Genomic DNA, 144,179 nt, shown 5'->3' with positions numbered 1-144,179 from the left:
ATGTAAGAAATTTGACCTCAACCTCCTGTAGAGGCTCAAACCAGTCCGACTGGAGAAACTTCAACACCACATTAAGGTCCCAAAGCGCCGTAGGCAGTACAAAGGGAGGTTGGATGTGCAGAACTCCCTTCAAAAAGGTCTGAACCTCAAGGAGGGCAGCCAATTGTTTCTGAAAGAAAATGGATAGGGCTGAAATCTGGACCTTTACGTATCCCAACTTAAGGTCCATATCCACACCTGCTTGCAGGAAGAGGAGAAACCGTCCCAGTTGAAACTCCACCGTAGGAAACTTCTTGGACTCACGCCAAGAGACATATTTCTTCCAAATACAATGGTAATGTTTAGACGTTACCCCTTTCCTAGCTTGTATCAGGGTAGGAATGACCTTCTTCGGAATGCCCTTCTGAGCTAGTATCAGGCGTTCAACCTCCATGCCGTCAAACGTAGCCGCGGTAAGTCTTGATAGGCGAACGGCCCCTGCTGCAGCAGGTCCTCCCGAAGAGGAAGAGGCCTCGGCTCTTCCTGCAAGAGATTCAGAAGGTCCGCGTACCAAGCCCGCCTTGGCCTGTCTGGAGCAATGAGGATCGCTTGAACTCTTGTTCTTCTTATGAGCTTTAGAACTCTTGGAATGAGTGGAAGTGGTGGAAACACGTACACCGACTGGAACACCCATGGAGACACCAAGACGTCCACTGCCACTGCTTGTGGGTCCCTCGACCTGGAACAATAGCGTAGAGGCTTCTTGTTGAGACGAGAAGCCATCATGTCTATTTGGGGTAACCCCCAAAGGTCTGTTGTTATTTCCTTGAACACCTCCGGATGGAGACCACACTCCCCCGGATGGAGATTGTGTCTGCTGAGGAAGTCTGCTTCCCAGTTGTCCACTCTCGGAATGAAGATTGCAGAGAGCGCCAACACGTGTTTTTCTGCCCAGAGAAGGATTCTTGTCACCTCTGACATCGCAGCTCTGCTTTTTGTTCCGCCCTGTCAGTTTATGTAAGCCACCGTCGTTACATTGTCCGACTGCACTTGAATGGCCTGATTTCTTAGAAGATGGGCCGCCTGAAGAAAACTGTTGTAGACGGCTCTTAGTTAGTTACAGGATGTTAATCAGCAGGCTGGCTTCCAGACTTGACCACCTTCCTTGGAAGGTTTCCCCTTGAGTGACTGCGCCCCAGCGGCTCACATCCATGGTTAGAAGGACCCAGTCCTGAATCCCGAACCTGCGGCCCTCCAGAAGGTGAGGCAATTGGAGCCACCAGCGGAAGGAAATTCTGGCCTTTAGCAACAGACGTATTCTCTGATGCATGTGTAGATGAGATCCTGACCACTTGTCCAGGAGATCCAGTTGGAAGGCCCGAGCATGGAACCTCCCGTACTGGAGAGCCTCGTAAGAGGCCACCATCTTCCCCAAAAGGCGAATGCATTGATGAACCGACATCCGGGCTGGCTTCAGGACATCCCGGACCATTGTTTGCATCACCAACGCCTTGTCCTGCAGAAGAAACTCCCTCTGCACTTCCGTGTCGAGGATCATCCCCAGAAAAGACAACCTCCAGGTTGGTTCCAAATGAGATTTTGTAAGGTTCAGAAGCCAACCGTGGACTCCGAGTAGGCGGGTCCTGAGTACAATGGACTGCAACAGCTCCTCCTTGGAAGATGCCTTTATCAGTAGATCGTCTAAATACGGAATGATGTTCACCCCGTTTTCGGAGTAGAACCATCATCTCCGCCATCACCTTGGTGAACACCCTTGGTGCTGTAGAGAGGTCGAATGCATGGCCTGGAACTGGAAATGACAGTCCAGTAATGCAAAATGGAGATAAGCCTGATGCGGTAGCCAAATCGGAATGTGGAGGTACGCATCCTTGATATCCAGGTATACTAGGAACTCCCCCTCTTCCAGACCCGATATCACCGCCCTGAGAGACTCCATATTGAACTTTAACTACTTCAGAAAGGGGTTCAGAAATTTTTGGTTCAGAATGGGCCTGACCGAACCATCCGGTTTCGGTACCATGAAAAGATTGGAATAGTAACACGTGGCTTGTGAAAGAGGAGGCACTGGCACAATGACCTGTGCCTCCACCAACTTCTGAACCGCTGCTTGTAGGACAGTCCTGTCCGCCAGCAGAGCTGTCAAGCCTGATTTGAAAAATCGGTGAGGAGGGAGATTTTGAAATTCCAACCTGTATCCCTGGGACACAATATCTATCACCCACGGATCCAGGCCGGACGATACCCAGACTTGACTGAACTGTCTGAGCCTCGCTCCCACTGGCCCCATCTACAGGCCGCATGGTCCACCATCATGCGGAGGACTTTGGCGTACTGGAAGCAGGCTTAGTTTCCTGGGAACCTGCCGCAACAGGTTTCTTGGATTTAGCTCGACCTCCCCTAAAGAAGGTATTGGACGGCTTGGCCTTTCTAGGCTGAAAGGACTGCGATGCTGATGAAGAGAAGGATTTCTTCGGAGCAGGTGTAGCTGAGGGAAGGAACGGAGACTTACCCGCCATAGCCGTGGATATCCACGCATCCAAAGCTTCCCCAAAGAGCCTGACCTGTGTAGGGTAGGGACTCCACACTTATCCTGGATTCCGCGTCGGCCGACCACAGTCCCCAACGAGCTGAAACAGACATGGAAGAGATCCCCGCAGCCGTGGAACCCCGGACTTTCATGGATTCTACCATAAAACCTGCTGAATCGTGAATGTTATGCAAAAACAATTCAACATCACCCTTATCCATTGTATCCAAATCCTCAAGTAAGGTGCCTGACCATTTCACTATAGCTTTTGCAATCCATGCACTAGCAATAGTGGGACGTAATATGGCCCCCAAAGCTGTGTACATTGATTTAAGTGTATTATCAATCTTTCGATCAGCCGGCTTCTTTAAGGCGGTAGATCCCGAAACAGGCAAAACCACCTTTAAGAGTCTGGACACAGATGCGTCAACAATTGGTGGGCTTTTCCATTTTTTCCTATCCTCCTCAGGGAAAGGAAACGCCACCTGAACCTTTTAGGGATATAGAATTTTTTCTCAGGGTTTTCCCATGCTTTCTCAAATATAGCATTCAATTCCTTTGACGCAAGGAAGGTTTTCTTATTTTCAGTGGAAAAAAGCCTCCTCAACCTGCTCAGGTGTGGTATCATTAATATTCAACACATTCCTGATAGAGGCTATCATCAATTGCACCCCCTTTGCAAGAGAGAGGCAGACCCCCACAATACATCCCCATTACCGTCTGTAGTATCAGAATCGATATCCGTGTTATCTTGCATGACATGAACAAGCACACATTTGTGGGGGTATATAGCGGAGCGTCCTGAGGTACCAGAATCGGGCCATACTGCCATAGAGTTCTGTAATACCTGGGATGCGGATTCATTACTTGCAACCCTATCTGAGATCTGAGAAATCCAAGATTTGATAGAGGAAAACCACTCAGGTTCCCTTGCTGGAATCTGTGCTAAAGCAGTGCTATCCTGATTACATGGAATGGGATCATCCTGGGAGGACGCATATGACACAGTGTCCCTGGACAAAGCTAAAGGAGACCACAAAACACCACACACACACACACACACACACACGAGGGCAGACAGAGTTTCCCCGCTGTTAGGGTCTCCTGCCCTGTGCTGCCACGTCGTCATGGCAACCGGGAGACAAGTGCTAGTGGAGTAACCTGAGCGCAGCTGATACTCCGGTTCGGGTCTTTTGCTGTGCAGTGGTTATAGGCTCTGTGCACGGCAGGGGATCCGGTGCTGGTTTTTGTGCTCACAGTCTGTGAGGTCTGAGTGGGGCGTGGACAGCACCTGCTTTATAAGGCCTCTTTTCAGGGTAAGCAGATGCTGCTGAATCTTTGTTGGTTAGTCAGTTCATGAAAGTTAGCCAGTACTGTGTAGCTTTGTATTTGTTTGTTGCTTACTGCAAATAGGCCTGGGGATTTGGTATTACACTCTGCCAATCCAGACCTAGCAGTAAGACTGGAGTCAGTCGTTTAGCTTGCTGGGGTTCTGTTACTACTCTGTGAACTTAGCAAGTTTGCGGCTGTATTCTAAGACTTGCCTGTCTAATCCTGTCTCACTGTGCTAGGTGTCAGGGGTCAGTTTAGTGGCAGTAAGCTAAAACCTGTGCACTGCAAGTGAGAAATAGGATTGTGGAGACTCTCCTTGTGTCTATCATTCCATCTCTGACCAAGGAGTTTACTGCCACACCCGTTGGTAACCCTTTAGGGTTTTGCTGTTGCCCTTAGCAACAGCATTTCAGGTTCTCTACGTATTAAAACACAACATCTTGCTTTTTCCATCTGTGCAGTTCTAATACAAGGGAGATACCCAGTTCCTTAGCCTCTGGGCTTCTCTCAGTTCTCTGTTCACTTTGTGTGTATTTTGTTACCCTATTACCTTCTGTGTACGTTATGTCATATTCCCCAGTTTGTCTGTGAGTCCATTTGTTTTGCATAACAGTTCAAACACCAGTACATTCCTGCAGACACTGGAGTGCATAACAGTTCTGACACCAGTACTTTCCTGCAGGCACTGGTGTGCATAACATATTCAGCAGCCTAATACTCCTGTTGAAATTTTGTGGGAATATGGAGCATACCCCTCAAAATACGTTGCAACAGGTGGTCGATCAGGTGCAGGTCGTGACTCGACAATTTAATGATTTGTCCATTAAAATGCACACCTCCCAGGCTGCTGGCGGAGCTCCCGCAGCAGCAGCACCTGCAGGGGTTAAGGAGCCGAAAGTAAATCTCCCGGATCGTTTTTCTGGAGATCGCTCGCAGTTCTTTTGTTTCAAGGAGAGCTGCAAGCTATACTTCCGGCTTAGGCCTCAGTCTTCTGGGTCGGAGATTCAGCGGGTGGGCATAGTGATTTCCTTGCTACAAGGAGACCCACAGGTCTGGGCATATGGGTTGCAGCCTGACTGTCCGTCGCTTAAAAGTGTTGATGCTTTTTTTACGGCACTGGGCATGTTGTATGATGACCCTGACAAGACGGCCTCAGCCGAGGCTCAGATTTCGATCCTTAAGCAAGGGCGAAGGCCAGTTGAGGTTTACTGTACGGAGTTTCGGAGGTTGGCCCATGATACCCAGTGGAATGACCCAGCCCTGAGACACCAGTACCGAAGAGGTCTTTCTAACCAGATAAAGGACCAACTGGTACAATATCCCTTGCCTGATAGCTTGGATCAGCTCATGCAGTTATCCATCCGGGTGGATAGACGGCTGAGAGAGCGTAGGCTTGAAAGGGAGACTGAGATTTCCTTCCTTCCCAAGGGAACCTCAGACTCTGAGGAATTTTCTGAGGAGCCTATGCAGATTGGGGCTACCCGCCTCTCCTCGCGTGAGAAGACGCGGAGGAGACAGCAGGGGTTGTGTTTGTACTGTGGGAATAAAAGGTCATGTGGTAGTATCATGCCCAGAAGGGCCGGAAAACTTCAGGGCCTGAGGGTGATGGGAAATATCCTGTCAGGCCAGAAGTCAGAATTTCCCAAGAAGACTTTTATCATTCCGGTGACCTTGGGGATCCTCGGTCAAACTGTCAGGACTGAGGCCTTTGTGGACAGTGGGGCCGACGGGGTTTTTATGGACCGCCAATTCGCCCTGAAACACTCTGTTCCCTTAGTACCCTTGGCATCGGAAATTGAGATTTGTGGGTTAAACGGGGAACCATTGTCCCAGGGTAAGATTGCCTCTTGCACTAGCCAGATTTCTTTGTTTGTTGGAGCCACACACTCTGAAAAATTGTCCTTTTATGTGACTGTCTGTACTTTTGCCCCATTGGTGTTGGGGTTACCCTGGTTAAGGGCCCACAATCCTCAATTTGACTGGGTCTCTGGGGAGATTCTTAGTTGGGGTACTGATTGTTTCAGGAGTTGCTTGAGCCTTCCAGTCAGGCTCTCGCAGCTAAGTTTGCCAGGATTGCCAGGGTGTTATGCAGATTTTGCGGACGTGTTCTCCAAAAAAGTTGCAGAGGTACTACCTCCCCATCGCCCCTATGACTGTGCCATTGATTTGTTGCCAAATGCTAAGCTTCCCAAGAGCAGGTTGTACTCCCTGTCACGTCCTGAGACTCAGGCTATGGCAGAGTACATTCAGGAGAACTTGGCTAAGGGATTTATCAGACCTTCACAGTCTCCAGTTGGGTCGGGGTTCTTCTTCGTGGGTAAAAAGGACGGTTCGTTGCGACCCTGCATCGACTTCAGGGAATTGAACCGTATCACGATTAAAAACTCATACCCACTGCCTCTTATTTCGGTCTTGTTTGACCAGCTTCGTACTGCCACCATTTTTTCTAAGATTGACCTACGCGGTGCGTACAATCTAATCAGAATAAGAGAGGGGGATGAATGGAAGACTGCCTTTAATACCCACTCAGGGCATTATGAATATTTGGTGATGCCTTTTGGGCTCTGTAATGCCCCGGCAGTCTTCCAGGATTTCATGAATGATGTGCTCAGGGAATATTTGGATAGATTCTTAGTTGTATACTTAGATGACATCCTAATCTTCTCCCATTCCCTGGAGGAACATCGGAAGCATGTACGCTTAGTCCTCCAGAAACTCAGAGACCACCGGCTTGGGGCAAAGCTGGAGAAGTGCGAATTTGAAGTTCAGCAAATCGCATTTCTAGGATATATTATCTCCCCAGAAGGTTTCCAAATGGAGGGTTCCAAGGTACAGGCAGTCCTGGATTGGGTGCAGCCCACTAGTTTGAAGGCGCTTCAGCGTTTCCTGGGCTTTGCGAATTTTTATAGACGATTTATCGCTGGATTTTCGTCTATAGTGGCGCCCTTGGTGGCACTCACTAAGAAAGGGGCGGATGTTGCTCACTGGTCTTGTGAGGCTAAAGCGGCTTTTGCCCGTCTCAAAAGGGCATTTGTTTCGGCCAAGGTGCTGCGACACCCAGATCCAGAGCGTCCTTTTGTGGTGGAGGTGGATGCCTCTGAGATGGGTATTGGGGCAGTGCTTTCTCAGATGGGAGTGTCTGATAATCGCCTTCATCCCTGTGCTTACTTTTCCCGTAAATTTTCGCCTGCCGAGATGAATTATGACGTGGGTAACCGGGAATTGTTGGCTATTAAGGATGCACTCGAGGAGTGGAGACACTGGCTTGAGGGGGCTAAGTTTGTGGTCTCAATTCTCACTGACCATAAGAATCTGGCATATTTAGAGTCAGCGAAGCGTCTCAATGCCAGGCAGGCACGATGGGCTTTGTTTTTTGCTCGCTTTAATTTTTTGATAACATATCGCCCTGGGTCAAAAAACATCAAGGCTGATGCGCTCTCGCAGAGTTTTGCTCCAATCCAGGAGACCACCGAGGAGCCGTTGCCCATTGTTTCCCCATCATGTATTAAAGTGGGCATTACCCAGGACCTCTTATCATTAGTCCTTAGAGCACAGGAGCAGGCTCCTCCAGACCTTCCGGTAGGTCTTTTGTTTGTGCCTCCTAGGTTAAGACAGCGAGTGTTCCTGGAATTCCATGCCAAGAAGTCGGCAGGTCACCCGGGTATTGCCAGAACTCGGGAGTTGCTATCTAGGGCGGTGTGGTGGCCCTCGGTGGCTAAGGATGTGGATCAGTGGGTTCGGGCATGTGACATCTGTGCCCGAAATAAGACTCCTAGAGGGGTTCCTGTTGGCCCATTACATCCACTCTCTATCCCATCTAAGCCATGGACCCACATTTCAATGGATTTTGTGGTGGACTTGCCCAAATCCTCGGGGATGACAGCCATCTGGGTTGTCGTTGACAGGTTTTCGAAGATGGCGCACTTCGTTCCACTGGTTGGGCTGCCATCAGCCAGACGCCTGTCTGAATTATTTATGCTGCATGTTGTGCGTCTCCACGGGTTGCCACTTGATGTGGTCTCTGACCGCGGATCCCAGTTTGTGGCCAAATTCTGGAGGGCATTTTGTTCCGATCTCCAGATTTCTGTCAGCTTGTCGTCAGGCTACCATCCGCAATCTAATGGGCAGACTGAAAGGGTGAACCAGTCCTTGGAGCAGTTCCTCAGGTGTTATGTCTCCAAGTGTCAGACTGACTGGGTTGCTCATCTGTCCATGGCGGAGTTTGCCTATAACAACGCGGCTCACTCTGCTACAGGGATCTCTCCCTTCCTTTGTGTGTATGGGCATCATCCTAAGGCCAATTCTTTTGACCCCCTGGACTCCACGCCTGGTGGTTCCTCTGTGGTTTCGGTCCTTAGAGGTATTTGGCGGAAAGTGAAGAAAGCCCTTGTGTCTGTGTCATTAGTGACCAAAAGGGTTTTTGATAAGCGGAAAAGACCCTGCAGCTTCAAATTAGGAGACTTCGTCTGGTTGTCTACCAAGAATTTGAAGTTGAGACAGCCATCTCATAAGTTAGGGCCCCGGTTCATCGGCCCTTATAAGATCACCAGGGTTATCAATCCGGTGGCATTTCAGTTAGATCTGCCCCGTTCTTTGGGTATCAATAAAACATTTCATTGTTCCCTTTTAAAACGGGCGATTAGTAATCCTTCTTCCAGTGGAAGACCTTCCCCTCTTCTGATACGTGGCCAGAGGGAGTTTGTTGTTGAAAGGATTCTTGACTCCAAGGTGGTTCGGGGTCGGCTGTCATTTTTGGTGCACTGGAAGGGGTATGGCCCGGAGGAGCGGTCGTGGGTGCGCAGTTGTGATCTTCATGCCCCCAGACTGATACGATCTTTCTTCTCGCAGTTCCCCGATAAACCCGGTGGTAGGGGTTCTTTGACCCCTCGTCAGAGGGGGGGTACTGTTAGGGTCTCCTGCCCTGTGCTGCCACGTCGTCATGGCAACCGGGAGACAAGTGCTAGTGGAGTAACCTGAGCGCAGCTGATACTCCGGTTCGGGTCTTTTGCTGTGCAGTGGTTATAGGCTCTGTGCACGGCAGGGGATCCGGTGCTGGTTTTTGTGCTCACAGTCTGTGAGGTCTGAGTGGGGCGTGGACAGCACCTGCTTTATAAGGCCTCTTTTCAGGGTAAGCAGATGCTGCTGAATCTTTGTTGGTTAGTCAGTTCATGAAAGTTAGCCAGTACTGTGTAGCTTTGTATTTGTTTGTTGCTTACTGCAAATAGGCCTGGGGATTTGGTATTACACTCTGCCAATCCAGACCTAGCAGTAAGACTGGAGTCAGTCGTTTAGCTTGCTGGGGTTCTGTTACTACTCTGTGAACTTAGCAAGTTTGCGGCTGTATTCTAAGACTTGCCTGTCTAATCCTGTCTCACTGTGCTAGGTGTCAGGGGTCAGTTTAGTGGCAGTAAGCTAAAACCTGTGCACTGCAAGTGAGAAATAGGATTGTGGAGACTCTCCTTGTGTCTATCATTCCATCTCTGACCAAGGAGTTTACTGCCACACCCGTTGGTAACCCTTTAGGGTTTTGCTGTTGCCCTTAGCAACAGCATTTCAGGTTCTCTACGTATTAAAACACAACATCTTGCTTTTTCCATCTGTGCAGTTCTAATACAAGGGAGATACCCAGTTCCTTAGCCTCTGGGCTTCTCTGTTCACTTTGTGTGTATTTTGTTACCCTATTACCTTCTGTGTACGTTATGTCATATTCCCCAGTTTGTCTGTGAGTCCATTTGTTTTGCATAACAGTTCAAACACCAGTACATTCCTGCAGACACTGGAGTGCATAACAGTTCTGACACCAGTACTTTCCTGCAGGCACTGGTGTGCATAACACCCGCCAAGAGAGACACAGAGATTGGAGCCAACCCACACACAGCGCTTTTAACCAAAGGGAGACTGTCAGATCTGTGGTTTTGTCTGTCCCCAGGGGGGGCACTAGTGGAACAGTGGTGGTGCGATGGAGAAACCTGGGAGGCTGTAAATGATTCCTGTGCATGTGCACAATGATGTTTATTAAATGCTCACGGATTATAACAGATGAATTTGAAATGATGGGTACAGGAATGCTGACAACAATAATACAAACAGTCACCGATATTCAGCTGGTCTGGGAACCAGTGCAGAAACACATGCAATGAATCAGTCTGGAAACTGAATTAGCAATCTGATGGTGATCACTCCCACAGTTGGATTAAAACCCAGCAATAATTCTCCACACAGTCAATAGTAATGCAAGTCCATAACCAAGCAAGGTTTAAGCAGGAGACGGCATGAAATGCATATGAAGAGATGGTATTTGAGTGCCAGATATCAAAGAACAATGCAAGTCAATCATACACAGGTGAAAACAATGGATAGCACCTGGAGAGAAGTCTCTACTGCAAATGGTGGAAGCTGACTGTAGCAGAAGCTGGAGCTGATGTAATGCTGGGACCTGTAGTTCTACAGGAATGCTGGAACCGAGAGATCACTTGGAGATGACTGGAAACAGAAGATTGCTGGAAACAGGAGTTTGAAGACTGGGAACTGGAAACAGGAACGGAGACCAGGAGACGCTATGCAGCAATGCAACACATTGTCCAAGGTGATGAGACTGAGCCAGTGCTCTGGACTTATACCCCCTGGTCGGCAGTCATTGGATACTTGGATCATATGAGCAATCACAGCACAGGATTGGGTGCTCTCCGGTCAGCTGACCGCAAGTGTCATGGCGGCGTCCATGCTGAACAGATGGCCGGTACACAGGAGGACACCCGCAGAATGGACTTCAGGGGTGCAACACAATAGTGGGTACTGCGCACCGCAGACAGGATGCTCATACGGCCGCAGACTGGGGCCGTGACCTCCGGAGGCCTGCACACCAGCGCGCCAGTAAGTAAGACATCACTGAATGCTGGTTCCTGACAGAGACCCCTTGTCAGCGCTGACTGTGCACCTTAATAGGATACACAGTCATATTTCAGCCCCCCCCCCTTCTACAACCCCCTGGTACCGTGAGAGATAGCTGGAGTTGCTGTGGAGGGACCTTCTTTCTCCTGATCAGTGCTGTGCAGGCAGGAAAATAGCGCTGAATGCTGCTGGGTCCGCTCTGAGGAGAAGCTCCGCCCCAAAAATGGTGCTGTCTTCCCGCTCTTCATCTGATTATACTGGCCTGAGGATTGATGCTGGCTCAGATCCTGGGACCCCAACAGGCTTTGTGACCAGTGTAGGGTGTAAGCGCTGGCCCAGGGTGCCCCTCTCCGCGCGTCACTATGTACCGCTGAGCCATCCCAGAGCGCAGTTAATACTGCGCTCCTACCCTGCTGCTGCCATCTTCACACCGGCCCCCTGCTTGCTAGGGGGGTCGGTGTCTTACTCGCCACAATCTTCAGCTTTGTAAAGGGTTGGCGGCATGCTGCTGGGGTGAGCGATCCCCTGTGGCAGGGAACGATCTATCCCCTCAGGAGCTCAGTGTCCTGTCAGCTGAGTAAGTGTCTCAGACCCCGCAGGGCGGACACTACTCCCCCCCCCCCCTTAGTCCCACGCTGCAGGGAGGCTGTTGCCAGCAGCCTCCCTGTAAAATAAAAAACTCTAAAATAAAATTTTACTAGAAAAGCTCAGGAGAGCTCCCCTAGCTGTGACCGGCTCCTCCGGGCACATTTTCTAAACTGAGTCTGGTAGGAGGGGCATAGAGCATCGACGTGCAGTCAGGGGAGGCAGTGCCTCCCCTGTCATTCATGAGTAAATTATACAAAGAAGATATTTATAAGTATCTGTTTTAGCGTCTATATTATTTGAATAATTTTTCGATTTGTTAAAAAGTTTAAATAGCGTTTTGGAGGCACCGCTCCCGGTGCCTCCCGCTGTCAATAGTAAAGGAGCGGATGCGGGGGGCGAGGCCAAACATCGGGCAGTAAAAGCCCATTCAAAAAAGTCATTGAAAGCGGCACTAGTATAAGTGCCTCTTTGACAGGGGCGTGCTTTCATCCCATATGAAAGCACGCCCCTGTCACTAGGAAAGATGTGATTGGGCGGGGGCGACTTTGGGGTTGACACGAAGGCAGGTGTCCACCCTGTCATCTTCTTTTTTTCATATGTATACACATATCCGTCCCCGCCCTCCAGTCCACTCTGCAGCCATTACCGTTTACTGTGGTAGAGGCGGGCCGAGGGCGCCGCCGGCCAGACAAATGGATGAAGAGAAATTCCTCTGCGTGCAGCCAGAGAGCACCCAGTCCCAGAGTCAGCCCGCACAACGCGGCGGATATGCGGCCCCACTGAGAGGTGAGCTGGGAAGGGGAGGGGGAGGTGGCCGGCTGTGCCTGTGCCGCTTGGAGGCATCCCCCGTTTCCCCTGTGATGGGAGAGAGAAGGAGAGGGGCTACCTATGCCTCTGAGACCGGGTCATCTTCTGTGACAGCGGAAGGGGGGGGGGCGGAGAGGGGGATCTGCCTGTACAGTGTGAGGCATCCCCAGGCTATAACTTGTGTGGTTAGTAGGCTGTCTGCACTGCAGGGATTCCCGATGGGAAGGGGGGGGGGGGGGGGGGGGGTTGAGGATCCTGGCTATATCCTGTCACCCACTACCTCCATCACCCACTATCTCCCTGTCACCCTCGCCATGTCACCCACTATCTCCCTGTCACCCTGACCATGTCACCCACTACCTCCATCACCCACTATCTCCGTCACCCTCACCATGTCACCCGCTATCTCCCTGTCACCCTGACCATGTCACCCACTACCTCCATCACCCTCACCATGTCACCCACTATCTCCCTGTCACCCTCTATCTCCCTGTCACACTGACCATGTCACCCACTACCTCCATCACCCACTATCTCCGTCACCCTCACCATGTCACCCACTATCTCCCTGTCACCCTGACCATGTCACCCACTACCTCCATCACCCTCACCATGTCACCCACTATCTCTCTGTCACCGTCTAGCTCCCTGTCACCCTGACCATGTCACCCACTACCTCCATCACCCACTATCTCCGTCACCCTCACCATGTCACCCACTATCTCCCTGTCACCCTCTATCTCCCTGTCACCCTGACCATGTCACCCACTACCTCCATCACCCACTATCTCCGTCATCCTCACCCTGTCACCCACTATCTCCGTCACCCTCACCATGTCACCCACTATCTCCCTGTCACCCTCTATCTCCCTGTCACCCTGACCATGTCACCCACTACCTCCATCACCCACTATCTCCGTCACCCTCACCATGTCACCCACTATCTCCCTGTCACCCTCTATCTCCTTGTCACACTGACCATGTCACCCACTACCTCCATCACCCACTATCTCCGTCACCCTCACCATGTCACCCACTATCTCCCTGTCACCCTGACCATGTCACCCACTACCTCCATCACCCACTATCTCCGTCACCCTCACCATGTCACCCACTATCTCCGTCACCCTCACCATGTCACCCACTATCTCCCTGTCACCCTCTATCTCCCTGTCAACCTGACCATGTCACCCACTACCTCCATCACTCACTATCTCCGTCACCCTCACCATGTCACCCACTATCTCCCTGACCATGTCACCCACTACCTCCATCACCCACTATCTCCGTCTCCCTCACCATGTCACCCACTATCTCCGTCACCCTCACCATGTCACCCACTATCTCCCTGTCACCCTCTAGCTCCCTGTCACCCTGACCATGTCACCCACTACCTCCATCACCCACTATCTCCGTCACCCTCACCATGTCACCCACTATCTCCCTGTCACCCTGACCATGTCACCCACTACCTCCATCACCCACTATCTCCGTCACCCTCACTATGTCACCCACTATCTCCGTCACCCTCACCATGTCACCCACTATCTCCCTGTCACCCTCTAGCTGCCTGTCACCCTGACCATGTCACCCACTACCTCCATCACCCACTATCTCCGTCACCCTCACCATGTCACCCACTATCTCCCTGTCACCCTCTATCTCCCTGACCATGTCACCCACTACCTCCATCACCCACTATCTCCGTCACCCTCACCATGTCACCCACTATCTCCGTCACCCTCACCATGTCACCCACTATCTCCCTGTCACCCTGACCATGTCACCCACTACCTCCATCACCCACTATCTCCGTCACCCTCAACAATGTCACCCACTATCTCCCTGTCACCCTCTATCTCCTTGTCACACTGACCATGTCACCCACTACCTCCATCACCCACTATCTCCGTCACCCTAACCATGTTACCCACTATCTCCCTGTCACCCTCTATCTCCCTGTCACCCTCTATCTCCATGTCACCCTCTATCTCCATGTCACCTACTACCTCCATCACCCACTATCTCCCTGTCATTCTCACCATGTCACCCACTATCTCCCTGTCACCCTGACCATGTCACCCACTATCTCCGGGAGGAGGGGGGGGGGGACATTAGCAAGAAAATTGCCTAGGGCATCAGGGCCATAGGGGGTAGCGGGCATCAGAGAAGGTGACAGTAGTAGACATCGGCTTAGAGGCAGTAGCGGGCATTGGCTCGGCGGCGGTAGGGCCTCACCAGCCACTGACCTCACCGCACGCCACTGGCATAGAGGGAGGAGCCAGCCCACACTCTCAAACTCTTAAAGTGCCAATGGCTCCTGGTGGACCCGTCTATACCCCATGGTACTAATGTGGACCCCAGCATCCTCTAGGATGTAAAAGAAATATACAATTTAATTATTTGTCAATATCTTTCATATACTGTGTATTGTTGGTGATTCTTACTGAACATCAATGTTAAAGATGATGCAAAATCTTACATGAAGCTACATCTTCTGCGCAGAGACGACCCTAACCAATATATCTGCTGCGGGGTACACTGGGCTCCACAAGTCTGGACAATGGGGTGTAGAGTAGGATCTTGATCCGAGGCACCAACAGGCTCAAAGCTCTGACTGCTACCAGAATGCACAGCGCTGCCTCCTATATGACCCCGCCTCCCAGCACAGGAGCTCAGTTTGTCAGTTGGTGCTGCAGTATGCAGGCACTTAACAGAGGGGCTGCTCCAAGCAGCCCTGAGAAAAGCTTTTTATGAGGTTCGCTATTGGCAACCTCCATTACCAGTTTCGGGCGTTACCTTTTGGTTTAACAACGGCTCCGCGAGTCTTCACCAAAGTTATGGCGGTGATGACAGTGGTACTCCGCCGTCAAGGGGGTCAGGATACTGCCGTATCTGGACGACTTGTTAATCCTGGCAAATTCCTTCTCCTGCGTCATCTGGATATGACGGTCCGGTTTCTACAAGCCCACGGGTGGCTCATCAACTGGAAGAAATCCTCCCTGGTCCCTGCTCAGAGAATGGTGCACCTGGGAGCGCTGTTGGACACTCACAACCAGAGATTGTTCTTGTCTCAGGAGAAAGTCCTGAAACTTCAGGACAGGATTTGTTGCTTCCTTTCTCGTCCGCAAGTGTCGATACATTCGGCAATGCAGGTGCTGGGCCTCATGGTATCAGCATTCGACATGGTGGAGTATGCTCAATTCCATTCTCGCCCCCTCCAGAAGCTGATTCTAGCCAAGTGGGACGGCCTGCCTCACCGGATCAGGTCTCAAATGATCTCTTTGACTCCGGAGGTCCGTCTGTTGCTGCTCTGGTGGCTCCAGGACCGACAATTGTGCAGAGGCCGTCCCTTCTGGATATCCAACTGGGTCCTGTTGACGACAGATGCCAGTCTAAGAGGTTGGGGCGCGGTGCTGGAGCAGCACTCCTTGCAGGGTCGGTGGACCAAGGAGGAATCTCTCCTCTTGATCAACATTCGGGAATTGCGGGTGGTCTTCAATGCGTTGAACCTAGCCCAGCATTTGATTCAGAACCATCCTGTTCAAGTACAGTCGGACAACGCCACCACAGTGGCTTACATAAATCATCAAGGCGGCACTCGAAGCCGTTTGGCAATGAAGGAAGCCTCACGGATTGTACGTTGGGCAGAATGCCATCTACCGGTAATATCGGCAATATTCATTCCGGGAGTCCTGAATTGGGAAGCAGACTTTCTCAGTCGTCAGGACGTGCATGCCGGCGAGTGGGGCCTCCATCCAGAAGTGTTTCAATGCCTCGTGGAAAGGTGGGGTCTTCCAGATGTGGATCTGATGGCGTCTCGACACAATCACAAGGTTCCGGTCTTCGGAGCAAGGACAAAGGATCCTCAAGCAGCATTTGTGGATGCGCTGGCAGTGCCGTGGAGGTTTCGGCTGCCGTACGTGTTCCCTCCGGTGTCACTCCTGCCCAGGGCAATTCGGAAGTTCAAGCAAGAAAAAGGAAATCTGCTTCTCATAGCTCTGGCGTGGCCCAAACGGCACTGGTTCTCAGACCTGCAAGGTCTATCGCCAGAGCGTCCACTTCTACTTCCACAACAGACCTCCTCGTTCAGGGCCCCTGTGTCTACCAGGACCTAGTCCGGCTGTCTTTGACGGCGTCGCTCTTGAAGCTTCCGTCTTAAGAGCTAAGGGTCATTAAAACTATGTTGCGGGCCCGGAAACCAGCCTCTGCTCGGATTTACCATCGGGTCTGGCATTCCTACTTTGTTTGGTGCGCATCTAACCATTATGACGCTTCCAAGTATTAGTACAGCCAAACTTTTGGCTTTTCTACAGCAGGGCCTAGATTTAGGCCTGCGTCTGGCCTCCCTCAAGGTTCATATTTCTGCCTTGTCGGTGTGGTTTCAGAGAAAAATTGCGACTTTACCTGATGTTCATACTTTCACTCAGGGTGTGTTGCGTATCCAACCTCCCTATGTCCCGCCTGTGGCTCCTTGGGACTTGTCGGTGGTTTTGGAGGCGTTGCAGGAGCCTCCATTTGAACCTCTTTGTTCAGCTGACCTTAAGTGGCTTTCCCTTAAGGTGGTGTTCTTGCTGGCTATATCCTCTGCTAGAAGAATGTCAGATTTGGGTGCCTTGTCTTGTAGTTCCCCATATCTGATTTTTCACCGTGACCGGGCAGTTCTTAGGACTCGTCCCGGATATTTACCTAAGGTGGTTTCTTTGTTCCACCTAAATCAGGAGATTGTGGTTCCAGCTTTTGTCTCTCCTGATTTGTCTCCCAAAGAGCGGTCTTTGGATGTGGTACGGGCTCTCCGTATCTATGTGAAGAGAACTGCTTCTATTCGAAAGTCTGATTCTCTCTTTGTTTTGTTTGGATTTCACAAACGTGGCTGGCCTGCTCACAAGCAGACCCTGGCCAGGTGGATTAGAATGGTGATTGCGCATGCTTACGTGAAGGCTGGTCTGTCAGCTCCTGTTCATATTACGGCCCATTCTACTCGGTCTGTTGGACCTTCTTGGGCGGCCCAACGTGGTGCGACCCTTGATCAATTGTGCAAGGCGGCTACGTGGTCTTCCGGGAACACGTTCATAAGGTTCTATGCCTTTGATACTGCCGCTTCCCAGGATGCTTCCTTTGGACGCCGGGTTCTTGTGCCCGCTACAGTGCGTCCCCTCCCATAAGGAACTGCTTTAGGACATCCCCATTGTCCAGACTTGTGGAGCCCAGTGTACCCCGCAGCAGAAAATGAGTTTTATGGTAAGAACTTACCCTTGTTAAAACTCTTTCTGCGAGGTACACTGGGCTCCACAAGGCGCCCACCCTGACGCACTTAGCTTCTTTGGGTTGATATGGCATTAACCGCTGACACTTCCCTTGTCGTGAGAGTGTGGTGTATGTGGCTACTAACCGTTGTCGTCTCTTTTCCTGCTACTGCATTGGGCTGGTTAACTAAACTGAGCTCCTGTGCTGGGAGGTGGGGTGATATAGGAGGCGGCGCTGTGCAATTCTGGGAGCAGTCAGAGCTTTGAGCCTGTTGGTACCTCGGATCAAGATCCTACTCTACACCCCATTGTCCAGACTTGTGGAGCCCAGTGTCCCTCACAGAAAGAGTTTTAACAAGGGTAAGTTCTTACCATAAAACTCGTTGTTGCCCTGAGCAAGAATTTGGCTGGTGCCTCCTAGCACGGCCGCTAGTTCTGCCTCTGACCCTGCACCCCTTTTCCAGCACCATCAGCCCTAACCCATAGCAGTCCTCATTTTGGTGCTCCTACCCCATATATTTTAAATAGGAACAGTACGCACATTCGGTGCGCAGCCCAAAAAGGGACGTGTTGTTGCTGGGAAGGGGCATGGTCACACAATAGTACCCCCAATTCAAATTACGCCACAGTAGTGCAACTTTATTCACATTATATCATGCGATAGTGTCCCTTATTCACGTTACATCACACAGTAGTACCGCTTTACCTTATATACGTTACTCCTCACCAGGAGTGTATCTAGGGTTCCGAGCACCCCTGGCAAAGTAAAGGACTGGCACCCGCCCCCCACATAATTGAAATAGGTTAGATGCGTGTGTCAAAAAAGGGGTGTGGCCACTCAATAGTACCCCAATTCAAATTACACCACACAGTAGTGTCACTTACTCACATTACACTGCACAGTAATGTCCGTTATTCAGGTTATGCTACACAGTCGTGCCCCTTATACACATTATGCCACACAGTACATATATATATTATACATACCAATCCAATGACTGCTGTCTGCTGGCACCCGTATGCTTTTTTCATCTGCTCTGGTGCTTCGACCAGTGATACATATCCTTTCAAAAAAGAGACTGGCAGTCAGGAGACTGTTGAGAATGTTAAATGTATTGTCCCAATATCAATGTTTCGGGGGTATAAGCCCCGTTATCAGGACCATATACCTGTTTTACTATATGGTCCCGACGACGAAGCTTATACCCCCGAAACGTTGATATTGGAGCAATACATTTAACATTCTCAACAGTCTCCTGAGTGCCAGTCTCTTTTTTTTTTTATATATGTAAAATATATATCCACACTATTCCCCAGCATTCCAGGATCCCCTAAGGGTAACATGCTCAAGTGCTCTCCTACAGGGTATGTGCCCCCAAATATGCAAGCGGGAAAAAACAGGCGGCACAAAATAGTGTGGATAACGCTGGGAGTGGCTAGGAGATCTCATTGGGTTAGCAGCAGGTCTATCACACCCAGACCACAGCTGATTGTGCGAGAAATGCCCTCCCACACAGGTTACATCCAGTGGCAGGATTAACAATGGGGCTGATGGAGCTGCAACTCCAGCTCCACACCCCAAAATAGGCCCACTGCATCTGCAGCAACATACCCTCCAACACACCAGTGACGTGCGGTGAGGTTACTGGTTGGGGAGGCACTGGCAGCTAACAAGCCCTCCAAACACCCCCCCCCCCGAAAAAAAATTAATAAAAAAGTGTGGTCCCCCGACACATCAGCAAAACCAGCACTAGGCAGAACCAGCCAGGGGGAGTAATGCCATAGCGGGGGGGACACTCAGTGTGGGGTCCCCCTGCCATAACATTAATCTGCCCCCCCAGCCAGTCAGCCCAGGGTTGGAATTCCTCGGAAAGTGGGAACCCCAAAAAATAAAAATGGGGTCCCCCCTCCCGAGCAATAACCAGCACTGGGCTGATAGCCCAGTGCTATGCCCCGGACCCCTGGTGGCGGTGGGTGCGGAGTTCATTGTGTTAATATTGTTCTTTACAGGTGGCCCACAGGTCCCAGCAAGCCTGCCCCAGCATGCTGGCACTTGGAGAACCACAAGTGCCAGCATGCCCGGACATAAAGGGCCTGCTGGCACCTGTAGTCCACCTGCAAAGAATAGTAATATTGTTCTTTACAGGTAGCCTACAGGTCCCAGCAAGCCTGCCCCAGCATGCTGGCACTTGGAGAACCACAAGTGCCAGCATGCCCGGACATAAAGGGCCCGCTGGCACCTGTAGTCCACCTGTAAAGAAAATATTAAAATAAAAACACCACACGTCTTTAAAATAAGCTTTATTAAACCGGACCTTCACCTGGGGGCGGCGGCCTTTAAGCTCTTTTGCGTGGCCGCCGCCTTCCCAGGGCTTCCGGCGTCTTCACCTGGGGGGGGCGCCACCTCCCCAGGGCTTCCAGCGTCTTCACCTGGTGGGCGGCGGCTGCTAAGCTCTTTTGCATAGCCGCCGCCCAGCCAGGACTTGCGGCGTCTTCTTTCTTCAGGAGCTCTTCACAGCTCCTCCTCCGCCGTCGGACTGACCTCCTCCGCCTCGCGCTGACTTATATAAGTCAGCCGGAGGGGGCGGGGCGATGACGCGGCGAGCCGTGATTGGCTCGCGGCGGCCATCTTGAATTTCAAAAATGACGCTGAGGCGCCATTTTTGAAACTGGAACCGCTCCGCTGCCAAACTCTGCTGGATTAAGGTACATTTCAGCCGCCGCACCGCCGCCGCAACCCGCACCGCCGCCGCCCGCACCACCGCCGCATCCCGCCGCCCGCACCATCGCCGCATCCAGCCGCCCGCACCTCCTCCGCCAGCGTCGCCCACACAGTGATTGACAGCGGATCCAGTGACGGATCCGCTGGCCAATCACTGTGGCCTCACTGACAGGGACGTGCTTTCATAGGTTGAAAGCACGTCCCTGTATGAAAGCGGCACCACTAATGGTGCCGCTTTCCCATATATTTTCAATGGGCTTTTACAGCCCAAGGCTAGTCCCCGCCCGTGCCCGCCCCCCGCTCCCCATACTTTCCCCAGTGACAACGGGAGGCACCACGATCGGTGCCTCCCAAACACATACAGACTGGGGAGCAATGATCAGAAGAATATTAAGAAGATACATATGACACAGAATATGTGTCATATGCATCTTCTTTGTATTATCTTAATCATTATGACAGGGGAGGCACTGCCTCCCCTGCCTCCCCTGACTGCACGTCCCTGCAACACACATAAAAATCGGGACAAATTCGAAAAGGGGGGCGTGGCCATGGGTACAGTGACGTGGCCACGCACCTTTTACTGTACTTTCAATGGAAGTTTGGAGAGCCAAAAATCAGTACAGACCATAAAAAAAAGGTCCTGTACCTGCCAAAAAGGTGCAGCTGGAGGGTATGTCACTGCATCTGCAGCAAGTCTCTGCGCTGTAGATAGGGGAAAAAAATATTTTTATTGCAGCGTCCTATGGGGGTCATTCTGACCTGATCGCTCGCTGCAGTTCATCGCAGCGCAGCGATCAGGTCAGAACTGCGCATGCACCGGCACTGCAGTGCGCCGGCGCATGGCTGACAGCGGATGGCTGTCGTTGCTTAGCGATTGCCTCTGCCTGATTGACAGGCAGAGGCGGGAGGGGGAAGCACGGCGGCATTTGGCTGCCATTTTGTGGGCATGGTCTGGCCAACGCAGGCGTGGCCGGACCGTGAGGGGGGCAGCCTGCAGCGGCAGCGTGACTTCACATGCAGCCGCTGCGACCAGGGCAGCGACGAGTAACTTTTGTGCGATACTTTTGTACTGGGGGGGGGGGGGGGCCTGACATGCGAGGTGGACTAGCCCTGTGCTGGGTGTCCCCCCCATGTCAGTGTAATTGATCGTAGCTTAAATTTAGCACAGCTACGATCAGGTCGGAATGACCCCCTATGTCCTGCTGCCAGTCCGCCTGCCCCCTCCGGCATCAACAATCCCCACTGCCTAGCCGCAGCACAGATGGAACAAAAGATGCTGCGGCCACCGGCATAGATGTGTATGAAAGCGGCGCAGCGGAAGGCTTTCATAGCCCTCCTTGCGCCGCATACTCTCTGAGGCCCGGAGCCTCCTCTGCGCGTTGTGTCACAGAAGTGCCTCCCCGCCACAGCCGCGCACAGATCCCCAGAGGCCCTGACTCCGCAACACAGCACTTGGGCTGCCGGCCTGGAAACCCCGAGATGGCTAATGTAACGGATAGAGAGGGTGATATCGCGGAGGATAATGTCTGGATGCTGAATCAATGTAAAAGGTGACACCTTTTACATTGATTCAGCGAGTCAGTTAGTTCTGCCAGCCAGTCACTATTGTTAGCGCTGCTGTCCCAACGCGCCACATTACAGGGAAGTAGATGCACTAAATAAACGACAGCTCCCAGCAGCCCTTAGCGCCGAAGCATTCCAGCGCTAAGGCCTGCTGGGAGCTGTAGTTTATTGAGTGCATCTTCTTCCCTGTAATGCGGCACGTTCGGACACCGGTGCTAACAATAGTGATTGGCTTCTGTGCGAGTCTCCGGGAGAGCCACTGCCAAAGGGAGGACAGCAGCCTAGCTGCTTCCAGGAGGAGAAGCAGGAGAAGCATTACCCGCCCCTCCCCCACTTGCAGTAACTATGGGCCCCATCCGCGGCACCCGCACACCCCCCTCCACCACCCACGGTGGCTCCAGACCCCTCCCCCACCCACAGCACTGCCGCACCTGCCCCTCCCTCACCCGCATGCTTGTGCATATGTGACTAGGATGCACAAGCAGCTTCTGCTGATTAAAATTATATGCAGCATGCCTATATTCTGTGTGTGACTGTGGCTGTATCTGCATATGAAGTGCTACATTACAGTGATTTTCAGGAATACACTGTAAAGTAGCATTTCATCTGCAGATACAGTCGCAGTCACACACAGAATATAGGCATGCCGCATATAATTTTAATCAGCAGAAGCTGCTTGTGCCCCTAGGCATTCCAAATGCCTTCGGCATTTGACTAGTTTGCCTATGCCTAGGACCGGCTCTGCTTAAGCATATGTTTCTTGACATAATTATAATTGTCTTTGCAGAATTCTAAGCAGATATGGCAGTCTGGAAACTACCTCTGAGAGTGGATAGTCCATGAGTTTACTTATTAATTAGTTAAAATGGTCATTTGTATATTTACTTTACTATTATATATCCCTTCCTTGCTAAACTTGAGAGAAACACCACAGCTCTTTAACAACCATGCATGCACAGATTCAGTGTACTGCTAAGACATACCGCCCAACATTTTCAAATCCACAAGCGGGACTCCCGCGCGTGCGCCCGAAAAGGGGTTGTGGCCTATATGAAAGGGGACATGGCCTTGCGGCAGTGCCACAAGCACGAGTCGTACCACGTTTACCGTCACTGAAGGGGGCATGACCAGCGCTCTATGAGCTGCTGGCATAGCCCCAGTCCCTCTGTCTCCATTGAATAGAGTCTATTAACCACTGCTCTACTAAGCAGAGCAGCGAGTGACAGGAGTCTCCCAACTGCCACCCCCCCCTTCCTCCCCCTTCACTGCGGCCCCCGGGTGGGACAGTCCCCAAAAAAAACGCGTAAATCAGGACAGTTGGTAAGAATTCTAAGATATTTAATATGAACTATATAAATGTACTACCCAAGATTGAAAGTAATTTCTATGCGCACATTGCTGCTGACCATCTAAGTTTCAGGCATGCTTTACTCCTCCCCCTTCTGTTACCAGTGATTGAAGATTATAGGACAAGAGAGCAACTTAGTGGCAGTGGCATTAAACTTGCACAGCATAAGAAGGGTTATGATCATGTTGAACTGCATACCTCCTAACTGTCCCCATTTTGGCGGGACAGTCTCGGTTTTTCCACGGTCTATCCCACCCACAGGCCTTAGTATCCCACAGTGTGTGTGTGTGTGTGTGGGGGGGCAGTTGGGAGATCCCCCCCGTCACTCGCTGCTCTAAGCAGAGCAGCTGTGCACAGATTTTAACAACCAGCACCCAGAAAGACCTTCAATTCCACATAACACTTTTTGGACGACCACTCCGTGACTTGTCAGCCACAGTCCCAGTTTCTCGGAATTTGGAAATTAGGCACCTGACAGTGTAATGTGAAATTGGAGGCCTTTCTGGGTGCCGGTTGTTAAAATCTGCAGCTATGACACAGAAACTTCATTCTCCAGACATCAAAATGTCCTCAAGTCTCTCTTTTGTCAAAGCCATCTTCAGTTACCTGCAACAACAAAAAAAGTGTTGTAACTTTTGAACCACAACTGCTTTTTCAAATTAGACTCAAGATAGGCGATTTCAAGATGGCGCCCATGTTCGGTACATACCCTAAAATATAGCCCACCTCACCCATACCTTACTGGGGTATTCAGTTTTCCCATTTCCTGCACAGTTTTTGAAACAAAAGGGTGTAGTGCGACTTTTGAATCACCCTGTATAGAGAAAAATAAGAATTTACTTACCGATAATTCTATTTCTCGTAGTCCGTAGTGGATGCTGGGAACTCCGTAAGGACCATGGGGAATAGCGGCTCCGCAGGAGACTGGGCACAAAAGTAAAGCTTTAGGACTACCTGGTGTGCACTGGCTCCTCCCCCTATGACCCTCCTCCAAGCCTCAGTTAAGATACTGTGCCCGGACGAGCGTACACAATAAGGAAGGATTTATGAATCCCGGGTAAGACTCATACCAGCCACACCAATCACACCGTACAACCTGTGATCTGAACCCAGTTAACAGCATGATAACAGAGGAGCCTCTGGATAGATGGCTCACAACAACAATAACCCGATTTAGTTAACAATAACTATGTACAAGTATTGCAGACAATCCGCACTTGGGATGGGCGCCCAGCATCCACTACGGACTACGAGAAATAGAATTATCGGTAAGTAAATTCTTATTTTCTCTGACGTCCTAGTGGATGCTGGGAACTCCGTAAGGACCATGGGGATTATACCAAAGCTCCCAAACGGGCGGGAGAGTGCGGATGACTCTGCAGCACCGAATGAGAGAACTCCAGGTCCTCCTCAGCCAGGGTATCAAATTTGTAGAGTTTAGCAAACGTATTTGCCCCTGACCAAATAGCTGCTCGGCAAAGTTGTAAAGCCGAGACCCCTCGGGCAGCCGCCCAAGATGAGCCCACCTTCCTTGTGGAATGGGCTTTTACAGATTTTGGCTGTGGCAGGCCTGCCACAGAATGTGCAAGCTGAATTGTATTACAAATCCAACGAGCAATAGTCTGCTTAGAAGCAGGAGCACCCAGCTTGTTGGGTGCATACAGGATAAACAGCGAGTCAGATTTTCTGACTCCAGCCGTCCTGGAAACATATATTTTCAGGGCCCTGACTATGTCCAACAACTTGGAGTCCTCCAAGTCACTAGTAGCCGCAGGTACCACAATAGGTTGGTCCAGATGAAACGCTGAAACCACCTTAGGGAGAAAATGAGGACGAGTCCTCAATTCCGCCCTGTCTGAATGGAAGATCAGATAAGGGCTTTTACAGGATAAAGCCGCCAATTCTGACACGCGCCTGGCCTAGGCCAGGGCCAACAGCATGACCACTTTCCATGTGAGATATTTTAACTCCACAGATTCAAGTGGTTCAAACCATTGTGACTTTAGGAACCCCAAAACTACATTGAGATCCCAAGGTGCCACTGGAGGCACAAAAGGAGGCTGTATATGCAGTACCCCTTTTACAAACGTCTGAACTTCAGGAACTGAAGCTAGTTCTTTCTGGAAGAAAATTGACAGGGCCGAAATTTGAACCTTAATGGACCCCAATTTTAGGCCCATAGACACTCCTGTTTGCAGGAAATGCAGGAATCGACCTAGTTGAAATTCCTCCATCGGGGCCTTACTGGCCTCGCACCACGCAACATATTTTCGCCTAATGCGGTGATAATGCTTTGCGGTTACATCCTTCCTGGCTTTGATCAGGGTAGGGATGACTTCATCCGGAATGCCTTTTTCCTTCAGGATCCGGCGTTCAACCGCCCTGCCGTCAAACGCAGCCGCGGTAAGTCTTGGAATAGATAGGGTCCTTGATGGAGCAGGTCCCTTCTTAGAGGTAGAGGCCACGGGTCCTCCGTGAGCATCTCTTGAAGTTCCGGGTACCAAGTCCTTCTTGGCCAATCCGGAGCCACGAGTATAGTTCTTACTCCCCTCCGTCTTATAATTCTCAATACTTTTGGTAAGAGAGGAAGAGGAGGGAACCCATACACTGACTGGTACACCCACGGTGTTACCAGAGCGTCCACAGCTATTGCCTGAGGGTCCCTTGACCTGGCGCAATACCTGTCCAATTTTTTGTTTAGGCGGGACGCCATCATGTCCACCTTTTGGTTTTTCCCAACGGTTTACAATCATGTGGAAGACTTCTGCTGAGGAAGTCTGTTTCCCAGTTGTCCACTCCCGGAATGAACACTGCTGACAATGCTATCACATGATTTTCCGCCCAGCGAAAAATCCTTGCAGCTTCTCTACGTGGGCGACTGCCGTGATGTTGTCCGACTGGATCAGCACCGGCTGACCTTGAAGTAGAGGTCTTGCTTGGCTTAGGGCATTGTAAATGGCCCTTAGCTCCAAGATATTTATGTGAAGTGATGTCTCCAGGCTTGACCACAAGCCCTGGAAATTTCTTCCCTATGTGACTGCTCCCCAGCCTCGCAGGCTGGCATCCGTGGTCACCAGGACCCAGTCCTGAATGCCGAATCTGCGCCCTCTAGAAGATGAGCACTCTGCAACCACCACAGGAGAGACACCCTTGTCTTTGGTGACAGGGTTATCCGCTGATGCATCTGAAGATGCGATCCGGACCACTTTTCCAGCAGGTCCCACTGGAAAGTTCTTGCGTGGAATCTGCCGAATGGAATTGCTTCGTAGGAAGCCACCATTTTTCCCAGGACCCTTGTGCACTGCTGCACTGACACTTGGCCTGGTTTTAGGAGGTTTCTGACTAGTTCGGATAACTCCCTGGCTTTCTCCTCCTGGAGAAACACCTTTTTCTGGACTGTGTCCAGGATCATCCTTAGGAATAGAAGACGTGTCGTCGGGATCAGCTGCGATTTTGGAATATTAAGAATCCAACCGTGCTGCCGCAACACTACTTGAGATAGTGCTACCCCGACTACCAACCGTTCCCTGGATCTTGCCCTTATCCGGAGATCGTCCAAGTAAGGGATAATTAAAACTCCCTTCCTTCGAAGGAGTATCATCATTTCGGCCATTACTTTGGTAAAGACCCGGGGTGCCGTGGACAAACCAAACGGCAGCGTCTGAAACTGATAGTGACAGTTCTGTACCACAAACCTGAGGTACCCTTGGTGAGAAGGGTAAATTGGGACATGGAGATAAGCATCCTTGATGTCCAGAGACACCATATAATCCCCTTCTTCCAGGTTTGCCATCACCGCTCTGAGTGACTCCATCTTGAATTTGAACCTTTGTATGTAAGTGTTCAAGGATTTCAGATTTAAATTAGGTCTCACCGAGCCGTCCGGCTTCGGTACCACAAACAGCGTGGAATAATACCCCTTTCCCTGTTGTAGGAGGGGTACCTTGATTATCACCTGCTGGGAATACAGCTTGTGAATGGCTTCCCATACCGCCTCCCTGTCGGAGGGAGACGTCGGTAAAGCAGACTTTAGGAAAACGGCGAAGGGGAGACGTCTCGAATTCCAATTTGTACCCCTGAGATACCACCTGAAGGATCCAGGGGTCCCCTGTGAGTGAGCCCACTGCACGCTGAAATTTTTGAGACGGGCCCCCATTCCTGGGAACTGGCTGTTTGCTGCAGCCTTTTTCCTCTCCCTCTGCCACGGGGCAGAAATGAGGAGCCTTTTGCCCGCTTGCCCTTATGGGGCCCAAAGGACTGCGCCTGATAATACGGCGTCTTCTTATGTTGAGAGGCTACCTGGGGTAAAAATGTGGATTTTCCAGCCGTTGCCGTGGCCACCAGGTCTGTTAGACCTACCCCAAATAACTCCTCCCTTTTATAAGGCGATACTTCCATATGCCTTTTGGAATCAGCATCACCTGACCACTGTCTTGTCCATAACCCTCTTCTGGCAGAAATGGACAGCGCACTTACTCTTGATGCCAGTCGGCAAATATCCCTCTGTGCATCACGCATATATAGAAATGCATCTTTTAAATGCTCTATAGTCAGTAATATACTGTCCCTATCTAGGGTATCAATATTGTCAGTCAGGGAATCCGACCAAGCCACCCCAGCACTGCACATTCAGGCTGAGGCGATTGCTGGTCGCAGTATCACACCCGTGTGAGTGTATATACATTTTAGGATATTTTACTGCTTTCTGTCAGCAGGTTCCTTAAGGGCGGCCGTATCCGGGGACGGTAGTGCCACCTGTTTAGACAAGCGTGTGAGCGCTTTATTCACCCTAGGGGGTGTTTCCCAACGTGCCCTATCCTCTGGCGGGAAGGGGTATGATGCTAATAACTTTTTAGGAATTAACAGTTTTTATCGGGGGAAACCCACGCATCATCACACACTTCATTTAATTCCTCAGATGCAGGAAAAACTACAGGCAGTTTTTTCTCACCCAACATAATACCCTTTTTAGTGGTACTGGTATTATCAGAAATGTGTAAAAACATTTTCCATAGCCTCAATCATGTAACGTGTGGCCCTACTGGAAGTCACATTCGTCTCTTAATCGTCGACACTGGAGTCAGTATCCGTGTCGGCGTCTGTATCTGCCATCTGCGGTAACGGGCGTTTTAGAGCCCCTGATGGCTTTTGAGACACCTGGACAGGCACAGGCTGAGTCGCCGGCTGTCTCATGTCATCAATCTTTTGTAAAGAGCTGACTCACATAATTCCTTCCATAAGCTCATCCACTCAGATGTCGACTCCCTAGGGGGTGACATCTCTGTTACAGGCAATTGCTCCGCCTCCACCTCATTTTCCTCCTCATACATGTCGACACAACGTACCGACACACAGCACACACACAGGGAATGCTCTGATAGAGGACAGGACCCCACTAGCCCTTTGGGGAGACAGAGGGAGAGTATGCCAGCACACACCAGAGCGCTATATATATATACAGGGATAACCTTATATAAGTGTTTTTCCCCTTATAGCTGCTGTATTGTTATACTGCGCCTAATTAGTGCCCCCCCCTCTTTTTTAACCCCTTTCTGTAGTGTAGTAACTGCAGGGGAGAGCCAGGGAGCTTCCCTTCAACGGAGCTGTGAGAGAAAATGGCGCCAGTGTGCTGAGGAGATAGGCTCCGCCCCCTTCTCGGCGGCCTTTTCTCCCGTTTTTCTGTGGAATCTGGCAGGGGTTAAAATTCATCCATATAGCCCTGGGGGCTATATGTGATGTATTTTCGCCAGCCAAGGTGTTTTTATTGCTGCTCAGGGCGCCCCCCCCTAGCGCCCTGCACCCTCAGTGACCGAAGTGTGAAGTGTGCTGAGGAGCAATGGCGCACAGCTGCAGTGCTGTGCGCTACCTTGGTGAAGACAGGATGTCTTCTGCCGCCGATTTTCCGGACCTCTTCTTGCTTCTGGCTCTGTAAGGGGGCCGGCGGCGCGGCTCTGGGACCGAGCTCCGAGGCTGGGCCTGTGTTCGGTCCCTCTGGAGCTAATGGTGTCCAGTAGCCTAAGAAGCCCAATCCACTCTGCACGCAGGTGAGTTCGCTTCTTCTCCCCTTAGTCCCTCGATGCAGTGAGCCTGTTGCCAGCAGGTCTCACTGAAAATAAAAAAAACTAAAACTAAACTTTCACTAAGAAGCTCAGGAGAGCCCCTAGTGTGCACCCTTCTCGGCCAGGCACAAAAATCTAACTGAGGCTTGGAGGAGGGTCATAGGGGGAGGAGCCAGTGCACACCAGGTAGTCCTAAAGCTTTACTTTTGTGCCCAGTCTCCTGCGGAGCCGCTATTCCCCATGGTCCTTACGGAGTTCCCAGCATCCACTAGGACGTCAGAGAAATATGTTTATATCCAGAAACTGTTGATTCCAGACTATGAGTTCCAGAGGCGGCTATTGCCCTTGGGCTGCAGGTGTGCAGGTGAGAGCTGACCAGGACATATGAACATACATTTGAAGTTGTATGTAACATATGTTCTGGCTTCCTTCCCTGGGGATACGCCGCCGCAGCACTAAACTCACTGCTGAACGTGTCAATCATCATTTAGCCCACCCCATCAGTGGCAAACGCAGGATTTGCATGGGGGGGGGGTTCCAGAACTGGGTGGAGCCAAGCACGGGGGTGGGGACTGAGGTGACCCAGTATGTGCTGGGTCCGTAAAACTAGTGTGTCTGTGTGTATATATACATATATATATATATACATGTCTACACATATATATATACCGTATGTACACCTATGTATATATATATATATATATATATATATATATATACATACATATACATTACACATAGCATATTAATCATGCATATATATATATATATATATATATATACACACATACAGTACACGTATATATATATACGCATGTTATATATATCATATGTGTGTGTGTTTTTATATATATATATATATATATATATATATATGTATATACATGTGTATATATGTATGCACATGGATATATATGTACTATAATTAAAATAAAGTAAACTTTTATTAAGCACATACAAGTGCCCCCAGGAAGACAGCAGGCTGCAGAGGACACTAGTCAGCCATTAATAATACTCATGCAGCAAACAAAAAAAAAAAATATATATATTTTTCTCATATGTTCTAGAGGATGCTGGGGACGCTTCAAGAACCATGGGGTATAGACGGGATCCGCAGGAGACATGGGCACTTTAAGACTTTGAAAGGGGTGTGAACTGGCTCCTCCCTCTATGCCCCTCCTCAGACTCCAGTTTAGAATCTGTGCCCAGGCAGACTGGATGCACAACTGAGGAGCTCTACTGAGTTTCACGGAAAAGACTTTATGTTAGGTTTTTTATTTTCAGGGAGGCTGCTGGCAACAGTCTCCCTGCATCGTGGGACTTAGGGGAGAGAAGTCAGACCTACTTCTAGGGAGTTAAAGGCTCTGCTTCTTGGCTACAGGACAGACACCATTAGCTCCTGAGGGTTTGGAACACTAAGTACGCCTAGGGCATACTTGCCTACCCTCCCGGAATGGCCGGGAGGCTCCTGAAAATCGGGTGACCCTCCCGGCCCCCCGGAAAGGTGGGCAAGCCTCCCGCTTTCCCCCTCGGCCACCCGCAGCAGTGAACAAGTAGGCGGGCCGAGAGGGTCCGATGACGCGATTCGCGCTGAATCGCGTCATCGTAGCTCCGCCCCCGCTATGCAGCGCCTCGTTTCTCGGCACAGCACAGCGGGGGGTGGAGTCACGATGACGCGACCCTGATGCAACGCCCCCGGACCACCCATCCTGCTGCCGGCCACGCCCCCGAACAACCCGTCCTGCTGCCGGCCACGCCCCCATTCACCTACATCGCTGCCTCCTCCCGGAGGAGGAGGCAGCAAAGTAGGTAAGCCTGGCCTAGGGGTTCAATCCCAGAGCCCGCCGTCACCCCCCCCTTGCAGAGCCAGAAGTCAGAAGACAGGTGAGTAGAAGAAGATAGAAGACTTCAGTGACGGCTTTCTGAGGTACCGCACAGCGATCGCGCTACGCGCCATGCTCCCATACACAGCGGCACTGCAGGGTGCAGGGCGCGGGGGGGCACCCTGGGCAGCATTAAAACACATCTTTAAAGGCTGGCAGAGTGATATTGAAGTGCCTTGGCACTAAATTCATACCCCCACCGGCATTATTTGTTTGAAAAAGAGCGCGCTGAACCGCCCCATGTAGGGGGCGGGGCTTAGCCCTCACAGCTCTCATCAGCGCCATTTTCTCTCCAGGAGCTGCAGAGACGGTGGTCCTTCCTCACCACTGCTATTACAAGTAACAGGGTGCAAAACGGGGGGGGGGGGGGGGGGGGGGGTGCACAGCAAATTTGGTGCAAAAATAAGTGATTGTAAAGCGCTGCAGGGTCTGAGGCATTATATATAAAGTTTCAGAACCGGGACAGGCGCTGGGTTGTGAGCTGGCAAACTCCCTCTGTGTTTCTCTGACAGGCTTTACTGTGGGTCTGTCCCCCTTTTGGCCCAGTGTGTCTGTGGGTGTCGGTACAGGTGTGTCGGCATGTCTGAGGCGGAGTGCTCTTCCGAGGAGGAGACTGTGTTGGGGGCAGAAACGGCTGTGGGAGTGACCCTGTCGGCACCGCCGACTCCTGACTGGGTAAATGTGTTGAATGCTTTGAATGCTAATGTGGCTCTTATTAATAAGAGACTAGATAAATCTGAATCTCAGAACCAGGTATGGAAGAAATCGGTGGAGGATGTGTTATCACAGGTCCAGACTCCCTTGGGGTCACATAAACGTTCGTTTGCACAGTTAGCAGACGCAGATACCGACACGAACACTGACTCCAGTGTCGACTATAGTGATACCAGATTAGACCCAAAATTGGCAAAAGGCATTCAGTACATGATTGTGGCAATAAAAGACGTATTGCATATCACCGAGGACCCTGCTGTTCCTGATACTAGGGTCTGTATGTTTAAGGGAAAGAAACCTGAGGTAACGTTTACTCCCTCTCATGAACTGAATGCCCTTTTTGAAAAAATTTGGCAAAAACCTGACAGAAAGTTTCTGATTCCCAAAAGGATTCAAATGGCGTATCCGTTCCGCTCTGGGGATAGAGAGAAGTGGGAGTCACCTCCCATGGTACACAAGGCGCTGTCACGGTTGTCTAAAAAGGTGGTTTTACGGTCTCCTGACACGGCAGCACTTAAGGATCCTGCGGATCGTAGACAGGAAAATATGCTAAAATCCATTTACATCACCACAGGTACACTACTCAGACCAGCTATTGCATCTGCGTGGGTGAGTAGTACTATAGAAAAGTGGGCAGATTACTTGTCATCTGATATAGATACCCTGGATAGGGAGGCCATCCTGTTAACGCTAGGTTATATCAGGGACGCTGTAGCCTACTTAAAGGAAGCGGCGAGAGATATTGGCCTCTTGGGATCAAGGGCAAATGCCATGGCAGTCTCAGCTAGGAGAGCATTGTGGATTCATCAATGGAATGCTGATGCTGACTCTAAGAAAGCTATGGAGTCTCTACCGCATAAAGGTGATGTATTGTTTGGTGAAGGTCTCTCTGAGTTGGTATCTACGGCTACCGCGGGTAAGTCGTAATTTTTGCCTAATGTTCCTCCACAACAAAAGAAAGCTCACCACTTGCAGATGCAGTCCTTTCGGCCAAATAAATACAAAAAAGGCCGAGGTTATTCCTTCCTTGCTAAAAGAGGAAGAGGAAAAGGTAAAAGATCTCCTGCCGTGGCAGGTTCTCAGGAGCAGAAGTCCTCCCCGGCCTCCGCCAAATCCACCGCATGACGCTGGGGCTCCTCTGCGGGAGTCCGAACTGGTGGGGGCACGTCTCAAACTTTTCAGTCATTTCTGGGCTCGTTCAGCCCTAGACCCGTGGATTCTGGAAATAGTGTCCCAGGGGTACAAACTGGAGTTTCAAGACGTGCCCCCTCGACGTTTTTTCAAATCAGCCTTACCAGCTTCTCTTCCGAACAGGGAGGTAGTATGCGATGCAATACAAAAATTGTGTCGGAATCAAGTTATTGTCAGGGTTCCACCGGCACAACCACAAACAGGCTTATTCAAGCCTGTTTGTGGTCCCGAAGCCAGACGGCTCGGTCAAACCAATTCTGAACCTAAAATCCCTCAATCTTTACCTAAGAAAATTCAAATTCAAGATGGAATCTCTCCGAGCAGTGATTTCCAGTCTCGAGGAAGGGGATTTCATGGTGTCGATCGACATAAAGGATGCCTACTTACACATCCCCATATATCCTCCGCATCAGGCTTACCTGCGGTTTGCTACTCAGGATTGTCATTACCAATTTCAGACGCTGCCATTTGTTCTATTCGCGGCTCCGAGGATTTTCACCAAGGTAATGGCGGAAATGATGGTTCTCCTTCGCAAGCACGGAGTCACAATTATTCCTTACCTGGACGATCTCCTGATAAAGGCGAGATCCAAAAACAAGCTGGAGCAGGACATTGTGCTTTCCCTGACAGTTCTGCAACAACACGGAATTACAGAGAATTTTTCTTCCAGAAGAGAAGGCTCTGGAAATTCAGAGTTTGGTCAAACAAATTCTGAAACCAGCGAGAGTATCAATTCATCAATAAACTCGGCTGCTGGGGAAGATGGTGGCGGCCCATGAGGCCATTCAATTTGGCAGATTCCATGCCAGGGTGTTTCAGTGGGACCTGTTGGACAAGTGGTCCGGATCTCATCTGCACATACATCGGAAAATAATCCTATCCTCCAAGACCAGAATCTCACTCCTGTGGTGGCTGCACAGCTCTCACCTCCTAGAGGGACGCAGGTTCGCGATCCAGGACTGGATCCTAATAACCACGGATGCGAGTCTCCGAGGCTGGGGAGCAGTCACACAGGGGGAAAACTTCCAGGGAAAATGGTCAAGCCAGGAAGTTTGTCTACACATAAATGTTCTGGAGTTAAGGGCCATTTACAACGGCCTTCTTCAAGCGGATCGTCTTCTTCGCAACCGGCCCGTCCTAATACAATCGGACAATATAACAGCAGTAGCGCATATAAACCGCCAGGGTGGAACAAAGAGTAGGGTGGCAATGGCAGAGGCCATAAAATTCTCCACTGGGCGGAAAGACATACAAGCGCTCTGTCAGCGATCTTTATTCCAGCAGTGGACAACTGGGAAGCAGACTTCCTCAGCAGACACGATCTCCATCCAGGAGAGTGGGGTCTTCATCAAGAGGTTTTCACAGAAGTGAAAAGTCTTTGGGGAATTCCTCAAATAGACATGATGGCGTCTCGCCTCAACAAGAAACTTCAGAGATATTGTTCCAGGTCGAGGGACCCTCAAGCAATAGCGGTGGACGCGCTGGTAACACCATGGGTGTTTCAGTCTGTGTACGTGTTTCCTCCGCTGCTACACATTCCAAAGGTGTTAAAGATCATAAGAAGAAAAAAGGTTCAGGTGATCCTCATTGCTCCGGACTGGCCAAGGAAGGCTTGGTATCCAGATCTACAGGAATTACTCATAAGAGATCCCTGGCCTCTTCCTCTACGAGAGGATCTGTTACAGCAGGGGCCGTGCGTGTACCACGACTTACCGCGGCTACGTTTGACGGCTTGGCAGTTGAACGCCGGATCCTAGCCCGAAAGGGTATTCCCAATGAAGTTATTCCCACACATCTTCAGGCTAGAAAAGGAGTAATGTCTAAACATTATCACCGTATTTGGAGGAAATATGTGTCTTGGTGTGAATCCAAGAAGGCTCCTACGGAAGAATTTCAGCTGGGGCGTTTTCTCCATTTCCTGCAAACAGGTGTGGATGCGGGTCTAAAGTTAGGCTCGATTAAAGTACAAATTTCGGCCTTATTGGTTTTCTTTCAGAAACAATTGGCCTTCTTTCCGTAAGTTCAGACTTTCGTGAAAGGAGTTTTGCACATCCAACCTCCATTTGTGCCCCCAGTGGCACCATGGGATCTTAACGCGGTGTTGCATTTTCTTCTTCAATCACATTGGTTTGAACCTTTACAGAAGGTTGAGTTGAAATTTCTCACTTGGAAAGTGGTCATGCTATTGGCCTTGGCATCCGCAAGGCGGGTGTCTGAGTTAGCAGCTTTGTCTCACAAGGGTCCTTATTTAATCTTCCATGAAGATAGAGCGGAGTTTAATTTCTGCCGATGGTGGTTTTATCGTTCCACATGAACCAGCCTATTGTGGTACTGGTGGCTACTGACACCTTCGCAGAGTCAAAATCTCTCGATGTTGTCAGGGCCTTGAAGATTTATGTCGCCAGAACGGCTCCATTTAGGAAAACGGAAGCTCTGTTTATCCTGTATGCTGCCAACAAGTTTGGAACGCCTGCTTCAAAGCAGACTATTGCGCGCTGGATCTGCAATACGATTCAGCATGCTCATTCTAAGGCTGGATTGCCGTTACCGAAATCAGTGAAGGCCCACTCTACCAGGAAAGTGGGCTCATCCTGGGCAGCTGCCCGAGGAGTCTCGGCATTACAACTCTGCCGAGCAGCTACTTGGTCCGGTTCAAACACTTTTGCAAAATTTTACAAGTTTGATACCTTGGCTGATGAGGACCTCATGTTTGGTCAATAGGTGCTGCAGAGTCATCCGCACTCTCCCGCCCATTCTAGAGCTTTGGTATAAACCCCATGGTTCTTGAAGCATCCCCAGCATCCTCTAGGACGTATGAGAAAATAGGATTTTAATACCTACCGGTAAATCTTTGTCTCTTAGTCCGTAGAGGATGCTGGGCGCCCATCCCAGTGCGGACTCTAACTGCAGTTATTAGTTATGTTTACACACAGGTTGTGTTATGTTGTAGTCAGCCTGTTGCTGACATTGTTCATGCTGTTGACTGAGTTTCTGTTAAATGCCATGTTGTACGGCGTGCTTGAGGTGTGAGCTGGTATGTATCTCACCTTAGTTAACAATAAATCCTTTCCTCTAAATGTCCGTCTCCCTGGGCACGGTTCCTATAACTGGAGTCTGGAGGAGGGGCATAGAGGGAGGAGCCAGTTCACACCCCTTTCAAAGTCTTAAAGTGCCCATGTCTCCTGTGGATCCCGTCTATACCCCATATGGTTCTTGAAGCATCCCCAGCATCCTCTACGGACTAAGAGAAAAGGATTTACCGGTAGTTATTAAAATCCTATTTTTTTGGGGGGGGAGGGGGGTTTCTGGGTGCTCGGAACCCCCCCCCCCCCCTGGGTACGCCACTGCCCATGGACTCCCATTGGCTGGCTTTACAGCAGTCCAGCCGTGACCTAAATGTCGACTGACAGGCAGATCAGTGAGTTCAGTGCTGCTGCGGCGGCGGATCCCTGGGGAAGCCAGGACATATATTACTTACATACAGCTTCACATGTATGTTCATATGTCCTGGTCAGCTCCCCCCTGCAGACTGTGGACGGCGCTGCAGCCCAGGGGCAGCAGCCGCAGCTGATGGTGTCTATTTAAGCCTTGGAGAGAAAGTACCAAGCAACCAGCTCCTGTCATTTTTCAAACACAGCCTGTAACATGGCAGTTAGGAAGCTGGTTGTCTGGTACTTTATCTCTCTCCAATACTTAGTAAATAGACCCCAATATTAACTACAAGTTTAAATAAAAGTGTTGTACTATCTATATTTGTCATGCCTATTCTCATGTCATCGCAAGACGAGTAAAAGGTGTTGACTAGCCATTACTATTCTGATGGTAATTGTACTATTGGACAAAATTCAAATAGCTCCCCTTAGAATAAGGGACCATCAACTTCCATGCCATCACTGCCAGCGATTTTCACATCATCGCTCAGCATGCACACTGGGCAAAAACGCCCAGTGTACTGTGCATGCACCTTAAGAAGGTGATTGGATGCTATGAGCAGCTTCTCCACTTCATAGCTCTCCAAGATTTGAGAAATCTCCCCTAAGACAGGTAGCAACTATCATATAAATAATAAAGAAACATATTAATGGGGCACAAGTACAATCAGTCTCCATGTCTGATTAAAAACATACTGTAGCTGCTCTGCAATGAGACTGGTTGCCTATCTCCCTGCTCTGTTTCCATGACAACACCTCATCCCCACTCCTACCTCTGTCTATTACTGGCAGCTGCTCAACATCCAGACCATACCTTCGTTCCTAATTGGCGGCTGTCCTTTTCCCTTCCTTCCGATTGGCTGTCGCTCTTCTCTCCCTTTATATCTTTAGCAACACCGTGCCTCTCGCGCTGGTGCTGCAGTTTCCTCCTGCAGTGGATGTATTAACATAGGACTTGCTGCTGTTTACTGACACGCCCCGAGTGGGCGTGGCGTATCGCTCGATGTTCTCAGCCGGTGATTGAGTCCGCCTGATAAGGTAAAATGGCGGCTGGTGCTATTAGGTGCTGAGGAAACCGGACAGAGGAGGCAGGCTGGGGGTAATGTTGGGTATGAACAATGAAATTCCTGTCAGTGTGACTGAGCTGCCTATAGCACGTTGTGTGTGGTTCTGTGTACTGCTTCTGGGCATGTGAGCAATGAATGTTGCACACCTAGAGGAGTGTGTATTGTGCAATGCACAGGCATGTAGCGTGTGTTCTTCCTCCAACACTGCATTCTGCATGGCATGGCCAGCTACAAGGGAATTATAGAATGCATGTGTCTCTACATCTGTTCATTAACTACAAGTCCCAGCATGTGGCTTACTGAGACTTGCAGTACTGCACTGGCTGCCTATGCATGCAGTGTGTACATGTAGTCTGCATTGAAATTGCTGCATCGAGTTACAAACTGATTGTTCCCCAAGCATGCATGTCAGGGTCTCCTGGTACCCCTGATGCCTGCTTGCTTTGAATAGAGGGTTGGTTAGCGTTGTGAGTGTAATGTCTGTCCTCTGTACATGGTTTACACTTATAGTTTTTACTGTGCCCCATGTTGTTGTGATCAATATATCCCCTTTGTCTCCTTTTGTTTAGATAAGGGGGGGTGGCTGCCTATATTCTGCCTGGTCAGGCATCCTAATCCCCCAAGTACTGGTTGCAAATGAGAATGGAAGACATGTCTCTGTCTGGCCTGGATAACAGTAAACTAGAGGTGAGGAGGTGTAATAAAATCTTACCAGGAAGCTTAAGAAATAATCATCTATTGCAGAACTACAGGCCAGTGCCAGCTGATAATGACTTAAATGAATAATCAATGCTATAATATTAAGAAATATATTTAATTTATTGTTAAATCAATCCAATTTTCCCAAAGACTATCATCACCAGAGGTTAAGCTGCGTTAGCAAAAGGATGTCATGTTAATTGGTTGCTATTGGTTACAATCTCCTTTTCAAAATTCCCCAGTTTTTTTAAGTGTTTCCCAATATATTCAAGCATTTAATAAATAAAAAAATAAAAAAAGGTGGTTACTTTTGACTCCATATATTTTTTATGCATAGTGTTGTGTTCGCTCTGTAAATTTAAATAAAATTAACTTTTTTCTTCTATTCATCCTCTGCTTGGGAGATAAATAGATACTGTAAACCATGTCCCCTGTATACAGATGTAGAGACTCCACTTGAGAGTCCTGCTCCATACTGCTGTTTCCTCATTTGGCTTCCTTCCTACATGGACTGAATGAAGTAGGATGTTTGGGAGTGAGGATAGACCAGTATGTAGCACGACATTCACAAAGACACCACTTTTCCATAAGGGATGCGCTGTTCTTCTGTACCCTACAGAAGTATAAAGCTATGTTCTGAGCCAGGCTTTTTGTAAAACCATCTAGCAACAACCGCCGTAATGCCAGAGAAGAGAGAATCGTGTTTGGCGAGTCCAAATATTACACAAAGGATTTATATGCATGGATCAATGGTGAATGATAATACTCACTCTTGATGTTACTAAAGTAGATCTACTATGATACTTACCATTATCTACCTGTCAGAATATGTAGCTTTTATACAATGGAATTTATTTTCTCATCTTCTGTTATGGGGAGTGAAAGAAATACAATGTTGCAGCATTTTGACACAGAGTTCAATATATATGCAGCACAGATTTATAATTTCTCAAATGCTAAGGGTTGGACTATTGAATTGCCTACATAAGTATTGTGCATCAATACATGATTGACACCAGAGATGATGATTTTTTATTATTATTATTATTATTATTATTATTATTAGCGATCATGAGCAGGATGTCAATATTTAGAAGCACTGATGTGCACCACTTGCACACAGTAGACCTGCTTGACAACTTAAAACTTTTGTCCAGTATCACTATTCTCATTTACATTGTCTGAGGGGCTAAAGTAATGCTATTCCTATTGGTGATGGGTACAGGAAGAACTGTTTTAGACCATTTCAAAAACTGGTAGTGGGGCTTTATACAGAGATATTTCCTACTTTTGCAGTGAGAATCTTTAGTCTGTTTTCTATACAGAACTTTGTACATATGGAAAACAGTCAGATGTGTTAATTATTTAAATGCATCTATAATGTACAGCAATATACAGTCAATTATTTTAACCTGTTTATTGTGCCATTAAGGGAACATGCACTTCAAAGGCTTGGACTGTAGCCCCAAACATTGCTGAATTTATTCAAAAAAACAACACGACAATCTAAAACTGTGCATGTGTCCCATTTCTAAAGTCAGTGAATACTTCATAGGTTAAAATTATGAATGACGACCAGTCCTCCAAAAGTATCCATCAGTGCAATATCTACCTAAGGAGGAGATGTCCATAGTATGGTCGAGCACCGACTAAAATACCAGTTTACATGTTCAGACTTTCATAAAAGACCCCAGTACTCAACCGTATAATACAGTGTGTTGAATCATGGGAACTAGAACCAGTCTGAACCACACATAATCTTCTGATTGGAGCAGTGAGGCCATGCAGAGAGATCCAGCATGTAGTGTGCATGAGTACTGTACCCTCACAGCCTGCAGAGGTTGCTATACAACAATGACATGTATTTCCAATTATCCTTGCAGACTGCTCGTTATTAAGCTGTAGCCTTTCAGCAGGAGAAGACGCTCACATAGAGCTGAAAGGAAGCTAAGTCCAAGTAGGAGTAGTGTTTATGGTGTGAATGCCCACATCACAGCCAATTATTGATGCAGCTGATAAAAAGATCTCCCGCATTGATATAAAACAAGAAAATTGATAATAACCTGCAGAATTTTAAACCCTTAAGATCAATGGTTGAGATATATTGCCCAATCCTAAGCTTTACAGTGTTAATTTATCTTAACTCTTATAAATGCTTTTCTTTAGGCCATTTCTCATGACATATACACTGATCTGGTAGAGGACACATGTTTGGGGCTGAGTTTTGAGGTCCACCGAGCTGTTAAGTGTGGATATTTTCTGCTGGATGAAACTGACCCAGAAAGTATGAAGGACTTTGGTATGTAGCTTTTCATTTGTGTACATATTATTACTTTATCACCTGTGTACAATACAGTAAACAGGTGGGGAGGCATTTGTGCAGTATGTGTTACCTGGAATTGTTATCAGTGATTATGGGGTTTTATTTAGTGAAAAAGATTGTTTAGTAATAGGTGCTCTATTACTATCAAGACTCATTAGTAATAGGTGCTCTGTTTCGATCTGTTATTTGGTAATAGGTACTCTCCTCCCCCCACCACCATATCCCATCCAATAAGAAGCACTAGAGATGCTGATATACATGTGGCAGGCTGGTGTTGGAGACAATACTATGCCTGACTGACCATTAGGAAGCAAGTCAGGAAGAGCTTCCAAGTCTTCATTGCAGCACTTTGGGAGAGCGGAGTCTGAAAGGAGGCCAAGGCATTGTCCACATATGTCGGGCACAATTCAGACAACTCCCCTTAGTTGAATTATCTTGTTGGATTTGAGTATAATATAATCAGGTAGTCGTTTCATTTGAACATAGGGTAATTTGCAGATGTGTAGCTATAGACCATGCTTTACTGGCTGTATCATGGAAGAGGGTGCTTGCTGAAAGCCTTTACTCTGCTTACTTATCCCTATGGTTTTGGTAGCAACTGGCAGAAAGGTCATAGAATGTGTCAAATGTATGTATTGGTGAGCCACTTGCAGCTAATCAAAGGCCAGTATCTCATTGCATGCTGCATCACCTTTTGCAGACCGCACCTTTCTCAGCAGCTGCCATACAAATGTGAGGGTCAGGAACTACAGTGCAAAACCTCTGCAATGTAAAGACAAAAGTTTTATAGAACACCGTTAAGAACATTGTTTATGCTTTATACTTGTTACACCCCGAACACCAGCACTTCCTATTTGTCCCTTTTCTCTGACGTCCTAGTGGATGCTGGGAACTCCGTAAGGACCATGGGGAATAGACGGGCTCCGCAGGAGACTGGGCACTCTAAAAGAAAGATTAGGTACTATATCTGGTGTGCACTGGCTCCTCCCTCTATGCCCCTCCTCCAGACCTCGGTTAGAATCTGTGCCCGGCCAGAGCTGGGTGCTCCTAGTGGGCTCTCCTGAGCTTGCTAGAAAGAAAGAATTTGTTAGGTTTTTTATTTTCAGTGAGATCTGCTGGCAACAGACTCACTGCTACGTGGGACTGAGGGGAGAGAAGCAAACCTACCTGCGTGCAGCTAGCTTGTGCTTCTTAGGCTACTGGACACCATTAGCTCCAGAGGGTTCGAACACAGGGCCTGACCTCGATCGTCCGTTCCCGTAGCCGCGCCGCCGTCCCCCTTGCAGAGCCAGAAGAAGGAGATGAAATCTGCGGCAGAAGACTCCGGTCTTCATTAAGGTAGCGCACAGCACTGCAGCTGTGCGCCATTGCTCCCGCTGCACAACACACACTTCGGTCACTGTAGGGTGCAGGGCGCTGGGGGGGGGGGACGCCCTGGGCAGCAATAAGAATACCTTTTGGCAATATATACACATAATACAGTCTGGAAAACTGTATATGTGTAAAAAACCCTGCCATTAAGCTATACAAAACGCGGGAGAAGCCCGCCGCTGAGGGGGCAGGGCCTTCTTCCTCAGCACACCAGCGCCATTTTCTCTTCACAGCTCCGCTGGAAGGACGCTCCCCAGGCTCTCCCCTGCAGTATCCTGTACAAGAAGGGTAAATAAGAGAGGGGGGGGGGGGGGGCACATAAATTTAGGCGCAAATAGGATGATAAGCAGCTATTGGGAAAAATCACTCATTATAGTGTAAATCCCTGTGTTATATAGCGCTGTGGTGTGTGCTGGCATACTCTCTCTCTGTCTTCCCAAAGGACTTTGTGGGGTCCTGTCCTCAGTCAGAGCATTCCCTGTGTGTGTGCGGTGTGTCGTTACGGCTGTGTCGACATGTTTGATGAGGAGGGTAACGTGGAGGCGGAGCAAGGGCAGATAAGTGTGGTGTCGCCCCCGACGGGGCCTACACCGGATTGGATGAATATGTGGAAGGTCTTAACAGACAGTGTCAACTCCTTACATAAAAGGTTCGATGACGCAGCAGCCTTGGGACAGCCAGGATCTCAGCCCGCGCCTGCCCAGGCGTCTCCGAGGCCATCAGGGGCTCAAACGCCCGCTAGCTCAGATGGTAGACACAGATGTCGACACAGAGTCTAACTCCAGTGTAGATGAGGATGAGACAAATCACAGTCTACAAAAGCCATCCGATGCATGATTACTGCAATGAAAAATGTATTGCACATTTCTGATGTTAACCCGGTTACTACCAAGAAGGGAGAAAAATGTTTGGGGAGAAAAAGCAGCCAGTGACTTTTCCCCCATCTGATGAATTAAATGAATTGTGTGAGGAAGCGTGGAGTTCCCCAGATAAGAAACTAGTGATTTCTAAGAGGTTACTGATGGCGTACCCTTTCCCGCCAACGGACAGGTTACGTTGGGAAACATCCCCTAGGGTGGACAAGGCGCTCACACGCTTATCAAAAAAGGTGGCACTGCCGTCTCAGGATACGGCCGCCCTAAAGGAGCCTGCGGATAGAAAGCAGTAAGCTATCCTGAAGTCTGTGTATACACACTCAGGTACTATACTGAGACCTGCTATTGCTTCAGCATGGATGTGTAGTGTTGCAGCCGCATGGTCTGATTCCCTGTCAGACAACATTGATTCCCTCGACAGGGATACTATTTTGCTAACCATAGAACATATAAAAAACGTTGTCTTATATATGCGGGATGCACAGAGGGACATTTGCCTGCTGGCATCTAGAATTAATGCAATGTCCGTTTCTGCCAGGAGAGTATTATGGACTCGGCAGTGGACAGGTGATGCTGATTCTAAAAGACACATGGAGGTTTTGCCTTATAAGGGTGAGGAATTGTTTGGGGACGGTCTCTCGGACCTCGTATCCACGGCAACAGCCGGGAAGTCAATTTTTTTTACCTCAGGTTCCCTCACAGCCTAAGAAAGCACCGTACATGTACAGTCCTTTCGGCCTCAGAAAGGCAAGCGGATCAGAGGCGCATCCTTTCTGCCCAGAGGCAGGGGTAGAGGAAAGAAGCTGCACCAGGCAGCCAGTTCCCAGGAACAAAAATCCTCCCCCGCTTCCTCTAAGTCCACCGCATGATGCTGGGGCTCCACAGGCGGAGCCGGGTGCGGTGGGGGCGCGTCTCCGAAACTTCAGCAACCAGTGGGTTCGCTCACAAGTGGATCTCTGGGCTGTACAAATTGTATCTCAGGGATACAAGCTGGAGTTCGAGGCGACTCCCCCTCGCCGTTACCTCAAATCAGCCTTGCCAGCTGCTCCCAGGGAAAGGGAGGTAGTACTGGCGGCAATTCACAAGCTGTACCTCCAGCAGGTGATAATCAAGGTTCCCCTCCTTCAACAGGGACGGGGTTACTATTCCACAATGTTTGTGGTACCGAAACCAGACGGTTCGGTGAGACCCATTCTGAATTTAAAATCCTTGAACACTTGTATAAGGAAGTTCAAGTTCAAAATGGAATCGCTCATGGCGGTTATTGCAAGCCTGGAAGAGGGGGATTTTATGGTGTCGCTGGACATCAAGGATGCTTACTTGCATGTCCCCATTTACCCACCTCACCAGGAGTACCTCAGGTTTGTGGTACAGGATTGTCATTACCAATTCCAGACGTTGCCGTTTGGTCTGTCCACGGCACAGAGTATTTACCAAGGTAATGGCCGAAATGATGATACTCCTTCGGAAGAAGGGAGTTATAATTATCCCGTACTTGGACGATCTCCTTATACAGGTCCAGAGAGCAGTTGTTAGTCAGCGTAGCACTCTCTCGGGAAGTGTTGCAACAGCACGGCTGGATTCTGAATATCCCAAAGTCGCAGCTGATTCCTGCGACGCGTCTGCTTTTCCTGGGCATGATTCTGGACACAGAACAGAAGAAGGTGTTTCTCCCGGTGGAGAAGGCCCAGGAATTGTCATCTCTGGTCAGGGACCTCCTGAAACCAAAACAGATGTCTGTGCATCACTGCACGCGAGTCCTGGGAAAGATGGTGGCTTCTTACGAAGCAATTCCCTTCGGCAGGTTCCATGCAAGGATCTTTCAGTGGGATCTGTTAGACAAATGGTCCGGATCGCATCTTCAGAAGCATCAAATAATTGAAGCGCTGCGTAGTCAGAATATCTATTTTTATGAATTTATTGTCACATACAAACAATTATACATACAACAAACAAATGTACACACGGCCGGTGCTAAAATTATTAAAAGAACCAAGTAACCTCTGTCTCAATTCATAATATACAATCCTAAGTTTTTTAGTATCCAATACCATACAATTATATCAGTTCCAAACGATGTTCATAGAACAATCAATAGATAACAAAACTCAGTCCACAGCTGTTAGTAAGGTTTTAACATGCAAAACTGGTTGATTTAATCATTATTACTCCTGAGGAAGCCGCCGATTCTAAAGGCGGGGAAACGCGTTGAGTTATCTGCTACACGGATCCGGTACCTATACACTCAAACGGGACATTTAACGAGCGGACCTCTGGTGCGGCGGAACCCCGAGAAGGAAGCTTAACCAGCACCAGCTGCAGGTGCACGGGGGAGACAACTAAACAGTAAGCCGACAGAGGCGATAATGCCCGGAATAGAGTGAATTTCTCCTGATGCTACATGGCGGTATGCTCAGTTATGGGTGCTTTTTATGCATAACTTCAGGAAATAGGAGAAATATTGATTGTGATCACAATATATATTGCAATTCTTTGGACACCACTGGCTATCCTAACAACTAAACATCTAGCTATGCATGTAAAATTATACTAACAGCTGTGGATGGAGCCGTGATTTAATCAACCAGTTTTGCATGTTAAAACCTTACTAACAGCTGTGGACTGAGTTTTGATTGAAAATAGTTGCTGATTACTAAACTATTCACTAAAGACTCTTACTAATCAACGGCTGATCTATTTCATTAATATTTCATTAGTAGTATTAAGGACTTATACTAATCAATTGCTAATATATATATCTGTGTTTTATTAATTATCTATTGATTGTTCTATGAACATCGTTTGGAACTGAGATAATTGTATGGTATTGGATACTAAAAAACTTAGGATTGTATATTATGAATTGAGACTGAGGTTACTTGGTTCTTTTAATAATTTTAGCACCGGCCGTGTGTACATTTGTTTGTTGTATGTATAATTGTTTGTATGTGACAATAAATTCATAAAAATAGATATTCTGACTACGCAGCGCTTCAATTATTTGTATGCTTGGGAAAACTTTTTGGAGAATCAGTGATCTCCTGTTTGAGGCTGCAGTGTAGTCAGAATAGTGTAGAAATCGCTACATAGGAGGTCCCCATCGATAGTCTGCGCCTAGATTCTTTTTGCATCTCTTTTTTTTCAGAAGCATCAGTTGATCACCGTGTCCCCAAGGGCCAGGGTGCGTCTGCTGTGGTGGCTGCAGAGTGCTCATCTTCTCGAGGGCCGCAGATTCGGCATACAGGACTGGGTCCTGGTGACCACGGATGCAAGCCTCCGAGGATGGGGGGCAGTCACTCAGGGAAGGAACTTCCAAGGACAGTGGTCAAGTCAGGAGACTTCACTACACCTAAATATACTGGAACTAAGGGCCATTTACAACGCCCTGAGTCAAGCAGAGCCCCTGCTTCAAAACCAACCAGTGCTGATTCAATCAGACAACATCACGGCGGTCGCCCATGTAAACCGCCAGGGCGGCACAAGAAGCAGGATGGCGATGGCAGAAGCCACAAGGATTCTCCGATGGGAGGAGAATCACGTGCTAGCACTGTCAGCAGTGTTCATTCCGGGAGTGGACAACTGGGAAGCAGATTTCCTCAGCAGGCACGACCTCCACCCGGGAGAGTGGGGACTTCATCCAGAAGTCTTCACGCAGATTGTAAACCGTTGGGAACGGCCACAGGTGGACATGATGGCGTCCCGCCTCAACAAAAAGCTAAAAAAATATTGCGCCAGGTCAAGGGACCCTCAGGCGATAGCTGTGGACGCACTAGTGACACCGTGGGTGTACCAGTCTGTGTTCCCTCCTCTTCCTCTCATACCCAAGGTACTGAGGATAGTAAGAAAGAGAGGAGTAAGAACTATACTCATCGTTCCGGATTGGCCAAGAAGAACTTGGTACCCAGAACTACAAGAAATGATCTCCGAGGACCCATGGCCTCTGCCTCTCAGACAGGACCTGTTACAGCAGGGGCCCTGTCTGTTCCAAGACTTACCGCGGCTGCGTTTGACGGCATGGCGATTGAACGCCGGATCCTAGCGGAAAAGGGCATTCCAGATGAAGTGATTCCTACGCTGATAAAAGCTAGGAAGGATGTGACGGCAAATCATTATCACCGCATATGGCGGAAATATGTTGCCTGGTGTGAGGCCAGGAAGGCCCCGACAGAGGAATTCCAGCTGGGGCGATTTCTGCACTTCCTACAGTCAGGTGTGACTATGGGCCTAAAATTGGGGTCCATAAAGGTCCAGATTTCGGCCCTATCTATTTTCTTTTAAAAAGAACTGGCTTCACTGCCTGAAGTTCAGACGTTTGTTAAGGGAGTGCTGCATATTCAGCCCCCTTTTGTGCCTCCAGTGGCACCTTGGGATCTTAACGTTGTGTTGGATTTCCTGAAATCCCACTGGTTTGAGCCACTTAAGACCGTGGAGCTAAAATATCTCACGTGGAAAGTGGTCATGCTATTGGCCTTAGCTTCGGCTAGGCGTGTGTCAGAATTGGCGGCTTTGTCATGTAAAAGCCCTTATCTGATCTTCCATATGGACAGGGCAGAATTGGGGACTCGTCCCCAATTTCTCCCTAAGGTGGTATCAGCGTTTCATTTGAACCAACCTATTGTGGTGCCTGCGGCTACTCGGGACTTGGAGGACTCCAAGTTACTGGATGTAGTCAGGGCTTTGAAAATCTATGTAGCCAGGACGGCTGGAGTCGGGAAAACTGTGTATCCTGCATACACCCAACAAGCTGGGTGCTCCTGCTTCAAAGCAAACTATTGCGCGCTGGATCTGTAACACGAGTCAGCAAGCTCATTCTGTGGCAGGGTTCCCGCCTCCTAAATCGGTAAAAGCCCATTCCACAAGGAAGGTGGGCTCTTCTTGGGCGGCTGTCCGAGGGGTCTCGGCTTTACAGCTTTGCCGAGCTGCTACTTGGTCGGGTTCAAACACATTTGCTAAGTTCTACAAGTTTGATACCCTGGCTGAGGAGGACCTTGCCTTTGCTCATTCGGTGCTGCAGAGTCATCCGCACCCGTTTGGGAGCTTTGTATAATCCCCATGGTCCTTACGGAGTTCCCAGCATCCACTAGGACGTCTGAGAAAATAAGAATTTACTCACCGGTAATTCTATTTCTCGTAGTCCATAGTGGATGCTGGGCGCCCGTCCCAAGTGCGGACTCTCTGCAATACATGTATATAGTTATTGCTTAACTAAAGGGTTATTGTTATGAGCCATCTGTTACTGAGGCTCAGTTGTTGTTGTTCATACTGTTAACCATACCCAGTTATCACAAGTTGTACGGTGTGGCTGGTATGAGTCTTACCCTGGATTCCAAATCCTTTCCTTGTAGTGTCAGCTCTTCCGGGCACAGTTTCCTTAACTGAGGTCTGGAGGAGGGGCATAGAGGGAGGAGCCAGTGCACACCAGATAGTAACTAATCTTTCTTTTAGAGTGCCCAGTCTCCTGCGGAGCCCGTCTATTCCCCATGGCCCTTACGGAGTTCCCAGCATCCACTACGGACTACGAGAAATAGAATTACCGGTGAGTAAATTCTTATTTTTTTTCCCCCCTAATAAGTAATTTATTTTTTTTAGTCTTCACTTTACACTGTCCTGCTTTATTGGGTTTGCTTTATGCCCATGGCCTTGTTTTCGGACACTGGTTCATTACCTTTTTGTTTACACTTTGCAGAAATCATAGACCAGCCAGGGGTGGACATCTTTGGTCAGGTCTATAACCAGTGGAAGAGCAAAGAGTGTGTGTGTCCCAACTGCAATCGCAGTATAGCAGCCTCCCGCTTTGCTCCCCACCTAGAGAAATGTTTGGGCATGGGAAGGAACAGCAGCCGCATCGCAAATCGAAGGTAACTGAATAGATACTAATGTTTTTTGTTTTTTTTTTACTTCCCCCCCCCCCCCCCCCCCCCTTCTAATTTCCAATAATACACTTTAGTAATTTACTATTTCTGATCTCTGCTCATTAAAATCGTGTGAATGAGAAAATAATTTCTGATCAGGAAAGCCACCAGCTTTCATTTATTTGTTAATTTTGTCCTGGCTACTCCCAGAATAAGCATTCTAATTGGTTTCCAGGATTGCGAGCAGCAACAACATGAACAAATCCGAAAGTGACCAGGAAGATAATGATGATGTGAATGATAATGACTGGTCTTACGGATCGGAGAAGAAAGGTGCGTTTAATCAGTCTGGAGGTAACTAACCAGTGCTGTATTCTAATATGCTGCTTTTCTGTTATTAATTCATTGGCCTGGTCTGAACTTTATTTACTTTATTTTTTTCCCCCCTCTTCCTTGCTCTTTCCCTTCCATGATCCTTGCTTATCCTCATGCTATGTTTTGCTTATTCTGTCTTGAAATCCCTACCTTTTTGCTTTGTTTGTTTAATCTGCGCTATAATATAATATACCTCCATTCTGCCTTTTTTTTGTTCTCTCTCTCCCATTCTTTATACCTGCCCAACCACCCCCATTTTTAGCAAAGAAGAGAAAATCAGAAAAGGTAAGATGATTTTACACATTATATTAAGGCAGCCTGCCTAGTCAAAATACAAGTTTTGTGTAGGAAGAGAATATTTAGGTGCCAAATTCATTCTTGTGGTTTTTATGTTTTTTTTTTTAATTCCCTCTTCTGAGGTGGGACCACTTTTTGTGGATGTAAAAATAGGAGTAGCCCCAGATATGTATTTGGCTTTAAGGTCCAGCAGCTGAGAAATTTGGTGCAACCAATGTATTTCTCTGGGTTTCGTTTTTGGTTTTCTTATTTTCTATGCTCCGACATTCTTTGTCAAGGCCCTTTTAGTGGTTTTTTTTATATTTTTTTTTACCTGAAACATTTCCTGTTTCACTGCAACTTTTTTTTTTTCTTCCTTTCTTTTTGTATTCAATGATCTTGTTTGCTTTCAGAACCCAAACTCTCCAAGAAGATCAAAATCCGTAAAACACAAAAATGGTAAGTGATATTTTCTCCAGCTGTCATCTACCTAACTATGCCTGTATTGCGGAGAGCGATGGTCCAACGAATGGAATCATGCTGTAATAAGCCACTGCAGCTGTTGAACACTAGTGTCAGACAGGCCTATGGAGTCATGTACCAACCTGGTGCAAATTTACCCATATCAACTAATACTGCACTACCACACGGACAGGTACACACTATTGTTACTTATCGTTTCATTTTCGGTCAGAAGCCAATTAACTTGCCAGTATGTTTTTGGAGTGTGGGAAAAAACCAGCGCACCTGCAGGAAACCCATACAAACAAGAGGTGAACATTAAATTAGACTCATGACCTCGGTGCTTTGAGGTAGCAATGCTAACCACAATGCCACTGTGCTGCTCGCAATAATTGTCTGAACATGTTACGTGACAACTTTTTTTTTTTTTTTTGACACAAATAATTTGAGAACTAATGTTTTGCTGCAAATGTAATGTTATAGGCATCTCTCCTGATGTGTAGGTAATAACGTCTTTCCTACATGTTCTCTAAACCATCCTGGAGCGCTTTATTAGAGCATCAGTATTTCTTGTATTATGTATCCATACATATTCCAGGCTTTTGCAGAATAGAAAGATAGAGCTATCTATCTATCTATCTTTTAAAATGTGGCTATTAAATAAGGCTGATGCTATGTTACGGTTAATGAAATTTAGTACCCTTTTTGTTTTTTACTCCATTCCCTTTCTATGTACTCCCCTTCTGCATCCACACACCGCTGCGTTCTTATTTTCCTTTGGTCAAAGCTGTGCTGTAGCTAGTTATCTGTCAGTTGTGTCAACAGCTCTGTCATTTTCTTCACTCCCTCAATAACAAATGCAAAACTGGTTCCCTATGCTAGGTCTGGTGAGTATGGAGGGTGTTCTAGCACTGCAATCTGTTTCTCTGCCAAAAACTGCTTCAAAGAGAGGAGAGCGATGTGTGGGCTGATGCATTGTCCTGATGGAAGATGAAGCCACTTTCCCACAACTCTGGCTTTTCTTCTAATTCTTTCCTGTAAAGTGTCTACAAAATTTTAGTAGTGATGTTGATTCACTGTTGCACTTTCTGCTACTCTGCCTTCCAAAAAAACACCATTGCTGTAAAAGAAAACAATTAACATGACTTTGGATTTGCTTCGTTTAATGTGCTTTCTTCATTCTTGGTGATGATGGTATTTTCCAGTGCATGGTCTGGCATTTGTCTCAAGATCATACTGGGAGATACATGTTTTATCACAGGTAATTACTTGCAAAAAAAAAATGTGAATCCGCTTGACTTTCTTCCAAAATGTCTGTACAAATTCCCTTTCAGTTTTCTTTCTGGTTGGCAGTGAGAAGCCTTGGAACCATCTCGGCACAAACCTTTTGATATGTTAAGGTCTTGATGCAAAACTTGGGGTTAGGAGGGGGAGGTGGTTTGTCATATGGATGGTGCTAGCCAGTTAAACCAGTAGTTATCGTGAGGTGATATTCACGAAAGGTAATTTATAGCAAAAGGATAAGATAAAATATCCTATTTAATACAGAACCGTAAATATTGTAAGTACTTATTGTCGACAACAATATGGAGCAAAGACTCTTTTGTGGGTGCACTCTTAACTTGAAATAATGTATGAAATGTTAAAGATGAATATAAATATAAAATGTAACTTTTATTAGTATCACAGAATAAAAATAGTCAGTGGTCAATAAGGTAAGGTAACATTCAAATATTATGATGAAGTGAATAGTAAGTAAATGCTGATGCTAAATAGAACAATAAAATAGGATGAACTGAATAACCGTACAATTAATAACAATTAAATGCTAATATTAGCATAATAAATTCCGGCTGCCAGGATCCAATCAGAGTGTCCTAAGGAATTAACCTGAATGATTTTTGGAGACAAATAAGCTGCCAATGTGTGTTAGCCCCGCGTTACTAAATAATTGGAACAGCTTATGAAAGTGAGGAATTCAGAAGACAGGAGATTATAATACAACCAGCTTTTGTGAGAAAAAGAGCAGTAGGAAATAAGATAGCAGGTTGAATGTCCGTGTTAGACTCTGAGCATAATGGACCAGTCTGAACTCTACTAAACTGAGTCTTCCTCAATGATCGCCCACTTGAGTACTGACCGAGCCCAACACTGATTAGCTTCCAAGATCGGACGGCTTTGGGCATTTCCAGTGTGGTATGATAGTAGAGAAAAATGAACGATAACGGAAACTCTGGAATCACTGATGAGAGTTCACGAAATTTATAGTATAAAGAATGAGATGGATCTGCTGCCAATGTTAGACAGGGGTAAACCCTGAATAAATGGTGAGAGTCCATGAAAGATAGGTAAAAATTTGAACGAAAAATAAGAGGAAAAAAGAGGGGAGAAAAAAGCATAACCAATATAGAAGGCCCTATCAGACAATTAGAAGTTAATTCACAATTAGCATTTTGAAGTATTAATGGTAACAATTACTAATAGCAGTTACTGGAGTAAAGCAGAGGCTAAGCAGACAGCTGTACTGTTCATAAATAAACCGAATGGATTATGGTAGAATACCTTGTAGTTTCTACAGCAGTGATATTCAAATGTCAGATACAAGAATCTAAGGTATCTATACTTAAAGATTTGTAGGCCCACAGAAAAATAACAGAGTAGAGAAACTGTAATACAACAGTGATATTTTAGTGCCAGATACAAAAAAAAAATATCAATAGTTGAGCCAAAGAAAAAAGGAATAACAATGTAACCAGTACACAGTCAGTATCTATGAGACTGCAGGACACGGTAAATGCGAGTAAATTTAACTGTCATCCGCGCTGAATGATTTGCTGTGGGTAATATCAGTGTATCTGTTTATTTATCCCCAGCATTGCAATTTTTTGCTATCTTTTGAAGGTATAATTATTTAACTGTCATCCGCACTAACTGATTTACTCGCATTTACCGTCTCCTGCAGCCATTATTAGTTTAATTAAATAATATAATACATGCTAGTGTGTTAATCAGCACTCAGTTATCAACTTATATTATGTTTGAGGTCACTTATCTAGTTTGATTATGTTTATGTTTGCAGATATCCTCTCATACTGTTCATATGCACTCACAGCGGGGCTAACATACATTGGCAGCTTATTTGTCTCCAAAAATCATTCCGGTTAATTCCTTAGGACACTCTGATTGGATCCTGGCAGCCGGAATTTATTATGCTAATATTAGCATTTAATTGTTATTAATTGTAATGTTATTCAGTTCATCCTATTTTATTATTCTATTTAGCATCAGTATTTACTTGCTATTCACTTCATCATAATATTTGAATGTTACCTTACCTTATTGACCACTGACTATTTTTATTCTGTGATACTAATAAAAGTTTAATTTTATATTTATATTCATCTTTAACATTTCATGCATTATTTCAAGTTAAGAGTGCACCCACAAGAGTCTCTTTTCTCCATATTGTTGTCTCAAGTAGTTATATTGACTCAGGGTGCACCACCAAATCAGAATTAGACAACAACGTTTTCTTTTTCTTTTATTTTGGTAATCAAATTGACACTTTATATCTATTATACACCGGTGCGGTATTTCCCCAAACATACGAAGTACTTATTGTCACATTGAACATCAAAAGCACTTGAAGACAATTATAAAAGAGTTGGCACCCTTTAAGAACTCATGAGGTGACACGTAGTTAAAAGTCAAATCAGGGGTGGATCATACCGCAACTGGTGCGAAGGAACCACAGGTGTTGCTGTAATGCATGCAGAGTAACCAGGTCACCGGCCTTGCGAGGTGTCAGAGCCGTGTCCCCGCTGCAGGACCACCGTCCTGAGAGGTTGTTTATACTGCGGTGCACTGCGCCTTAGCTGTCACAATTGCAGCACAGCACACACCCCTAACAATAGCCTGAAGGTGACAACAGTGACGAGTACAAACCGGGGGCCCCGCTAGGGGGGGGCCCCGGTTCAAAGTGCATCTTGCACGCAGGTGAGGCATACGGGACCCTCCTAGGCTAGCCCCCTGTGTACACTGGCTAGCGGTGGCTTAAACTAGCACTTGTGTGATGGTTTTTAAGCTATTTGGGAGACATTGCCAGTATAAAGAACACTGTAGCTCTAGTGCCATTGGGTGAAGGGGAGGGAGCGGAGCTACCTCAGAGTGGGACCAGCTGGGGGGCGGAGCTACCTCAGAGTGGGACCAGCTGTATTTTAGCGCCTTCCTCTGCTTGCATCAGCAGGCACACACATCTCCTGATACTCAGAAAATGCTGGAAAACTGGTACAGGGTGTAGCAAAGGAGGAGAGCCGCTATTGTACACAGTCTGTGTCCTATAAAGGACAGTAATCATAGGTGTTTCACTGTGATAGAACAACTTACAGCCTCGCTGGGGTGTGCTGGTCTCTCGCTCTATCTCCCTCTCACAGACAAGTAATAACTTAGCAAGTAAGGGCAGGCCTGCTAAGTTGTGTATGTAATTGTGCTTTACTGTGAACATGGGTAAATGCAAACTATGCAGTGTATGCCACACCAGATTCTCTCCCTGATCATCGGATTCTGTATCATGTGCACAATACAGCCAATCTTCACAACTCATTGAGGGGCTGGGGGAGAGGGTCAAGAGCCTTCCTGGCTAGGTGCCATTAAAACTTTGTCTGATATGTCATCATAACTCACTGCTAATGCTCAAAAGACTCTGCTACTACAGCAGGCTGTTGCAGACCTAGCTGCCAGGGCAGATGTTACACAACCCCCCTCTCTAACTCAGGACCACAAAAGTGTGGTTTACCTGCTCTACTATGAAAGGGGTGTGGTCTTTTGAGAGAGCAAAAGACAAGAGCAACTCTGTCTTTTCCAGGGCACGCTTATGAAAATATGAATATATTAATATTTAACTTTTATTAGGCTATACTTAAAAAAGGGAGGGAGAAGGCAGACGTTAATGTATATTTAATGAATGCACAAATGCTGCAATTTTTAGATGAGTAAAAATGGGTAAGTAGGCGAAAATGTGTATTCCCTTAATTATCAAAGAAATTTGTTTCCCTATAATGGAAAATATTAGTGGGAATAAACTAGCTCAATTAGGCTCCGCTATATCGTGTCAGAGGGTCACAATTTGATGTAAGAGGGAATTGGATATCTGGGTCTGTGCATCAACCAAGGTTGACAAAATTCGATTGGTGAGAGAATCTAATACCTATGGTACATAGTATTTCCTGGTGGTCTCCCATCCAGGTATTGACCAGGCACTGCAGTGCATAGCTTCCAAGATCAGACGAGGTTGGGCATACCCAGTGCGGTTTGACCGTAGGTAAGTGAATCTCCAACACATGCAATCAATCCAAGTACACAGACACTTATAAGATTTGTATATTGAGGAAAGTAAGTTAGTAGATGCCTGAATTTAATTCAGTATGATGGCAAGTATATTGAATAAAGGATATTACTAGATGACATGTGTCTTGGTGTACAATTTTCAACGTGTGTACACTGGATTTATGAAAAAGCAAGAGCCAGGTCTATGTTGCTTTACATAACATAGACCTGGCTCTTGCTAGATTTCGATCAAGGACCAGAGGTGCCTCTGATGCTGCTAGAGGCACCAGAGGTAAGACAAGAAGAAGACCTACAAACACCGGTTCTCAGGAACAGAACACCAGTTCTGCTTCCACTAAGTCCTCAGCATGATGGTGCCCACCCACCCGAGGGGATCTCGAGGGAGCTCGACTGCGTCACTTCAGCCGCGTCTGGGAGGTTTCCTGCCAGGATACCTGGGTCAAGGACCTAATTTCTCAGGGCTACAAGCTGGAGTTCGACGGTGCTCCTCCCCAACGATTTTTTAAATCAAGCTTACCAGCTTTGGAGGATACCCAAGTTACGTTGCAACAGGCCATCCGAAAATTGGTCCAGTCCCACGTCATATTCCAGTACCAATACAACAACGAGGAAAGGGTTATTACTCCAACCTGTTTGTGGTACCAAAGCCGGACAATTCTGTGAGGCCCATTTCTCTTACGTCCTAGAGGATGCTGGGGACTCCGTAAGGACCATGGGGTATAGACGGGCTCCGCAGGAGACATGGGCACCTAAAAGAACTTTCTAGTATGGTGTGCACTGGCTCCTCCCTCTATGCCCCTCCTCCAGACCTCAGTTAGATCTTGTGCCCAGAGGAGATAGGGTGCATTACAGGGAGCTCTCCTGAGTTTTCTGTGAAAAGAATTTTGTTAGGTTTTTTATTTTCAGGGAGCTCTGCTGGCAACAGACTCCCTGCATCGTGGGACTGAGGGGAGAGAGGCAGACCCACTTCTTAAGAGTTTAAGGGCTCTGCTTCTGAGGCTACTGGACACAATTGGCTCCAGAGGGAGTCGGAACACAGGTCTCACCCTGGGGTTCGTCCCGGAGCCGCGCCGCCATCCTCCTCACAGATGCCGGAAAAAAGAAGCCGGGTGAGTATTAGAAAAGAAAGAAGACGTCAGGCGGCAGAAGACTTCAGATCTTCCTGAGGTAAAAGCGCAGCAGTAAGCTGCGTGCCATTGCTCCCACATTTACACACACACACATGGCACTGATGGGTGCAGGGCGCAGGGGGGGGGGCGCCCTGGGCAGCAATAAACCTCGTTTTGGCACAAAAGGATGTTATTAGGCTGCTGAGGCAGTAAATAAACGATTCCCCGCCATTATTTTCAGATACAGAACGGGACCGAAGCTGCCGCTGGAGGGGGCGGAGCTTGATCCCTCAGCACTAATCAGCGCCATTTTCTCCACAGAAGCTGCAGAGAACGCTGGCTCCCCGGACTCTCCCCTGCTGAAGAGCTCAGAGGGCTGAAAAAAAGAGGGGGGCACATAATTGGCGCAGTGAGTCGGGGAAATTAATAAATATATCTATCTCTATATATCTCTATCCTCCCCCACCTGTGGCTCAGGTGTATGCAGCAAAGGAACTGAGGCGGCACTCCAAGGACTTGGTAAAACTTGTATTCAAATCATTGTGGAAACAAAGCAAACGTGTTCATAACGGAAGAAAACATGGCAGGTTGCTTACGAGTGATAAAAGAACTAATATCACTTATGCTTTCACTGCACATGGGCATTCTTACCTGAGGAAAAGGCTGTTAGGCCTTGAAACGTCATAGGCAACCTGCCATGTTTTCTTCTGTTATGAACACGTTTGCTTTGTTTCCACAATGATTTGAATACAAGTTTCTCTGACGTCCTAGTGGATGCTGGGACTCCGTCAGGACCATGGGGAATTAGCGGCTCCGCAGGAGACAGGGCACAAAAATAAAAGCTTTAGGACTAGGTGGTGTGCACTGGCTCCTCCCCCTATGACCCTCCTCCAAGCCTCAGTTAGGTTTTTGTGCCCGTCCGAGCAGGGTGCAATCTAGGTGGCTCTCCTAAAGAGCTGCTTAGAAAAAGTTATTAGGTTTTTTATTTTCAGTGAGTCCTGCTGGCAACAGGCTCACTGCAACGAGGGACTTAGGGGAGAAGAAGTGAACTCACCTGCGTGCAGGATGGACTGGCTTCTTAGGCTACTGGACACCATTAGCTCCAGAGGGATCGAACACAGGCCCAGCCATGGAGTCCGGTCCCGGAGCCGCGCCGCCGACCCCCTTGCAGATGCCGAAAAGTGAAGAGGTCCAGAAACCGGCGGCAGAAGACTTTTCAGTCTTCATGAGGTAGCGCACAGCACTGCAGCTGTGCGCCATTGTTGTCAGCACACTTCACACCAGCGGTCACTGAGGGTGCAGGGCGCTGGGGGGGGGGGGGCGCCCTGGGCAGCAATGATAATACCTTGTTCTGGCTAAAAATACATCACATATAGCCCCTGGGGCTGTATGGATGTATTTAACCCCTGCCAGGTCTCACAAACACCGGGAGAAGAGCCCGCCGAAATAGGGGGCGGGGCCTATCTCCTCAGCACACAGCGCCATTTTCCTGCACAGCTCCGCTGCGAGGAAGGCTCCCAGGACTCTCCCCTGCACTGCACTACAGAAACAGGGTAAAAAAAACAGAGAGGGGGGGGCACTTTTTTGGCGATATTGATATATTAAGCTGCTATAAAGGAAACAACACTTCTGTAGGGTTGTTTCTATATATTTATAGCGCTTGGGTGTGTGCTGGCAAACTCTCCCTCTGTCTCCCCAAAGGGCTAGTGGGGTCCTGTCTTCGATAAGAGCATTCCCTGTGTGTCTGCTGTGTGTCGGTACGTGTGTGTCGACATGTATGAGGACGATGTTGGTGTGGAGGCGGAGCAATTGCCGGTAATGGTGATGTCACCCCCTAGGGAGTCGACACCGGAATGGATGGCTTTGTTTATGGAATTACGTGATAAAAATCAGTTGACGACATGAGACGGCCGGCAAACCAGTTAGTACCTGTCCAGGCGTCTCAGACACCGTCAGGGGCTGTAAAACGCCCTTTACCTCAGTCGGTCGACACAGACCCAGACACGGACACCGAATCTAGTGTCGACGGTGAAGAAACAAACGTATTTTCCAGTAGGGCCACACGTTTTATGATCACGGCAGTGAAGGAGGCTTTGCATATCTCTGATACTGCAAGTACCACAAAAAGGGGTATTATGTGGGGTCTGAAAAAACTACCTGTAGTTTTTCCTGAATCAGAGGAATTGAATGAAGTGTGTGATGAAGCATGGGTTAACCCCGATAGAAAACTGCTAATTTCAAAGAAGTTATTGGCATTATATCCTTTCCCGCCAGAGGTTAGGGCGCGCTGGGAAACACCCCCTAGGGTGGATAAGGCACTGACACGCTTATCAAAACAAGTGGCGTTACCGTCTCCTGAAACGGCCGCCCTCAAGGATCCAGCTGATAGGAGGCTGGAAACTACCCTGAAAAGTATATACACTCATACTGGTGTTATACTGCGACCAGCCATCGCCTCAGCATGGATGTGCAGTGCTGGGGTGGTTTGGTCGGATTCCCTGACTGAAAATATTGATACCCTGGATAGGGACAGTATTTTATTGACTATAGAGCAATTAAAGGATGCTTTTCTTTATATGCGAGATGCTCAGAGGGATATTTGCACTCTGGCATCGAGAGTAAGTGCGATGTCCATATCTGCCAGAAGAAGTTTATGGACGCGACAGTGGTCAGGTGATGCGGATTCCAAACGGCATATGGAAGTATTGCCGTATAAAGGGGAGGAATTATTTGGGGTCGGTCTATCGGATTTGGTGGCCACGGCAACAGCCGGGAAATCCACCTTTTTACCTCAGGTCCCCTCCCAACAGAAAAAGACACCGTCTTTTCAGCCGCAGTCCTTTCGTTCCTATAAGAACAAGCGGGCAAAAGGACAGTCATATCTGCCCCGAGGCAAAGGAAAGGGTAAGAGAGTGCACCAAGCAGCTCCCTCCCAGGAGCAGAAGCCCTCCCCGGCTTCTGCAAAGCCCTCAGCATGACGTTGGGGCTTTACAAGCGGACTCAGGGGCGGTGGGGGGTCGACTCAAGAATTTCAGCGCACAGTGGGCTCACTCACAGGTGGACCCCTGGATCCTGCAGGTAGTATCTCAGGGTTACAGGTTGGAATTCGAGAAGTCTCCCCCTCGCCGGTTCCTAAAGTCTGCTCTGCCAACGTCTCCCTCAGACAGGGCGACGGTATTGGAAGCCATTCACAAGCTGTATTCTCAGCAGGTGATAGTCAAGGTACCCCTCCTACAACAGGGAAAGGGGTATTATTCCACACTATTTGTGGTACCGAAGCCGGACGGCTCGGTAAGACCTATTCTAAATCTGAAATCTTTGAACCTGTACATACAAAAATTCAAGTTCAAGATGGAGTCACTCAGAGCAGTGATAGCGAATCTGGAAGAAGGGGACTTTATGGTGTCCCTGGACATCAAGGATGCTTACCTGCATGTCCCAATTTGCCCTTCACATCAAGGGTACCTCAGGTTCGTGGTGCAAAACTGTCATTATCAGTTTCAGACGCTGCCGTTTGGATTGTCCACGGCACCTTGGGTCTTTACCAAGGTAATGGCCGAAATGATGTTTCTTCTGCGAAGAAAAGGCGTATTAATTATCCCTTACTTGGACGATCTCCTGATAAGGGCAAGGTCCAGAGAACAGCTGGAGGACGTAGTAGCACTAACCCAAGTAGTGCTGCAACAGCACGGGTGGATTCTGAATTTCCCAAAATCTCAATTGACCCCGACGACACGTCTGCTGTTCCTGGGAATGATTCTGGACACGGTTCAGAAAAAGGTGTTTCTTCCGGAGGAGAAAGCCAGGGAGTTATCCGAACTTGTCAGGAACCTCCTAAAACCAGGAAAAGTGTCTGTGCATCAATGCACAAGAGTCCTGGGAAAAATGGTGGCTTCTTACAAAGCGATTCCATTCGGCAGATTCCACGCACGAACTTTTCAGTGGGATCTGCTGGACAAATGGTCCGGATCGCATCTGCAGATGCATCAGCGGATAACTTTGTCTCCACGGACAAGGGTGTCTCTTCTGTGGTGGTTGCAGAGTGCTCATCTGTTAGAGGGCCGCAGATTCGGCATACAGGACTGGGTCCTGGTGACCACGGATGCCAGTCTGAGAGGCTGGGGAGCGGTCACACAGGGAAGAAACTTCCAGGGAGTGTGGTCAAGCCTGGAGATGTCTCTTCACATAAATATACTGGAGCTAAGAGCGATTTACAATGCTCTAAGCCTGGCAAAACCCCTGCTTCAGGGTCAGCCGGTGTTGATCCAGTCGGACAACATCACGGCAGTCGCCCACGTAAACAGACAGGGCGGCACAAGAAGCAGGAGGGCAATGGCAGAAGCTGCAAGGATTCTTCGCTGGGCGGAAGATCATGTGATAGCACTGTCAGCAGTGTTCATTCCGGGAGTGGACAACTGGGAAGCGGACTTCCTCAGCAGACACGATCTACACCCGGGAGAGTGGGGACTTCATCCAGAAGTCTTCCACATGATTGTGAACCGTTGGGAAAAACCAAAGGTGGATATGATGGCGTCCCGCCTCAACAAAAAACTGGACAGGTATTGCGCCAGGTCAAGAGACCCTCAGGCAATAGCTGTGGACGCTCTGGTAACACCGTGGGTGTTCCAGTCAGTGTATGTGTTTCCTCCTCTGCCTCTCATACCAAAAGTACTGAGAATTATACAGCAAAGGGGAGTAAGAACGATACTCGTGGCTCCGGATTGGCCAAGAAGAACTTGGTACCCGGAACTTCAGGAGATGCTCACGGAAGATCCGTGGCCTCTACCTCTAAGACGGGACCTGCTTCAGCAGGGACCGTGTCTATTCCAAGACTTACCGCGGCTGCGTTTGACGGCATGGCGGTTGAACGCCGAATTCTAAGGGAAAAAGGCATTCCGGAAGAGGTCATCCCTACCCTGGTAAAAGCCAGGAAGGAGGTGACTGCACAACATTATCACCGCATTTGGAGAAAATATGTTGCGTGGTGTGAGGCCAGGAAGGCCCCGACGGAGGAATTTCAACTGGGTCGATTCCTACATTTCCTGCAAACAGGATTGTCTATGGGCCTCAAATTAGGGTCCATTAAGGTTCAAATTTCGGCCCTGTCGATTTTCTTCCAGAAAGAATTGGCTTCAGTTCCTGAAGTCCAGACTTTTGTAAAAGGAGTACTACATATACAGCCCCCGGTTGTGCCCCCAGTGGCTCCGTGGGATCTTAATGTAGTTTTGGATTTTCTCAAATCCCATTGGTTTGAGCCACTCAAATCGGTGGATTTGAAATATCTTACATGGAAAGTAACCATGCTACTGGCCCTGGCTTCAGCCAGGAGAGTGTCAGAATTGGCGGCTTTATCGTATAAAAGCCCATATCTGATTTTCAATTCGGACAGGGCAGAACTGCGGACGCGTCCTCAGTTTCTGCCTAAGGTGGTTTCAGCGTTTCACCTGAACCAGCCTATTGTGGTGCCTGCGGCTACTAGCGATTTGGAGGATTCCAAGTTGCTGGACGTTGTCAGGGCATTGAAAATATATATTTCAAGGACGGCTGGAGTCAGAAAATCTGACTCGCTGTTTATACTGTATGCACCCAACAAGCTGGGTGCTCCTGCTTCTAAGCAGACGATTGCTCGTTGGATTTGTAGCACAATTCAACTTGCACATTCTGTGGCAGGCCTGCCACAGCCTAAATCTATCAAGGCCCATTCCACAAGGAAGGTGGGCTCATCTTGGGCGGCTGCCCGAGGGGTCTCGGCATTACAACTCTGCCGAGCAGCTACGTGGTCGGGGGAGAACACGTTTGTAAAATTCTACAAATTTGATACCCTGGCTAAAGAGGACCTGGAGTTCTCTCATTCGGTGCTGCAGAGTCATCCGCACTCTCCCGCCCGTTTGGGAGCTTTGGTATAATCCCCATGGTCCTGACCAGTCCCAGCATCCACTAGGACGTCAGAGAAAATAAGATTTTACTTACCGATAAATCTATTTCTCGTAGTCCGTAGTGGATGCTGGGCGCCCATCCCAAGTGCGGATTGTCTGCAATACTTGTACATAGTTATTGTTACAAAAAAATCGGGTTGTTATTGTTGTGAGCCGTCTGTTCAGAGGCTCCTACGTTTGTCATACTGTTAACTGGGTTCAGATCACAGGTTGTACGGTGTGATTGGTGTGGCTGGTATGAGTCTTACCCGGGATTCAAAATCCTTCCTTATTGTGTACGCTCGTCCGGGCACAGTATCCTAACTGAGGCTTGGAGGAGGGTCATGGGGGGAGGAGCCAGTGCACACCACCTAGTCCTAAAGCTTTTATTTTTGTGCCCTGTCTCCTGCGGAGCCGCTAATTCCCCATGGTCCTGACGGAGTCCCAGCATCCACTACGGACTACGAGAAATAGATTTATCGGTAAGTAAAATCTTATTTTTACTAAGTCCTTGGAGTGCCGCCTCCGTTCCTTTGCTGCATACACCTGAGCCACAGTTGGGGAAGGATATGTTATTGTATCATCAGGAGGGCACCAGGCATTAATTATTCTTTAACATTGAGTGCCGGATGAGTTTACCTGTGGGTATGTATGTATGTATGTATGTATGTATGTATGTATTTATTTCTCTAACGTCCTAAGTGGATGCTGGGGACTCCGTAAGGACCATGGGGAATAGCGGCTCCGCAGGAGACTGGGCACATCTAAAGAAAGCTTTAGGACTAACTGGTGTGCACTGGCTCCTCCCCCTATGACCCTCCTCCAAGCCTCAGTTAGATTTCTGTGCCCGACGAGAAGGGTGCACACTAGGGGCTCTCCTGAGCTTCTTAGTGAAAGTTTTAGTTTAGGTTTGTTATTTTCAGTGAGACCTGCTGGCAACAGGCTCACTGCATCGAGGGACTAAGGGGAGAAGAAGCGAACTCACCTGCATGCAGAGTGGATTGGGCTTCTTAGGCTACTGGACATTAGCTCCAGAGGGACGATCACAGGCCCAGCCATGGATAGGTCCCAGAGCCGCGCCGCCGGCCCCCTTACAGAGCCAGAAGACAGAAGAGGTCCGGAAAATCGGCGGCAGAAGACGTCCTGTCTTCAACAAGGTAGCGCACAGCACTGCAGCTGTGCGCCATTGCTCTCAGCACACTTCACACTCCGGTCACTGAGGGTGCAGGGCGCTGGGGGGGGGGCGCCCTGAGACGCAATAAAAACACCTTGGATGGCAAAAAATGCATCACATATAGCTACTGGGCTATATGGATGCATTTAACCCCTGCCGGAATATACAGAAAAACGGGAGATAGGCTCCGCCCCCTTTTCGGCGGCCTTATCTCCTCAGCACACTGGCGCCATTTTCCCTCACAGCTCAGTTGGAGGGAAGCTCCCTGGCTCTTCCCTGCAGTCACTACACTACAGAAAGGGTTAAAATAAGAGAGGGGGGCACTAATTAGGCGCAGTATTAAAACATACAGAAGCTATAAGGGGAAAAACACTTATATAAGGTTATCCCTGTATATATATATCGCGCTCTGGTGTGTGCTGGCATACTCTCCCTCTGTCTCCCCAAAGGGCTAGTGGGGTCCTGTCCTCTATCAGAGCATTCCCTGTGTGTGTGCTGTGTGTCGGTACGTTTGTATCGACATGTATGAGGAGAAAAATGATGTGGAGACGGAGCAGTGTGTCTGTAACAGTGATGTCACCACCTAGGGGGTCGACACCTGAGTGGATGTACTGTTGAAAATTACGTGACAGTGTCAGCTCTGTATAAAAAAAACAGTGGTTGACATGAGACAGCCGGCTACTCAGCTTGTGCCTGTCCAGACGTCTCATAGGCCGTCAGGGGCTCTAAGGGAAATCCACGTTTGTACCCCAGGTCGCCTCTCAAAATAAGACGCCGTATTATCAGGCGCAGTCCTTTGTTGGCAAGCGGACAAAAGGTTCCTCTTTTCTGCTCGTGACAGAGGGAGAGGAAAAAGGCTGAAGAGATTACCCAGTTCCCAGGAACAGAAATCCTTTCCCGCCTCTGCAAAAGCCCTCAGTATGACGCTAGGGCCTTACAAACTCAGGCACGGTGGGGGCCCGTTCTCAATGAATTTCAGTGCGCAGTGGGCTCACTCGCAAGTAGACCCCTGGATCCTTCAGGTAATATCTCAAGGGTACATATTGAAATTCGAGACGTCTCCCCCTCGCCGTTTCCAAAAGTCTGCTTTACCGACGTCTCCCTCTGACAGGGAGGCAGTTTTGGAAGCCATTCACAAGCTGTATTCCCAGCAGGTGATAATCAAGGTACCCCTCCTGCAACAGGGAACGGGGTATTATTCCACACTATTGTGGTACCGAAGCCAGACGGCTCGGTGAGACCGATTCTAAATCTAAAATCTTTGAACACTTACATACAGAGGTTCAAATTCAAGATTGAGTCACTCAGAGCAGTGATTGCGAACCTGGAAGAAGGGGACTACATGATGTCTCGGGACATCAAGGATCCTTACCTTCATGTCAAAATTTACCCTTCTCACCAAGGGTACCTCAGGTTATGGTACAGAACTGTCACTATCAGTTCAGACGCTGCCGTAGGGATGGTCCACGGCACCCCGGGTCTTTACCAAGGTAATGGCCGAAATGATATCCCTTCGAAGGAAGGGAATTTTAGTTATCCCTTACTTGGACGATTCCCTGATAAGGGTAAGATCCAGGGAACAGTTGGAAGTCGGTGTAGCACTATCTCAGGTAGTGTTGCGGCAGCACGATTGGATTCTCAATATTCCAAAATCGCAGCTGGTTCCGACGACTTGTCTTCTGTTTCCTAGGGATGTTCCTGGACACAGTCCAGAAAAAAAAAAAGGTGTTTCTCCCGGAAGAGAAAGCCAGGGAGTTATCCGAGCTAGTCAGGAACTTCCTAAAACCGAACCAAGTCTCAGTGCATCAATGCACAAGGGTTCTGGGTAAAAATGGTGGCTTCCTACGAAGCAATCCCATTCGTTAGATTCCACGCAAGAACTTTCCAGTGGAACCTACTGGACAAATGGTCCGGGTCGCATTTTCAGATGCATCAGGGAATAACCCTGTCACCAAGGACAAGGGTATCCATCCTGTGGTGGTTGCAGAGTGCTCATCTTCTAGAGGGCCGCAGTTTCGGCATTCAGGACTGGGTCCTGGTGACCACGGATGCCAGCCTGCGAGGCTGGGGAGCAGTCACACAGGGAAGGAATATCCAGGGCTTAGGGTCAAGCCTGGATACATCACTTCACATAAATATCCTGAAGCTAAGGGCCATTTACAATGCTCTAAGCTTAGCAAGACCTCTGCTTCAAGGTCAGCCGGTGTTGATCCAGTCGGACAACATCATGGCAGTCACCCACGTTAACAGACAGGGTGGCACACGAAGCAGGAGGGCAATGGCAGAAGCTGCAAGGATTCTTCGCTGGGCGGAAAATCATGTGATAGCACTGTCAACAGTATTCATTCCGGGAGTGAACAACTGGGAAGCAGACTTCCTCAGCACGACCTCCACCCGGGAGAGTGGGGACTTCACCCAGAAGTCGTCCACATGATTAAAAAACTCGACAGGTATTGCGCCAGGTCAAGAGACCCTAAGGCAATAGTTGTAGACGCTCTGGTAACACCGTGGGTGTACCAGTCAGTGTATGTGTTCCCTCCTCTGCCTCTCATACCCAAGGTACTGAGATTGATAAGATGGAGAGGAGAAAGCACTATATTCGTGGCTCCGGATTGGCCAAGAAGGACTTGGTAACCGGAACTTCAAGAGATGCTCATGGAGGATCCGTGGCCTCTACCTCTAAGAAGGGACCTGCTCCAGCAAGGACCCTGTCTGTTCCAAGACTTACCGCGGCTGCGTTTGACGGCATGCCGGTTGAACACCGGATCCTGAAGAAAAAAAGGCATTCCGGATGAAGTCATCCATATCCTGATCTAAAGCCAGGAAGGATGTAACCGCAAAAACATTATCACCGCAATTGGCGAAAATATGTTGCGTAGTGCGAGGCCAGTAAGGCCCGACGGAGGAAATTCAACTGGGTCGATTCCTACATTTCCTGAAAACAGGAGTGTCTATGGGCCTGAAATTGGGGTCCATTAAGGTTCAGATTTCGGCCCTGTCAATTTTCTTCCAAAAAAGAACTAGCTTCAGTCCCTGAAGTTTAGACGTTTGTAAAAGGGGTACTGCATATACAGCCTCCTTTTGTGCCTCCAGTGGCAATTTGGGATCTCAATGTAGTTTGGGTTCCAAAAGTCACATTGGTTTGAACCACTTAAATCTGTGAAGTTAAAATATCTCGCATGGAAAGTGGTCATGCTGTTGGCCCTGGCCTGGGCCAGGCGCGTGTCAAAATTGGCGGCCTTATCCTGTAAAAGCCCTTATCTGATTTTCCATTCGGACAGGGCGGAATTGAGGAATCGTCCTCAGTTTCTCCCTAAGGTGGTTCCAGCGTTTTCACCTGAACCAACCTATTGTGGTGCCTGCGGCTACTAGGGACTTGGAGGAATCCAAGTTGCTGGATGTTGTCAGGGTCCTGAAAATATGTTTCCAGGACGGCTGGAGTCAGGAAATCTGACTCGCTGTTTATCCTGTATGCACCCAACAAGCTGGGTGCTCCTGCTTCTAAGCAGACTATTGCTCGTTGGATTTGTAGTACAATTCAGCTTGCACATTCTGTGGCAGGCCTGCCACAGCTAAAATCTGTAAAAGCCCGTTCCACAAGGAAAGTGGGCTCATCTTGGGCGGCTGCCCGAGGGGTCTCGGCTTTACTACTTTACCGAGCAGCTACTTGGTCAGGGGCAAACACGTTTGCTAAATTCTACAAATTTGATACCCTGGCTGAGGAGGACCTGGAGTTCTCTCATTCGGTGCTGCAGAGTCATCCGCACTCTCCCGCCCGTTTGGGAGCTTTGGTATAATCCCCATGGTCCTTACGGAGTCCCCAGCATCCACTTAGGACGTTAGAGAAAATAAGAATTTACTTACCGATAATTCTATTTCTCAAAGTCCGTAGTGGATGCTGGGTGCCCATCCCAAGTGCGGATTGTCTGCAATACTTGTACATAGTTATTGTTACAAAATCGGGTTATTATTGTTGGGAGCCATCTTTTCAGAGGCTTCTCTGTTATCATACTGTTAACTGGGTTCAGATCACAAGTTATACGGTGTGATTGGTGTGGCTGGTATGAGTCTTACCCGGGATTCAAAATCCTTCCTTATTGTGTACGCTCGTCCGGGCACAGTATCCTAACTGAGGCTTGGAGGAGGGTCATAGGGGGAGGAGCCAGTGCACACCAGTTAGTCCTAAAGCTTTCTTTAGATGTGCCCAGTCTCCTGCGGAGCCGCTATTCCCCATGGTCCTTACGGAGTCCACAGCATCCACTACGGACTATGAGAAATAGAATTATCGGTAAGTAAATTCTTATATATATATATATATATATATATATAGCGTGCGCTGTCTGGGTTTTCCTGGGTCAGTTTGGCGCTGGTGTGTGCTGGCATACTGTCTCTCCAAAGGGCCTTCTTTAGGGAATTGTCCCCTTATAGTTATATCCCAGTGTGTGTGTGTGTCGGCATGTCTGCAGCGGAAGGCTTATCCAAAGAGGAGGTGGAACAGATGAGTGGTGTCAGTGGCATATGTTAAATGTAAGTGTAGCTTCACTACCTAAAAGGCTGGACAAAAGCAGAGTCCAGGATGTCGACAGGTGTTCAATCTACGGATGGCACCGACTCACAGGACCCAGGTCTCGGAAACGTCCATTCTCACAAATAGGGGACACTGATACCGACACGGACTCTGATTCCAGTGTCGACTATGATGAAGCAAGATTGCACCCCAGGGTGACAAAAAGTATTCCGTGCATGATTATTGCAATAGAAGATGTTTTACATATCACTGATGAGCCCTCGTTGTCCGACACGAGGATAAACATGTTTAAGGGAAGGAAACAGGTTATGAATTTTCCTCCTTCCCATGAACTAAATGAGTTATGTGAAAAAGCTTGGGAAACTCCAGATAAGAAGCTGCAGATTCCCAAAAGGGTTCTTATGGCATACCCTTTCCCTACACAGGACAGGGTACGTTGGGAATCCTCTCACAGTGGACAAAGCCTCAACACGCCTTTCCAAGAGTCGCTACCGTCCCCTGACACAGCGGCCCTCAAGGACCCTGCGGACCGCAGGCAGGAGACTACATTAAAGTCTATTTACACACATACTGGTACTTTGCTTAGACCAGCAATTGCGTCGGCATGGGTATGTAGTGCAGTAGCAGCGTGGACAGATACCCTGTCAGCTGACCTTGATATCCTTGATGGGGATACAATTATGTTAACATTAGCTCATATTAAGGATGCAGTCTTGTATATGAGGGACACTCAAAGAGACATTGGATTACTGGGTTCGAGAGCCAATGCTATGGCTATTTCGGCAAGAAGAGCCTTATGGATCCGCCAATGGACGGGGGATGCAGAATCAAAAAGGCATATGGAGGTTTTACCTTACAAAGGTGATGTATTGTTTGGGGAAGGCCTCGCGGACCTGGTCTCCACAGCTACCGCGGGTAAGTCTACCTTTTTACCTTTTGTTCCCCAACAGCAAAAGAAACCTCCACTATCAGATGCAGTCCTTTCGCTCGCATAGATCCAGAAGAGGTCGGGGCTCCTCTTTCCTCGCCAGAGGTAAGGGTAGAGGCAAGAGGACACCTGCTGCGGCTAGTTCCCAAGAGCAGAAGTCCTCCCCGGCTTCCGCTAAGTCCACCGCATGACGCTGGGGCTCCCCTGCGGGAGTCCGCACAGGTGAGAGCACGCCTTAGACTATTCAGCCAAGTCTGGGTTCAGTCAGACGTGGACCCTTGGGTGATAAAAATAGTCTCCCAGGGTTACAAGATGGAATTCGAAGAGGTGCCCCACGTCGATTTTTCAAGTCGGCCTTACCAGCTTCTACCCCAGAACGGGAAGTAGTGCTGGCTGCAATTCAAACGCTGTGTCAACAGCGAGTGATTATCAGGGTTCCCCTGAGCCAACAGGGAAAAGGGTATTACTCAACCCTATTTGTGGTCCCGAAGCCGGATGGTTCGGTCAGGCCCATTTTAAATCTAAAATCCCTAGACCTGTACTTGAAAAGATTCAAATTCAAGATGGAATCGCTCCGAGCGGTGATAGCCTGCCTGGAAGGGGGGGATTTTATGGTGTCACTGGACATAAAGGATGCTTACCTTCATGTCCCCATATATCCCTATCATCAGGAGTACCTGAGATTCGCGGTACAGGATGGTCATTATCAATTTCAGAAAATGATGATCCTGCGCAAGCAAGGAGTCACGATTATCCCATACTTGGACGATCTCCTGATAAAAGCGAGGTCAAGACCACTACTGGAGAACGTGTCACTCTCTCAGAGAGTGCTTCGGCAACAGAGTTGGATTCTCAATCTGCCAAAGTCACAGTTGGTTCCGACAACTCGACTGACGTTCCTAGGCATGATACTGGACATGGAACAAGAAGTTTTCCTCACGTGGGAAAAAGTCCAGGACCTCCAGAACATGGCCCGAGACCTGCTAAAGCCGAAAAGAGTGTCAGTTCATCAATGCACTCGGGTTCTGGGGAAAATGGTGGCAACTTACGAGGCCATTCCCTTCGGCAGGTTCCATGCAAGGACGTTTCAATGGGATCTTCTGTACAAATAGTCCGGGTCCCATCTACAATTATCAAAAAATAACACTGTTCCCCAGGGCCAGGGTGTCTCTTCTATGGTGGCTGCAAAGTGCTCACCTTCTAGAGGGTCGCAGTTTCGGCATTCAGGACTGGATCCTGGTAACCACGGACGCGAGCCTCCGAGGATGGGGAGCAGTAACCCTAGGAAGAAATTTTCAGGGACTGTGGTCAGACCAGGAGTCCTGTCTACACATCAACGTGTTGGAACTAAGGGCCATATACAACGGCCTTCGACAAGCGGAGGGCCTTCTTCGCTACCTACCGGTTCTGATTGAATCGGACAATGTCACAGCAGTGGCTCGTGAACCGCCAAGGCGGGACAAAAAGCAGAGTCGCAATGGCGGAAGCCACCAAAATTCTTCGCTGGGCGGAAAATCACGTAAGCGCTCTGTCAGCAGTCTTCATTCTGGAGCAGACTTCCTCAGCAGAAACTATCTCCATCCAGGAGAATGAAGACTTCATCAAGAAGTCTTTGCAGAGATAACTAGTCTCGGGAGTTCCTCAAATAGACATGATGGCGTCACGCCTCAACGAGAAGCTGTGAAGGTATTCTGCCAGGTCCCGGGACCCTCAGGCAATAGCCGTAGTCGCTCTGGTAACACCATGGGTATTCCAGTTGGTCTATGTTTCCTCCTCTTCCTCATCACAAAAGTGTTGAGGATCATAAGACGAAAAAGAGTACAGACAATTCTCATTGTTCCAGACTGGCCTTGAAGGGCCTGGTACTCAGATCTTCAGGAGATGCTCACAGAAGATCCTGGGCCTCTTCCTCTGAGAGAGGACCTGTTACAGCAGGGGCCCTGTCTGTTCTAAGACTTGCCGCGGTTACGTTTGACGGCAGGGCGGTTGAACGCCGGATCCTAGCTGAGAAGGGTATTCCGGAGGAGATCATACCTACTCTAATAAAGGCTAGGAAGGAGGTGACTGTAAAACATTATCACCGTATCTGGTGGAAATATGCATCTTGGTGTGAAACCAAGAATGCTCCTACGGAAGATTTACATCTGGGTCGTTTTTTCTCCACTTCCTACAGACAGGAGTGGATATGGGCCTAAAGTTAGGATCTGTTAAAGTACAGATTTCGGCCCTGTCGATATTCTTTCAGAAGGAATTGGCTTCTCTTCCAGAAGTCCAGATTTTTGTAAAGGGAGTGCTACACATCCTGCCTCCTTTTGTGCCCCCAGGGACACCATGGGAGCTGAACGTGGTGTTACAGTTCCTTAAATCACACTGGTTTGAACCCCTTCAAACGGTGGAGTTGAAGTTCTCACCTGGAAGGTGGTCATGTTAGCCTTGGCATCTGCAAGACGTGTGTCAGAATTGGCGGCCTTGTCTCACAAGAGCCCTTACTTGATTTTTCATGTGGATAGAGCAGAAGTGAGGACTCGTCCTCAATTTTTACCTAAGGTGGTGTCTTCATTTCATATGAAACAACCTATAGTGGTGCCTGTGGCTACGAGTGACTTGGAGGATTCCAGGTCCCTGGATGTAGTCAGGGCCTTAAAGATTATGTAGCCAGGACGGCTAGAATTCGGAAAACAGAAGCATTGTTGGTCCTGTATGCTGCCAACAAGATTGGCACGCCTGCTTCGAAGCAGACTATTGTGCGCTGGATCTGTAACACGATTCAGCAGGCTTATGTTACGGCTGGATTGCCGTTACCGCATTCAGTAAAGGCCCATTCCACTAGGAAGGTGGGCTCTTCTTGGGCGGCTGCCCGGGAATTCTCGGCATTACAGCTTTGCCGAGCAGCGACTTGGTCGGGTTCAAACACTTTTGCTAAATTCTACATGTTTGATACCCTGGCTGATGAGGACCTAGCATTTGCTCAGTCGGTGCTTCAGAGTCATCCGCACTCTCCCGCCCGATTGGGAGCTTTGGTATAAACCCCATGGTCCTTACGGAGTCCCCAGCATCCTCTAGGACGTAAGAGAAAATAAGATTTTAAACCTACCGGTAAATCTTTTTCTCCTAGTCCGTAGAGGATGCTGGGCGCCCGTCCCAGTGCGGAAAATCTGCAAGACTTGTATATAGTTATTGCTTACATAAGGGTTATGTTACAGTTAGAATCGGTCTTGGACCGATACTGTAGTTTGTTCATACTGTTAACTGGTTATGTGTATTCCAGGTTATATGGTATGATTGGTGTGGGCTGGTATGAATCTTGCCCTTAGATTAACAAAATCCTTTCCTCGTATTGTCCATCTCCTCTGTGCACAGTTCTCTAACTGAGGTCTGGAGGAGGGGCATAGAGGGAGGAGCCAATGCACACCATACTAAGTTTTTAGGTGCCCATGTCTCCTGTGGAGCCCGTCTATACCCCATGGTCCTTACGGAGTCCCCAGCATCCTCTACGGACTAGGAGAAAAAGATTTACCGGTAGGTTTAAAATCTTATTTTTGAATCTAAAGTCCTTGAACCCTTACCTAAAGGTTTTCAAATGGAATTCTTGCGAGCAGTGATTGCGGGCATGGAAGAACAGGAATTCATGGTCTCCCTGTATATCAAGGACGCTTATCTCCATATTCCGATTTTAGCCACCTCATCAGGCTTATCTGAGGTTTGCTCTGCTGGACGATCACTACCAGTTCCAGGCACTACCCTTCGGCCTGTTGACAGCTCCGAGGGTGTTCACAAAGGTAATGGCAGAGATGATGCTACGGGTCCGGGGGTCAATCTCGTCCCTTACCTTGATGATCTCCTGACAAAAGCGAGATCCAGGGAGCTTTTATTGCTCCATATTGACCGCACTATCCAACTTCTGTCACACCATGGGTGGATTCTCAATTTACCGAAGTCCCACCTGGAACCAACTCAGCGGCTCCTGTTCCTGGGGGGTATGTTACTGGATACTGTGACCCAGAAGGTGTTCCTCCCAGAGGACAAGGCGAGAACACTTCAGGAGATGGTCCGCATGGTTCTCTGACCTGCTCGAATATCCATCCATCTTTGCATAAGATTGTTGGGGGAAAATGGTTGCCTCATACGAGGTGATCCAATTTGGGAGGTTCCATGCCAGAACATTTCAATTGGATCTCCTGAGCAAGTGGTCCGGATCATATCTTCAGATGCACCATATGTTACGGTTGTCACCTCATGCCAGAATTTCCCTCCTGTGGTGGCTGCAGTTTTCCAATCTCCTGGAAGGCCGGAGTTTCGGGATTCAGGATTGGATCGTCCTCATGACAGATGCGAGTCTGAGAGGATGGGGAGCTGTCACCTAAGGTGCTCTGTTCCAGGGCAGGTGGTCAGTCCACAAAGCCCTCCTTCCGATCAACATTTTGGAACTTCGGGTGATCTACAATGCTCTGCTCTGCTTCAGGCCTCTCCTCTACTCCGGGATCATGCGATCCAGGTACAGTCGGACAACGCCACAGCAGTGGCGTACATCAATCAACGATGGACAGAAAGCAGGCCCTGCATGCAAGAGGTGTCAAAGATACTCCTCTTGGCGGAAAGAAATGCAAGAGCACTGCCCACAATCTTCATTCCGGGAGTGGACAACTGGGAAGCAGACTTCCTGAGTCGTCACAATCTCCACCCGGGAGATTGGGGGCTTCACCATCAGGTGTTTCAGCAGATCATTGACCGGTGGTGTTGCCCAGAAATAGACATGATGACTTCTTGACTCAACAAGAAGCTTCATTGGTATTGCTCACGAACCAGGGACCCTCAGACGAGGGCAGTAGATGCCCTGACATCGCTGTGGCCTTACCGGCTGGTCCACCTGTTTCCACTGATCCCAATGCTCCCACGAGTGCTCAAGCGAATCGGGAATCAGAGTCCAGGCAGTTCTGATTGCCCTGGATTGGCTTCGGAGGGCTTGGTACGCGTATCTTTCGGACATGTCCGTCGAAGACCCTTGGCCTCTACCACTAAGAAGAGATCTTCTTCAACAAGGACCGTTCATCTACATGGACTTACCGCAACTTCATTTGACGGCATGGAGGTTGAGCAGAACATCCTAGCTCACAAGGGCCTTTCCCGAAAGGTCATTGCTACCATGGTGCAGGCAAGGAAGCCTCTGACCTCAACACTATCATCATATCTGTAGAAGATGTCTCTTGGTGCGAGGAACGCACGTATCCGCCTGTGGAGTTCTACTTGGGACCTCCATTTTCTGCAGGCTGGTGTGGATAAGGGCTTATGTCTGGGTTCCATTAAGGTCCAGATTTCAGCTCTTTCCATCTTCCAGAAGAAATTAGCAGTGTTGCCAGAAGTTCAGACCTTCTTGCAAGGGGTACTTCACATATAACCTCCTTTGTGTGCCGCCCACGGCACCCTGGGATTTGAAAGTAGTGTTGGAATTTCTACTGTCCTCCTGGTTTGAACCTCTGACTGTAGAAGGCAAGTACCTCACGTGGAATACGGTGATGTTACTGGCCCTGGCTTCTGCTAGGCGTGTCTCAGAATTGGGTGCCTTTTTATTGTGTGGAAATCCCTACTTGATCTTTTACGAGGACAGCGGAGCTCAGGTCTAGGCAGCAGTTCCTGTCGAAGGCCGTCTCTGCGTTCCACTTGAATCAACCTATTGTGGTTCCGTCAGGTTCTGGTACTTCTCCTCCAGAGGCATTGGATGCGGTGCAAGCCTTGAAGATCTATGTCAAAAGAATGACTTTGATCAGAAAGACTGATTCTTTGTCCATGCTCTATGATGCACAGAAGGGTTGCTCATTGGCTAAGGCCTACTATCCAACAGGCCTATGTGTCGGCGGCCTTACCTGTTTCACAGCCTCTGAAGGCCCACTTTACGAGATCGGTGGGGTCTTCTTGGGCGGCTGCCCGCGGGGTTTCGGCCTTGCAACTATGCTGAGCCGCTACCTGGTCGGGGAAGAACACCTTTTGTGGAGTTCTACAGGTTTGATACCCTGGCCAAAGAGGATACCCAGTTTGGGCAGGCGGTGTTGGAGCAGTCTCCGCCCGTTCTGGAAGCTTTGGGATGTCCCCATCGTATGAAGCCTCCCCAATATCCCTTATGGATGCTAGAGAAAATGATTTTAATTACCTACTGGTAAATCCTTTTCTTGTAGTCCACAAGGGATATTGGGCGCCCGCCTCTGTGCGTTGACTTTTCTGCAGGTTATCTTTCTATGGTTACCTGTTCAGCTGTTGCTGTTTGGTTACCAGCCGTTGCTGGTTGTTTTACGTTTGTGGTGTGCTGGTGTATAAATCTTACCACTCATTGGGGGTCATTCAGAGTTGTTCGCTCATTGACGATTTTCGCTATATTGCGATTAGTCGCTTACTGCGCATGCGCAAGGTTCGCAGAGCGCATGCGCTTAGTTATTTTACACAAAAGTTAGGTATTTTACTCACGGCATAACAAGGTTTTTTCATTGTTCTGGTGATCGTACTGTGATTGACAGGAAGTGGGTGTTTCTGGGCGGAAACTTGCCGTTTTCTGGGCATGTGCGAAAAAACGCTGGCGTTTCTGGGAAAAACGCGGGAGTGTCTGAAGAAACGGGGGAGTGTCTGGGTGAACGCTGGTTGTGTTTGTGACGTCAAACCAGGAACGAAACTGACTGAACTGATCGCAATGGCTGAGTAAGTCTCGAGCTACTCAAACTGCTAAGAAATTTCTATTCGCAATTCTGCTAATCTTTCGTTCGCAATTCTGCTATGCTAAGATACACTCCCAGAGGGCGGCGGCTTAGCGTGTGCAATGCTGCTAAAAGCAGCTAGCGAGCGAACAACTCGGAATGAGGGCCATTATGTTCCTTCTTTCAAGTATGTCCTTTCTCCTTCGGGCACTGTTTTCTAAACTGCCTGTGGGGAGGCACCAGCACACCCAGTGAAGAAATTTAAATTGCACCGGCTCCTTTGGACCCAATCTATACCCCATCATACTAAGTCTCCCTAATATCCCTTAAGGACTACGAGAAAAGGATTTACTGGTAGGTAATTAATATCCTCTTTGTTCTATTGCCATAAATTGCCTTTAGTGAATATGACCACCTCATGATAATTACTGGTTTAAGTGGGTAGCACCATCCATTTGACACAACCACACAGCCCAATATGTACTTGGGTTTCACTAGGGAAACCAGGTGTCACTTAAGGCTAGTTTATACTCAGAGAAGCGCCCGGTTAAATCTCTCTATACAAACTTTGAAGCAAAACTTGCCTAACAGTTTCTTTGTCAATGTTTACCACTTCTGCCATTATTTGGCAGTCAATATGAACAAATTTTCACACGTTTTGTTTTTGATATGCAAGGCCTTCTGGGAAGTCCATCTTCACGACTATCACTAATTCTTTTGTGCCACTGTTACACAAGTGAACGTGACAGTCTGCTCCGTAAGCCTTGTTCAAGTTGACTAAAAATACGATGCTCTACTTTTGAACAAAACATTTTTACGACACACAGGAAAAAACACAACTTCTTTGAACACTGTAAAGGGGGGTACACACGGAGCGATAATCTAAGCAATCTTGACTAGATTGCTTAGATTTTCAGCAAGATCGCTCCGTGTGTAGCCCTAACAGCGATAGCGATGCGCAGCCCCGCGCATCGTTATCGCTGGTGCTAGATTGGCCTGCATGCAGGCCAATCTAGCGGGTCGCTCACTTCACCCGCCTGGTGGAGTGAGCGCCCCCCCCCCCCTGTCTCCCCCCGCACGCTCGGCACAGATCGCGCTGTGCTGAGCGCCGGGAGAGATGTGTGCTGAGCGGTTCGCTCAGCACACATCTCTCCAGCATCGGGCCGTGAGTACTGGCCTTAACACACTATCTGTAAGAGAGGGGTAACACTTGTAAAACCATTTTGGGATAGTCTATTGTTCCCTCTCTCTCCCCACCCCCCACCACACTCGCTTTTATCTCAAGCAGTATGGTTTATTTTTCACACGTACAGTCTCTTTATTTAATAGCCACACCTGAAGTATAGAAAGGGGGGACCCTCTATTATAAAGTGTTTCTCTTCCACAAAACCCTTGTGTGCTGCCAGAGTGTGGTATAATACTGTCATGAGAATGGCTATGTTGACATTCATCATGCTGATATGAATAGAATATTGACAGTATCTCCATGGTGGTCTAGTGGCGACTTACCTGGTGCGCCAGTGAAGGCAGGGTTACTTGTCGTGCATAACCTACTACATATTATGACGTGACTTATTTCTTTCATCAAACTATTTACTTTTTGTATTTTTTTTTTTTTTAAGGAGATCTGTCTGTTAACACGGACCCATTTAAGGTACAGTTCTTGCCTGCATTTCTTACTTTACAGCTCCTAGAAACAAAAGGCAGGGTTGGCTATTGCTAATATAAGTGACTAATAGTGAGATCCACTTGTCTTGTGTCTCAGTGGAATGCTACATTCATCCTAAATGTTGCTTCAGCTCATAAATTACCACCTCCAATATTCACTTTAAATATTTATTGTGCTCAGGCTGCCTCTTACATGGTACTATGGTTTTTCCTTTGAGTTCATAATTCTAAAAAATATTGTGCATAAAATGTAGCTGAACAAAATGGTTAGCATTGTTCTGCTTTAAATAATAAAGCTGCTCTTTAGCCTACAGTAAGGGAAACGTATATACAAGAGATGAGAACCTTGTTCATGCAATGTAATGCCTCAGTGATAAACTATTCTTATGAATAACAAAATAACTGCATTGGATATCTAGTAAAGCTACTATCTAGTAGAGCCACACTTATACATCTTATATAGGAACATCAAGAGATTAAAGATGTTACCATCCTGTATAATAAAAGGCTAATGCTGCTCCTCACCTCTATGGGGGGAATTTAAGTGTTTTGCGCGCTGGTGGCCACTAGATAGCACCTGACATAGCATTTAAAGTGTTGCTCCGACTGGGTGTGCACAGCTGTCAGCGCTGACATTACTGTTACAATGTTCCATCATTTTGACAGGCTGGTAACTAGTAATAAATATAGTTATGTTAAAGTCATATTGCAATAATGTACATTTAGCTGTGAAGTAGATTTGGCTAAAATCCTTATTTAGTGAGGGCCACTCACTGAACATGTGCATTCTACTCCCTAATTAGTGGAGTCTTCAAAATGAGTATTCTGCATTTTCCTAGGAATTAACAATATGAGCTTAAATGCCTAAATTTGTATTACTCCACATACAATGCTTAAACTTTTTTTTTCTTTTAATACTCTTATTGTTATGTGACTTAGTAGTAGTTATTTTAAACAGAAAAAACCCCTGAAATGTTAAATCTCCCAGAATCTTGAGGGAAAAAAACGATTCTGTCCTGCCCGCCTTAACATAACAGCAAGAGATCACTGTCTCCCACATGTTCAGCATGTCTCCTGCTGCTGAAAGCATGCCCACAATCTGATTGGCCAAGTGTTGTTATCCCCGCCCATATCAAGGCTGAGCACGTGCAGAAGATAACACTGCATATAAAAAGATCACCTGACGTTTAAGGTAGCTTAGAAAGTTGCCCCTGTTGAAAGCAGAATAATTGCGCAACAATTGGTCTCAGCTGGGAGGGGTAAAATATTTTCTTACTTTGTTTGAGCTTCTGTCCTTTTTATAAACTTTGAATATTTTTTTTCCAGTGAAACTAAATTTTTAGGCATATTTTCAAGTTACTGCTTTTAAAATTTTGATGTGCTTCTGTAGGATGTATTCTCTTAATTCAATTTGTTTTGTGACCAGCTCTAAGAAAGCACTTTTATGGCGTTAATCCAATTAGTTGTAAAGGGTGCGACTTGCCACTGCATTAAAACGCCGGCAACTTCACCGCATCTTGCAGCCCACTCCTAGTCCAAATTCACCAGTTTTTACTTGTACCCCAATGCAGCTGCCAGCAGTTTTCTGTAAGTTCGGGCTGCTGCGCTAATTCGCTACCGTGATAACATTGCAGCTAACTGACCCCTAGAAGCAAAGTCCATTTCTAAAGTTTGTAATAAAATTATCACTTGTCCTCTCGGTTTTACAGTACAGTAGCAGTACAGGAATTAGTTATGAAAATCTTGGTCCAGAAGAATTACATACCCTTCTAACCACGGTAAGGACACTGACTGCTCTACTCCACCTGCCAGTGTTGGTGAATCTGCATTAATGCATATTTTATTAATACTCTGGGATATATTTATCAGAGAACAAAGCTGAATCATAGGGTTCAATTAAAAAAAAACCAAGTGTTCTCCCAGCTTTGAAGTGCTGTCTACTAGATATATTAAAAGTTTCTCAATGTTTTCATCATCATGTTCCTATTCATTCTGCTATTGAATGTTTCTTGGCAAGGAATGACAGGAAATATTAGTTTTCTGCATCTGTTGTGCATTATATCATGAAAAAAAAATCTATAAAACATCGTGCTAAAAATAAAATGTGTGTATGTGTATATATAAATATATGTGTGTGTATATATATTTCTCTGATGTCCTAAGTGGATGCTGGGACTCCGTAAGGACCATGGGGAATAGCGGCTCCGCAGGAGACTGGGCACAACTAAAGAAAGCTTTAGGACTACCTGGTGTGCACTGGCTCCTCCCTCTATGACCCTCCTCCAGACCTCAGTTAGAATCTTGTGCCTGGCTGAGCTGGATGCACACTAGGGGCTCTCCTGAGCTCCTAGAAAGAAAGTATATTTTAGGTTTTTTATTTTACAGTGAGATCTGCTGGCAACAGACTCACTGCAGCGAGGGACTAAGGGGAGAAGAAGCGAACCTACCTAACTGGTGGTAGTTTGGGCTTCTTAGGCTACTGGACACCATTAGCTCCAGAGGGATCGACCGCAGGACCCGACCTTGGTGTTCGTTCCCGGAGCCACGCCGCCGGCCCCCTTACAGAGCCAGAAGCAAGAAGTGTTCCGGAAAATCAGCGGCAGAAGACTTCTGTCTTCAACAAGGTAGCGCACAGCACTGCAGCTGTGCGCCATTGCTCCTCATGCACACCTCACACTCCGGTCACTGATGGGTGCAGGGCGCTGGGGGGGGGGCGCCCTGAGGGCAATATAAGACACCTTGGCTGGCAAATCTACACCATATATAGTCAGGAAGGCTATATAGGTGTAAGAATACCCCTGCCAGAATTCCAGAAAAAGCGGGAAAAGTCAGCCGGAAAAGGGGCGGGGCCATCTCCCTCAGCACACTGGCGCCATTTTTTCTTCACAGTGCAGCTGGAAGATAGCTCCCCAGGCTCTCCCCTGTAGTTTTCAGGCTCAAAGGGTTAAAAAGAGAGGGGGGCACTAAATTTAGGCGCAATATGTGTATACAAGCAGCTATTGGGGGGGGGAAATCACTCAGTTATAGTGTTAATCCCTGCATTATATAGCGCTCTGGTGTGTGCTGGCATACTCTCTCTCTCTCTGTCTCCCCAAAGGACTTTGTGGGGTCCTGTCCTCAGTCAGAGCATTCCCTGTGTGTGTGCGGTGTGTCGGTACGGCTGTGTCGACATGTTGGATGAGGAAGGTTACGTGGAGGCGGAGCAGAGGCCGATAAATGGGATGTCGCCCCCTGTGGGGCCGACACCAGAGTGGATGGATAGGTGGAAGGTATTAACCGACAATGTCAACTCCTTACATAAAAGGCTGGATGACGTAACAGCTGTGGTACAGCCGGCTTCTCAGCCCGCACTTGCCCAGGCGTCTCAAAGGCCATCAGGGGCTCAAAAAACGCCCGTTACCTCAGATGGCAGACACAGATGTCGGCACGGAGTCTGACTCCAGTGTCGACGAGGTTGAGACCTATACACAATCCACTAGGAACATCCGTTGCATGATCTCGGCAATGAAAAATGTGTTACACATTTCTGACATGAACCCAAGTACCACATAAAAGGGATTTATGTTTGGGGAGAAAAAGCAGCCAGTGTTTTGTTCCCCCATCAGATGAGTGAATGAAGTGTGTAAAGAGCGTGGGTTCCCCCGATAAGAAAATGGTAATTTCTAAAAAGTTACTGCTGGCGTACCCTTTCCCGCCAGAGGATAGGTCACGTTGGGAGATATCCCCTAGGGTGGATAAGGCGCTCACACGTTTGTCAAAAAAGGTGGCACTGCCGTCTTGGGATACGGCCACTTTGAAGGAGCCTGCTGATAAAAAGCAGGAGACTATCCTGAAGTCTGTATATACACACTCAGGTACTATACTGAGACCTGCATTTGCCTCGGCATAAATAGTGCTGCTGCAGCGTGGTCTGATACCCTGTCAAATAATATTAATACCCTAGACAGGGATAATATTTTGCTAACATAGAGCATATTAAAGACGTCGTCTTTATATATGAAGGATGCACAGAGGGATATTTGCCGGCTGGCATCCAGAATTAATGCAATGTCCATTCTGCCAGGAGGGTATTAGAGACCCGGCAGTGGACAGGTGATGCTGCCTTTAAAAGGCACATGGAGATTCTGCCTTATAAGGGTGAGGAATTGTTTGGGGATGGTCTCTGGGACCTCGTATCCACAGCAACAGCTGGGAGAAAAAATGTTACCTCAGGTTTCCTCACAGCCTAAGAAAGCACCGTATTTTCAGATAGTCCTTTCGGCTTCAGAAAAGCAAGCGGGTCAAAGGCGCTTCCTTTCTGCACAGAGACAAGGGAAGAAGGAAAAAGCTGCACCAGACAGCCAGTTCCCAGGATCAAAAATCTTCCCCCGCTTCCTCTGAGTCCACCGCATGACGCTGGGGCTCCACAGGTGGAGACAGGTGCGGTGGGGGCGCGTCTCGGGAACTTCAGGGACCAGTGGGCTTGCCCACAGGTGGATCCCTAGGTTCTGCAAGTAGTATCACAGGGATACAGGCTGGAGTTCGAGGCGACTCCCCCTCGCCGTTACCTCACATCAGCCTTGCCTGCTGCCCTCGGAGAAAGGGAGGTAGTACTGGCGGCAATTCACAAGCTGTACTTCCAGCAGGTGAAATCAAGGTACCCCTCCTTCAACAAGGCCGGGGTTACTATTCCAAAATGTTGTGGTACCAAAACCAGACTGTTCGGTGAGACCCATTCTAAAACTGAAATCCTTGAACACTTATATACGAAGGTTCAAGTTCAAAATGGAATCGCTCAGGGCAATTATTGCAAGCCTGGAGAATTTCATGGTATCACTGGACATCAAGGATGCTTACCTACATGTCCCTATTTACCCTCTTCACCAGGAGTACCTCAAAATTGTGGTACAGGATGGTCATTACCAATTCCAGACGGTGCCGTAGGTCTGTCCCCGGCACCGAGGGTATTTACCAAGGTAATGGCCGAAATAATTATCCCGTGCTTGGACGATCTCCTTATAAAGGCGAGGTCCAGGGAGCAGTTGTTCGTCGGAGTAGCACTATCTCGGGAAGTGCTACAACAGCACGGCTGAATTCTGAATATTCCAAAGTCGCAGCTGGTTCCTACGACGCGTCTACTGTTCCTGGGTATGGTTCTGGACACAGAACAGGATAAAAAGGGTTTCTCTCGGAGGAGAAGTCCTAGGAGTTGTCGTCTCTAGACAGAGACCTCCTAATACAAATACAGGTGTCTGTGCATCAATGCACGCGAGCCCTGGGAAAGATGGTAGCTTCTTACGAAGAAATTCCATTCGCCAGGTCCCATGCAAGGATCTTCCAGTGGGATCTGTTAGACAAGTGGTCCGGGTCGCATCTTAAGGTGCATCGGCGGATAACCCTGTCTCCAAGGGCCAGGGTGTCGCTGTTGTGGTGGCTGCAGAGTGCTCATCTTCTAAGGGGCCGCTGATTCGGCATACAGGACTGGGTCCTGGTGACCACGGATGCCAGCCTTCGAGGCTGGGGGGCAGTCACACAGGGAAGAAACTTCCAAGGACTATGGAAAAGTCAGGAGACTTCCCTACACATAAATATTCTGGAACTAAGGGCCATTTACAATGTCCTAAGTCAGGCTAGACCCCTGCTTCAACACCGGCCGGTGCTGATCTGGTCAGGCAACATCACAGCGGTCGCTCATGTAAACCGACAGGGCTGCACAAGAAGCAGGATGGCGATGGCAGAAGCCACAAGGATTCTCCGATGGGCGGAAAATCATGTGTTAGCACTGTCAGCAGTGTTCATTCCCGGAGTGTACAACTGGGAAGCAGACTTTCTCAGCAGACACGACCTCCACCCGGGAGAGTGGGGACTTCATCCAGAAATCTTCCAAATGATTGTACACCGTTGGGAAAGGCCACAGGTGGACATGATGGCATCCCACCTCAACAAAAAACTACAAAGATATTGCGCCAGGTCAAGGGACCCTCAGGCGATAGCTGTGGACGCTCTGGTAACACCGTGGGTGTACCAGTCGGTGTATGTGTTCCCTTCTCTGCCTCTTACCCAGGGTAATGAGAATAATAAGAAGGAGAGGAGTAAGAACTATACTCATTGTTCCGGATTGGCCAAGAAGAGCTTGGTACCCAGAACTCCAAGAAATGATCTCAGAGGACCCATGGCCTCTGCCGCTCAGACAGGACCTGCTGCAGCAGGGGGCCTGTCTGTTCCAAGACGTACCGCGGCTGCGTTTGACGGCATGGCGGTTGAACGCCGGATCCTGAAGGAAAACGGCATTCCGGAGGAAGTTATCCCTACGCTAATTAAAGCTAGGAAAGAAGTAAACGCAAACCATTATCACCGCATATGGCGGAAATATGTTGCGTGCTGTGAGGCCAGGAAGGCCCCAAAGGAGGAATTTCAGCTAGGTCGATTTCTGCACTTCCTACAGTCAGGGTGACTATGGGCTTAAAATTGGGTTCCATTAAGGTCCAGATTTCGGCTCTATCGATTTTCTTCCAAAATAGAACTGGCTTCACTGCCTGAAGTTCAGACTTTTGTTAAGGGAGTGCTGCATAGTCAGCCCCCGTTTGTGCCTCCAGTGGCACCGTGGGATCTCAACGTGGTGTTGGATTTCCTGAAGTCGCATTGGGTTGAGCCACTTAAATCCGTGGAGCTACAATACCTCACGTGGAAAGTGGGCATGCTGTTGGCCTTGGCGTCGGCCAGGCGTGTATCAGAATTGGCGGCTTTGTCATGCAAAAGCCCTTATCTGATTTTTTTTATATGGATAAGGCGGAATTGAGGACTCGTTCCCAATTCTTTCCTAAGGTGGTATCAGTTTTTCATGTGAACCAACCTATTGTGGTGCCTGCGGCTACTTAGGACTTGGAGGATTCCAAGTTACTGGACGTAGTCAGGGCCCTGAAAAGTATATGTTTCCAGGACGGCTGGAGTCGGGAAAACTGACTCGCTATTTATCCTGTGTGCACCCAACAAGCTGGGTGCTCCTGCTTCTAAGCAGACTATTGCTCGCTGGATCTGTAGCACGATTCAGCTTGCACATTCTGCGGCTGGATTGCCGCATCCTAAATCGGTGAAAGCCCATTCCACGAGGAAAGGGGCTCTTCTTGGGCGGCTGCCCGAGGGGCCTCGGCTCTACAACTTTGCCGAGGTAGCTACTTGGTCGGGGTCAAACACATTTGCTAAATTCTACAAGTTTGACACCCTGGCTGAGGAGGACCTAGAGTTTGCCCATTCGGTGCTGCAGAGTCATCCGCACTCTCCCGCCCGTTTGGGAGCTTTGGTATAATCCCCATGGTCCTTACGGAGTCCCAGCATCCACTTAGGACGTCAGAGAAAATAAGATTTTACTCACCGGTAAATCTATTTCTCGTAGTCCGTAGTGGATGCTGGGCGCCCATCCCAAGTGCGGATTGTCTGCAATACTTGTTTATAGTTATTGCCTAACTAAAGGGTTATTGTTGAGCCATCTGTTGAGAGGCTCAGTTATTTTTCATACTGTTAACTGGGTATAGTATCACGAGTTATACGGTGTGATTGGTGTGGCTGGTATGAGTCTTACCCGGGATTCAAAATCCTTCCTTATTGTGTCAGCTCTTCCGGGCACAGTATCCTAACTGAGGTCTGTAGGAGGGTCATAGTGGGAGGAGCCAGTGCACACCAGGTAGTCCTAAAGCTTTCTTTAGTTGTGCCCAGTCTCCTGCGGAGCCGCTATTACCCATGGTCCTTACGGAGTCCCAGCATGGACTACGAGAAATAGATTTACCGGTGAGTAAAATTATATTATATTATATTATATTATATTATAGTATTGTATAGCCAGTGCACCCTGTGAGGTGTGCAAAATTTTAAAAAAGAACAACTTGGCTCCTTGAGGACAGCTTCGATCGGATGACACTTTAGAACATGTAAATTAGAAATCAAAAGACAAACATAGTGTGTATTGTTTTCACAAAGTTAAAATCCGCATAAGGCTCTGAAATTAGGAACCTTGCTGGTCCCAATAACCATACAGAAGCTTATCAAATTACAAATATAAACAAAATTTAATACAACAATCCTGACGCAAATGCAGGTAGCAAACGTACAAGATGAAAACAATTAGATAGCTTATCTATCCACAATTGGAAATGTCGCGTGAACGGCAAATCCCAGTTCCATAACCAGATGTTCAATTTAAAATCCTGTAGCAAATGCAGGTAGCATACGTACGAGATAATAACAAAGAAACTGCTGATCTGTCCACTGTTAGAAGTATCGGGTGAGCAGCACCCGATACTGCTCACCCGATACTTCTAACAGTGTATTGTATGTGTAGTATTACATTTTGTTTATATTTGTAATTTGATAAGCTTCTGTATGGTTATTGGGACCAGCAAGGTTCCTTATTTCAGAGCCTTATGCGGATTTTAACTTTGTGAAAACAGTACACACTATGTTTGTCTTTTGTTTTCTAATTTACGTGTTCTAAACTGTCATCCGATCGAAGCTGTCCTCAAGGAGCTAAGTTGTTCTTTTTAAAATTTTGCACTTTGCACACCTCACAGGGTGAACTGGCTATACAATAATATATATAACCCTATCAGGCGTTCTATTTGCACTCTCTTTTTTATCTATTCCCCCCGTACTGGGCACAAGCTGCCACCCATTGATTGATGGGGTGTGTTTCAATATCTTAATTGATCCCATAATATTTTATCAGTGTGTCTTAATTAGGATTGTCCTAGGCGCTATTCTTCATTTTTTCTTTTCATTTATATATATATATATTATTTTAAAAGATGAAAAATGGGAGACTATCTATGTATAGTAAAATACCATTTATTTCAGACCAAGTAATCCACAAAATGGAATATAAAATTAAAACATAAATATATATATATAAGCATCAAATTATTAATGTTTGCATAACATTCCAAAGGTAAGCAATAAATGTTATAACAACTCTATGGATATGCTGCAACTTGAGTGTCCTTTTTAGAGACAATGGCCCTCATTCAGAGTTGTTCGCACGCTAGCTGCTTTTAGCAGCATTGCACACGCTAAGCCGCCGCCTACTGGGAGTGTATCTTGAAAAAAAGCCATTTGTTTCCCCCAGCACCCTGAATGATAACCGTAACCAGATATAAATTCCACATAATAGAATTCAGAGATCTTTGTTACACATATTTGCGCAAATGTGTGAATAAGCCCCAAAGCCGCATCAAGGCGTCTCTGTATATTTGGGGTCCCTAGTGCTATATCTAGGTGCAGGGTGTGGCACCCCAAAACACCAGCATAAGCCAGAAAGCCCAGCGAAGCATACCAGTGAAAAAACTATAGTGTTAATAAATTAGTATTTAGGAAGCCGAAGCTATAGAGAAAGTGATACAAAAATGAAATGCAATTAAAATAGAGAAATAATGTTAAAAAATTAATAAGTGAAAAGTGTTAATAGAATGTAAGGGTATGCCACACTAAGGCCATCCAGCTCAGCCAGTCCAGAGGCACCACACCTCACACCTCCATTACCCCAATCTGGGTCTAAGATTAACCAGCAAGGAGCCACATGATAATGGCTCCTTACTACAATATGTCTAAGCTAAGAGCTACCTACCTTGGAGCAACCCCATAATGCTCCATGTGGCATGTCACGGCCTGCACCTCCTAATGCAGGAACCTCTCTGCCTCTCACAACAAACATATATATTGGTAGATGCTCAATTAGCTTAGTGATATCATTCAGGTGCTCGAAAGGGAGTGTATCTTAGCTTAGCAGAATTGCGAACGAAAGGTTCGCATAATTGCGAATAGAAATTTCTTTGCAGTTTGAGTAGCTCGGGACTTACTCTGCCACTGCGATCAGTTCAGTCAGTTTCGTTCCTGGTTTGACGTCACAAACACACCCAGCGTTCGCCCAGACCCCCCCCCCCCCCCCCGTTTCTCCAGCCACTCCCGCGCTTTTCTCAGAAACGGCAGCGTTTTTCCGCACACACCCATAAAACGGGTAGTTTCCGCCCAGAAACACCCACTTCCTGTCAATCACACTCAGATCACCAGAACGATGAAAAATCCTCCTTATGCCGTGAGTAAAATACCTAACTTTTGAGTAAAATAATTAAGCGCATGCGCTCTGCGAACCTTGCGCATGCGCAGTAAGCGACTAATCGCAATATAGCGACACTCGGCAACGAGCGAACAACTCTGAATGAGGGCCAATGTACTGCAATTGTTGCAGTTTCCTTTGCACGATCCACATAAATGTTGCTACTGGCTTTAAATGCCGGCGTCCCGGCTGTAATTGGTGGTTCAAGGTAAACTGAAGATTTTATATTTGCCACCTGTGGCTCCTATGCATATGGAATATCGTCCCTCCTCTCCCGGGCGCGGTATACCGTGTGTCCACGAGCAGGAGGTGGTCAGGGAACTCACTGATTCCTCCCGCTGAGATGTTGTTGCCGTCTCCCCTCTCCCGGTGGTGAGGCTGTCACCGCCCCGGGTGATGTAATTCGGAGGTCCGTATGTGCTGACCGCAGGCTGCCGCTGTCAGCGTGACGTGGCATGGTGGTGTTCAGCTAATGAGCTGACAGGCGGGTGGACAGCTGGCCAGCGGCAATGAGAAGAGGGTGCTGTTATCAATGGTGCGGCAGCAGGGTCTCGGTGGATGATTTCCAAAGCCAGTTAGGTCCAATATAGGTGGATCAGTACACTGCTGATTGTCCAGCATAGCGTCAACGCGTTTCGTCCTACAATGCCTTGGGACTTCCTCAAGACTCATCTTTAAAAAAATATATATATATAATTATTTTTAGTGTAATGTTTTATAGATTTTTTTCACTTTGTTTATGCTAGAGACCCTAACCAAGTCTCAAAACATACGCTGCTGTTTATTCTTATTTTTATTTATATATTTTCATTATTATTATATATATTTTTTATTTAATACCAGCGCCAGGAGAGTGGGATTGTAAAACCACTGGGAATTAGATCTCCTTTTTTATACCCTAGTGCATTATATCATGCTTTGCGCTTGTTTATTTATTAACAGTTTCTTATATAGCGCTGTAAATTCCATTGCGCTTTACAATTGGACACAATGATAAAACAAAATTTGGTAGTAACAGTCATGGGGGTCATTCTGACCTGATCGCTCGCTGCAGTTCTGCGCAGCTATCGGGTCAGAACTGCGCCGGTACCACAGTGCGCCGGGCATGGCTGACAGCCGACTAGCTGTCGTTGCCTAGCGATCGCCTCTGCCAGATTGACAGGCAGAGGCGATCGCTGGGCGGGAGGGAGCGGCGCTTGGCCACCGTTTTGTGGGCGCAGTCCGGCCAACACGGGTGTGACCGGATCATGCGGGGGTGGGCCGCAGCGGCTGCGTGACTTCACACACAGCCGCTGCAACCCTGGCAGCAACGAGTAGCTCCCGGCCAGCACGCAAAAGCTGCGCTGGCCGGGAGCTTCTCCTGAAGTGCAAAAGCTTTGCTGCTGTGCGATGCTCTTGCACTTCTGCGACGGGACAGGGACTGACATGCAGGACGGGCTAGCCCTGTGCTGGGCGTCCCCACGCATGTCTGTGTTCGTGATCGTAGCTGTGCTAAATTTAGCACAGCTACGATCAAGTTGAAATTACCCCCATAGGCAGGAAGGCCCTGCTCGCAAGCTTACAATGTGAAATAGAGACTTTTACAAATAAACACCTTCTACTTGGTGGTAGCATATGTGTCGCCATATCTTGCTTGATGCCACTTAGTACTGCTTTTATTTGAGCCAAGTTTGGGGTGTGTATTTGCGAGTGCAGTCATGCCTGGCTCTCATTCTTCTATCACAGGAAAACAAGTGCTAAGGCACAGATGTGTCAGAGTGTGGTTCATAGGGTCGACCACTATTGGTCGACAGTCACTAAGTCGACACAATCATTATGTCAACGTGAGCAAGGCTGACATGACAAAAGTTCGACATGAGGTTTTAAAAAAAATGTTTGTGTAATTTTCTTCGTAGAGTGACCGGGAACCCCAGTTAGTGCACAGTGTCCCCTCACATGGTTCACTTTGCTTGCCATGCTTCGGTCAAGGTGCCTCGCTCTGCTACTGCTTCGTTCAGCACAGGTTACCGTTCCCAACTGTAGTCCACGTTGATCGTAAAGTATAAAAAGGAAAAAATTGTGTGAAAAACTCATGTCGACCTGATGACTGTCGACTTAAGTGTGGTTGACCTAGAGACCGGATACCATCACAGAAACACATTGTTTTATGTGGTTCATTTGAGGGGTACTTGTTCTTAAAAAAAACAAAACAAAAAATAATAAAAAAAAAAAATACCTCAGCCATGTAAATGTCTGCAACATTAATTACAATTGACCATTTTAATGACCCATGAGACATTTGATTTTAATATCAAGAATGTAATATGTGGTAGCAATTGCGGGGCTTCAGATAACCAATCTCTTAACACCACCCCCCCAATGCAAAGCAAAGGCGAGCGAGCCACTACAGGGACTGAGCAGTCTTCCTATTGATCTCTGCCTCTGAGTGCAATGCAGTTTAGAGGGGAAGTTCAGTTATCCACTTTGCATTTCAATTTAGCTTAACTGCTTGGCGTATTTGCACTGCATTCTGAGGCACAAACTTAGCAGCGAGGTTGGCAGTCAAATACCAATGCATTACTGCCAAGGTGGGGGCCAGGGAGAAGGATCTGGGAGAGTAGACATATTACAAGGTCTCATGGTTTTAATTCACCCCCCTCCCCCATGACGCTGAGCATTATATCTACACTACAAACAGTGCTCATTTTTTTCAGTTTACATATAGAACAAATTTGATCTTAATTCATGTAGATACATAACTGCACACACGTGTTGTGTACCTGAAAGCATGGCTGGCTGTGGTTGCTTCCCATGCAACCCTACCAGGTAAGGAGTTAAGGGAATTCCATCCAATTCCTTTGAAAACTTGGTCCAAAAAGTAATTATGAAAATATATGTACAGGTTGACTCTCACATATCCAAAATTCAGAAATATGGAATATACAGAATCATTTGAGCCCACTGAGATAGTGGCCGCTTTGCTTTCTGATAGATCAGTGTACATAAACTTTGTTTCATGCACACAATTATTAAAAATATTGCATAAAATGACCTTCAGGCTGTGTCTGAGGCAGTGGTTCTCAAACTCTGTCCTCATGACCCCACACAGTTCATGTTTTCCATGTCACTTAGCAGGGCATCTGTGTATGATCAGCTGTCACATTTCAAAGATCCACAGGTGACATGGAAAAGGTGGGGTCCTGAGGACAGAGTTTGAGAACCACAGATATAAGGTATATATGAAACCATAAATGCATTTGGTGTTTAGACTTTGGTCCCATCCCCAAGATATCTCATTATGGTGATCAAGTATTCCAAAATACAGAAAAATCCAATATCCAAAACCCATGCAAGCACAGGGAGAATATACAAACTCCACAGTTAAGGCCATGGTGGGAAACAAACCCATGACCTCAGTGCTGTGAGGCCATAAATGCTAACCATTACGTGGTCTGTGCTGCCATATTTAAGTGCGCTCCACATTACATATTGTGCCACATAACCATTACCCATTACCATTATAACATCCACTACATGCTCTTCACACTAATAATGTAATGTCACACAGTTCAGGCTGGACACTGATCAGACCCAATTGCTTAACACTGAGGTTCTCAAACACTGTCTTCAAGGCACCCCAACGGTTTTAAGTTTATCCATACATGGCCACAGGTGACAATTAGCTCCTAAGTAAATTTGATTTCTGCAGCAGATTACATTGGTTTCCACAGGGAAACATTGGGGTGCAGAGTGGATCTTGATCCAGAGGCACCAACAGGTTAAAGCTTTAGGCTGTCCCAGGATGCATTAGGGCTCCTCTATAACCCCGCCTCCAGGTACTGTGAGCTCCATTTTCTGTTGGTGTCTGCAACAGCAGGTCACCATAACAGGAGGGCTGCACTGGGCAGCCCTGAAAGGTTTTTCTAACAGAAAATTTCTTCAAAACTGGGCTGTCAGCGCTGTATGTCATGGTGACACTTCAGCACTGCAGCTCCATCACCTCCCAAGCAGCGTCGTATACTCCCGCGGCCTGTTCCCGGGTATTTGTGGCGGAGACGCTCCGGCTTTAGGCACACGGTCGTGTGGCTGCTACGGGGAGGAGGTAAGAGTGTCCCCCAGACGGGACCCACCATTAAATCGTGTTCAGTCCGCGACCTAAGGAGACGGTTTGCGGCGCTGGTGTGGACACTGTCACCGAGCAGGAACCCCACTAGACCACCAGGGCAATGCAATAGGGCAGGTTGGGTGTAGTAACGCCCCATTTAGTAAAAGAAATATAGTCTCAAACCCACGCTACTAACTCAATCATGCTGCAGCAGCTGCTGAAGTGGTCACCTCCACTCCCAAAAGTCCGCAATACAAGTTCACTGTTTATAGATACGTGCTCCTTTCTGGAATAACTCGGGGTATATAAGCACTGGGAATCTTCAAAAGTCATACAATCTTAGATCAAATAGAGCTCTTCTCTAGGATCTTATCTCCCCGTGTCCATATTTCTCAAACAAAACAGAAGTAGGGGTTCAGTACAGTTTATTGAAGTAGTAATTTAATAAACCCGCTTCAATAAAAACAGCTCCAAGTGCAAATCCACCAAAATTCTAGGTCAAGTGTGAGTACCAAAATACGTGGGGTGTCATAAAATGCCCACCCAATTGCGTTTGTGTAACGTTACTCAGGTACCTCCCAGGATATCTGCACCCTTTCACTGTTCCAGATACCACCAATGCGTTTCTGCTCTTGCCTTGAAAAAGGCTTTCAGGAGCAGAAATGCGTTGGTGGTATCTGGGACAGACTGTAGCAGACAAACTACAAATTGAAAAAGAAGGTGCCTTGCCAGCGGTGAAAGGGTGCATATATCCCGGGAGGTTCCTGAGTAACGTGTACTATGTATCGTACATCTCCCAGTCAGTCCGCAGCTCCTGTAGCCAATCAGGAGCCATACCGGGTTGCGTTCACAAACCTACTGGGTACTCTGGGACCACCTGTGCCATTACAGCCAGATATTGTCCCTTGGTTAATGCGCCTTGGTGCGGAAAATTTGTCTAACCAGTTGCAGCAATGAAATCATTTCTTGGTCAGACAAAAATCTACTCCAGGTCACTCTAGTGCAGGGCTGGCCAAACCGGTCCTCGAGATCTACCAACAGTTCACATTTTCCAGACTACCTAGCTGGTGCACAGGTGTAGTCATTACTAATTAAGATGTGCTGCATTCATTCCTAACTGACTATTCTACAGATCTCCAGGAGGCCTGGAAAACATGCACTGTTGGTAGATCTCGAGGACCGGTTTGGCCAGCCCTGCTCTAGTGTCTCTGGGTCATCTAAGCGGGCTGCTTGCTCCTCGCAATCCACAAATCTCTCAGATGTTTCATCTGAAGAGGGGGAGCATACTGTTCCGTCAGGCACTGAATCAGGTGTTTCTGACGAGGTTTCTCCATTGCAAATTGATATCACTTCCCTTGTGGTAGCTATTAAGAAAATCCTACAAATCACTGATTGAGGGTTCCACTACTGTGGCTAAGTAAACTGATTTGTTTAAACGGCAGAAGGTTGTTAAAAAAAAATCTATTACCCCATTCTGACCATTTGGTGGACATCAGGCAGGAGCCCTGATCTAATCCAGGGAAGAAATGCTCTGTCTAAACAGGCCTTGGCTCTCTATCCTCTCCCTGCAGAGTTATGTAACAAGTGGGAAAATCCACCGCCGGTGGATTCTCATGTCACCTGCCTAGTCGTGTCATCCACTCTGCCTGTCACCACTGTCACTTCACTGAAGGAACCGACAGATAAGTGTGTGGAGGGATTCCTGAAATCTATTTACTCCCTTACAGGTTCTGTACATAGACCCACTATTGCGCATGGGTTCAGGCATTAGAGGAGCTGCCCGAGGATATATCTGACAATGCCAGACAATACCTGTCTCATATTACCGCCCCCGCCTATTACATTCAGGTGTCCTTTGAGGCAGGTGTGTTGGCATCCAAGGCATTGACTACGTCTGTCCTGGCTCACCATATTCTTTGGTTGAGGTCATGGAGGGTGGATCTAGACTCCAAAGAGACCTTGGAGGTACTCCCCTTTAAGGGGTACATTTTCTTTGGGGAAAACCTAAATAAAATTGTCTGAATTGGCGGCTGCTAAGACTGCCTTTCTCCCAAATACTAATCCTTTTGCACAGAAGGCTAAAGGTACCACTTTTCGTTCCTTTCGGCCTCAAGGGAAAGCAAAAGGTCAGGCATACCCGAGACAATCTCGTGTTTTCAAAACCACTAAGCCCAAGGCAAAGCGGCCCGTCGGCCTGCTTCTAAACAAGACAAGCCTGCCACGTGACTGGTCAGCCCTCTCCTTGTGGGATCCCAGAGTGGGAGACAGACTTCTGCAGTTCATCCAGGTCTGGTTAATGACCACTTCAGATGCATGGGTGCGAGAAGTTGTCTCTCACAGGTACGCAGTCTCCTTCAAGAGACGTCCCACTCGGCAGTTTTGCACCGTGATTATCCCTTCGGCTCCATTAAAGGCGGAAACGTTGCAAAAGGTTGTGAGTTCTCTTCTGAATACAGGAGTGGTAGTGCTGGTTCCTCTGGCCCAGAGAGGCAGAGGTTACTACTCAACCCTGTTTTTAGTTCCAAAACCCAATGGGTCTTTCTGGCCTATACTCAACCCCAAATCACTGAACACGTTTGTGAGAGTGTCCAAGTTCCATATGGAAACACTGCGCTCAATTGTACGGACTATGGTATCCCTGGATATACAGGATGCGTACCTGCATATACCTATTGCCATGTCGCATCAGCAGTATCTGCGGTTTGCTATTGGCGTCCTCCTCCTATGATTTCCAGACTCTGCCATTTGGACTGGCTACGGCCCCTCAGATCTTGACCAAAGTCATAGCCGTAATGACGGCCCATCTCTGTCGCCAGGGAGTCGAAATCCTGCCGTATCTGGATGACTTGCTGATTCTGGCAAACTCCCACAATGTCGTCCTCTGTCATCTACAACTGACTGAAAGCTTCCTACAAGCCCACGGGTGGCTCATCAATTGGAAGAAATCCTCGTTGGTCCCAGCTCAGAGCATGGTGCACCTGGGGGCACTCATGGACGCACAGTCAACGACTGTTTCTGTCTCCAGAAAAAGTCCTGAGACTTCAAGACAGGATAAGATGCTTCCTTTGTCACCCCAGAGTGTCGATACACTCAGAGATGCAAGTACTTGGCCTGATGGCATCTGCATACAACATGGTAGAATACGCTCAATTTAATTCTCTCCCTCATCAGAGGTTAATCCTTTCCAAGTGGGACGGCCTACCTCATCTGATCAGAACTCACATGATCACTTTGACTCTGGAGGTTCGTCTGTCGCTGACCTGATGGCTACAGGACCAGCAATTGAGCAGGGGCTGTCCCTTCTGGATCCCCGACTGGATGCTGCTGACAACAGACTCCAGTCTGAGGGGATGGGGTGCAGTGTTGGAGCAATGCTCTTTTCAGGGTCGCTCCTCACAATAAACATTCTGGAGTTACGGGCGGTGTTCAATGCATTGACTCTCGCCCTGCTTCTGGAACAGAGCGGTTCAAGTACAGTCAGACAATGTCACTACGGTGGAATACACAAACCATCAAGGCGGCACTCTAAACCGCATGGCTATGATGGAAGTGTCAAAAATCCTTCGTTGGGCGGAACGCCATCTGCCTGCAATATCGGCAGTGTTCATTCCAGGCTTCCTAAACTGGGAAGTGTACTTCCTCAGTCACCAGGACGTGCATGCCGGAAAGTGGAGTCTTCATCCAGAAGTCTTTCAATTCCTAGTGGACAAGTGGGGCCTACCAGATGTAGACCTGCAAGGTTTCGATCTTCGGATCAAGGACCAGGGATCCTCAAGCAGCATTCGTGGACGCACTGGCAATTCCATGGAACTTTCGGCATAGCTACGTGTTCCCTCCACTGCGGAAGCTCAAACAAGAGGATTTCTACTTTGTCGCTCCAGCGTGGCCCAGGCAGCATTGGTTCTCAGACCTGCAGGGTCTATCGACAGAGCGTCCTCGTCTACTTCCTCAAAGTTTAGACCTCGTACAGGGCCCTTGTCTTTATCTGGACCTGGCTAGACTGGCTTTGATGGCGTGGCTCTAGAGGCATCACTCCTGAGAGCCAAATGATTCTCTGAGGCGGTCATCCAAACTATGTTAAATACCCGCAAACCGGCATCTGCTTGGATTTATTACAGGGTCTGGAATTTTTACTTCACCTGGGGTGCTGATAAGAATTATGATGCATACAGATTCAGAACTCCCAGAATTCTTGCTTTTCTGCAAAGAGGTCTGAACTTAGGCCTTCGTCTGGCCTCCCTCAAGGTTCACATCTGCCTTGTCGATATAGTTTCAGAGAACCATTGCGCCTATACCCGACGTTCATACATTCACTCAGGGGGTCTTATGGATTCTATCTAAATCAAACAATAAAGAACTTCACAGCGCTGCTCCTACACCACGTCTCCAGGGAATACCACACTCAGAAAACGTATAGAGAGAGTCCATATATTATATCCGCTTCAGTAATGAACCGAATTCTAAAAGCACTTCACAATATTGCTTTTATACAACATCTCCGAAGCATACCACACTCGTCAAGACGGAAACAGTCTATTTAATATGTCCACTTCAATAATGAATTTTCCAGTGCGAATGTAAAGAAACACACTTTATTTAAAAGATCCACTGTTAAAAAGTTCACGTTTTTAAAAAGTTAATTGATTGGAAAGTTCTCCTCTCTTTTGTGTATAGCAATTTCAGTTACATGAGGTAGCAGTTAGGTCTGGTATAGATGGATGTTCCCAGGTGGGAGCTCACCAAATCCGCCGGACGCCGGTCTTCTTAGCGGGGGCTTTCTAATCGGGAAATGCGTTACCCGTTTACACTGCCGTTCCCACCGCTGGCTGTCCTCCGGCTGTGAACCTCCCATCGCTGCATGCGCTTCCCGACCGCTCTGCTCTCCTCCCGTCCCTGAATGCTCTCTGCTGTTTCCAGGTAGTGACCACGTCCACCTGCTGCGCAGCTCCATGGCGTGACACGAGGCATTCATATTTAAAAGGTATGTTTTCACTGTCATGTTGTTTTGTTCTGTTTCACAGCATATTGCCTTGAAAAAAGCGCCCTGCACTTAAACGTTGGCCATAATATGCCATTTACATGATTCACTGTTTTGAATACAAGATTGTTTTCACAAGTCCCTTGGAGTGCCGCCTGTTCCTTTATCATTGGGAGTGGATGGAAGCATACCCCCCTCTCTAAAAGGACATTTCTTTCTCTGTATTTCTTCAAAAGGAAGGCACCGGGGGCAGTTGCATACTTATACAGGGAGTGCCGACCATACTAACCTTTGTGTGTATAGATAGATGGATATAGAGATATAGAGCAAAAAATGTTTCCGGCACTCCGATAATCAAGATGAACTGTGCTGCGGTGCCCTCCTAGTTAGCTTAGCATAAGCTAACAATATAAATAAAAGGTGTGTGGCGGCACTCACGCAGACTGACTCAAATCATTGAAGATAGGTTTCCCTTTAATGCCAACATGTTTCGGGGCATCTCCTCGTCCTCAGGGCTTGACAAACAGGGTATGAAACAAACAAGACCTTTATACAATACAAAGACCAAAAACATCAGTGTTCTAACTATTCTCACCTGACCGCACGGCTCGACCGCCCGCCAGCCTCCGCAACTCACTTCCGTGTCACCAGGCCATGACGTAATGACGCTCGGTGCGGCAGGGAGGTTTCCATGGTAACCGGCAACAATGCCTGCAGGCGCTGTCAGAGCTACGGAGCCTGCACAGATACAAAATTATCCCGGGGAGACCAGCTGGAATTCGAAGACGTGCCTCCTCGCCGGTTTTTCAAATCGGCCTTACCAGCTTCTTCCCCGGAAAGGGAGATAGTTTTAGCTGCAATTCAAAAACTGTGTCAACAACAAGTGGTTGTCAAGGTTCCCCTAGTTCAACAGGGGAAGGGGCACTATTCAACCCTGTTTGTGGTTCCGAAACCGGATGGCTCGGTCAGGCCCATTCTAAATCTAAAATCCCTAAACCTGTACTTGAAAAAGTTAAAATTCAAGATGGAATCGCTCCGGGCAGTTATCTCCAGCCTGGAAGGGGGGGATTTTATGGTGTCACTAGACATAAAGGATGCATACCTTCATGTCCCCATATATCCCCCCTCATCAGGCGTACCTGAGATTCGCTGTACAGGACGGTCATTACCAGTGTCAGACGTTGCCGTTTGGGCTTTCCACGGCCCCGAGGATTTTCACCAAGGTAATGGTGGAAATGATGGTGCTCCTGCGCAGGCAGGGAGTCACAATTATCCTGTACTTGGACGATCTCCTGATAAAAGCGAGATTGAGAGATCGGTTGCTGAAAAGCGTGTCGCTCTCCCTGAGAGTGCTGCAGCAACATGGCTGGATTCTAAATCTACCAAAGTCACAGTTGGTTCCAACGACTCGGCTATCTTTCTTAGGCATGATTCTGGACACTGAACAAAAGAGGGTTTTTCTCCCAATGGATAAAGCCCAGGAACTCCAGAACATGGTCAGAGACCTGTTAAAACCGAAAAGAGTGTCAGTCCATCAATGCACTCGAGTACTGGGAAAAATGGTGGCGACCTACGAGGCCATCCCCATCGGCAGGATTCATGCAAGGGCATTTCAGTGGGACCTTCTGGACAAGTGGTCCGGGTCCCATCTTCAAATTCATCAGAAAATAAGCCTGTCCCCCAGGGCCAGGGTGTCTCTCCTGTGGTGGCTGCAGAGTGTTCACCTTCTAGAGGGTCGCAGGTTCGGCATTCAGGACAGGGTTCTGGTGACCACGGACGCGAGCCTCCGAGGGTGGGGAGCAGTCACACAAGGAAGAAATTTTCAGGGACTATGGTCAAGCCAGGAGGCTTGTCTACACATCAACATACTGGAATTAAGGGCCATATACAACGGCCTACGACAAGCGGAGAATCTTCTTCGCGACCTACCGGTTCTGATTCAATCTGACAACGTCACAGCCGTGGCTCATGTAAACCGCCAAGGTGGGACAATGAGCAGAGTGGCAATGGCGGAAGCCACTAGGATTCTTCGCTGGGCGGATAATCACGTAAGCGCTGTGTCAGCAGTCTTCATTCCGGGAGTGGACAACTGGGAAGCAGACTTCCTCAGCAGACACGATCTCCATCCAGGAGAGTGGGGACTTAATCAAGAAGTCTTAGCGGAGATAACAAGTCTCTGGGGACTTCCTCAAATAGACATGATGGCGTCACGCCTCAACAAGAAGCTTCGGAGGTATTGTGCCAGGTCAAGGGACCCTCAGGCAGTAGCGGTAGACGCATTGGTGGCACCATGGATGTTTCAGTCGGTCTATGTGTTCCCTCCTCTTCCTCTCATCTCCAAAATATTGAGAATCATAAGATGAAAATGAGTGCAGACAATACTCATTGTTCCAGATTGGCCTCGAAGGGCCTGGTATTCGGATCTTCGGGAGATGCTCACAGAAGATCCATGGCCTCTTCCTCTCAGGGAGGACCTGTTGCAGCAGGGGCCCTGCTTGTTCCAAGACTTACCGCGGTTACGTTTGACGGCATGGCGGTTGAACACCGAATCCTAGCTGGGAAAGGTATTCTGGAGGAAGTCATCCCTACTCTGATAAGGGCTAGGAAGAAGGTGACAGCGAAACATTATCACCGTATTTGGAGGAAGTATGTATCTTGGTGTGAAGCCAAGAATGCTCCTACGGAAGATTTCCACCTGGGCCGTTTTCTCCACATTCTACAGACAGGAGTGGATATGGGCCTGAAGTTAGGGCTGAAATCTGTACCTTAATGGAGCCTATCTATATTCTTTCAGAAGGAATTGGCTTCTCTCCCAGAAGTCCAGACTTTTGTGAAGGGAGTGCTGCACATCTAGCCTCCTTTTGTGCCCCCAGTGGCACCATGGGACCTTAACGTGGTGTTACGGTTCCTAAAATCTCACTGGTTTAACCTCTTCAAACTGTTGATTTAAAATTTCTCACTTGGAAGGTGGTCATGTTGTTGGCCTTGGCATCTGCAAGGCGGGTGTCCGAATTGGCGGCTTTGTCCCACAAAAGCCCCTATCTGATTTTCCATGTGGATAGAGCAGAGTTGAGGACTCGTCCTCAATTTTTGCCTAAGGTGGTTTCATCGTTTCATATGAACCAACCTATTGTGGTGCCTGTGGCTATGGGAGACTTGGAGGATTCCAAGTCCCTGGATGTAGTCGGGACCTTAAAAATGTACGTAGCCAGGTTGGCTCGGGTTAGGAAAACAGAGGCACTGTTTGTCCTGTATGCAGCCAACAAGTTTGGCGCTTCTGCTTCTAAGCAGACTATTGCTCGCTGGATCTGTAACACGATTCAGCAGGCTCATTCTACGGCTGGATTGCGGTTACCAAATTCGGTAAAGGCCCATTCCACTAGGAAGGTGGGCTCTTCTTGGGCGGCTGCCTGAGGCGTCTCGGCTTTACAGCTTTGCCGAGCAGCTACTTGGTCGGGTTCAAACACGTTTGCAAAATTCTACAAGTTTGATACCTTGGCTGATGAGGACCTCATGTTTGCTCAATCGGTGCTTGCTGCAGAGTCATCCGCACTCTCCCGCCCGGTCTGGAGCTTTGGTATAATCCCCATGGTCCTTACGGAGTCCCCAGCATCCTCTAGGACGCAAGAGAAAAGAAGATTTTAAACCTACCGGTAAATCTTTTTCGCCTAGTCCGTAGAGGATGCTGGGCGCCCGTCCCAGTGCGGACATATTTCTGCAAGGCTTGTATATAGTTGTTGCTTACATAAGGGTTATGTTACAGTTGAGATCAGTCGTTGGCTCATGCTGTTTTGTTCATACTATTAACTGGTTGCGTATATTCCAGGTTATACGGTGTGGATGGTGTGGGCTGGTATGAATCTTGCCCTTAGATTAACAAAAATCTTTTCCTCGTACTGTCCGTCTCCTCTGGGCACAGTTTCTCTAACTGAGGTCTGGAGGTGGAGCATAGAGGGAGGAGCCAGTGCAGACCCATTCTAAAGTCTTTAGAGTGCCCATGTCTCCTACGGAGCCAGTCTATACCCCATGGTCCTTACAGAGTCCCCAGCATCCTCTACGGACTAGGAGAAAAAGATTTACCGGTAGGTTTAAAATCTTATTTTTAACTACAGTGTTTTGTGCTGAGCCATGGATATGCCTAAAACCTGGACTGCTGGAATGCCTTAACAGCCAGATAAGTGTGTTTTTTGGGGTTTTTTTTTTTATTTATTTTTTTATTTTTTTAATAGAAGGCTCAGTGTGTGGGCAACTTCAGTCCACTATTTCTTAGCTGAATAATACACTTAATGGCTGGAGTGTTTGTTCCTAATTTTACAAGTCTGCCATGCTTTTTCATCCCACTGCAGCAGGTTGCTATGTTAGGCGGTAGAGGCCACTCTAAGGGCTGTAACACATCCCGTGCCGGTATTGTAATTAACAGTGTAAGGGGTAGGGTCCTTTCACACGGCACGGCCCCGGCCGGGCTGGGGCCATGCCGTCTTTGAAGGCAGAGAACCGTGTGTGTGAAATGGAGCTTTCACACACAACGGGTTTTTTTCAAGCCGTGTCTGCTGCTGCACATGCGCACAGCATCACACATGGCTCAAAGCCATTGTGTGTGAAAGAATCTGCCGTATGGCAAAAAGCCGGACAAAGTTTGTCCGGCTTTTTGCCATCTGGGGAAAACCGGGCAGTGTGTTACAGCCCTCACGCAGCAGACACATGCTAACCGCTTATCAGACTTGCTTAGAAGAAAAGTGATTTGTGGAGTGGTGTAGTTGTATAAAGAGGCAGGGCATGTGATGTCACAGCAGCTCAACGCAGAGCCACCTTTCATATCCCCTTAGGACACTAATGGTGGAGCTTTGGCTGTCTAATATAAAGTGGGGAGATATTACTTATAACAGGATCTGCAGTGGAATGTTTCCACTGATAAATTAATTTTTCTTTAATAATACCAATCGGAAGCCTGTATGTAGGGGTAAATGGTCCTTCATCCCCATGGCTATTTTGGTGCTCTCCCGTGCAGATCCCTGGTCTACCTTACTCACAGAAGTTTTTAATGATATCACCATTGTGAATCACAGTAATTACTATTCTGACATAAATGTATTGCTCAGCAACGGCAGGTATGCTTGGTAATATTTCTTCATGAATTGCAGCGTCCTTACATTTTCTGGCGCTAACCAGCTTAATGTGTTTTTTTTTTGCTTTCTTCTAGCAATGTGGTGTAATATCGGAGCATACCAAGAAGATGTGCACCAGGTCAGTGTTATCATTTTTTTTCGCTGTTGTAAAATGTTTTATAAATCCAATGGACATGTTCTTTCCTGTAGAGAAATTTAAATCACAAATGAGATCTGAGCAGATGGACACAATTTGACATAATATAGTTGTAACACTAATCAATGAAATACTATTAGCTGAAATAGTCTATACACATACAGCCAATCAGTTAGATAATGCTGCTGGTATAACTATCCTAATACAGCCTTTGTCATGCCTCTGTTACTTAGAAATTATATGCATTCTTGGGATGCTTCCAAGTTTGTTACATCTTCAATGGTGTGCTTAAATACATGTTCACACCCTAACTGCATTCTGCTTCATATTGCACACTTATTCCGCCTCTCCAGACATAAGAGACTGCAAATCTAATGTGGGTACACACTTGCAGAAAAGAATAACGCTCTGACCCAACAGCGATTTTTCCGATCGGTGTCAACCCTGTACACACTGAGCTGTACTTAGCCTTTGAAATACATGCTTTTTGGTTATATCTGTTTTGTTTGTTGTGTTCCTCTTTATCCATGCAGGTCACTACGTTGTCCCCAACACACCGATGATCAGCGTAGATCTGTCAGGGTTTACCTCCTAGGCTCCTCTGCGTAAGTGGTGGTTTGTTTCTGTTTAGATATGGCTGTGTACTTTAGAAGCTCATGGTTAACATTTTTAAATCAGACGAAAATTGGCCAAAGGTGGAACTGAATGGGAAAGGGCACACTATGTTTAGCCGGGATGTAGTTGTGATCCAGGTGTTCGGGATCCCGCCAGTCAGAATGCCGATGCCAGAATCTGGACAGCTGGAATACTGAACGCAAGTATGCTGGGGAGAGTTAACGTTAGGCTGCGGGGAAGGAGGGTTAGTGCTGGGTTGCAGAGAGGGAGGGTTTGTATTAGGGTTACCTGCCTCAGTGTCTGGATTTCAAGCAGATGGGATGCCGGTGTCTGTATTCTGACCACTGGCACCCTGACTGCCGGTATCCTGTACCTAACCCGTTTTGCCGTACCATTGTACAGCATTTATACCAGTGATTCTAGCACTGGTATAGAGCTATCACATGCTTATTAAAGGCTGCTGTAGGCAGTGATGTTGCCCAGTACTACAGTGCTGACACCACTCTTTCTTCTTACACAGCTGCCTCCCGGAGGCTGATGGCAGTACGGATAATGACAGTTTTGATGTTGTAGAGGGACAGGCGCTTATGAGCCGACTGCCATGGGATGGATCATCTGATATCTCTCCATCTGACTCTGCCTCCTCCAAAGCCAGTAAGACATGTAGGGGACAGTGAAAGGGATTGTGCCTATGTTGTAAGGCTATTAAAATGTATTTAATCATTCACCATGTCATAATTTATGACCGAATGTCACCGTATTTGTTTGTATAATTACAAATATAATTTCAGTCATTTATAGATTGGTTTAAATTGTACCCTTTATCTATGCACAGAGAAATCAGACCATTTTTGGGCTCAATCAATGGTTATGAGATGTTAATGATATGCCTCAGTGCTGTCACTAGTTTATAAATAAAATTGCTGTATTTTGATGAGTATAGTCTCATAAGTGTACACACTATTGCAGAGCAAGGAGCTACGGTATTTAAGTTTGTTGGCCTCCAAGCTCTATTAGGGCTGTGACCCATTTCCTAACACTCCACGTGCTGGCCAGAAATCCTGTCCTACATGGATAAGACTGTCTATAGGTGGTTTGTGATAACATAAGTCAATGTCATGCCCAGTTGTAAAGCAGTGACTTGATGGCTGCCATGAAAATAGCATTGCCTACAAGTCTATGCACCTCAATGAGATTTCTTACATTTCAACAGAAAATAACGTAATAGAAAAATGCAGTTGAGTCCTTGTTGTAATTGTATTGTCTGTTATCTGGCTCCTAGGTACAAATAACTCAGACACTCGGAAACCTAAGAAGAAAAAGCCAAGTCACATCAACTTGGGCAGTGCAGGGGGTGCCAACAAAAAGAAGAAACCCAAAGCCCCTGCCCCAATGACTCCAGGAATGTACAGTGAACTCAACTGAGAGGAAGGATGTTATGGTGTCATGGACCGTAAATCTTTGGGCCATTCTATACATGGGCTGTTACCTCTGCCTGCTTAGCCCACTGGCTGCAAATGGTTAATACCAGCCCCACCCCTCTTCCCCATTAATAAACCCTCTACTGTGAAAACAAATACAAAACGTCCTGTAAGGCAGTGTACTCCTTTCCACCAAGTCCATTTCTGGCATCTCTGCGTGCTGCCATGTTTTGTATGCTGCATCTGTGCTGCCTGGCTACCAGCGATGTCCTGTGTGGTCCTCAGAACTTTGATGGTAGGAGTTTGAAAATTGGGTTTGGGGGGGAGGGGATTTCAGAGACAATGCGAGGTTTAAATGGAGTCCTTTATTAAGACTAAAACTCTTTAGTCATGAAGTGTTAGACTTCTGCTGCTGAGTCGTATAGCGACATTGGGTCTTTCAATGGATAACTGGACTCTGTAACACAACGGGACTCTCCCTGTGCTGTAACTCTCATCTCTGGAACGTTCTGGAATGTGAGACTATACACTTGAAGACTTGCAAAACCACATATGACCTCATCACTTCTGACACAAAGTGTTCTGGTGTGGGCCCCAACACAGCTGAGGGGCCCCAAAGTGTTTCTGCCTCTGGCAGGTGAATGGTTAATGGTTAATCTTGCACGTATTAAAAATTCACACTAAGTATTTCATTGTAAGCAGATTTGCTTTATTGTAAATGTGTATAGTGGGAGCATTACTCACACTGACATGTTTAATACGATAAAGAGCCACTTCTGTTGGAAAAGTGACTTTATGATGGCAACAAACAAAGGAAATTTATTGTGGGTGTAATCTTGACAGTATTCACATAGGGGATTATTTTGCTTTGATAATGTCATATGAAATTGTGTTTCCGATAACTATTAAAAAAAAAAAAAAAAAAAAATGCAATTGGTGACACAGGAAGACCATACATGTTACAGCTTAGGGCAGTATGATGGTTAAACTGTGCTGCAGTGCTTGGGTCATGGATTCAGTTTTGATGTGGTATTGGTTTCCTTCTAATTGACTGCTGACTAAATGGACGTGTGTGTGTGTGTGTGTGTGTGTGTGTGTATATATGTATGTATGTATGGTGTGTGAGAAAGTGAACGCTGTAATGAGAGATGGATATAGATTTCTCTGACCATTCTTTTGTGAATATGGTACTATTGGCGTTGGGTAAGCCATGTTCTATAGGATTTCTTTGAGTCTGCTGCAGGCTAGATATACCTGAGCTGCGACTGAGACATTTTATTCAAACACAGATATGTGTGAAATACCCTGGCTGTGACACGCTGTCTGGGGTGTTGCTTTGCACCATGCGTTGGAATGTGTTTGATTTGCAGTGTGTCAAAAAATGCGTAGAGAAGGCTTTCTACTCTTCCACCTGATCTTTGGCGTCTCGTGGAGAGGACCGTTTCTCATCATCCATGTGGAGGAAAGACCATTGTGATCATGCTGGCTAATTTCACTGATAATAGGCCTGATTTAGATATGTCTGTAACCCGATGGTCATTATCTGCGCATGTGCAGGATGAGTGGATGCGAAGATGGTCACAGTGCCCCCTAAGCAGCATGATTGACATACTGTGGGGGAGGCGATGATGAGCATTGTGCAAAATGGGAGCATGTCTTCCCTGTTTTGTAGGCAAGCCAAGGCTAGGGTCTGTACCCTCGAACACAGATTCCCTGTTCATGCTGCGTGATTACACCGGCCATCCTGCAGATCACTGAAGCTGGGTAGGAGCTGACACGACTCCTCCTGTGGGATATTCTCACACAGCAGATGCTTCCACCTCTGAATCAGGCATCTGCACAGACTCCTCCTTCCCATGTCAGGCTGCTCTGTGTGAGTGCATAGAAAAACAGCCTTTTCAACACCACCTCCACTGGAAATTCTACAGTGAGGTAAAAGATGGTGTAGGATGGTGAAATGATTAAGCCTTGGCCAAATCTGGTATGGTAAGCAAATCACAATAGACCATTTGCTCCTCTACACTGGAAACAACTGTTCAATTAAACTGGATAAGATTTGTGGGAATAACTGTTTTCATCCATTTTCCAGTGTTTGGGATTTCTGTTACCACCAGGCAACTAGTTAGTTGATTTGGCAACACAATCTTTAGATGTATGGCCATGGCCAGCTTAAGGTTACCATTATGCTGCTGTTTTATTTAGGTGCTTACACACTAGACGGTATCGTTTATGATATGCCTGATTCGGACACAACGTTCATTATATTGTCCAGTGTGTATGCACAATGTCGCTGACTATGTGTGCACCTGCATGGCGACTGCGACATCCTCCACCGGACCTGCATGCAGGTCTGGCTGGCAACATCACCACTCTTCTTTCCCCCCACACACGCACATATACACAAACATCCCGCCGTTGTTCATCGCTGCTGGCATTGGCAAGTGTGTATGCACATCCATTGGGTTATAGTATGCGAATAGTCTAGTGCAGTGGTTCTCAAACTCAGTCCTCAGGACCCCACACGGTTCACGTTTTCCAAGTCACCCATCAGGAGCACTGTGTATCACCAACTGTCACATTTTAAAAATTTACAGGTGACCTGCAAAACATGAACCGTGTGGGGTCCTGAGGACTGAGTTTGAGAACCTGTGGTCTAGTGTGTACATAGCAATAGGCTTAGTTAGCATGTCTGGATCTGGAGTTGTGGTCTGATTTTGAAAAGAACGAACACAGGAGACCTCCCAACCAGTTAATGATTAAGCCCAGGATTTTTAGGTTCTAACCTATTCTAAACCTTTCCCATTACACTGAAAAATGACAGTTTCTCTAACGTCCTAGTGGATGCTGGGGACTCCGTCAGGACCATGGGGAATAGCGGCTCCGCAGGAGACAGGGCACAAAAGCAAGCTTTTAGGATCACATGGTGTGTACTGGCTCCTCCCCCCATGACCCCCCTCCAAGCCTCAGTTAGGTTTTTGTGCCCGTCCGAGCAGGGTGCAATCTAGGTGGCTCTCTTAAAGAGTTGCTTAGAAAAAGTTTTTAGGTTCTTTATTTTCAGTGAGTCCTGCTGGCAACAGGCTCACTGCATCGAGGGACTTAGGGGAGAGAAGTGAACTCACCTGCGTGCAGGATGGATTGGCTTCTTAGGCTACTGGACACCATTAGCTCCAGAGGGAGTCGGAACACAGGTCTCGCCCTGGGGTTCGTCCCGGAGCCGCGCCGCCGACCCCCCTTGCAGATGCTGAAGATTGAAGAGGTCCGGAACCAGGCGGCAGAAGACTTTCAGTCTTCATCAGGTAGCGCACAGCACTGCAGCTGTGCGCCATTGTTGTCAGCACACTTCACACAGCGGTCACGGAGGGTGCAGGGAGCGGGGGGGGGGGCGCCCTGGGCAGCAATGTATAATACCTGTATGGCGAAAAATACAATATAGCCCTTGAGGCTATATGGATGTATTTAACCCCTGCCAGATATCACAAACTCCGGAGAAGAAGCCCGCCGAAAAGGGGGCGGGGCCTATTCTCCTCAGCACACAGCGCCATTTTCCCTCACAGAAATGCTGGTGGGAAGGCTCCCATGCTCTCCCCTGCACTGCACTACAGAAACAGGGTTAAAACAGAGAGGGGGGGCACTGATTTGGCGATATGAATATATATTAAATGCTATAAGGGAGGAACACTTATATAAAGGTTGTCCCTATATAATTATAGCGTTTTGGTGTGTGCTGGCAAACTCTCCCTCTGTCTCCCCAAAGGGCTAGTGGGTCCTGTCCTCTATCAGAGCATTCCCTATGTGTGTGCTGTATGTCGGTACGTGTGTGTCGACATGTATGAGGAAAACGTTGGTGAGGAGGCGGAGCAAATTGCCTGTAATGGTGATGTCACTCTCTAGGGAGTCGACACCGGAATGGATGGCTTATTTATGGAATTACGTGATAATGTCAACACGCTGCAAGCCGGTTGACGACATGAGACGGCCGGCGAACAAATTAGTACCTGCCCAGGCGTCTCAAACACTGTCAGGGGCTGTAAAACGCCCATTTACCTCAGTCGGTCGACACAGACACGGACACTGATTTCAGTGTCGACGGTGAAGAAACAAACGTATTTTCCTTTAGGGCCACACGTTAAGGGCAATGAAGGAGGTGTTACATATTTCTGATACTACAAGTACCACAAAAAAGGGTATTATGTGGGATGTGAAAAAACTACCTGTAGTTTTTCCTGAATCAGATAAATTAAATGAAGTGTGTGATGATGCGTGGGTTTCCCCCGATAAAAAATTATTGGCGGTATACCCTTTCCCGCCAGAAGTTAGGGCGCGTTGGGAAACACCCCTTAGGGTGGATAAGGCGCTCACATGCTTATCAGAACAAGTGGCGGTACCATCTACAGATAGGGCCGTACTTAAGGAGCCAGCTGATAGGAGGCTGGAAAATATCCTAAAAAGTATACACACACATGCTGGTGTTATACTGCGACCAGCGATCGCCTCAGCCTGGATGTGCAGAGCTGAGGTGGCTTGGTCGGATTCCCTGACTAAAAATATTGATACCCTTGACAGGGACAATATTTTATTGACTATAGAGCATTTAAAGGATGCATTTCTATATATGCGAGATGCGCAGAGGGATATTTGCACTCTGGCATCAAGAGTAAATGCGATGTCCAAGTCTGCAAGAAGATGTTTATGGACACGACAGTGGTCAGGTGATGCAGATTCCAAACGGCACAAAGATGTATTGCCGTATAAAGGGGAGGAGTTATTTGGGGTCGGTCCATGGGACCTGGTGGTCACGGCAACTGCTGGAAAAACCACCGTTTTTTACCCTAAGTCACATCTCTGCAGAAAAAGACACCGTCTTTTCAGCCTCAGTCCTTTCGTCCCTATAAGAGTCATATCTGCCCAGGGATAGAGGAAAGGGAAGAAGACTGCAGCAGGCAGCCCATTCCCAGGAACAGAAGCCCTCCAACGCTTCTACCAAGTTCTCAGCATGACGCTGGGACCGTACAGGACCCCTGGATCCTACAAGTAGTATCCAAGGGGTACAGATTGGAATGTCGAGACGTTTCCCCCTCGCAGGTTCCTGTAGTCTGCTGTACCAATGTCTCCCTCCGACAGGGAGGCAGTATTGAAAACAATTCACAAGCTGTATTCCCAGCAGGTGATAATCAAAGTACCCCTCCTACAACAAGGAAAGGGGTATTATTCCACACTATATGGTGGTACTGAAGCCAGAAGGCTAGGTGAGACCTATTCTAAATCTGAAATATTTGAACACTTACAAAAGTTCAAATCCAGATGGAGTCACTCAGAGCAGTGATAGCGAACCGGGAAGAAGGGGACTATATGGTGTCCCGGGACATCAGGGATGCTTACCTCCATGTCCCAAAAAATTTGCCTTTCTCACCGAGGGTACCTCAGGTTCGTGGTACAGAACTGTCACTATCAGTTTCAGACGATGCCGTTGGATTGTCCAAGGCACCCCGGGTCCTTACCAAGGTAATGACCGAAATGAGGATTCGTCTTCAAAGAAAATGGACGACTTCCTGATAAGAACAAGGTCCAGAGAACAGTTGGAGGTCGGAGTAGCACTATCTCAAGTAGTTCTACGACAACACGGGTGGATTCTAAATATTCCAAAACCGCAGTTGTTCCGACGACACGTCTGCTGGTCCTAGGGATGATTCTGGACACAGTCCAGAAAAAGGTTTCTCCCAGAGGAGAAAGCCAGGGAGTTATCCGAGCTAATCGGGATCCTCCTAAAACCAGGAAAAGTGTCAGTGCATCATTGCACAAGAGTCCTGGTAAAAATGGTGGCTTATTACGAAGCGATTCCATTCGGCAGATTTCACGCAAGAACTCTTCAGTGGGATCTGCTGGACAAATGGTCCGGATCGCATCTTCAGATGCATCAGCGGATAACCCTATATCCAAGGACAAGGGTGTCTCTCCTGTGGTGATTACAGAGTGCTCATCTTCTAGAGGGCCGCAGATTCGGCATTCAGGATTGGGTGCTGGTGACCACGGAGGCCAGCCTGAGAGGTTGGAGAGCAGTCACACAGGGAAAAAATTTCCAGGGAGTGTGATCAAGTCTGGAGAATTCTCTCCACATAAATATACTGGAGCTAAGGGTAAATTTATAATGCTCTAAGCTTAGCAAGACCTCTGCTTCAAGGTCAGCCGGTATTGATCCAGTGGGATAACATCACGGCAGTCGCCCACGTAAACAGAAAGGGCGGCACAAGAAGCAGGAGGGCAGTGGCAAAACTGCAAGGATTTTTCGCTAGGCGGAAAATCATGTGATAGCACTGTCAGCAGTGTTCATTCCGGGAGTGGACGACTGGGAAGCAGACTTCCTCAGCAGGCACGACCTCCACCCGGGAGAGTGGGAACTTCATCGGGAAGTTTTCCGCATGATTGTGAACCGTTGGGAAAGACCAAAGGTGGACATGATGGCATCCCGCCCGAACAAAAAACGGGACAGGTATTGCGCCAGGTCACGAGACCTTCAGGCGATAGCTGTGGATGTCCTGGTAACACCGCGGGTGTAACAGTCGGTGTATGTGTTCCCTCCTCTGCTTCTCATAACCAAGGTATTGAGAATTATAAGACGTAGAGGAGTAAGAACTATACTCGTGGCTCCGGATTGGCCAAGAGGGACTTGGTACCCGGAATTTCAAGAGATGCTCACAGAGGACTAATGGCCTCGGGAGCTAAGAAGGGACTTGCTTCAGCAAGTACCATGTCTGTTCCAAGACTTACCGCGGCTGCGTTTGACGGCATGGCGGTTGAACGCCGGATCCTAAGGGAAAAGGCATTCCGGAAGAGGTCATACCTACCCTGGTCAAAGCCAGGAAGGAGGTGACCGCACAACGTTATCACCACATGTGGTGAAAATATGTTGCGTGGGTGAGGCCAGGAAGGCCCCACGAAGAAATTTCAACTAGGTCGATTTCTGCACTTCCTGCAAACAGGAGTGTCTATGAGCCTCAAATTGGGGTCCATTAAGGTTCAAGTTTCGGCCCTGTAGATTTTCTTCCAGAAAGAATTGACTTCAGTTCCTGAAGTCCAGACATTTGTCAAGGGAGTATTGCATATACAGCCCCTTTTGTGCCTCCAGTGGCACCGTGGGATCTCAACGTAGTGTTGGGATTCCTCAAATCATATTGGTTTGAACCGCTCAAATCTGTGGATTTGAAATATCTCACATGGAAAGTGACCATGCTGTTGGCCCTGGCCTCGGCCAGGCGAGTGTTAGAATTGGCGGCTTTGTCTTACAAAAGCCCATATTTGATTTTCCATTCGGACAGGGCAGAACTGCGGACTCGTCCCCAGTTTCTTCCTAAGGTGGTGTCAGCGTTTCACCTGAAACAACCTATTGTGGTGCCTGCGGCTACTAGGGACTTGGACTCCAAGTTGCTAGACGTTGTCAGGGCCCTGAAAATATATGTGTATATATGTGTATATATGTGTATATATGTGTATATATGTGTATATATGTGTATATATGTGTATATATGTGTGTGTGTGTATGTGTGTGTGTATGTGTGTGTGTATGTGTGTGTATGTGTATGTGTGTGTATATAATTCCAGGACGGCTGGAGTCAGAAAGTCTGACTTGCTGTTTATATTGTATGCACCCAAAAAGCTGGGTGCTCCTGCTTCTAAGCAGACTATTGCTCGTTGGATTTGTAGTACAATTCAGCTTGCACATTCTGTGGCAGGCCTGCCACAGCCAAAATCTGTAAATGCCCATTCCACAAGGAAGGTGGGCTCATCTTGGGCGGCTGCCCGAGGGGTCTCGGCTTTACAACTTTGCCGAGCAGCTACGTGGTCAGGGGGGAACACGTTTGTAAAATTCTACAAATTTGATACCCTGGCTGAGGAGGACCTGGAGTTCTCTCATTCGGTGCTGCAGAGTCATCCGCACTCTCCCGCCCGTTTGGGAGCCTTGGTATAATCCCCATGGTCCTGACGGAGTCCCCAGCATCCACTAGGACGTTAGAGAAAATAAGATTTTACTTACCGATAGATCTATTTCTCATAGTCCGTAGTGGATGCTGGGCGCCCATCCCAAGTGCGGATTGTCTGCATTACTTGTACATAGTTATTGTTACAAAAATCGTGTTATTATTGTTGTGAGCCATCTTTTTTTAGAGGCTACTTCTTTGTTATCATACTGTTAACTGGGTTCAGATCACAAGTTGTACGGTGTGATTGGTGTGGCTGGTATGAGTCTTACCCGGGATTCAAGATCCTTCCTTATTGTGTACGCTCGTCCGGGCACAGTACCTAACTGAGGCTTGGAGGGGGGTCATGGGGGGAGGAGCCAGTACACACCATGTGATCCTAAAAGCTTGCTTTTGTGCCCTGTCTCCTGCGGAGCCGCTATTCCCCATGGTCCTGACGGAGTCCCCAGCATCCACTACGGACTATGAGAAATAGATTTATCGGTAAGTAAAATCTTATTTTTCTTTTCATTTTATTTTATGTTTTATGTACCAGGGAATAACCTATTTAGGGGCAAATTTACTAAGCAGTGATAAGAGCGGAGAAGTGAGCCAGTGGAGAAGTTGGCCATGGCAACCAATCAGCACTGAAGTAACATCTATAATCTGCATACTATAAAATGAGAAAGAGCTGCTGATTGGTTGATGAGGCCACTTCTCCACTGGCTCACTTCTCCGCTCTTATCACTGCATAGTAAATGTCCCCCTTAAGTTCTACGGGACCTAAAATAACCAAATCTGGGTGTTGGTACCTAAAATAACCTGTTAGATCCTAAAAAGATCTAATTCTGTTACTGAAGTTTAAACTATATAAATGTACTGTGGAAATGTGTGGAATGAGTAGTATTCATATGCAATTCATATATACAGATGTGTCATATTACAGCCTTGCTGCATAGTGTACGCAATGCAACTGCCGGCCCCTAAGATTTGTGAATGCAAGTGTATACACGCACCCGCGATCTATTCGCTTCTATGAGAAACTGTGGCTGCAAATGGATCACAGTCTTATGTGGCATAGCGCATCGCAAGAACAAATCGCTGCAAGAAAGTAGCAGTACACATCTGTAATAAAGGCACAGTCTTTCACACAGAATATGTTGCGTGGGTTTTATTTTATTTTAATATAATTGGAGTGTATTCAATAAGTGTCGGAAGCTGCCGTCTTGCTGGAAAGATGGCAGCTTCCTACAGGTTTATGGTGGAAGGAGTTCCGACCTATTCAATAGGGGGCCGTTTTCTGCTGCGGGGTATACTGGGCTCCACAAGGATTCACATTGGGGTGTATAGTAGGATCTTGATCCGAGGCACCAACAGGCTCTAAGCTTTAGACCAGGGGTGGGGAACCTTTGGCCCTCCAGCTGTTGTTAAACTACACATTCCAGCATGCCCTGCAACAGTTTTAGCATGGCCAAATAGCAAAACTGTAGCAAGGCATGCTGGTATGTGTAGTTCAACAACAGCTGGAGGGCCGAAGGTTCCCCATCCCTGCTTTAGACTGTTCACAAGATGCACAGCGCCGCCGCTTCTATAACCCAGCCTCCATGCCAGTGAGCTCCGTTTATAAGTTGGTGCCATGCAGTATGCAGGCACTTTACAGGAGGCTGCCTTAAGCAGCCTTTTCAGAGCTTCATTTACAAAGACGGACAGAAGAATCTGTAAGAAGACTACATGGGCTGCTGCAGGCAAAGTAAGTCTCTCGGAGGTGCACGCAGGAAAGTCTCTTATCACCCCCAGCCGCACTGTATACTCCCGCTCCGGGGTTGCCGGGTCACTGCAGCGGAGGCGCCGGCTTCTTCCTAAAGTGAGTCACACGCCACCGTCTCCCGAATCGCGGGGCTGCAGACAAGGGGGAGGTAAGAGGCTCCTGTGCCGCACTTTACCGCGATCCAGCGCAGCTGTAGGAGGCGGGCCGCGCGCTGGCGTGGACACTGAGTACTGGGCAGCTGCTCCCCTAGCTACCAGGGTCATATTTTGGGCACAGGTCAAGGGGATTTTGAACCAAGTTCCCCAGTTTTGTTTTCTGCCCGCACACCAGGTGGGGATGCCAGCAGGGGGAGCAGGCTGGACCTGAGGCCCCTCCCCCCAGCCCCAGGTTGCCATTTCTACAATGTTTCCGCCCCGGAGCTGCTTCCTTCTCACTCCCGGTCAGCAGCCATTACAGATAGAGCCTTGCTGTTCCTGGGATTGCTGGGGAAAATCCTCTTCTGTGGAACCGCCTGACTGCCAGTGCTGTGCTTCCTACAGGACACTTGAGTATTCTACCTGTCACTGGGACTGTTAGTTAAGAAAGAGTGCATACCTTCAGGGTTGTATGGTACAAACACCCTGTGATATACAGTGCTTACTGTGTTTGTTATATCTATAGTTATCGCATATAGCCATACTGAGTATTACTTTGTAATGCTAGTCCAGTGCAGTTTATGGTACATAATTTCTGCATGGTACACTTGTGACTATATATGTGTGTGTGCATGTAGCTGCTGCGTGGTTGCCTTATTGCAGGTTATATCACTCAGTGTGCTATTACTATATTGCTATACCTGAGGGGGCCAAGTGTTTCAGGTAATTAATTTCTATAATTAATATAGGATTGTATCACAAGATATACTGACAGGGTAATTTTACTTGTGATTTATAGTCACCATATATTCTATGTCTATTGCCATCTTAGGCTTCTTTTCTGAGAGTTCTTGCTAGGTATAGTGCTGCTACACCTTGTACCGGGTTGCCCATTATTGTGCACATAGTTTTGTCTGCTACACATGGCGACGATGTTGGAGCCTCCCCCACACTGCGTGGTAGTGAGGCCGCAGACGTAATGGAGGATAATTTAGCAGCTGAGAGTTCAGGTTCAGGGGGTTCCTTACCCCCCAGTGGGTCGGTAGCGCTTGGAGCATCACAGGACCCACCTTGGGCTACATTCTTCACATTGCTAAACACGCTTGTGACTAAATTGACACCCCCTGTGGGAACACCTGTGCCACTACCACAGTTTGTGGTCCCCGCTGTGAACACGCCATGGGCGGATCAGCTTTCCACTCAGTTACAGCATTTGAACCGATCCATGTCTAAATCTAAGGGTCACTCTCGCCCGCATAAGACTAAGTCGTCTTCTAAAAGGGCCATTACCTCCTTCCAATCTACGGCTTTAATCGACACGTCCTCTGAGGATGACGATGCAGATACTGACCTTTCTGCCACTGATGCTGATGTTTCAGATGGGGAGGGGAAGTCATCTGTGGATGTCTCTGATTTGATTGAGGCGATACGGCTCATTCTTCAAGTGTCTGATGATTCTGAGCCTGAAACTGTCTCCAAGAAACCGGATAGGTTTAAGCGTAAGAAGGTGGTTAAACAAGTTTTACCCTACTCTAAACACCTGGTTGTCATACGTCAGGAATCCTGGGAAAATCCGGGGACAAAATTTACACCGAATAAGAGACTGTTGGCTTGCTATCCTCTCTCTGCGGAGGTGTGTAACAATTGTGAAACTCCTCCGCCTGTAGAGTCTCATGTGGCGCGCATGGTTACTTCCTCTGCTCTGCCAGTAACTACCGTCACCTCTCTGAAGGAACTGACAGATCGTCGTGTGGAGGGCTGTTGAAAAGCGATTTATACCCTAATGGGCTATTGCAGCGACTTGGGCTGTTGAGGCGTGGGCTCAGGATCTCAAGGCGGAACTGCCTTCCAACGCATCTGAGCATGCTCGACAATGTCCCTCGTATATTGCCACGGCTTCTCTGTACCTTAAGGAGGCGGCCTCCGATGCCGGGGTGCTCACGGCCAAGGCTGCTGCCACGTCTGTCTTGGCCAGACATATCCTTTGGTTGAGATCCTGGTCGGTGGATTTGGATTCCAAGAAAACCCTGGAGGTGCTTCCTTTCAAGGGAGACATTCTCTTTGGAGAAGACCTCAATAAGATTGTGGCCGATCTGGCTACTGCTAAAACAGCTTGCCTACCTAGTACGGCTCCTTCCGCACAGAAGGCTAAAAGTACTTTTCCCTCGTCCCTTTCGTACTCCAGGTAAAGTAAAAGGTCAGGCGTACCAAAAGCAAGCTCGTGCTTCCAGACCTGACCTGCCCAGACCGAAGTGTGCCTGGGCCGCCCGTCAGCCGGCTTCCAAAACGGACAAGCCTGCAGCATGACGGGACGGGCCTCCCTCTGGGGGATCCCAAGGTAGGGGGCCGACTTCTAGGTTTTGCCCAGGAATTTTTAAAGACCACTTCAGATACCTGGGTGAGGGAAGTTGTCGCTCGAGGTTACGCCATTCCTTTCAAGAATTGACCCCCTCATCGATTTTGCCTGTCAGATGTGCCTCTGGATCCGGCAAAAGCAAACACGTTGCACTCGGTGGTACATTCCCTCCTGTCAACAGGAGTGGTGGTACAGATGCCTCTGACCCAGAGGGGCAAGGGGTTCTTTTCACCGCTGTTTCTAGTCCCGAAACAGAACTGGTCCTCGCGGCCCATTCTCAATCTGAAGTCCTTGAACAAGCATGTGCGGGTTTCGTATGGAAACGCTGTGCTCTATTGTTCTGGCCATGGAGCCTGGGGACTATATTGTATCCCTGGACATGCAGGACGCCTACCTACATATTCCTATTGCAGTATCTCAGCAGTACCTGCGGTTTGCGGTGGGCAACCTTCATTACCAATTTTGGGCGTTACCCTTTGGTTTGACAACGGCTCCGAGTTTTCACCAAAGTAATGGCGGTCATGACGGCTACACTCTGCCGTCAAGGGGTCAGGATACTACCATACCCAGACTATTTGTTGATCCTGGCGAGTTCCCCAGAAATTCTCCTGTGTCATCTGGATCTGACGGTCCAGTGCATGATAGCCCACGGGTGGCTGATCAACTGGAAGAAATCCTCCCTGGTTCCGGCTCGGAGCATGGTACACATGGGAGTGTTGTTGGACACTCGCAACCAGCGGTTGTTCTTGTCCCAGGAGAAAGTCCTGAAATTTCAAGACAAGATCCAATGCTTCCTATCCCGTCCACAAGTGTCGATTCATTCGGCGATGCAAGTGTTAGGTCTCATGGTGTCTGCTTTCGACATGGTGGAGTAAGCTCAATTCCATTCTCTCCCTCTACAGAAGTTGATTCTATCCAAGTGGGACAGCCTGCCTCACCGGATCAGATCTCACATGATCGCCCTGTCTCCGGAGGTCCGCCTATTGTTGAGCTGGTGGCTTCAGGACCAACCATTGAGCAGGGGTTGTCCCTTCTGGATATCCAACTGTGTTCTGCTGACAACGGATGCCAGTCTGAGAGGTTGGGGCGCGGTGTTGGAACAACACTCTCTCCAGGGTCTGTGGACGGAGGAGGAGTCCCTACTCCCGATAAACATTCTGGAACTGCGTTGACAATGGTCCAGCATCTCATACAGAACAGACCTGTTCAAGTACAATCGGACAACGCCACCACGGTGGCGTAAGTCAATCATCAAGGCGCACGCGAAGCTGCATGGCAATGAGGGAAGTATCAAGGATTCTTCAGTGGGTAGAACGCCATCTGCCGGCCATATCAGCAGTGTTCATTCCGTGCGTTCTGAACTGGGAGGCGGACTATCTCAGTCGTCAGGACGTGCACGCCGGAGAATGGAACCTACATCCAGAGGTGTTTCAACTTCTCGTGGACAAGTGGGGTCTCCCAGATGTGGAGCTGATGGCGTCTCGACACAGTCACAAGGTTCCGGTCTTCGTAACAAGGACAAGGGATCCTCAAGCAGCGTTCGTGGATGCTCTGTCAATCCCGTGGAACTTTCGGCTGCCGTATGTGTTCCCTCCGGTGTCACTCCTGCCCAGAGTATTATGGAAGTTCAAGCAAGGAGGAAACCTACTTATAGTCGATTTCTACAACAAGGCCTGGACTTGGGCCTGCGTCTGGCCTCCCTGAAGGTGCATATCTCTGCCTTGTCGGTTTGGTTTCAGAAAAAGATCACTACCCTACCTGATGTCCATACATTCACTCAGGGTGTGTTGAGGATTCAGCCTCCTTATGTGCCACCTGTGGCCCCTTGGGATCTGTCGGTGGTCTTGGAGGCCTTACAAGAGTCTCTGTTTGAGCCTCTTACCTCTGCTGACCTTAAGTGGCTTTCCCTTAAGGTGTTGTTTTTTGCTGGCTATTGCTTCAGCTAGAAGGGTATCGGACTTGGGTGCCTTATCCTAGAAGTCTCCCTATTTGATTTTTCAGTGTAACTGGGCGGTGCTTCGAACACGCCAAGGTTATTTACCCACGGTGGTGTCTTCCTTCCACCTTAACCAGGAGATTGTGGTTCCGGCCTTTAATTCTACTGCGTTGTCTTCCAAAGAGCGATCTTTGGATGTGGTACGGGCGCTCCGTATCTATGTGAAGAGAACTTCCTCCATTAGGAAATTCTCTTTTTGTGTTGTTTGGTTTTCACAAACGTGGCTGGCAATGGTGATTGCACATGCTTATGTACAGGCTGGTTGTCCAGTTCCTGCTACCATCAAAGCCCATTCTACTCTGTCGGATCTTCTTGGGTGGCCCACCGTGGTGCGACCATTGAACAATTGTGCAAGGCGGCTACGTGGTCCTCTGGGAACACGTTTATTAGGTTCTATGCCTTTTGATACCGCCGTTTCCCAGGATGCTTCCTTTGGACGCCGGGTTCTTGTGCCCACTACAGGGCGGAGCCCAGTGTACCCCGCAGCAGAAAATGAGCTTTATGGCAAGAACTTATCATTGCTAAATCTTTCTGCAAGGTACACTAGGCTTCACAAGGTGCCCACCCTGACGCACTTAGCTTCTTTGTGTTGGTATTGGCATAGCCACTCACACCCTCTCTTGCGGTGAGTGTGTGGTGTCATTGGCTACGAGCGGTTGTCGTCTCTGGTACCTGCTACTGCATTGGGCTGGTTAACGAAACTGAGCTCACTGGCATGGAGGCGGGGTTATAGAGGAGGTGACGCTGTGCATCTTGGGAACAGTCAAAAGCTTTGAATCTGTTGGTGCCTCGGAGCAAGAGCCTACTCTACACCCCAATGTGAATCCTTGTGGAGCCCAGTGTACTTCGCAGAAAAGTTTTAACAACGGTAAGTTCTTACCATAAATCTCGTTTTTTCCAACAAGTCGGCAATTTCCAACTTGTCGGTATGCACGCGCATCAGTGGCTTCGTCTGCCGATGCGCGTGTATTGTCAGAAGCGTTGCCAAACCCGACAGCTTTTAGCCCCGTTTCCGACAATGTTAATCCGACTTTAAGACCTGTTTAGTTTGGCCTGGCAATGGAAGCACAAATTCATACTCTTACTCAGCAGGGGCTGGACGGGTGCTGATGCGGCGCTAGCACAAGTTTGCCCCCGGACAGGACCTCACAGCACAGCGATAGTAGCCAGCACAGCTTTCCGGGGGAAACCGGATCCCGCTGTCCTGCACTCTCACAGCCCGCCTCTGCGGACAGCAGCACAGGGAGCCGGTGGCGCCGTGCCTGTTTTACACGGAACAGAGAGTGTCCCTGCAGCTCTGTCAGGTAAGAGCTGCACCTATACTGGCCGGGTTCTGGCAGCTGCAGCTGTGAGTGACAGACGGGCACATCTGGGAGGTATATTGTCGTGAGCGCCCAAATCCTGTCTGATTTGGACGTTCATTGAATAGGGCTTGGTCGGATCCTTTCTGACAATGCCTGTCGGAAAGGATCCAACTTCAATTGACTATACCCCAATGTATAAATTCTAAACTGTAATTTTAATAACATTGAAAATATATATATTTTTTTTTTTTTATGATCCTAAAACTCCAGGGTCTAGTAATAAGTTACTAGCACCCAACTACACATACTGCACTGCTCTACCACCTGCACAGAGGAGACCTTTTTTCACATACTAGACCCTCTCTAACCTGCAGTATCCAAGTGTCAGCTGCATACCCAGCAAAGCCTGGACCTCTGATGCCTGAACCCTGCCACGTTTAGTCCTGCTCATAACCAACAAAATATGGAAGAATGGCCCTCATTCCGAGTTGTTAGCTCGCTAGCTGCTTTTAGCAGCATTGCACACGCTAAGCCGCTGCACTCTGGGAGTGTATCTTAGCTTAGCAGAATTGCGAACAGAAATTTCTTAGCAGTTTCTGAGTAGCTCCAGACTTACTCAGCCATTGCGATCAGTTCAGTCAGTTTCGTTCCTGGTTTGACGTCACAAACACACCCAGCGTTCGCCCAGACACTCCTGCGTTTTTCCCAGGAACGCCAGCGTTTTTTCGCACACGCCCAGAAAACGGCCAGTTTCCGCCCAGAAACACCCACTTTTTGTCAATCACAGTACGATCACCAGAACAATGAAAAATCCTCGTTATGCCGTGAGTAAAATACCTAACTTTTGTGTAAAATAACTAAGCGCATGCGCTCTGCGAACCTTGCGCAGTAAGCGACTAATCGCAATATAGCGAAAATCGGCAACGAGCTAACAACTCGGAATGACCCGCAATGTCTTTGTCACCAGACTACCTTTTATAATCTATGTTGATAATTTGTAAAGTAAGGACTCTGTTCAAGTGCGAAAAATGGGGACATACTACAGGACTTCACTATAGTAAATAACAATAGTAACACAAAAAGTTTCAATGCATGCCAAACTAGCTGTTTGCTCTAATTTTTTAGAAAGCAGTAGAAAACAAAACAACTATATTTTTAGTTGCTAATGTATAAACTACATCGTACCAGGCATCAGCAATGTCTCCCTTGATGTATATTTGCTCCATTTCCTTTATTTTATAGCAATAACATAATAAACACATTTTAATTAGTTGCAATGCAATTTGGACAGTTTTAAGTGGCTGACCTGGTAACCCCAGCTCCTAGTAATCTGATCTGAACTCATTCTCTTACTATTGTATGCTGCTCAGGGAACTGGACACCAGAGTATATAGCAGGAACAGGTTCTGCAGATCCTCCAGCTTTCATGCACAACAATAAGGCATTTTCTGAACAAATATAACTCAACATAGCAACCGATCACACATTCATTCCTATTTTAAACTACTAGTAAACTGTTGATTGTTATAGTATATTGCACCAATTTAATAAATAAGCTCCCTTGTAAGTTATACATGTACACGGGCGTGCAATGCTGTGCATGCATTATGACTGTTCTACAATGTGCCCACAGATGTGTTTAATCCACTGGTGCTAGGTTTCCTTTTTCTTGCAGTAGCTAGAAAAGAGCACACAATGGACCATTGGCTTCAGCAAGACGTGTGTTGGAGCTGGTGGCGTTGTCTCACAAAAGCCCCTATTTAATCTTCTATGAGGACAGAGCTGAACTCAGACTCGTCAGCAATTTCTTCCTAAGGTGATGTCTGTGTTTCACATTAACCAACCAATTGTGCTTCCGGTTGTTACCGACACCTCTGTTACTTCAAAGTCTTTGGATGTTGTGAGGGATTTGAAGGTGTATGTGAAGAGAACAGCTCGTCACAGGAAATCGGACTTGCTTTTTGTTCTTTACGATCCCAATAAGATTGGGTGTTCTGCTTCAAAGCAGTCCGTTGCACGCTGGATCAGGCTCACTATCCAGCATGCTTTTTCCATGGCAGGATTGACGATTACAATATCTGTACAGGCCCACTTGACTAGGTCAGTGGGTTCTTCTTGGGCGGCTGCCCGCGGTGTCTCGGCCTTACAGCTCTGCCAAGCAGCTACTTGGTCAGGTTCGAACACATTTGTAAAGTCCTACAAGTTCGATACCTTGGCCTCTGAGGACCTTCAGTTTGGTCAATCATTTCTGCAGGACCCTCAGCATTATCCCACCCGGTTTGGGAGCTTTGGTACTGCCCCCATGGTACGAAATAGATCCCCAGTATCCTCTAGCACGTAAGAGAAAATAGTATTTTAATTACCTACAGGTAAATCCTTTTCACGTAGTCCGTAGAGGATACTGAGCGCCTGCCCAGTGCTTCGTTCGTCCTGCACTGTAACTTGGTTAAGTATTTTTTTTTTTTTGGTTCAGCTGTTGCTGTTCCTGTTCCAAGTTTGGTTAGCATGGCTTTCCTCTTGTTTGTGTGTGCTGGTTCGGAATCTCACCACTATCCATTTATATCCTTCTCTCAAAGTATATCCGTCTCCTTGGGCACAGTTTCCTAGACTGAGTCTGGTAGGAGGGGCATAGAGGGATGAGCCAGCCCACACTATCAAAATCTTAGTGTCCCATGGCTCCTAGTGGACCCGTATATAGCCCATGGTACTAAATGGAACTCCAGTATCCTCTACGGACTATGAGAAAAGGATTTACCGGTCGGTAATTTAAAATCCTATTTTTTTTTAATGTCTCTGCTCTTTTAAGCAAAAATAAGAAAATAAGACTTAAAAACTTAATGTGCTGACTGGGAATCATATTGGATTTTTTGCAGGTGATAACCCCGCCATGGAACTCTGTAGCACTTCCAACACCCTAAAAACATCTTGTAGAATCTGTTCTAAATCTGCTTTGAAAAGCAGATCATTTAAATAAAGAACAATTTTTAAGATGGCCATACACCTAAAGATTTATTGTCCAATCTGACTGGTTGGAATGAAAACCTGGTAATGCATGGGAGCAAATGACAATTGACCATTTTTCTCACAAACGCTGAAAAACAGACAAAAATGATGAAATTCAATAAATCCAATTACCTACAGGTAAAAAATAACTTTAACCAGGAGTGGCTTCTGAGATTCTCTTTTCCAGTTCTGGACCAAACAAAAGCTTTCTTTCAAAATGTAAGCCTTCGAAAAATGTATTTGTATTGGAATCCACATTCCATGATTTAACCATAAGATGCACTAGATAATAGCTTAGACATAGAGATGTCTGACTAGATAGCAAAAGATAATCCTACTTTCTCTGACGTCCTAGTGGATGCTGGGGACTCCGTAAGGACCATGGGGAATAGCAGCTCCGCAGGAGACTGGGCACAAAAGTAAAGCTTTAGAACTACCTGGTGTGCACTGGCTCCTCCCCCCATGACCCTCCTCCAAGCCTCAGTTAGATTTTTGTGCCCGAACGAGAAGGGTGCACACTAGGTGGCTCTCCTGAGCTGCTTAGTGAAAAGTTTAGTTTTAGGTTTTTTATTTTCAGTGAGACCTGCTGGCAACAGGCTCACTGCATCGAGGGACTAAGGGGAGAAGAAGCGAACTCACCTGCGTGCAGAGTGGATTGGGCTTCTTAGGCTACTGGACATTAGCTCCAGAGGGACCGATCACAGGCCCAGCCATGGATAGGTCCCAGAGCCGCGCCGCCGGCCCCCTTACAGAGCCAGAAGACAGAAGAGGTCCGGAAAATCGGCGGCAGAAGACGTCCTGTCTTCAACAAGGTAGCGCACAGCACTGCAGCTGTGCGCCATTGCTCTCAGCACACTTCACACTCCGGTCATTGAGGGTGCAGGGCGCTGGGGGGGGGGGCGCCCTGAGACGCAATAAAAACACCTTGGATGGCAAAAAAAAATGCATCACATATAGCTCCTGGGCTATATGGATGAATTTAACCCCTGCCAGAATACACAGAAAAACGGGAGATAAGGCCGCCGAGAAGGGGGCGGAGCCTATCTCCTCAGCACACTGGCGCCATTTTCCCTCACAGCTCCGTTGGAGGGAAGCTCCCTGGCTCTCCCCTGCAGTCACTACACTACAGAAAGGGTTAAAAAAGAGAGGGGGGCACTAATTAGGCGCAGTATAAACAATACAGCAGCTATAAGGGGAAAAACACTTATATAAGGTTATCCCTGTGTATATATATATATATATATATATATATATATATATATATATATATATATATAGCGCTCTGGTGTGTGCTGGCAAACTCTCCCTCTGTCTCCCCAAAGGGCTAGTGGGATCCTGTCCTCTATCAGAGCATTCCCTGTGTGTGTGCTGTGTGTCGGTACGTTTGTGTCGACATGTATGAGGAGAAAAATGATGTGGAGACGGAGCAGATTGCCTGTAATAGTGATGTCACCCCCTAGGGGGTCGACACCTGAGTGGATGAACTGTTGGAAGGAATTACGTGACAGTGTCAGCTCTGTATAAAAGACAGTGGTTGACATGAGACAGCCGGCTACTCAGCTTGTGCCTGTCCAGACGTCTCATAGGCCGTCAGGGGCTCTAAAGCGCCCGTTACCTCAGATGGCAGATATAGACGCCGACACGGATACTGACTCCAGTGTCGACGGTGAAGAGACAAATGTGACTTCCAGTAGGGCCACACGTTACATGATTGAGGCAATGAAAAATGTTTTACACATTTCTGATAATACGAGTACCACCAAAAAGGGGTATTATGTTCGGTGAGGAAAAACTACCTGTAGTTTTCCTGAATCTGAGAAATTAAATGAAGTGTGTGATGATGCGTGGGTTTCCCCCGATAACAACTGATAATTTCTAAAATGTTATTGGCATTATATCCTTTCCCGCCAGAGGTTAGGGTGCGTTGGGAAACACCCCCTAGGGTGCATAAAGCGCTCACACGCTTGTAAGAACAAGGGCTCTACCCTCTCCTGAGATGGCCGCCCTTAAGGATCCTGCTGATAGAAAGCAGGAGGGTATCCTAAAATGTATTTACACACATACTGGTGTTATACTGCAACCAGCAATCGCCTCAGCCTGGATGTGCAGTGCTGGGTTGGCGTGGTCGGAGTCCCTGACTGAAAATATTGATACCCTAGATAGGGACAGTATATTATTGACTATAGAGCATTTAAAAGATGCATTTCTATATATGCGTGATGCACAGCGGAATATTTGCCGACTGGCATCAAGTCTAAGTGCGTTGTCCATTTCTGCCAGTAGAGGGTTATGGACACAACAGTGGTCAGGTGATGCGGATTCCAAACGGCATTTGGAAGTATTGTCTTATTAAGGGGAGGAGTTATTTGGGGTCGGTCTTTCAGACCTGGTGGCCACGGCAACAGCTGGGAAATCCACGTTTGTACCCCAGTCGCCTCTCAACATAAGAAGACGCCGTATTATCAGGCGCAGTCCTTTCGTGGGCAAGCGGGCAAAAGGTTCCTCTTTTCTGCCCCGTGACAGAGGGAGAGGAAAAAGGCTGCAGAAATCAGCCAGTTCCCAGGAACAGAAGCCCTCTCCCGCCTCTGCCAAGCTCACAGTATGACGCTGGGGCTTTACAAGCAGAATCAGGCACGGTGGGGGCCCGTCTCAATGAATTTCAGCGCGCAGTGAGCTCACTCGCAATTAGACCCCTGGATCCTTCAGGTGATATCTCAGGGGTACAAATTGGAATTCGAGACGTCTCCCCCTCGCCGTTTCCTAAAGTCGGCTTTACCGATGTCTCCCTCTGACAGGGAGGCAGTTTTGGAAGCCATTCACAAGCTGTATTCCCAGCAGGTGATAATCAAGGTACCCCTCCTGCAACAGGGAACGGGGTATTATTCCACACTGTTGTGGTACCGAAGCCGGACGGCTCGGTGAGACCGATTCTAAATCTAAAATCTTGAACACTTACATACGGAGGTTCAAATTCAAGATTGAGTCACTCAGAGCAGTGATTGCGAACCTGGAAGAAGGGGACTACATGATGTCTCGGGACATCAAGGATGCTTACCTTCATGTCCCAATTTACCCTTCTCACCAAGGGTACCTCAGGTTTGTGGTACAGAACTGTCACTATCAGTTTCAGACGCTGCCGTATGGATGGTCCACGGCACCCCGGGTCTTTACCAAGGTAATGGCCGAAATGATGGTACTCTTTCGAAGGAAGGGAATTTTAGTTATCCCTTACTTGGACGATTCCCTGAGAAGGGTAAGATCCAGGGAACAGTTGGAGGTCGGTGTAGCACTATCTCAGGTAGTGTTGCGGCAGCACGATTGGATTCTCAATATTCCAAAATCGCAGCTGATTCCGACGACTCGTCTTCTGGTCCTAGGGATGATCCTGGACACAGTCCAGAAAAAGATGTTTCTCCCGGAGGAGAAAGTCAGGGAGTTATCCGAGCTAGTCGGGAACCTCCTATAACCGAGCCAAGTCTCAGTACATCAATGAAAGGGTTCTGGGAAAAATGGTGGCTTCCTACGAAGCAATCCCATTCGGCAGATTCCACGCAAGAACTTTCCAGTGGGACCTGCTGGAAAAATGGTCCGGGTCGCATCTTCAGATGCATCAGCGGATAACCCTGTCACCAAGCACAAGGGTGTCTCTCCTGTGGTGGTTGCAGAGTGCTCATCTTCTAGAGGGCCGCAGATTCGACATTCAGGACTGGGTCCTGGTGACCACGGATGCCAGCCTGCGAGGCTGGGGAGCAGTCACACAGGGAAGGAATTTCCAGAGCTTATGGTCAAGCCTGGAGACATCACTTCACATAAATATCCTGAAGCTAAGGGCCATTTACAATGCTCTAAGCTCAGCGAGACCTCTGCTTCAAGGTCACCCGGAGTTGATCCATTCGGACAACATCACGGCAGTCACCCACGTAAACAGACAGGGTGACACAAGAAGCAGGAGGGCAAGGCAGAAGCTGCAAGGATTCTTCGCTGGGCGGAAAATCATGGGATAGCACTGTCAGCAGTATTCATTCCGGGAGTGGACAACTGGGAAGCAGACTTCCTCAGCAGACACGACCCCCACCCGGGAGAGTGGGGACTTCACCCAGAAGTCTTCCACATGTTTATAAAACTCGACAAGTATTGCGCCAGGTCAAGGGACCCTCAGGCAATAGCTGTAGACGCTCTGGTAACACAGTGGGTGTGTTCCCTCCTCTGCCTCTCATACCCAAGGTACTGAGAATTATAAGATGGAGAGGAGTAAGCACTATATTCGTGGCTCCGGATTGGCCAAGAAGGACTTGGTAACCGGAACTTCAAGAGATGCTCACGGAGGATCCGTGGCCTCTACCTCTAAGAAGGGACCTGCTCCAGCAAGGACCCTGTCTGTTCCAAGACTTACCGCGGCTGCGTTTGACGGCATGGCGGTTGAACGCCGGATCCTGAAGGAGAAAGGCATTCCGGATGAAGTCATTCCTATCCTGATCAAAGCCAGGAAAGATATAACCGCAAAACATTATCACCGCATTTGGCGAAAATATGTTGCGTGGTGCGAGGCCAGTAAGGCCCCGACGGAGGAATTTTCAACTAGGTCGATTCCTACATTTCCTGCAAACAGGAGTGTCTATGGGCCTGAAATGGGGGTCCATTAAGGTTCAAATTTCGGCCCTGTCAATTTTCTTCCAAAAAGAACTAGCTTCAGTCCCTGAAGTTCAGACGTTTGTGAAAGGGGTACTGTATATACAGCCTCCTTTTGTGCCTCCAGTGGCACCTTGGGATCTAAATGTAGTTTTTGGGTTCCAAAAGTCACATTGGTTTGAACCACTTAAATATGTGGAGTTAAAATATCTCACATGGAAAGTGGTCATGCTGTTGGCCCTGGCCTGGGCCAGGTGCGTGTCAGAATTGGCGGCTTTATCCTGTAAAAGCCCTCATCTGATTTTCCATTCGGACAGGGCGGAATTGAGGACTTGTCCTCAGTTTCAACCTAAGGTGGTTTTCAGCATTTCACCTGAATCAACCTATTGTGCTGCCTGCGGCTACTAGGGACTTGGAGGACTCCAAGTTGCTAGACGTTGTCAGGGTCCTGGAAATATAGGTTTCCAGGACGGCTGGAGTCAGAAAATCTGACTCGTTGTTTATTCTGTATGCACCCAACAAGCTGGGTGCTCCTGCTTCTAAGCAGACTATTGCTCGTTGGATTTGTAGTACAATTCAGCTTGCACATTCTGTGGCAGGCCTGCCACAGCCAAAATCTGTAAAAGCCCATTCCACAAGGAAGGTGGGCTCATCTTGGGCGGCTGCCCGAGGGGTCTCGGCTTTACAACTTTGCCGAGCAGCTACTTGGTCAGGAGCAAATACGTTTGTAAAATTCTACAAATTTGATACCCTGGCTGAGGAGGACCTGGAGTTCTCTCAATTGGTGCTGCAGAGTCATCCGCACTCTCCCGCCCGTTTGGGAGCTTTGGTATAATCCCCATGGTCCTTACGGAGTCCCCAGCATCCACTAGGACGTCAGAGAAAATAAGAATTTACTTACCGATAATTCTATTTCTCGTAGTCCGTAGTGGATGCTGGGCGCCCATCCCAAGTGCGGATTGTCTGCAATACTGGTACATAGTTATTGTTACCAAAAAATCGGGTTATTGCTGTAGTGAGCCATCTTTTCTAGAGGCTCCTCTGTTATCATGCTGTTAACTGGGTTTAGATCACAAGTTATATGGTGTGATTGGTGTGGCTGGTATGAGTCTTATCCGGGATTCAAAATCCTTCTTTATTGTGTACGCTCGTCCGGGCACAGTATCCTAACTGAGGCTTGGAGGAGGGTCATGGGGGGAGGAGCCAGTGCACACCAGGTAGTTCTAAAGCTTTACTTTTGTGCCCAGTCTCCTGCGGAGCCGCTATTCCCCATGGTCCTTACGGAGTCCCCAGCATCCACTACGGACTACGAGAAATAGAATTATCGGTAAGTAAATTCTTATTTTTCAATATCCTTTAATCAAAGAAGTAATGGGCCTAAATGCTGCTACCGCTACTACTGACTTTAAAATGCTTTTATACTTAGGGTCTGAGCCTTCCCTTAAGAAGGCACCATCTGGAATACGGAGAGCCATAGCTTTAGATAAGCGAGCTACAGGAACATCTACTCTAACTGTTCTCTATAGGTTATTTTGCATTGTGTTACAGGATATGTAAAAGGAATCTGCATGGAATTTTAAATTTTATAAGGAATTGGCCAAGGACTCTGCCACCAAATCTGATAATTAGAAGTTGACAAAATAATATACTTTCTGAAGTAGGTTACACTGGGAAGCATCTGGGTGTAGAGTGATCCAGAGGCACCAACAGGCTAAAGCTTTAGGGTGTCCCAGGATTCATTGGGGCCTCCTCTATTACCCGCCTCCAGGCACTGTGTCCTCCGTTTCAGTTGGTGTCTGCAGCAGCAGGTCACTTAACAGGTGGGCTGCACTGGGCAGCCCTGAAAGTTTTTTCTGAGAGAAAATTTCTTCAAAACTGGGCTGTGAGTGCTGTATGCCATGGTGACACTTCAACGCTGCAGCTCCATCACCTCCCAAGCGGCATTGCATACTTCCGCGGCCTGTTCCCGGGTACTTGCGGCGAAGATACTCCGGCTTTAGGCACATGATCACAGTCGCTCTCCTGGTTCGCGTGGCTGCTACGAGGAGAAGGTAAGAGGGTCCCCCAGGCAGAACCCGCCATTAAATCGCGTTCCATCTGTGACCTAGTGAGATGGGTCACAGCGCTGGCATGGACATGGTCACAGAGTAGGGACCCCACTAGACCACCAGCAATAGAGCACAGGTTGGGTGTACTAACGCCCCATTTAATAAGGCTCGCTAGTACATGTGGTGGAAGTCCAGCATAGAGAAGCTGGCACTTGACCTGTAGTCTCTATCTTGACCAGGGCAGCATCTACTGCAGATTTTCCCAACCTGGAGCTGCCTCACACTCTCCCTCACTCCCTGACTGAGACGCTGGGTGCCATCTTATAAGCATAGTCTCTGGGACCTCAGGGCAAGGTCTTTCTTGTAAAGCTGCCTGTATACAGTGCTGTGACTTTACAAACACTTGAGCGTTCTACATGTATTCTACATACAAACAGCGTTACTTAAGGAAAAGTGTACCTATTACAGGGTATATTGTACGATTTATGTATTGCTGTGTTATTATATATACATACATACATACATACATACATACATACACACACACTAGTCCAGTGGAGTTTTATTGCCATAATAATTATCTAAATTGCCTGTGACTGTGTGCCTGTATCTGCTGTGTGGTTTCACTTTCAGTGTTTCCCAGATATATATATCACTATATTCTGTACTCTAAGGGGACTATGTGCGCCAGGGTCATAAATATAGTGCGTCACAGTATTTACCTATAACGAGTATTCTACTGTGTACTCACATAATACCGGATTTATTCACTGGTGTTGTGTACTGTGTCTACATGTCACGTACTAACGGATTTATTTGCAGGTACTGTACTCCATCTGGCTTTATCGTACTTATTCGCTCTTTTGTTGCATTTGTGTACAATGTCTAACAAGAAGGGCATTAAGACTGTGGACACTCCTGCATCATGCAGAGCATACGCCAAAGATTTACCAGAGGGGGAAGCTGTGTATGATGGTCTGTGTACTATGTATCATACATCTCCCAGTCAGTCCTGTAACCAATCAGGAGCCACCCTGGGCTGCGTTCACAAACCTACTGGGTACTCTGGGACCACCTGTGCCATTACAGACAGAAATTGTCCCTTGGTTAATCCGCCTTCTTGGTTAAGCGGACTGCTTTCTCCTCATAATCCACAAATTTCTTAGATGTTTAATCTTAAAAGGAGGGGGAGCATACTATCCTATCAGACACTGAATCAGGTGTTACTGACTAGTACTCTCCATTGCAAATTGATGTCCCTGCCCTTGTGGTTGTTATTGAGCAAATCCTACAAATCACTGATGATGAGGATTCCACTACTGTGGCGAAGAAAACTGATATGTTTAAACGGCAGAAGGTGGTTAAAAATCTATTACCCCATTCTGACCATTTGGTGGACATCAGGCAGGAGCCCTGGTCTAATCCAGGGAAAAAATTCCCTCTGTCTAAACGGGCCTTGGCTCGCTATCCTCTCCCTGCAGAGTTATGTAACAAGTGGGAAAATTCATCGCCGGTGGATTCTCATGTCACCCACCTAGAGGTGTCATCCACTCTGCCTGTCACCACTGTCACTTCACTGAAGGAACCGACAGATAAACGCGTGGAGAGATGCCTGAAATCTATTTACTCCCTTACAGGTGCTGTACTTAGACCCACTATTGCGGCCTCTTGGGCTGTAAAAGGAATTGAAGCATGGGTTCAGGCATTATACAAAGAGCTGCCCAAGGATATATCTGACAATGCCAGAGAATATCTGTCTCACATTACCACCGCCACCTATTACATTCAGGAGCGGACTTCCTCAATATCAGGATGTGCACGCTGGAGAGTTAGTCTTCATCCAGAAGTCTTTCAACTCTTAGTGGACAAGTGAGGCCTACTAGGCGTAGACTTGATGGCGTCTTGACACAATCACAAGGTTCCGGTCTATGGATCAAGGACCAGGGATCCTTAAGCAGCAGTCATGGACACACTAGCAATTCCATGGAACTTTTGGCTGCCTTACGTGTTCCTTCCAGTGTCACTCCTGCCTAGGGTCCTGCGGAAGATCAAACAAGAATGAGGCTTTCTACTTCTAATCACTCCAGCGTGGCCCAGACGTCATTGGTTCTCAGACCTGAAGGGTCTATCGACAGAGCGTCCTCTTCTACTTCCTCAGCACCCAGACCTCCTCGTACAGGACCCTTGTCTTTATCTGGACCTGGCCAGACTGGCTTTGACAGCGTGGCTCTTGAGGCATCATTCCTGAGAGCCGAAGGATTCTCTGAGGCGGTCATCCAAACTATGTTAAAAGGCCGCAAACCGGCATCTGCTCGGATATATTATAAGGTCTGGAATTCTTACTTCACCTAGTGTGCTGATAAGAATTATGATGCATACAGATTCAGAACTACCAGAATTCTGGCTTTTCTGCAAAGAGGCCTGGATTTAGGCCTTCGTCTGGCCTCCCTCAAGGTTCACATATCTTCCTTGTCGGTATGGTTTCAGAAAAAATTGCGTCTATACCTGACGTTCATACATTCACGTGGTGTTTTTTTACGGATTCAGCCTCCCTATGTCCCTCCATGGGATCTGTCTGTTGTCCTGAATGCCCTGTATGAGTCTCCATTTGAACCTCTTCAGGCGGTGGACCTTAAATGGCTCACAGTCAAGGTCTTGTTTATACTGGCTATTGCCTCTGAGTCAGGCGCATTGTCCTGTCATCCACCCTTTCTAATATTTCATCGTGACCGGGCAGTTCTTAGAACTCACCCAGGTTATTTACCTAAGGTGCTGTCAACTTAACCAAGAGATTGTGGTTCCAGCCTTTATCTCCTCTGATTTGTCCTCCAAAGAGCTGTCTTTGGATGTGGTATGAGCTCTCCGTATATATGTGGAGAGGACTGACTCTATCAGGAGGTCAGATTACCTTTTTGTTTGTATGGTTTTCATAAACATGACTGGACTGCGAATAAGCAAACCTTGGCCAGATGGATTAGAATGGTGATTGCACAAGCTTATGCGCAGGCTGGTCTCCCAGCTCCTGCTGCTATTAATGCCCATTCTACTTGGTCTGTTGGATTTTCTTGGGCGGCCCGCTGTGGCGCGTCTGCAGAACAATTGTGCAAGGCGGCTACGTGGTTCTCTGTGAACACGTTTATTAGGTTCTATGCCTTTGATACTTCCGTCTCCCAGGATGCTTCCTTTGGACGCTGGGTTCGCTTACTCGCTAAGGTGCGTCCCCTTCCTTGAGGAACTGCTTTAGGACATCCCCGATGTTTCCCTGTTAAAACCAATGTAACCTGCTGCAGTAAAGGAGAGTTATGGTAGATTTACCATTGTTAACTCTCTTTCGGCGAGGTACATTGGGCTCCATAGGGCACCCACCCTGACGCACCTAGCTTCTATGGGTTTATATGGCATTAGCCACTGGTCCCTTCTCCTGTCTTGAGAATGTGGTTCTATGTGACTAACATCTACCTTCTCTCTTACCTGCTCTTACATTGGACTGGTTAACGAAACTGAGCTCATGGTGCCTGGAGGCGGGTTCTAGAGGAGGCCCCAATGCATCCTGGGACAGCCTAAAGCTTTAGCCTGTTGGTGCCTCTGGATCAAGATCCACTTTACACCCAGATGCTTCCCTGTGGAACCCAGTGTACCTTGCAGAAAGAGAGTTAACAATGGTAAGCCTACCACCATAACTCTCCTTTTTTCTTCAATTTCTTGGTTCTAAATATATCATCATAAGGAACCCCCTGATATTCTACATCCCTAAGGTCCTTAACTTATGAAACAGCGCTGCCCAGTTCCCCCTGAACGTCAACTCCTTCATCTATTAAGGTTGGTGGGTCCCCAAAATCAGAATCTTCCTTATGTTCCATATCTGTTGATTACACATTTTTGACCCAACAGAAGACCGTTATCTCTCTTATGAGGATGATGTTTTCTTTAGACCTAATTCAGGTCTGGACCATTACATACCTCTCAATATGACCCTTTCCAGGAGGAACAAAATGCTCTGTTCCTGGACTTCCTTCTTAATGTATGACTGCAGTTACTTGTGTTGAACTAGTTAATTTATGAGAATTTGTTTCATCACAGGTGATGGCAGTCATACATTAAGAGGAAAGTCCAGGAACAGAGCATTTTTGTGCCTACTGTAAAGGGTCATGTTGGGAGGCATGCTGTTAGTGTGCCTTGAGTACCATGGTTGGGAACAACTAATTTAGCCTAAGCTGATTCCATCACAGTGCCTGCTGGTACCTCCGCAACAGACTGTAAATCATGAGTCTCTTCGCAGGCAGCACAACGAGCAGGCGGGTCTTAATTTTACCTAGCTTGACAATGTGTGTAAAAAGATTGACTAGTTTTCCCTCCTCTGGCTTTAGTCTTGGAATTACTCTTTTCTGACATTCCTACAAAATACAGAGATGGAAAAAACTAATTTCTCCGGCAGGGTCCACAGTTTATTCACAGGATAACAATGGGATATGATGAAGCGACAGCGGATTTGTACCAATCGGTCAAAGCTTTTCCGGACTCCCAGCATGCAATGGGCCCGTCCATATTTCCCCGCCTCCTTGCTCAGGCAAAACAGTTTTTTGTTTGGTGCGACAGGAGCCGGACCATGGTCAGAGGGCTGCTTGTTTTTAGCAGCCCTAAGCTTTCTTAATTTATTTTTATAGTTTTACTATTTTTTCTTAAGTGATCTTTCTAAACAGCGTCTTATACGTACCTTAGAAAGAGTCTCTCCAACAACTCTGTCAGGTCGTGACAACGCTTACCCACGAGTACAGTGCTGTTTCAGCGGGCGTCTGTCGGATATACTAGCAGGTCCAGCAGACGTTAGCAGGCTGTGGCCGGAGCACGGGGAGAAGGTAAGGCATCGGTTCCGCTTAGTAGAGGAATACGGACACAGCCGCACTGTTTTGGGAGGAGACTACCAAACAGTCGCTGATGCGGCTGCCACCACGGGTGCACCAGCGCTAGGTCTTAGGGATCAGAGGCTACAGGAATAGTATGAGGCTGCGATCACTAGGGTTGATGTCAGCAGTGGGGAGTCGGGCGCTCTCCTGGTTCATGACCAGTTTCCTCTGAGTCTCCCGCCATGAATTGTTTCCGTCTCAGACGCTGTACCGAAGGGGACCCAGTCGCAGGATAGGCGGCTGTGTGACTGGTGCGTCGGTGTTCACTGAGTGTCTGTGTTAACTATAGGTTCATGGAGCGGCAGTGTACACTAGTAGCGTCTGGATCCACTCAGCATTTGCTAACGTATTGATCGGCCCTGGAAGCGAGGTGAATCTCCTGGTATCCCACTCTACTGAGTATGGGTAATACAGCACTAAGGGGGTAATTCCAAGTTGATCGCAGCAGGAATTCTGTTAGCAATTTGGCAAAACCATGTGCACTGCAGGGGAGGCAGATATAACATGTGCAGAGAGAGATAGATTTGGGTGTGGTGTGTTCAATCTGCAATCTAATTTGCAGTGTAAAAATAAAGCAGCCAGTATTTACCCTGCACAGAAATAAAATAACCCACCCAAATCTAACTCTCTGCACATGTTATGTCTGCCCCACCTGCAGTGCACATGGTTTTGCCCAACTGCTAAAAAAATTTCCTGCTGCGATCAACTTGGAATTACCCCCTAAGTCTCTATCTACCCTTTTGAGTATGAATAGTTAAGTGCCTATTTCATATGAGTCTGTATACATTTACTGTTGTTTCTTTCACAATTGCGTCTGATTACGTTATCTGTTTAAACATGGGCCCTCATTCCGAGTTGTTCGCTCGGTATTTTTCATCGCATCGCAATGAAAATCCGCTTAGTACGCATGCGCAATGTTCGCACTGCGACTGCGCCAAGTAACTTTGCTATGTAGAAAGTATTTTTACTCACGGCTTTTTCATCGCTCCGGCGAACGTAATGTGATTGACAGGAAATGGGTGTTACTGGGCGGAAACACGGCGTTTCAGGGGCGTGTGGCTGAAAACGCTACCGTTTCCGGAAAAAACGCAGGAGTGGCTGGAGAAACGGTGGGAGTGCCTGGGCGAACGCTGGGTGTGTTTGTGACGTCAACCAGGAACGACAAGCACTGAACTGATCGCACAGGCAGAGTAAGTCTGGAGCTACTCTGAAACTGCTAAGTAGTTAGTAATCGCAATATTGCGAATACATCGGTCGCAATTTTAAGAAGCTAAGATTCACTCCCAGTAGGCGGCGGCTTAGCGTGTGTAACTCTGCTAAATTCGCCTTGCGACCGATCAACTCGGAATGAGGGCCATGATGCAGTAATATGTTCTTCTACATACTTAAAATGTAGTTGTAGTTGATGATATGCTCATATTGCTTATTATACTAATGTATAACATGTGACTGACTGCTAGTGTGATTGCTGACTTGACTATATTTCTGTCAGTTTGTTTATTCTGATCCTCAATGCTGGTGCATGGGTAGGGTCGTATTGTATGTCACTTTTAAGAAGTTTAAATTGATTACAGTCACAAATTGTTTAGTACACTGTGGAAGTGTTGATTATTTATCATGTCTAGGAGCGGCAATGGTGAGGAAGGTACATTCACAGCAACACCAACACTCATATCATGTTTGTCTTGCAAAGCTGTGTTATCCTCTCAGGATCTGGTTCAGGATCGTTTGTGTACAAATTGTTTTAGCTTTCACCAGGGGTTAATGAAAAATACAAGGCATAGTAAGGTGCAGATGGATCCACCTTGAGCTATGTTTGCACAGACTTTATCCAGTATAGCTGAACGGATAATTCCTCAAACTCCTGGACCAGGGATAGATTACACTATTAACCCTTACATGCACCATGCTGTATCACTTCCAGCAGCAGCCTCTCAAAAGAAACAAGCTGATACGACGGTGGTAAGTAAATCTTCACCCTCACAGGCTACACATGATTCAGATGAGGATTCATCGGAAGATGAAAGCTCACTAAATTCTACTTTGGCATGCAAAGAGGATGAGGAAGGTCTCAGCTCAGTGGAGATAGCTGAATTAAAGCAATGAAAGCCATTCTATTCTTAGAGGATTCAGCAGAGCCTGTGTTAAAAACCAAGGCACCTGTGTTTAAACGTCCCTAAACAATTAAGACAGTTTCCAGGGTCAGATCAGCTGACGGAAATTATGGAAGAGGCTTGGGCTACGCCCAATAAGAAGTTTAGAATTCCTAAGAAATGGAATTCCAATTATCCTCTTCCAGTTGGGGATTGTTTAAAAAGGGAGGTGGCTCCTAAAGTAATTCGATTAGTGCGAAAATCTACATTACCTTTGCCTTCAACATCATTAAATGATGTCACGGATAGTGGAGAGTGTATGGTTTTCTAAAAACCATTTTTTCCCTGTCTGGGGCAGTCATAAGGCCAACCATGGCTTCAGCTTGGATGGCAAAGGCAGTGGCCGCCTGGGCTGATGCATTGGAGGGGGATTTTTCAATAGCTTCTAGAGAGCAAAAATCCCATATAGCTCATATAAAACAGACTGCAATGTTCTTGGAAGAAGCAGCATTGGATATGGGTACTTTTGCCTCCAGGACATCAGCTTCAACCATAGCTGCTCGCAGAGCAGTTTGGCTACGTACGTGGAAAGCAGATTCAAAATCTAAGAAGGTTTTGGAATCTTTGCTCTTTTCTGGAGATAATCTTTTTGGTAAAGAATTGACTGATATTCTGGAGTCAGAAGCAGACTCCAAGAAGGTCAAGTTTCCTTCCACATACAATTTCAAACCTAAAATTCCGGCTTTTCGTCTCTTTCAGTCTAAAGGAAAAGCTAAAGGAAAAAGTGATGGCAAGCATCTGCAATACAAGAAGTCCGGTAAGACTAAAAAGCATTGGGTTACCAGAGGACCGGTTGGGAAAACAGATAATAAGCCATCAGCCTGATAGTGTGGGCCTCCACCTGGGGGACCCCAGGGTGGGGGGCTGACTTCTTCAGTTTGCACAGATCTGGCAGCAGTCTACAACAGATGCCTGAGTGCAGGAAGCGGTATCTCTAGGTTATGCGCTTACCTTCAAAAAGCACCCTCCTCGTAGGTTTATTTGTACCAGCCATCTCGAGTAGAGACAAAGGCCAGGGCTTTGTTAGAGGCAGTTCAGAAATTGCTTCATTAGGGAGTAGTCATTCCAGTTCCTCCTGCACAACGAGGACAGGGTTTTTACTAGAGATGAGCGGTTTCGGTTTCTCTGAATCCGAACCCGCACGAACTTCATGTTTTTTTTCACGGGTCCGAGCGACTCGGATCTTCCCGCCTTGCTCGGTTAACCCGAGCGCGCCCGAACGTCATCATGACGCTGTCGGATTCTCGCGAGACTCGGATTCTATATAAGGAGCCGCGCGTCGCCGCCATTTTCACACGTGCATTGAGATTGATAGGGAGAGGACGTGGCTGGCGTCCTCTCCATTTAGATTAGGAGAGAGAGAGAGAGAGAGATTGACCTGAGGCTGATACTGTAGAAGAGAGTGCAGAGTTTAGTGACTGACCACAGTGACCACCAGCAGTGCAGTTGTTTTATTTAATATATCCGTTCTCTGCCTGAAAAAAACGGTACACACAGTGACTCAGTCACATACCATATCTGTGTGCACTGCTCAGCCCAGTGTGCTGCATGCCTGCATCATCTATGTATATATTATATATCTGACTGTGCTCAGCTCACACAGCTTATAATTGTGGGGGAGACTGGGGAGCACTGCAGTGCCAGTTATAGGTTATAGCAGGAGCCAGGAGTACAAGACAGTCACATACCATATCTGTGTGCACTGCTCAGCCCAGTGTGCTGCATCATCTATGTATATATTATATATCTGACTGTGCTCAGCTCACACAGCTTATAATTGTGGGGGAGACTGGGGAGCACTGCAGTGCCAGTTATAGGTTATAGCAGGAGCCAGGAGTACAAGACAGTCACATACCATATCTGTGTGCACTGCTCAGCCCAGTGTGCTGCATCATCTATGTATATATTATATATCTGACTGTGCTCAGCTCACACAGCTTATAATTGTGGGGGAGACTGGGGAGCACTGCAGTGCCAGTTATAGGTTATAGCAGGAGCCAGGAGTACATATTATATTAAAATTAAACAGTGCACACTTTTGCTGCAGGAGTGCCACTGCCAGTGTGACTGACCAGTGACCTGACCACCAGTATAGTTAGTAGTATACTATATTGTGATTGCCTGAAAAAGTTAAACACTCGTCGTGTGACTTCACTTGTGTGGTGTTTTTTTTTTTATTCTATAAAAAACTCATTCTGCTGACAGACAGTGTCCAGCAGGTCCGTCATTATATAATATATATACCTGTCCGGCTGCAGTAGTGATATATATATATTTTTTATATCATTATTTATCATCCAGTCGCAGCAGACACAGTACGGTAGTTCACGGCTGTAGCTACCTCTGTGTCGGCACTCGGCAGTCCATCCATAATTGTATACCACCTACCCGTGGTTTTTTTTTCTTTCTTCTTTATACATACATACTACTACATCTCTTTATCAACCAGTCTATATTAGCAGCAGACACAGTACAGTACGGTAGTTCACGGCTGTGGCTACCTCTGTGTCGGCACTCGGCAGTCCGTCCATAATTGTATACCACCTAACCGTGGTTTTTTTTTTCTTTCTTCTTTATACATACATACTACGACATCTCTTTATCAACCAGTCTATATTAGCAGCAGACACAGTACAGTACGGTAGTTCACGGCTGTGGCTACCTCTGTGTCGGCACTCGGCAGTCCGTCCATAATTGTATACCACCTAACCGTGGTTTTTTTTTCTTTCTTCTTCATACATACATACTACGACATCTCTTTATCAACCAGTCTATATTAGCAGCAGACACAGTACAGTACGGTAGTTCACGGCTGTAGCTACCTCTGTGTCGGCACTCGGCAGTCCGTCCATAATTGTATACTAGTATCCATCCATCTCCATTGTTTACCTGAGGTGCCTTTTAGTTGTGCCTATTAAAATATGGAGAACAAAAATGTTGAGGTTCCAAAATTAGGGAAAGATCAAGATCCACTTCCACCTCGTGCTGAAGCTGCTGCCACTAGTCATGGCCGAGACGATGAAATGCCAGCAACGTCGTCTGCCAAGGCCGATGCCCAATGTCATAGTACAGAGCATGTCAAATCCAAAACACCAAATATCAGTAAAAAAAGGACTCCAAAACCTAAAATAAAATTGTCGGAGGAGAAGCGTAAACTTGCCAATATGCCATTTACCACACGGAGTGGCAAGGAACGGCTGAGGCCCTGGCCTATGTTCATGGCTAGTGGTTCAGCTTCACATGAGGATGGAGGCACTCAGCCTCTCGCTAGAAAAATGAAAAGACTCAAGCTGGCAAAAGCAGTAGCACCGCAAAGAACTGTGCGTTCTTCGAAATCCCAAATCCACAAGGAGAGTCCAATTGTGTCGGTTGCGATGCCTGACCTTCCCAACACTGGACGTGAAAAGCATGCGCCTTCCACCATTTGCACGCCCCCTGCAAGTGCTGGAAGGAGCACCCGCAGTCCAGTTCCTGATAGTCAGATTGAAGATGTCAGTGCTGAAGTACACCAGGATGAGGAGGATATGGGTGTTGCTGGCGCTGGGGAGGAAATTGACCAGGAGGATTCTGATGGTGAGGTGGTTTGTTTAAGTCAGGCACCCGGGGAGACACCTGTTGTCCGTGGGAGGAATATGGCCGTTGACATGCCTGGTGAAAATACCAAAAAAATCAGCTCTTCGGTGTGGAACTATTTCAACAGAAATGCGGACAACAGGTGTCAAGCCGTGTGTTCCCTTTGTCAAACTGTAATAAGTAGGGGTAAGGACGTTAACCACCTCGGAACATCCTCCCTTATACGTCACCTGCAGCGCATTCATAATAAGTCAGTGACAAGTTCAAAAACTTTGGGTGACAGCGGAAGCAGTCCACTGACCAGTAAATCCCTTCCTCTTGTAACCAAGCTCACGCAAACCACCCCACCAACTCCCTCAGTGTCAATTTCCTCCTTCCCCAGGAATGCCAATAGTCCTGCAGGCAATGTCACTGGCAATTCTGACGAGTCCTCTCCTGCCTGGGATTCCTCCGATGCATCCTTGCGTGTAACGCCTACTGCTGCTGGCGCTGCTGTTGTTGCTGCTGGGAGTCGATGGTCATCCCAGAGGGGAAGTCGTAAGCCCACTTGTACTACTTCCAGTAAGCAATTGACTGTTCAACAGTCCTTTGCGAGGAAGATGAAATATCACAGCAGTCATCCTGCTGCAAAGCGGATAACTGAGGCCTTGACAACTATGTTGGTGTTAGACGTGCGTCCGGTATCCGCCGTTAGTTCACAGGGAACTAGACAATTTATTGAGGCAGTGTGCCCCCGTTACCAAATACCATCTAGGTTCCACTTCTCTAGGCAGGCGATACCGAGAATGTACACGGACGTCAGAAAAAGACTCACCAGTGTCCTAAAAAATGCAGTTGTACCCAATGTCCACTTAACCACGGACATGTGGACAAGTGGAGCAGGGCAGGGTCAGGACTATATGACTGTGACAGCCCACTGGGTAGATGTATGGACTCCCGCCGCAAGAACAGCAGCGGCGGCACCAGTAGCAGCATCTCGCAAACGCCAACTCTTTCCTAGGCAGGCTACGCTTTGTATCACCGGTTTCCAGAATACGCACACAGCTGAAAACCTCTTACGGCAACTGAGGAAGATCATCGCGGAATGGCTTACCCCAATTGGACTCTCCTGTGGATTTGTGGCATCGGACAACGCCAGCAATATTGTGTGTGCATTAAATATGGGCAAATTCCAGCACGTCCCATGTTTTGCACATACCTTGAATTTGGTGGTGCAGAATTATTTAAAAAACGACAGGGGCGTGCAAGAGATGCTGTCGGTGGCCAGAAGAATTGCGGGACACTTTCGGCGTACAGGCACCACGTACAGAAGACTGGAGCACCACCAAAAACTACTGAACCTGCCCTGCCATCATCTGAAGCAAGAAGTGGTAACGAGGTGGAATTCAACCCTCTATATGCTTCAGAGGTTGGAGGAGCAGCAAAAGGCCATTCAAGCCTATACAATTGAGCACGATATAGGAGGTGGAATGCACCTGTCTCAAGCGCAGTGGAGAATGATTTCAACGTTGTGCAAGGTTCTGATGCCCTTTGAACTTGCCACACGTGAAGTCAGTTCAGACACTGCCAGCCTGAGTCAGGTCATTCCCCTCATCAGGCTTTTGCAGAAGAAGCTGGAGACATTGAAGGAGGAGCTAACACGGAGCGATTCCGCTAGGCATGTGGGACTTGTGGATGGAGCCCTTAATTCGCTTAACAAGGATTCACGGGTGGTCAATCTGTTGAAATCAGAGCACTACATTTTGGCCACCGTGCTCGATCCTAGATTTAAAGCCTACCTTGGATCTCTCTTTCCGGCAGACACAAGTCTGCTGGGGTTGAAAGACCTGCTGGTGAGAAAATTGTCAAGTCAAGCGGAACGCGACCTGTCAACATCTCCTCCTTCACATTCTCCCGCAACTGGGGGTGCGAGGAAAAGGCTCAGAATTCCGAGCCTACCCGCTGGCGGTGATGCAGGGCAGTCTGGAGCGACTGCTGATGCTGACATCTGGTCCGGACTGAAGGACCTGACAACGATTACGGACATGTCGTCTACTGTCACTGCATATGATTCTCTCACCATTGAAAGAATGGTGGAGGATTATATGAGTGACCGCATCCAAGTAGGCACGTCACACAGTCCATACTTATACTGGCAGGAAAAAGAGGCAATTTGGAGGCCATTGCACAAACTGGCTTTATTCTACCTAAGTTGCCCTCCCACAAGTGTGTACTCCGAAAGAGTGTTTAGTGCCGCCGCTCACCTTGTCAGCAATCGGCGTACGAGGTTACATCCAGAAAATGTGGAGAAGATGATGTTCATTAAAATGAATTATAATCAATTCCTCCGCGGAGACATTGACCAGCAGCAATTGCCTCCACAAAGTACACAGGGAGCTGAGATGGTGGATTCCAGTGGGGACGAATTGATAATCTGTGAGGAGGGGGATGTACACAGTGATATATCGGAGGGTGATGATGAGGTGGACATCTTGCCTCTGTAGAGCCAGTTTGTGCAAGGAGAGATTAATTGCTTCTTTTTTGGGGGGGGGTCCAAACCAACCCGTCATATCAGTCACAGTCGTGTGGCAGACCCTGTCACTGAAATGATGGGTTGGTTAAAGTGTGCATGTCCTGTTTTGTTTATACAACATAAGGGTGGGTGGGAGGGCCCAAGGACAATTCCATCTTGCACCTCTTTTTTCTTTTATTTTTCTTTGCGTCATGTGCTGTTTGGGGAGGGTTTTTTGGAAGGGACATCCTGCGTGACACTGCAGTGCCACTCCTAAATGGGCCCGGTGTTTGTGTCGGCCACTAGGGTCGCTAATCTTACTCACACAGTCAGCTACCTCATTGCGCCTCTTTTTTTCTTTGCGTCATGTGCTGATTGGGGAGGGTTTTTTGGAAGGGACATCCTGCGTGACACTGCAGTGCCACTCCTAAATGGGCCCGGTGTTTGTGTCGGCCACTAGGGTCGCTAATCTTACTCACACAGTCAGCTACCTCATTGCGCCTCTTTTTTTCTTTGCGTCATGTGCTGATTGGGGAGGGTTTTTTGGAAGGGACATCCTGCGTGACACTGCAGTGCCACTCCTAAATGGGCCCGGTGTTTGTGTCGGCCACTAGGGTCGCTAATCTTACTCACACAGTCAGCTACCTCATTGCGCCTCTTTTTTTCTTTGCGTCATGTGCTGATTGGGGAGGGTTTTTTGGAAGGGACATCCTGCGTGACACTGCAGTGCCACTCCTAAATGGGCCCGGTGTTTGTGTCGGCCACTAGGGTCGCTAATCTTACTCACACAGTCAGCTACCTCATTGCGCCTCTTTTTTTCTTTGCGTCATGTGCTGATTGGGGAGGGTTTTTTGGAAGGGACATCCTGCGTGACACTGCAGTGCCACTCCTAAATGGGCCCGGTGTTTGTGTCGGCCACTAGGGTCGCTAATCTTACTCACACAGTCAGCTACCTCATTGCGCCTCTTTTTTTCTTTGCGTCATGTGCTGATTGGGGAGGGTTTTTTGGAAGGGACATCCTGCGTGACACTGCAGTGCCACTCCTAAATGGGCCCGGTGTTTGTGTCGGCCACTAGGGTCGCTAATCTTACTCACACAGTCAGCTACCTCATTGCGCCTCTTTTTTTCTTTGCGTCATGTGCTGATTGGGGAGGGTTTTTTGGAAGGGACATCCTGCGTGACACTGCAGTGCCACTCCTAAATGGGCCCGGTGTTTGTGTCGGCCACTAGGGTCGCTTATCTTACTCACACAGTCAGCTACCTCATTGCGCCTCTTTTTTTCTTTGCGTCATGTGCTGATTGGGGAGGGTTTTTTGGAAGGGACATCCTGCGTGACACTGCAGTGCCACTCCTAGATGGGCCAGGTGTTTGTGTCGGCCACTAGTGTCGCTTAGCTTAGTCATCCAGCGACCTTGGTGCAAATTTTAGGACTAAAAATAATATTGTGAGGTGTGAGGTATTCAGAATAGACTGAAAATGAGTGGAAATTATGGTTTTTGAGGTTAATAATAATATGGGATCAAAATGACCCCCAAATTCTATGATTTAAGCTGTTTTTTAGTGTTTTTTAAAAAAAACACCCGAATCCAAAACACACCCGAATCCGACAAAAAAAATTCGGTGAGGTTTTGCCAAAACGCGGTCGAACCCAAAACACGGCCGCGGAACCGAACCCAAAACCAAAACACAAAACCCGAAAAATTTCAGGCGCTCATCTCTAGTTTTTACTCCAACCTGTTTTTAGTTCAGAAGCCGAATGGGTCATTTCGGCTCATTCTAAATCTCAAAGTACTGAACAAATACATGTGGGTACCTCGGTTTCACATGGAGATGTTACGTTCCATCATTTGGCCATGGAGCCAGGGGATTATATGGTATCCCTGGATATATAGGATGCTTACCTACATGTTCTTATAGCACTGTCCCATCAGTGCTATCTCAAGTTCGCTATCCTCCAACAGCATTTTCAGTTTCAGGCCCTACCTTTTGGGTTAGCCACAGCTCCCAGAGTATTTACCAAGATTATGGTGGTAATGGCAGTTTATCTCCACCAGCAGGGGATAAGAATATTTCCATACTTCGACGATCTTTTAATCCTGGCACGGACGCAGGAATTGCCCTTATGTCATCTGCAACAGACAATAACGTGTCTGCAGAACCACGGGTGGCTCATAAATTGGGCAAAATCGTCTCTGGTTCCGTCACAACGGATGACTCACTGTAGTGGATTCAAGTCTTCAGAGAGTAATTTTACCTCTGAACAAGATATCCATGGTTCAGTCAAGGATTCAGGACTTGTTACACAGTCAAAAGGTATCCATTCATGCAGCAATGCGCGTGATAGGTTTGATGGTGTCAACATTCGACATGGTGGAGTATGCGCAATTCCACTCGAGGCCTCTGCGGCGTCTGATTCTTGCCAAATGGAATGGGTTGCATCAGACGATAAAAACCGCAGACTATGGTTCTTACGA

General features: G+C 47.7%; 1 protein-coding gene and 1 pseudogene across 4 annotated transcripts; one reads left to right on the top strand and one right to left on the bottom strand.

The window, feature by feature from the left end:
• The first annotated feature begins 37,205 nt into the window (after positions 1-37,205).
• On the top strand, positions 37,206-104,081 carry ATXN7L3 (ataxin 7 like 3). 4 transcript variants are annotated; one of them, XM_063959918.1, is made up of 13 exons: positions 37,206-37,343; positions 37,942-38,059; positions 40,238-40,370; positions 48,327-48,498; positions 48,728-48,846; positions 49,130-49,152; positions 49,557-49,602; positions 76,908-76,939; positions 78,663-78,731; positions 101,297-101,340; positions 101,892-101,963; positions 102,494-102,627; positions 103,256-104,081. In XM_063959918.1, the coding sequence occupies exons 2-13, from the start codon at positions 38,009-38,011 to the stop codon at positions 103,396-103,398; spliced, it is 1,038 nt and encodes a 345-aa protein (XP_063815988.1). In that variant the 5' UTR covers positions 37,206-37,343; positions 37,942-38,008; the 3' UTR covers positions 103,399-104,081. The 4 variants fall into 4 exon arrangements, with proteins under 4 accessions (XP_063815988.1, XP_063815989.1, XP_063815991.1 ...); XM_063959919.1 differs by having other exon boundaries at positions 37,206-37,404; XM_063959921.1 differs by having other exon boundaries at positions 37,206-37,414; positions 48,728-48,825.
• Positions 51,697-51,815, bottom strand: LOC134898477 (5S ribosomal RNA; annotated as a pseudogene).
• Positions 104,082-144,179: the final 40,098 nt, after the last annotated feature.

Source organism: Pseudophryne corroboree, chromosome 3, assembly GCF_028390025.1.
Source record: "Pseudophryne corroboree isolate aPseCor3 chromosome 3, aPseCor3.hap2, whole genome shotgun sequence".
NCBI lineage: Eukaryota > Metazoa > Chordata > Amphibia > Anura > Myobatrachidae > Pseudophryne > Pseudophryne corroboree.
This window is presented reverse-complemented; position numbering and strand designations above follow the sequence as displayed.

Coding starts and splice junctions, on each gene's coding strand:
- ATXN7L3 (XM_063959918.1), top strand. CDS start 38,009: ATGAGAATGGAAGACATGTCTCTGTCTGGCCTGGATAACAGTAAACTA. Junction 49,603..76,907: donor ATCCGTAAAACACAAAAATG/GTAAGTGATATT, acceptor TTTTTTTTTAAG/GAGATCTGTCTGTTAACACG. Junction 101,341..101,891: donor ACCAAGAAGATGTGCACCAG/GTCAGTGTTATC, acceptor TTATCCATGCAG/GTCACTACGTTGTCCCCAAC.